The 144,179-nt window shown below is 39.2% G+C and overlaps 1 protein-coding gene across 4 annotated transcripts; it reads left to right on the forward strand.

Annotated features, from left to right (window-relative positions):
* Positions 1-50,911: 50,911 nt before the first annotated feature.
* Positions 50,912-118,165, forward strand: Amot (angiomotin). 4 transcript variants are annotated; one of them, XM_078034356.1, is made up of 16 exons: positions 50,912-51,377; positions 51,526-51,631; positions 59,074-59,142; positions 66,310-66,458; positions 68,521-69,454; positions 75,912-75,992; positions 76,094-76,589; positions 81,052-81,196; positions 82,113-82,205; positions 88,566-88,711; positions 101,005-101,154; positions 102,239-102,429; positions 110,633-110,755; positions 111,980-112,212; positions 113,379-114,089; positions 114,395-118,165. In XM_078034356.1, the coding sequence occupies exons 5-16, from the start codon at positions 68,583-68,585 to the stop codon at positions 114,490-114,492; spliced, it is 3,339 nt and encodes a 1,112-aa protein (XP_077890482.1). In that variant the 5' UTR covers positions 50,912-51,377; positions 51,526-51,631; positions 59,074-59,142; positions 66,310-66,458; positions 68,521-68,582; the 3' UTR covers positions 114,493-118,165. The 4 variants fall into 4 exon arrangements, with proteins under 4 accessions (XP_077890482.1, XP_077890481.1, XP_005323394.1 ...); XM_078034355.1 differs by lacking the exon at positions 51,526-51,631; XM_078034357.1 differs by lacking the exons at positions 50,912-51,377; positions 51,526-51,631 and adding an exon at positions 51,381-51,459.
* Positions 118,166-144,179: the final 26,014 nt, after the last annotated feature.

Raw genomic sequence — 144,179 nt, forward strand, 5'->3', positions numbered from 1 at the left:
GAGGATTGTGAGTTCAAAACCAGCCTCAGCAATGGCAAGGCACTGAGCAACTCAGTGAGAGAGACCCTGTCTCTAAATAAAATACAAAATAGGGCTGGGGATATGGCTCAGTGGTCAAGTGCCCCTGAGGTCAATCCTGGTACCCATCTCCCCCAAAAAATTAGTAAAGAGAGGTCAGAATCACAGTCTAAAATAGCATATAATGTGAGAGATCCACCCTAACCCCAGAAGAAATTTCAAATTTTGCTGACTCCTAGCACCCAATCTTTAGCAGTCCAGCCCAGATTAACACTTTTTTCCCCATGAGCCTACTCCCTCTCTTGGGCCTTAATAGCATCAAATCTAGACTACTGGCTAAAAAGAAACTTCTAGCTTCAGGGTCTACTAAATTTTCCTCTTCCAGTAAGCAAGGCAGTGTTTTGTATAATTAGGGGCAGGGAGAAGATGTATGGATGACACTCTGATGCTAGGTTAGTGTACCAAGCTATTTCATTTGACCTGGAAATAGAGATTTTAAGTGCCAGATAGACTAAGGCAGTGAGTGTTTTTGACCATATGTGGGTCCTAAACATATGCCATTTTAATCTCTCTTGCCTTTTTAACTTCTCCTAAGATCATCATTGTTATGGTTTGAGTTTAAAATGTCCTCTCAAACTCGTATATTGAAAGCTTGGTCCCCAAGGGAGCAGTTTTCAGAGGTGGGGCTTTGGAGAAGTGATTGGATCATGAAGACTTTAACCTCATCAATGGATTGATACATTGATGGAGTCAAAATTTAATGGCTATTGGGAGATGGTAGAAACTGTAGGAAGTAAGGCCTAGTGAGAGAAAGCAGGTCACTGGGGGCATGCCCTTGAAAGCTATTATCTTGTCCCCAGTACCCCCTTCCCTACTTCCTGCCCACAATGTAGTGAGCACTTTTCCTCTACCATATACTACCACCATAGTATTATGCCTCCCCACAGGCCCTCAGCATTAACAACAAGTGATCTCAGCATTAACAACAAGTGATCTCTGAACCCATAAGCCAAAATAAACCTTTCTTCCACTAAATTGATTTTCTCAGGTATTTTTGTCACAGCAATAAAAGGCTAACAGACATCCTGAGAAAAATTTTCAAACCACTAAAAATGCACATTTCTATCCTTAGTTCAGAGATGAAAGTATTAAAATCCTAATCTACACCTCTCAGTCAGTGCTTTCAACTTCAAGGTACACCAGTAGAGTCAATATTGCTCAATGGTTTCTCACATTATATATTGTATGTATATGGAGGATATGATGAAACTATTTTTTTTTTGTATGGGAGAGTGAACCTAGGGATGCTTAAGCACGATCACACCTGGTTATAATGAAACTCTTGACTGTATTCTGACATTATTTCCTTTTCTAGCTTTATTATTATTATTATTATTATTATTATTATTATTATTATTATTATTATTATTGGTGGTGGTGGTCATGGTGTTGGTTCTAAGGATTGGACTTAGTGGCAATTTACCACTGAATTACATCCCCTGTACTTCTGAGTTTTACTTATTTTAAGACAGGGTCTCACTAAATTGCTGAGGATGTTACTAAGGCTGAGGCTGCAATCTTTCTGTGTCAGCCTCCCAAGTTGCTGGGATACAGGTGTGCACCACCTCTTGCAACTCTATCTGACATTTTTAATGTCCCCTCCAAGAAAAGATTCTGAATTCTGAAACAGCATGGATCAATGTTTACTAAATCAAAAGAGCAGATGCCAATATTAATCCTACTCAAAATATGCAGAGAAACCATCCTGACCAATTCAACAGAATACAAGTGGCACTTCCCCAAAATTCTATAGGTCAAATACCCATTATGACTTTGGAAGGATATTTTAGCATTGTATTAACTGACTCATGCTCATAGAATACAGCTCATCTAAAAGGAAGGACCATGTTTACAGAGTTTGCCATCAAAAATCCATTTTAAAAAATGTCCTAGTAGTATCACATTATCCTACATTACTTTTCTTTATATAAACATTTGTACTTCAAGGTAATAGAGAGAGTTGAAGCATATTCAGAGAGTAGACAGCAAGATGCTTCTAAATGCTGCAGTATTTAACAGCAGCATGAAACAGTGGTTTTGAGTGTAAGGGACATGCCTTACCTTGTTAAGACACTTTGCACAGCTCTTTCAAAGGACCATCCTCCAAGCTTCTTGCCCCTTCAGCAGTAAAAATATCAGAGTTCATGTGGCTGAAGAGCTTCACTAGTACATGCAGTGTGACTCCTCCACAGAGATGTTTGCACTTTTAACAGTAAGAGTGTGGTATAGTAACCTCTTAGGAAGTGACCCAGAAAACATTCACATCTGTAGACATAGTGGTCATAGGAGAGATAATACATTTCTCAAAGTGTCATAAAAAAAAAATGGAAGTATAATGGTAGGGGCACCAGTTACATGTATTTACTTATCAACCAAACAACTTGAGGTTATAAGCTCATATTTAAAAGGTAAAAGCAAGTACTTTAAAGAAACAGCAAATGGGAAACAATAAGATCAGTGACTACAAGTGTATACTTATGGTCATACATAAATGTGCTTAGGATTTTATTTAAAGCTATCCATTGATGAAAATGAAGAACAAAGCTTGATCAGTTATAACTTCACTAAGGACAGGAAAGAATTATGAGAATACAGTCTTTACATCTACTTTAAAAAGTGCTGCTTAGATCCTAAAACACTTATCTACACTTCTTCAAGTTTTAATATTAATAATTTAAATATACTTATTAAAATTATATGAAATTATCCTAGAAAATCATTTTAGAATGCAAGGGGCACTATCAATTGGGAAATCCCTCCACCCTATAGATCAGGGATAGAGCACTCTAGAATTGGTCCCAAGGTTTCCTGTTCAAATGCCCCTCCCTGCCCATGGCAATTCTCTTGTTCTTTTCAGACACCTGAAGTAAGCTCTTTCATATTCCACTTCTCTCTATCTCTAAACTTCACTTTTGCCATATCTTCCCTTTTTAAACCACAGTATTTTCATATTGCCATTATTAAAAGAAAAATTGGGACCAGTTCAATATAATAAAGTCTACTTGAGTGAAAGAAAAAAATTAAATTCTGGAACCAGGTAGTATTCCAGACCAAAGATTGTTTTGAATTGAATGACCCACCCCATTACATGTACAGGTTATATTTATAGTCACAGAAAAGGAAGTGTCATACAGAAAGAACCTGATTGGTAAAACTTGGACTTTGCCTTATGTGGGCATAATTTGGGAGCCTTCAGCTAGGAATTGGCTAAATGAAAGGCTACTGTGATTGGTTGAGGCTCAGTTGCTTAGTTATAAAAAATATATATACCTTGATTAGACTACAACCTTTTTGCATATTAAGCTGGGTTATAGTTTACTACACAAGAATTCCCGTTTGGGCCAAACCCATGTTACAAGTGCACATGCTGGTTTGAACCAATTAATTTCACCTCAACACTATTCATCCTCTCTTCCTGCCTCTCATAGAATGAGGTCCCAGCATCTTACCATGTTGTTTAACTACCCATCCCTGTTCTATTATTCACTCATTATCTCAAATCATCTTCAATTTCTTTTCTCTCCACATATAGACATGCCCAGTTCTTCCTTCACTCTCACATTTTAAAAATTCCTATTATTTACCCTGTATCTTCCTTCATTTGCCATCCTAATTCTTCCACCTCTGCATGAACATTTATCAACTGGTACCTCCATCTTCTCATCTTTACCTTTTGCAATCTGATTTTTGTCACAAAAAGTCAATGGAAATTCCTCTTTCCAATATACTTTTTGTTCATTCATTGAACAAATATATATTGACCACCTTCCGTGAGTCAGGCACTATGCTGGGAATATGAGAGCAACATCGATAAAATTAACTCTCTACCATAAAGCCGCAATTTGACAAAAATGAATACACATCTCAAGCTAAAAGATATCTCCTTCCTTTCCTCTTTTAGAGATATTCCAGTTCTACTTCTCTGACCCTCTATGGCATTGCTAACTCCTCCTCTAACTCTATAATGTGAGTTTCTCCAAAGTTCAGGCCTACAATTCTTTTCGCTTTCTGCACTCTCTCCCACAGTGGTCCCATTCCTGTTTTAGCTTCAGCTTTCTCCTTAGCCTCTTCTCTACAATTCAATTACCATCCTAAGAGACCATCATACATTTAAAACAAATTGCTGGTAAGGGACACCAAAACACAATTAGAGAGGAGGAATTAGTTCTGTTTTTTGTAATAGCACAGTAGGGTAATTATTGGTTAAAATAATCTATGATATATTTCAAAATGACTAGAGAGAAAAGTACAAAATAACCAACATGTAAAAATGATTAATGGTGGAAGAAATGGAAATGCTTATTGCCCTGATTTGATTATTGCACATTGTATACATGTATAGAATTATTATAATATACCCCATAAAGATATACAAATATTATGTCTCAATAAAAAATTTAAAATCAAATTGTGAGATAACATCATAGGATGTTTTTTGATCATAAACTTGACCTGTCAAAAAATGACCCAACAATAAATAATAAAAGAAATAACAGTGGCTCAGTGGTAGAATGCTTGTGTAGCATGTGTGAGGCACTGGGTTTGATTCTCAGCACAGCAAACAAATAAATTAATAAATAAAATAAAGATCCAGCAACAATTTAAAAATACACAAAAAAAAGACACAACAAAGCAGAAGCTCTTTTTACAGACTTCAATTTATTCACTAATAAACTTTTTAAAAAGAGTAGTAACAAAAGCAATCATTGAGTACTTTCTATGTACCAAGTACTATTACAAAATTACTTGCAGTTAATGTCACAATACCTCATAATGACCTTCCAGAAGGGACATCATTATTATCCAAATTTTACAGAACAGGAAACTGAGACATGAAAATAAGCAAAGTTATCATCAAGTAAATGAGGGGGGCAGGCTTCAAACTGAAACACACTAGGTTAAACAGTTAAGGCTTACTCACCCAAGCAGCAGAAATTTGAAATTTTCAAATATTAATGCTTTGTAATGATTCATTTTTCCAACTGTCCTTTCTACTAAATGCCAAGGACATCATGACCCAGCAGCTGGGGTTATAGGAAGTTGAGTAGGGGAAGGAAAGTTATACTTATTTTCTTTCTTTAATGGGTACCAATGAGACATCTAAACATTTCCTTTATTATACAACATAATTATCTCTGAGTTCATCCATTCATTCAATTGTTTACTTTCCATTTGTTCAAGTTGTTACTATGAGCCTAAATTTGAGGTCATTCTGCATTTTGACAAAAAAAAAACATAAACGGGCCTGGGGATATAGCTCAATTGGTACACACCCATACACACACACACACACACACACACACACACACACAGAAACAAACAATTGGGGGATTGGGGGACTCTTTTATGAACTCTCCATGGGAGCTTTTGCATTTCCACGGCCAATAAATACTTCGGCATGGCAATTCACTAACTCTGCTTGTACTCTTTGATCATAAGGGTATTAAAGTCTCACTTTTTATGTCTATACATGTAGTGATATATGAGCCTAACAAGAAATGTGAACACGTTAGTCCTTTTCGTATGGGGAAGAGAAAAAATACATTGAGATTCACACAATCTGTGTATATACCACACCCATTCTGTACCAACAAAAGCCCCAAGGGAACAGATCAGGGAGGGAACAAACCCATCTTGGCTCAACTGAGGTGTACAATGATGATAATTCATATTACATTGACACTCCAGACTTCAAAGTATGTTCACAGAGACATCATTTCATTTTATACAAAATGAAAAACAAAGCTTGCTTTTGGCAAGAGAAGTCTGTCCTTTAGGCATCCAGCCAGGCCACCCAACTTATATCCTTAAATGCCACCCCTACATCCTTTTGTCATTTTCTTCTCATTCTCTGTATCCTTTAGATGTATATTTCTTTCTGTACTTATGGCGAATCACCCAATGCAGAAAGGTTTGTTTTTTTTTTTTTTTTTTTTTTGAGAGAGAGAGAGAGAGAGAGAGAGGAGAGAAATTATTTTTTTTTAGTTTTCAGCGGACACAACATCTTTGTCTGTATGTGGTGCTGAGGATTGAACCCGGGCCGCACGCATGCTAGGCGAGCGCGCTACCGCTTGAGCCACATCCCCAGCCCCTGCAGAAAGTTTTTAAAAGTGTGTCTATCATAATCATTCATCCATTCATTTAAAAAGCATTTATTAAACCCCTAATATGTGCTAGGCACTGTGTTAGGTGTTGGATATACAATTGTTTGCAAAAACATAAAGTGCTTTCTTTAATTGGGGCTTGCTCCACCACTATCTTCATCAGTTTGGGTTCGTATAGCAGAATGCCATAGGTTGGGTGGTTTCAACAAGAAGTGCTTATTTTTCACAATTCTGGAGGCTGGAAGTCCAAAGTCAAAGTCAAACATGGGGCCTTGGGTGGGGGGAGGTAGAAATCAGTGGCAGAGTGCTTGTCTAGCATGTCCAAGGCCCTGGTTCTATAGCATCAGAAAAAATAAAGTTCCAGCATAGCCAGATTCTACTGAAAGCCGTGACCATATGCACTGGATTATAAGTAACCATCTTTTCCTCATTGTATGCGCACAAAGGAGAGAGAGATATAAAGCAAGCAAGCTCTTGTGTGTCTTCTTACTGGAATACTAAACCCATCATGAGGACACCAACTTCATTATCCAACTACCTCCTGAAGGCCCCACCTCTTAATACTAACACATTGGGTGGTAGAATTTCAACAGAGGAATTTGTGGGAGGGCACACAAACATTCAGTCTATCACAATCACACAGAACACTACAGACTGATCAGAAGATAAGTGTGCTGGCTCCACTTTATTAGTTTTTAATATCAGATTTGTCCTTTCAACTGTTTTTTTTTCTATTTCTCAGACTTGGAAATACAGTTTCTTGAATTGGCTGTCAGAGCTTAGTTCATCAATAACTCTAATTTGACACTATATTCCATCTTTGGCATGCTATTTCCTGTATATAATAGTCACTGGTCATGCCCATCTGGCTTTGTTATTTCTACCTCAACAGTAAGAGTACAACTGGACCAACAGCTCCATGATGGAAACTAAGATAGGATCCTTGCCTCCTTTCTTTGAATTCCTGCCCTTATAGCTTTCTCTTTTATCCTATTATTCTCTCTTCCATATTGCTTTCATTTTCCCATTCCATCTCTCCCTTGGCTCCCCTTCTTTGTCCATTAGCCATATCCTTTAAAACCCTGGTAATCCCCACTGGTAATCTCCAAAGTCATTCTACAATAAGGCCCAAAGACACATAATACATTTTTTTTGCAGTACTAAAGATGAAGCCAGGGCCTCACACATACAAGACAAACACTGTACCACTGAGTTACAACCCCAATATCTATAATATATTTATTTTCCTTTTTTTAAATTTTATCATTCCCATAGTACACTTAATGAACTGTGCACATTTTCCATATTTCCTGGATCCCAAAGCTATTGCAGCTATCAGAGAGCCCAGCTTGCAAAACCAGAGAAACCTGCTGTCATCAGAGTCTCCCAAAGCCACTCATCTTCTCTGGAATGTAGGAATTTTCTTCAGTAGTCAGCTTTCTAAAAACATCATTTTCTGGGTCATTTGTTCTTCAGGATTGCCACTGTTTTTGAACAAACATTCAAGCTTCCTGCTTTGGGAGGTATAAGGCTTCAGTTTCTGGTCCTCACAAAGAGGATTTGAAAACCTCTCAAATTTCACAGCATAAGAAGATGCTCACATTGCCTCTGTGGAAGACTGCTTCCAGATCCTCAAACATGTCCTGGAAACAATGAAATGTAGTAAGACAAACACTGGATTGCCTCCCCTTGCTATGCTGTTGATTTACTTATAGACTCCGGACAAGTCATTTCCAATAGGCTTCAGGTAACTCATACACATGTACAGGCCATTTTAGGCCATGTTGTTTCCAGCTCACAGTGTCCACAAGACCATCTCTGTAGCCTCTGTAACTAATTAGATTTCTGTACCCATTTTATTCGACTTGAACATTCATATAATATTTATGGTTTCCTAAATACTGTGACAGTGCTAGGTAGAGCTATTTGAAAACAAACAGATAGATGAAACCAAACAGAATAAAAGGCTGGCTGCAGGTGCTTGTGTTTTACATTTAGACACAGCTAATTTCAAAAAAAGCAGATTGACAGAAGTCAGTGTCATGGAAACGGCCTGTGAATACTGTAAGAATCACAGGTAAGCTGAAAGCACCATTGCTGTTGAGGAGCTAGAAGCAGAGGCCTCTGTGTAGACTGTGATTTTCTTTGAATTAAACCACTCCAGTAACAGGAACCAAACTGCAATTCCCTTAGACATTTAAATGACTCACATATTTCAGTGCTTGAACATCAGCTCTGTGAATACCTAAAATGGGACTAAGTGAAAATTGGATAACATTTGCTTGACATTGTCATTGGCCTTTCTCTAATGTCAAAGATGGATTTGCATAATTATGCTGAAAGCTAGGAAACTGCCCCCAGCAGGAGGCTTCCTGGCTGGTGTTAGGTTTTAGTTCTACTCCAGCTGTGACTCTCAAAATAAAGAAAATCTCCTTTCAGAAATGAACAGAGTGCACACTTGCTAAGAGAGTGTAGTAACCGCTTAACGACAATTTACTTTGCATACTGATTTCCGAGGCCTAATTAAGATAGGTCTGATAAGCAACTGATTGACTGAACACCCTTGTGCTTGGTAGGAAAAGGGCTTCAGAGAGGACGGAACCTGAGTGATGTTACTTCATAAGCCTCTTCCTGATTAAAATTCTTTCAAGCTAGCCAGATGCCAGATAGAAGCCAACTTCTAAAGACTGCCACTGTAGCAGGTGTGTGTCTGTGGTGCAATCCTGATTTTCCAAGGTCACTGCAGTCCTAAAATGTCCCTTTTGAATGTCTCCAAAGGGAAAAGGCTGAAGCAGGTGAGGCCTCTCCAAAAGTTCCCCAACTTTAATCCCCTCCCCAGGGGACTCACTAACCTCAGGCTCCCATTCCGAATAAGCTTTTTCACTTCCAAACTCTGTTCTCAAGAAGGATTCAAAGCCCTTTAACAATCTAAAGAATTACTTCTTAGGAATCATCTCAATTATTTTTATACTTTCAGTTGTAAATAACAACAGGTCTGTTTTGTTATAATTGTAAATAACATAAATAACACACAAGTATTTGGAATATGTTAATGAGAAGAAGAAGAAAATTCTTTTTTTTTTTTTTTTGTACTAAGGTTTGAACTCTAGGGTGCTTTATCGCTGAGCTGCATCCCCAGCCCTTTTTATTTTCTGAGACAGAGTCTCACTAATTTGCCCAGGCCTGTCTTGAACTTCCAATCCTCTTGCCTTAGCCCCCTGAATTGTGGGGATTACAGGCATGCACCACTGCACGCAGCATACATATTTTAAGATCCTGGAACAAAGCTGCAACTAAAAGTGAACATTCCAATTGCAATCAATTCACAGAGACATACATTGCCAAGGGCAGCAAGCTCACCTGACACTTGTGAAATCATAGCATTTAGATCAATCATAAGATCAGTTTTCCAAAGCATATTTTCATGAGACCTAATAATATATTTTATGTTGAGGTTTTGGGGTTTACAAAGCTATTTATATGCTTATTGTTCACCTTTTCCTTCATCAAAGGAATTTCTTTTTCTTTCTTTTTTTTAAAATTTTTTTATTCATTTGTTTTATTTGTTTGTTTGTTCTGTTTTTCTTTTTCTGAGATAAGCTCTAAAGTTGCCCAGGCTGACCCCAAACTTCCAGTCCTCCTACCTCAGCCTCCCAAGTGGATGGAACTATCAGTTCATGCTACTGTGTCCAGCCCAGAAAGGATTTATATCCTAGCTCTGGGTTTCATTACACAATTATAAATATTCAGAATTATGTCATGGGGAAAATCACAGATGAAAAGTACCCTCTTCCATTTATTTGCACTGCTTATTATGTTCAAAATGTGATTGTTTCTTTGTTTGGTTGTACTGCTTATATGACACCATTAAACAGAACCTGTGTGTGTAGTTCTCTGACCATGTTATCCTGTCTTGTACAGAGAGAACTTTTAACAGACTTCAAATGCTGCAGAGCACAACATACCTTCCAGCTTATTTCTAGTCTGAACCAGAGGTTACTACTTGTGCAATTTGCTAAACAGCAATTCACTTTAGAAAAATTTCATAAACACAGAATAGGAAGATAGACTGATTCAGAATCTCTGTTGTTTTTCAAAGGGCAAATGTTTAGATTTGTATGTAAAAAGGCAGCAGCAAAAACAAAAACCACATCCATTTTTTAAACAGATTGTTACTGTGATTATAACACATCATACTTGTATAGCACCTTATATTTTACAAAGTCTTTTTACAGCCATTATCTCATTTGCCACTGCCACCAACTCTGTGGGATAGCCATTCATTAATATAGGAATTTGACAAATGCAGAAATTCTTGGCACAGAAATGTTAAGTGACTTACCCCAGGATATACTGTGACTTGGTATGCATAAGAATCAGTTGACTTTTGTACCAGATAAATGAGGAATGGTGATATCTGAAGAGCTCAAGATTCTGTCCTCTATGAGTCCTCATTGTGAAGAAAATCTCACAGCAGTGTGGAGGATTCTCATCTTTATTTCAACTAGTGTTTGCAGAAGCAACACACATGTGGGTTGCTCAGTGCAACTGGCAAGATACAAATATAACAGGTAATGTTCAATAATGAACTAATGCTCCGCATGATCTGCCACATAATCAATGTGCAGTGTGACCCAAGAACCACAAAGCACAAAAAGTGTGAATTCACTTGGATTTCATGATTTTTCCTGATCAATTTAGTAAATTAAAACCTACCCCTTAAGCCAGGCCTGGTGCTGTATATATGTAGTCCCAGCTGCTCAAGAGACTTAAGCAGAAGGATCACAAGTTTGAGGCCAGCCTGAACAAGTGTTGCAAAACCCTGTCTCAAAACAATAAGTAAAATAAAAAATGAAATAAAAATCTGCCCCTTAAGTAACTCAGGGAATAATTTTCTTAGAGCTTTTTATTAACCATCAACCAGACACCTAAAAAGTATTGAAGAGTAGCCTGTTATTGAATATTCTATGAGAGAGCTAAATCTCAAACATTAGATATCCTGCAATATCTATTAGGAATAATTTCCAGGATCTGAAATAGCCATGTTCTCCAGTTTCCCTGATGTCTAACAATACCAATTATCAAGAGCACAGGGATACTTCCAGATCCCCTTCCTACAGAATTGTTTTAAAAGCAAAAAAAGAAAAACAGAAATGGAGGTCAGAACATATTCCATGAAGGTGGTCTTTCAAAAAAAGGAAATGGGAAGTTCACAGCATTTTTAGCAAAACTTTGCATTCCTTAGAGATATTTTAAGGTAATTTAATATTCAGTATTTTAAAGGCTATTTCTATGGGGGAAAGATCTATTCATGAAATTTTATTATTGAAAAATAGCTACTAAACCTGCTAGCTGAAATGTGTTTATGTGAAAAGCTGCACCCTGAAGAAGGTAATTACTACTTTTATATGTTTCCATTGCCACTGCTCAATTCTCATTTTCATAGCTTAAAAAGAAAAACAGGTTTAAATAATGCAATGCTTATTAGCATATGAATATGGACTTAATTGTCCCTTTTTGACTCTAAGAGGTAATTGGGAATGTCTCCTATGTAAGTGGATTAAGGAATGCACCACGTGCAATTATAACTAAAAACTTTCATTTTGAAAATTGCAACCTTATCTCATTGTCTTTTAGTAGCACAATAACTGCCTGTCACTCTGTACTTTCCTTAGAAGATCTGTTATAGGAGTATGTGTACAGTAGTAAAAACAAGTATATTCAGTGTATTGAATTACAGCAGAGTCTGTTAGAGCCCTGTAGCACTCTGTAATGTTGCAGATATGCAGGTTTCATCAACAAAGCCAAGAGGACAGTTGAAAAATGACAAACAAAACCAAAATGGTTATTTGGCACCAAGTAGACTTTGAGAAAACGTCAAGGATTTTGTTGTTGTTGTTGAATTCAGCTTCTTTTTGAACTGGACAAACCAATTCAGGAAGTGGCATAGTCTGAATGTTCTAGAAGTTTCTCAGAAATCTCTTCAGTGACCTTTTCTGAGATTCATTGAAAAATGTTTTCATCTAACACTGCAAGTTTCTCCTTCCCACCAGCTTAGAAACAAGCCTGCTGCGTTTTAAAATGCATGCTAGAAACCATTGAGATTTTTGTTAAATTTGCTTGATGATTATAAACACTCATTTTTAAAACTCCGGCTCATTTGTATATGTGATTGCTCAACCTGCTAAAGTAAAGAATTTTCTTGAATAACCAGATTAGTTTTTGGCCATGTGTTGCCAAATGCTAGTTTGGCTAATTGTATTTGTTTGGTTCGTTGGACTTTCATCCCAAATGACTAATCAAAGTGCCATTTCATAGATTGCATATATATGAATTTCAAAACATCTTTGCTATGCACACTTTGTATCACATGGAGTTAGTTTTCAGTATATTTGTTCTATGTTATACTGACATCTATGGACTCCATAAGAGAAATTCAGTTTTTTAGAAAAATTGTTTTGGCTGCTTATAAGCAACTTAAAATGCATCTCAACTATGTAGACTTAGAGTTCCTTGATCTATTATGTGTGAGCTACTAGTTGATCTTTGAACCTTATCACTTAGGTCAAAATCATAACAAAACTCTTCTCCCTACCTACATCAAAACTGAAGGAAGAAGCAACAAGGAAGTCTCCATTAGTGAAGAATGAAGGTCTTCTCTTTAATGAAGGGTGGCTCTTACTGGTGAAACAATAAGGAGGATTCTTTTAGTGCACATGAATCCATTTATAGTCTTCATGCAAAAATATCCATTACTATAATGGCTGTGTGCCAAACACTGTGCTAACTACTAGGGATAGATAAATTGTACACTAAACTCACCGTCAAGAAAGTCATAGTCAAATGAAAGAGACAGAGAAATAAACATGCAATGTACAACAGATTATGATAAGTACTAGGATAGGGTGTGTTTGTCAGGACAGGCTAAATGCTGTAACAAACCTCAAGATTTCAGTGCCTGAAGCCAGTAAAATTTTTTGTTGTTTTTCACTCAAGTCAAAGTCCAATGTGGTCAAGAGGAGTCAGAGGCACCTCTGCTCAAGCCAGTCATTCAGGAACCCAAATTCCTTCATTCTTATAATGCCACAGACTTCAATTTATGATCTCTAAAATCATTATGGAGGGGAAAGTATGTGGAGAAAAACAACCACTCTTACCTACCTCAACCCAAAGAGACTGATTACTTCTGCTCACATTCTATAAGGGAGAACCAGTCAGATGTCTCCACTTAAGTAAAGGAAAACTGGAAAACATAGTCCAGCCTGTGTCCCTAAGAAAAGAAAACAGACTCTGTAAACAACCATTGTTAGTTATATGTAACCTGTGGTAACTAGGTAACTAGAGATAAGTAGAGAAAGCCAAGAATCAAATTGTTAAAATTCTATCAAATTTTACTTATTTTATGTTAGAATCATGGGTGACAACTATGGAAAAGTAGAAAAAAAAATAGAGGATACAGTTAATAAATAACCAGCTAACTAGATAATTAGAATAATTGGCATAAGCCAAAAGGATCAGAACATTTGTATTTCAACTCTAAATTTTCATTTCTCACTTTAATAACTATTGATAACTAGGTATAGCTAGTGGTGATTAGATAACTAGTTAACTATACATAAGCTAGAATAAACTAAACCACTAAAAATTTCATTCCTGTTAAATCTAACTTGTTTGAGCCCAGGGTATGGCACATGCTAGGCAATTGCTCTACCAATGAATTACATCCCCAGTCCTAGTTTTTTTGGGTTTTTTTTTTTTTTTTTTTTTTTGCTTTTTTTTTTCTGTTTTATGTGTGTGCATTTTTGTTTTTTCTTTTTCTTTTTTTGGTACAGGATACTGAACCCAAGGACCCCTTACCACTGAGCTACAATCCCAGGCATTTTTAATTTTATTTTGGAGACAGAGTCTTACTAAATTGCTAAAACTGGACTCTTGGGATCTTCCTATGGCAGCATCCTGAGTCACTGGGATTACAGGTGTGCACAACCCCATGCTGGGCCCTAGCCTTATTTTTATTTTTGTTTTGAGACAGAGTCTTTCTAAGTTGCTGAGACTAGCCTGGAACTTGAAATTGCAATCCTCCTAATAACTAGTATTACAGATTTGTGCCAGAGTGCCGACTTTAATTTTAACTTCTTATTTATTGTTAGAATAGCAAATGAGGACTATAGAAAATGAAAAACATTATATAACTAGTTAACTAATATCAAGCTAACCGATAGCTAGATTACTAGAGACAATTAGAATAATAGGAGTTAGCCTAGAAAATTAGAATCACATATTCCTTAATACTAGTGTCTTATTTCTTATTTAAATAACTAACCATACTGGTGGTAAACTGGCAAATAGTTAACTTTAAAAGTTAAAGGAAATAGATAGTTTAAAAAGTTAAAGGAAACCCAAAGGCTGAAAAATGCTTTCCTCTCAACTTTAATTCTTTATTCTCATTTTGCAAACAACACCCACCTCTGGATCTCCTTATATGTCTCAAAGTTCCCCTTTATTTCATTGTAAACCCTCTCTGTTCTTACTTCACATTACTCTCATGTTGAAGACCAATTCCTTCACTGGTTGCCTATTTTCAAAATTTCTGCTCCAATATCATTTGGGAACTAATACTGCTAGATTGGTGCTCAGTGGTTAGTGGGCCACAAAGAACCAGCAGTAGGGTCCTGTTTACACAAAACTGGAACACAGACTATCTCTGAGTTATAGAGCGATCCAGGTAACCAGATGGAAGGTGACCAGCTTGACAATAGCAGTTATGAAAAACACATTTGCAAATGACAGAAACCCAAATAAAAATCACTTGAAGAAAAAAAAAAGGTAATTATTGGATTATGTAACTAGGAACTCCAAGGTCAATCTAGAAAATCTAGACCAGACATTCAAATAATACTATTAAAAATATTGATGAGCTGGGGATGTGGCTCAAGCGGTAGCGTGCTTGCCTGACATGCGTGCGGCCCGGGTTCGATCCTCAGCACCACATACCAACAAAGATGTTGTGTCCGCTGAAAACTTAAAAAAATAAATATTAAAAATTCCCTCTCTCTCTCTAAAATATATATATATCTGTGTCCAAGGATGAATGTATGACTCAGTAGTAGATTGCTTATCTAGCCTGCACAAGGTCCTGGGTTCCCTCCCCAGCACCACAATAAAAATAAATAAATGAATAAAAATTTCAAAAGAATATCTCTGTACCTCTTTTGCCTTCACTTTTCTTTGTTGTTGGCCTCATTCTCTTCTAAGGCCGTTTATTTTTCGTATGGCATGAATGATGATTTCCTGTGGCTTCCTTTCTTCTTCTAGATTTATTTATTATTTATTTATTTTTGGTACTGGGAATTAAACCCAGGGGCAATTTACCACTGAGCCACATCCCCAGCACTTTTTATTTTATTTGGAGACAGGGTCTCTCTAAGTTGCTTTGGGCCTTGCTAAGTTGCTAAAGCTAGCCTTCAACTTGCAATCCTCCTGCCTCAGCCTCTCAAGTCACAGGGATTGTAGGCATGCACCAGCACTCTAACTCTTCTTCTGGATTTATGATCTAATAAGCAGGGCATTTTTCTCTAACTCAAAATTAAAATTCTCAAAGGAGGACTGTGATTGGCTAAACTTGCTCACATGATTAATCCAGAATAATTAGTGCAGTTAGAGGAATAAAGTTTTATATTTAGAGGGCCCTGGATCAGAAGCCCTGGGCCAGTGAGGTGGGGCACTTGATTCGCAGCTGCTTCACCAGAATCATGACTGAACAGAAGGAGAAGTTCCCAGAAGAAATCAGAGTGCTGAGCAGAAAAACCAAGATGTTATCAACTATAGGATCCATGCACTTGTGATCTTATTTTCTGAGCAAAAAGGTACAGATTCAGACATATTTTCAGATGTTCTTCAGGAATTGGCATAAATTGAAACTAAGCTTATTCTGGGATATTGCTTACTGAAGGGTATTTATGCTGTTAGAACCTTTGTTACACAGTCATCTAAACAAAGACAGCAATAGGCATAGTTGGGATTGGAAGATACAAAAGCAAAAAAAAAACACATTTGATGTAGAATGGAGTATTTTGAATGATGTTTAGTACATATCCATGTAAGAAATGTCCAATGATAGCAGTAAGGTTATTTTCATATTTTGCTATAGCAGGTATAAAAATGGAGTAATGGCTCAAAACTCTATAAATCATGTACAGAAGAGAAGTAATCAGTAAAATGACAAATATAGACTTTCCACATCCAGGAGATGAATTTGGGGCACAAATGAAGATTTAATAGTCAAGGAAATATAGTAAGCAAGACATTTGCCTAAGAATGCATATTTGCACAATCAATTTTTTAGAGAATCCAGTTTCAAGCTCCAAAGCTGTGACAGATTTATGATCAAATATAGGATTATGATGCTTCATACACAAAACAATGATGGATATATTGAATTATATAATGCCTATCAAGAGCTTAACACAATGAGCACATATTAAATATTCAGTTAATGGCTCTATCATTAATATTACTATGTATATCATATAATTCCAGGTATTTCATACACATGTGACAATTACATATTTAGGTAGATATTAACAACCTATCTTAAATAATTTGCTAAGATAACAGAAACTGTCAAGCCCAGAGATGGAATTTAAACCTAGGTTTATCTGATTCTGAAGTTTGTGTTCTTACCATTAGGGCTGAGGCTTCATATTGAATGTTGATGATGTCCTATGAAGCCTAAAAAGAGTAGGCAATATATGGTATGTTTTTGGTGATCGTGCTGTGACCCTTCATAGTGAACATCCGGATTCTTTACAAGATTAGAAATCTGACTTTCAGAAGTTCAAATTGATATTTCTGAATTGAATTGATGCTGACCTTTGATCTGTACAGAATGAAGTGTTCTATTCAACCAAGCAAAAACATTGCAGTACATCACCTTATTTCTAAGTAGACTGATAATCCCACGCTGTTTCAGTCCTTCATGAAATACAATAAATCTATGGAAGAATTCAAGGTTGTTAGAAACAGTAAAGTGTTTGAATTGGTGTTCCCATTGTGTCTTCTCAGTCTGAAAAGTATTATTCTACTCTTCTTTCTTCCAAATTTATATCGTTTGTATGTCTTTCAGAGACTCAGGAAAGAGAAAACATGGTGTAGGAAGTTTTGAATAAGAGTATCAGTTATCCCTGGGTGTGGTGGTGCACTTGGGAGGCTGAGGCAAGGAAGACTGCAAGTTTGAGGATAGCCTCAGCAATTTAGTTAGGACCTAAGCAACTTAGCTAGACCCTGTCTCAAAATTGAAAAAAAAAAAAAAGAAATGGCCGGGAATGTAGCTCAGTGGTAAAGCACATCTGGGTTCAATACCCACCACTCCTCCTCAGTAAGAGGGGAGGGGTATCCTGGACAGTTGATCCTGGACAGTGATGGAACTGAATTCTCAATAATAATTATGGAACTGGTTCTGTGCAGGTGGTCTTGAAGAACTTGAATTTCATTAAATCTTTTGATAAAAATCACCACTCCAGGCATCTTGGAGATAGTCTAACTGCACATAAAGATGAGGACATCTCCTTGACTTTATGCTTATTAAAGTCCAGTTTTGAATGTTGCATTGCTGGTTTGCTGCCTCCCAGGCAACTTTTGTTGATTCCCAGATGGTTGATATAGACAGGATGCCTATTCATGGCACTTCTGTGCTCCATAGAACACTTGGGTCCCAATACACATACATAAATATTGCTAGGGAGAAAAAAATATATACATATATATAATGTTCAAAATATCTGGGGAAAAGTGGTTTGAATGTTCAACAGTTATTATTTATGATGAACCTCCTAGAGGTTGTTTTTATTAAGCTCATATATGCTATGAATCTTTCTGGGGGGGTGTACTGAGGATTGAATCTGGGGACCCAGGGATGCTTTCCCACTGAGCCACTGAGCTGTATCTCCTGCTCTTTATATTTCATTTTGATACAGAACCTCACTAAGTTGCATAGGCTGTCCTGCGACCTGTGATTCTCCTGCCTCAGCCTCCTGAGTCACTAGAATTATAAGCATGCACCACTGCCCAGCTGTGCTATGAATCTTTAGAAGAAGCCTGTAGAATGAACTGGATCCAAATCCATTTGACTAGAGATTCTTTATTGTTTCTTTTTGATGACTACATACCAGTTTCTTATAGAAAACTAGTATGAAAACCAGTATAGAAAACCAGAGAACATTGGTCTGGGTTAGCACAGGAATAGGTATGACACAGTCAATTGGTATCCATACTAGAGAACCAAGGCACTGTCAGAAGTTTCTGGCAGTTAACTCACACATTCCTAAATTAACCACAGAAAGCTTGAGAAGAGTGTTTTTCCTCTCCAGGGAGCATGTCTGACAAAGCCTTTCAAGCTGAAGAAGCAGGGTGTCTGAGCAGGGTTCTGTGATCTCTGGGTCCATGTGGGCTACCTACCCTCCCAATGCTTTGCCCTGCCCCTTCTAGTGGCTGAGGCTGGGCTTCCTTGGTTCTTGGAGTACACTCCTATCCTTTCACTGACTCTGGAACTCTTCTTTATATTCTAGTGTTAAGGCATTAACCCTGACCTCTTTTCTAATTTTTATCATATCCCTCTCCCTGGGGATCAACAATGATTAAATGATAAAATGTGACGAGTTAATGGACACATTTATCTTTTAAGCAATAAATTAAATTTGTAGAGTACACATGATTCAGTGTCTTTGGCATACACTTTGCAAATGTTAGTCCCAATTAGATATCAAAAACTTCTTTAACAAAATCTGCCATCTTTCTATGCTTTTACTTTTCATTTTAGTGTTCTTTGGAGTTTTTTTAAACCACAAACATGAATTGCCTTTATTGTAAAAGTGAAAGTAACTAAATCAGCCAGCCACAAAGAAACCAGTACTTCCACTCATATGAGGTACCTAGATAGGCATAGAGACAGGAAGTAGAATGGTGGTTGCCAGGCGAAGTGGAGAGGAGGAAGTGGGAAGTCAGCAATTAATAGGTACAGAGTTTCAGCTTTGCAGGATGAAAAGTGTTCTGGAGGTTGGTTGCACAACAATGTAAATATACCTAACTTTATTGAATTGCATACTAAAAAATTCTTAAAATGGCAAATTTGGTGGTATATGTAGTTTAGCACAATTTATAGTCCTAAACAATTTAGTGAGACCCTGTTTCTAAATAAAAATAAAAAGATCTGGGGATATGGCTTAGTGGTTAAGTGCTCCTGGGTTCAATTCCCAGCACCAGAAAAAAAACATATTTTGTTTAATTAAAAGAACAAAATGAAAACATTTTTCTCCTGTCCTTCTGAAAAATCTCCGCCTCCCTTTGTCTTCCTTTAAATCTATTTTCCATACTTCAAGGAGACTGGTGATTCTGAACACAGCATTTCCTATTAATTACTGGAGGATAAAATGCAAAGCCTTCAGCCTGATATACAAGGGTCTTCACGTAAATCCCCTCCTACACCCACCTCCTAACACTGACCCGTATCCTACCTTTGCAACTCATACTAAATTGCTTTTATTTTTTAAATATTTCTTTTAGTTGTATATGGGCACAATATCTTTATTTATTTTTATTTTTTTTTGTGGTGCTGAGGATAGAACCTAGTGCGTCACATGTGCTAGGCATGCACTCTGCCACTGAACCACAATCCCAACCCAGTTCTTATGTTTTCAGAATATGCTATTTCATGATTCTTGTCCCTGTCTAAATGTGCTCTCAGAGTACCTTGTCTGCCTGCTGAACACATTATCCTTCAGGACTAGGCTTACTATCTGCTCTGTGGAGCTTTCTTGGCCATGGAGAACATTGCTCTTTAGTCTGACCACTCTACTGGGTAGAACAGTCTTATCACGGCAGGTAGCATGCTGCATTGCAATGATTGTTTTATGTCTGTGTCCCTCAGTAGACTTGGAGGCCCTCAAGGCGTCAATAATGTTTATATCTCTAGGGTTCAGTGCCTACTACCTAGGAATTGATCAGTGTGAGTTTGTTGAATGAGTGAATGAACATATAGATGTGGAAGTGCAGCTGGGCACAGTGGCACATGCCTGTAATCTCAGAAACTCAGGAGGCTGAGGTAAAAGGATCACAAGTTCAAAGCCAGCCTCAGAAACTTAGTGAGACCCTGTTTTGAAAAATTAAAATGGCTGAGGATATAGCTCAGAGGTCTTCAGTACCAAAAAAAGAAGAAGAAAGAGAAGACGAGGAAGAGGAAGAAGAAGAAGAGAATGAAGAGGAAGAGGAGAAGTAGTTGTAGTAGTAGTAGCGGTGATAGTGGTGGTAGTAGAAGCACAGACCAGAGAATTTTATCCCTATATCCACTGCTGCTATCAATAAAAGTTCTGATTTTTTTTAAAGCTTACCACTCTGGGGTATATACTCAAAGGAAACAAAGTCAGCATACAAAAGAGATATACCTGAATACTCGTGTTTATTGTGACAATATTCATGATTGCCAAGATATGGTAGTAGCCCCAGTGCCCATAAAACAGATGAAGGTATAAAGAACATATGATATATATATATATATATATATATATATATATATATATACACAATGACATATTATTTGGCCATAAAGAAGAAAGAAATCACATAATTTGCAGGAAAATAGATGAAATAATGTTAAGCAAAATAAGCCAGACCTAGAAACACAAGCATCTCATATTTTCTCTCATATATGAAATCCAAAAAAACCCCCAAAAACATTAAAAAAAAGACCTGAAAATAAGAGAGAGACTAGCAGGGAAAGAGAAGGGGATATGAGGGGGCAAGAGAAGGTAGATTTGCATGTAAGAAAATATCACAGAGAAACCCATTAATCTGTACAATTAATATGAGTTAAAATGATTACCTTAAAAGATGCAGAAAAAAAAGACGAAGAATAGATCCTTAAAGAAGCTCCATGTTGCCAGAGAAGCAAGCAGACCACTACCTAATCATGTTGGGAGAAAGAAGGTGGCCAGGACTAAATGCCTAAAAGTCTTTGACTTCCTTCCTTTTCCTGTCCCTGAAGATCCCACTTCTGTCTTGAAACCTAACACACTGTCTTAAAAAAATTGAGTGTTTGAGCATGAGGCAGTACTGGAAGAAAGTCATACAGGGAAGGGGAATTTATTTGGGTAGTCCCATATTAAAACTCGTCTAGCATGTGCAAGGCCCTGGGTTTGATCCTCAGCACCACATAAAAAAATAAATAAACAAAATAAAGATATAAAAACAGAAAGTTAAAAAAAAACCTGAACTTTGTTTTTCATGCTAATGTTATATATGATGTACAATACTTTACTTAAAGCACATTGTGGGTTAAATAGCCTTGGGTGGACTTGTTTGGGAATATGCCTATTATTTATAACATTGTTTATATGGGAAAATTATTTCTGAGTTAAAAAAAAAAAAACTTTGAAATTTAACTTGAGAACTTCCCGAACTCTATTTGAAAGTATATCAAGTGTTATCCATGGGTATCTAAAGGTTTATTTTAAAAAAAGTTTTGATTAGGAGAAATTGACTATGGCAATATTTAGCTCTTACAGGCATTATGATTAGATTATAGCAATCTCATTCTTCGATGCTCAAATTACCCATTATTGGGACTAGCATTAAATTTTATAACAAGCAATTAAAGTTAAGTTGAAAAAATGCAAGTTTCCATTTTAAGCTAGTCTCATAAAGGTCCATCATCCAATATACCCTATGATGGGTCACACAAGATGCCTGCAACTTGCTTCAGGACACAAGCAGCCTGTTAAAGTGACGCATCCTCTCTCAAGCAGTTTTACAGCAAAATGTCAGACTATGAAAATGACTCACTGGCTTACAGTTTGTCATCAGAATAAAATAGTCCTTGAAATAAAACAGTCTTCTGCAGGACCCTCTACATATAAACAGATGCATCTAAAAACCCATATGACCTAAATGATTATTTCTGGTCATTCTCCTTCCCACATTCAAATGGTTGTGATATATTACTACTGCAGTTGAAGGCTGCAAGGCCATATGCATGATTTCAGAGGCAACAGTTCATTTACTGACACTACCCAGAGAAGCTGAAGAAAGAGGCTTTCTTTAAAAAAAAAATAGAAGTAGAAGAATCTAAAACTGCTTTTAAGAATCACCCATTTTCCTGTTAGAAAAACAATCATGAATATCTGTCAAATACTAATGACAGTTTGTCAATCACACCCCAAACCCAGCCCTCCCTGTTTTCAAGAGCTTGTCTTCTTATTGTAAAACTAGCTTTTAACTATTTCCAAAGCAACAGAATTATATTGCTGTTATGTGTGACTGAAATGTGTGACAGGTTGTTTGGATTGTAATTCCAAGGCCCCAGTTATGACCCTACCAGCTAACACACTCTCCCCAAACTCAATAGAGCCTTGTGTCTACATAATGTCAAACAAATGGTAGGGCACTAAACAAATAATGAGCTGATTCAGTAAGCTGTGGCATGTCATAGGTTGTGCCTACACCATAGCTTAGTAACTTGAAATTGTTCTGAAAGACACAGCAAAACCTGCCCCATGGCACCACCAGGATGTTGAAGAACTGTCTGAGCCACCATCCCACATCTAATCTCAGTACACCGTATAGAACATGCTGAACACATTCATTTGCTAAATATTTAAATGAATGAAACCTAAAGACAGACTCTCAGGTCTTTCTGAGATGGAATAAATTCACCTTTTTCCTATTTTAACCATCTTATTTACCCTCATTTAAAACAATCAACCACTCAAATGTCAGTAATATTTTCTTAAGTGTTCCCCTATGAGTATCTTAGGTTATTGGCCATTTAAGGGGATTGCTCTTGTTTGGAAATTGTTTGATGACTTGGAGCAGGACTGGATTCAAAGGAAGCCATATATTAAGGGGTCTATGGAGAGTAGGAGTGTGTAATGGCTAAAGTGTTCAGAGAAGGTCACTGAGAAGACCTAAGGCTTGAGCCCTACTTTTTAAAGATGGGCTAAATTTGTCCTACCTCTTAATCCATTCTTTCATCCATCCCTCCAATATCAAAACAAGACTGGCCACTTACTGACTAATCTCAACCTTGCTGTCATTTCTATGAACATTTTGAACACTTATTGTCACATTTAGCATGGATGCAGTTCTACAGACTGACACAGCTAGTATTACAATTTATCCAACTGGATTATAGTTTACTTGAAGGAAGACCTTGTTCTCTAATTTTTTTCTTTTCTTATTTCTGGGAATTGAACCCAGGTCACTGCATCATTGAATTACTGGGGAGTCATTTTTAGATTTGTTGGGGGAGGTATTGAACCCAGGACCTTGTGCATGCGAGGCAAGCACTCTACCAACTGAGCTATATCCCCAACCCTAGTTTTTGTTTTGACACAGGGTCTTGACAAATTTCCTAGGTTGGCCTTTAACTTGCCATTCTCTTGCCTCAGCCTCCAGGGTAGCAGGGATTATAAACTGCATCACCACACCCAGCTTTGTCCTTTATTTCTTGGGTTATCTGAGCATCCCTTCTTTTCCTGCTCCTGCTTGATGTTTCAATTCTCTCAGGACCTTCTGACAGGTAAAAATCATAACAATAAAATCATAATTCTGCCTTAGCTAAGGTTTCATCATTGACCTTCTTATTACTATGTTCCTTTTCCTAGGTGGTATCATCTACTCTCAAGATTTTACCCATCAGCTGAGTGCGGTGGTGCATGCCTATAATCGCAACGACTCCAAAGGCTGAGGCAGGAGGACCACAAGTTCAAAGCCAGCCTTAGCAACTTAGCAAGGCCATAAGCAACTTAGTGAAATTCTGTCTCAAATAAAAAATGGAATAATGTTGAAATAGGCCATTTGTAATTGGAGGCAGCTGTGGAGTTAGAATGTGGCTCAGTGGTTAAGCGCCCTTGAGTTCAATCTCCAGTACCAAACAAAAACAAAAACAAACAAACAAACAAACAAAAAAAAAAACGGATTTCAACCATCAACTGTAAAGATAGCCTCCAGTGCTGATTTTGCTTCTGAATCTCAGTCCTACTTCTCATAACTGACTAACCACTTGCATATTTTGCTGCCATCTTATACTTGACATAAGAACAAAATCATCCTCTAATTCCCAAACTGACTTTTCCTCCCTGACATCAAGATTTCTACCAATGTGGGATAAGTCTCCAAATTGATATCATTAGTTCAGTTTATTTCATAAAATGTTGATTAGGTGTTTGCCATGAATGAGATATTGAGTTCACAAATGTTGCTATCATTGTTAAATCTCCCCTCTCATTTTCTCAGTAAGTTCTTCCTTTGAAACATTAAAACCGTCTTCCCTATTCCCTCTGCCAATTACTCCAACAGTCCCAGGATTGGAAATCTTGGGCTTATGTTAGTATAGCCTCTGAGCTGGTCCCCAGGCTACTTATTTCTCCTTCTTCCCTTGCAGTGGTTCTCAAACTTTGATATTAGGAATATTTGGAGATCTTTTAAAATCTTAAGGCTCAGGCTATATCCTACACCACTAAATAAGAACATCCAGAGTTAGGAGATAGACATCAACATTTTGTAAAGTTGCCCAGATGATTTTAATGTGCAGGCAAGTTTGAGAACCAACCCATATTTATTCCATCCATTCACTGCTACTGGGACATCTATAGACACTCCCTGCATTATGTAACTTATTGGCTCAAAAACCTTTAATATCCTTCTACTGAGCAACTTCAAGACTCTTTACAATCTGATTCAATGGTGCCTCATGAAACCTGTGCCTTCCCACTTCCATTACCATCTGCTAGAATGCCTTTCTACTGCCTATCCAAATCTTACTCATTCTTCAAGTTCCAGTTCATTTAGGAAGCTTTGCCTAAGGAATATAAACCATAGTGATTTTCTACCATCTGGGCATCAATAGCCCTTTTTGCATATATATCATTTCCTAACAACTGCCTTGTATTGTAGTAATATTTTCTGCTCTTAAGTCTATGTCATTTCCCAAATTAATATTTCATATTTTCCAAATAAGTTTGTATGTCCTTGGGGACATACTCTATATCTAATATATGCCCCACTGTACCTATTAGAGTGCTATGAACATTAAAGACATTCAGGGCCTGATATGGCAGCACATGCTGCTTCAGGAAGCCGAGGCAAGATGATTGCTTGAGCCCAGGAGTTCAAGGCCAGACCAGGCAACATAGTGAGACACCATCTCTTCAAAGAAAAAAAATCCAATAAATATATTGATTGATTGTTGTCCATCCTATCAAAAAGGCGATTTCAATCGACATGTAACAAACTTTTTCGTGTTATAATAAAATTATTCAATATGCTTAATCTTCTCTACTCTTGTCAGGAGGCTGATTGACAGTAAATGAGACACCATATTCAGATAAGGCTGCTTGTCTTGAATACCTTTTCAGTGTAGCCAAGGCATGTACATATACTGTATACAATAAACACAAGGGCCAGGCACAGTGCTATATGCCTGTAATTCGCTGGGAGGCTGTGGCAGGAGATTGAAAGTTTGAAGCCAGTCTCAGAAACTTAGCAAGGCCCAAAGCAACTTAGCAAGACCCTGTCTTAAAATAAAATATGAAAAGGTCTTCAGATGTGGCTTAGTGGTTAAGCACCCTGGGATCAATCCCCACTATCAAGAGTAAAAACTAAAAAAATAAACACAAGGGAAGATATTAACATTCCCACCTTTTCTGTTCGTGTGAATGCTAATTCCATGTATCAAAGATAGAAACATTATCCCTTTAATCTGATCTTCCCTTTCAGCCTTCTCAGGGCTCAGGACTGTAATCACTAGAGGAACCAGAGAAGGGGAAAAAACCTTCCCACTGATCTTCTGCCCACTGGTCAGAAAGTCAGGCTTCTAATAAAGATTTCTATGTTCAGAAATGTTGAAATAGGCCATTTATAACTGGAGGCAGCTGTGGAGTTGTCTAAAGAGCAATAGACCTAGGAATCAGAGAAGCTGGGTTCTGTCACTACATAGCCCTTTAACATTAAGCAAGTCACTGAGCCTCTTTGGATCTGTTTCTTCACCAGTAAAATGGGATCAGTAATAAACAGCATAGTGTTTGGGAGATTATTAAGTAAGATGTATATGTGATGGTCTCTAACACATAGCAGACAACAAATGATAGCAGGTTTTAATAACAATGTTAAAATATTATTTGCATATTTAACACAAAATGCAAAACTTTAAACAAAAGGCAACCATCCAGCTTCTAAAAGAATGTTTCAGACATTTTTTAAAAAATTAATGTTTTGGTCTGGGGAGCACTTGCCCATCGTGCTCAAGGTCTTGGGTTTGATCTCCAGTACTGAAAAAAAAAAAAAGGTGCCCAGTGGCTCAGGATACAAAGGAGAGGCACTAAGCAACTCAGTGAGGTCCTGTCTCTAAATAAAATAAAAAATAGGGCTGAGATGTGGCTCAGTGGTCTATAGTTCCCCATTAGTACAATCTCCAATACTTTCCAAAAAAGGTTGAAGGCAGGGTAAGAAAGAGAAAAAATAGCTTTTTAAGAGTTGGGAGTGTTGGTCAGTGGTCGAGCACATACTTAAGACACACAAAGTCCTGTGTTCAATCCCCAGAACCATAAAAAAATGAAATTAAAAGTTAGTTTTTTATCTGGAAATAATTTCAAACTTAGAATAATTACAAGAATAAAGCTGCACAAAAAATGCCCACATGCTCTTTAACCAGATCCTGTTATTAACATTGTAACCCGTTTGCTTTACCATTTTAACCCATCTATCTAAATTCTTAAACGATTTGAGAGTAAGTTGTATGCATCATGGTCCTTTGTCCCTAAATGCATTGGTGTGTATTTCTTAGCTAGAAGAATATTCCCTTACATACCTCAGTACAGTTAACTTCAATAATGCCAACATTGGCACAATATTTTATCTAAGCTACCATCTGTTTTCTAGTTTTGTCAATTGGCCCAATAGCATATTGTCTCCTTCCCATTCAGGATCCAGGCTAGGATGAGGTAGTTCATTTAATTGCCATGTCTCTTTAGCTCATTCAATCTGGAACATTTCCACAGCAGTTCTTTGTTTCTTATGATAATAGATGTTCCTTCAATTTTAAAATTGGGAAAAGATTCTTTTGCAAAATATAGCAGTGAAGAACATAGGCTCTGAAGCCAGACTGGCTGTATTAGAATCCTAGCTCTGCCACTAATTAACTGTGTGATTTTAGTGGAATTACTTAAAGTCTCTGTGTCTTAGCTTTCCCACACAAAATAGGATTGATAATCCTATTTCATAAGATTGTTGTAAGGATGAAATGAATTGATACACAAAACATTTGAAACAATGTTTAGTATATGGTAAGATCTCAATAATATTAGACATTAATACTGTTATAATTATAATCCCAATGTCAAATTAAAAGAACAAAATTTACTGACTGCCTCTTATGTACCAAGTATATTTATCAAGACCAGAGTCATAGAATTTTAGAGTTAAAAGGGGATTAAAGATCATTGATTCTCCACCAGGTGACCCAGCTATACCATTCCTCAATATTTATCCTGAAGAACTAAAGTCACCATACTAGAGTGATACATGTCTACCCATGTTTACAGCAGCATAATTCACAATAGCCAAGTTATGGAATCAATCTATGTTTCCATCAATGGATGAATGGATAAAGAAAATGTAGTGTATATATACACAATGGAGTTTTTCTTTATTCAGTTTTAAAGTAGAATGACATTATGGCATTTTCAGGAAAATGAATGGAACTTGAGAACATTAAGTAAAATAAGTCAAAGTCAGAAAATTAAGGATAATCTGTTTTCTCTCATATATGGAAGCTAAAAAGGAAAAAGGAAAAGAAAGAGAGGGGGAATCTAATGAAAATTTAAGAGAGACCAATAGAGTAGAAGAAATGGACCAGGAGGAAGATGGAGGGGAAGAAAAGTAAATACTGGGGATGATATTGAACAAATTATATTTTTATACCGTGTTCATGGATGAATATGTAACAATGAATCCCACCATTTATGCATAATTATAATGCACAAATAAAAATATGAGTGGTACTTCCCAAAAAGTTATATTCATGTCCTAATCCTCACAACCTATGAACATGATCTTAATTTAAAAAAAAAAATTCTTTGCAGATGTGACTAAATTCAAGACCCTGAGATGAATAGATCATCTTGGATTATGTAGGTAGGCCCTAAATAAATGGCAAGTATTTTTATAAGAAATAGAGTAGCTGACTAGCTGTAGAAGCACATGTCTATAATTTCAGTGACTAGAGAGGCTAAGAAAAGAGAATCTCAAATTAAAGGCCTCAGCAACTTAGTAAGACCCTGTTTCAAAATAAAAAATAAGGCCTGGGGATGCAGCTCAGTGATAGAGTACCCCAGGGTTCAATCCTTGGTACCAAAAAGAAAAAAAAAAGAAAAGAAAGCAAAAATCACAGGCAGAAAAGAAGGAGGCAATGAAGATGAAAGTAGAAATTAGAGTACAAGTCAATAAATGCTGGCAGCCACCAGAAGGTAGAAGGGGCAAGGAACAGATCAGAGCATCCCTAGAGCTCCCCAGAAGAAGCCTGACCCTGTTTATACCATGTTTAGGATTCCTTGCATCCAGACCTGTCAGAGAATATATATCTGTTGTTTTAAGTCACCAACTTGGTAGTAAATTGTTATAGGAGCCACAGTAAGCAAATACAAACAAACATGTTCACTCACAATGTTGTAGATTTCAGCCTGCAAATTCCAGGTTGAGAAAAATGTACTTTTATCCAATTTCATCATTTACTTAGCAGGAGCCAGAGATTCAGGTTGACCCACAGCTAGGTAATGAATTGGGGGTGGGAGGGCAAATTGTGGCAATCCGAAAGACCCTAGCATAGGCTGAGATACAGCTGAATCACAATAAACACAGCCATATTAGCTGGGCCTAGCAAGTCAAGGTACTAGGCTGAAACTTTCCCCTGTACTCCATCTGCAAGTCAGTCCCTCCTGCTTTCTCAAGAGCCTTCCTTCTTCCCACCCCTGATATTTGCAAACTAGTGAAAATAAACATAGTCACACTGAAAGAATTTGAACAAAAAGCACTTTAAAAATGAAAGTAAGCAGACCTTACACAATGGGGGTGGGCATACCATTTGTCCAAGTCAATTAAGTGATTGAAAACATGACCGTTCAAAAAAATGATTGTACAAACATCTTTTCTTGCCTAAAAGAAAATTAAAAAGAAGAAGAAAAAGTGAGAGCAAGACCATGTAGAGATCAAGCCTGAAACTATGTCTGCAGAAAGTTTATGCTCCTCAAACTTAAAATCCAGGAAATGGTTGTAAAGTTCATATTGTGTCTCTAAAAAGATACATTGAATCCTAATCCCCAGTACCTGTGATGTGACCTTATTTGAGTCTTTGCCAATAAAGTAGAATTAAGGTGAGGTAATTGGAATGAGCCCTAATCTAAATAAGGCTGGTGTCCTTCAAAGAAGGGGCAGAGAGAAACCAGGTACAATGGCACATGACTGTAATCGCACCCATTTGGGAAGCAGAGGCAGGAGGATCACAAGTTCAAGGACAGCCTGGGCAACTTAGTGAGATCCTGTCTCAAAATAAAAAATAAAAAGAGCTGGAGGCTAGGCTTGTGGCACAGACCTCTAATCCCAGCAGCTCGAGAGGCTGAGGCAGGAGGATGTGAGTTCAAAGCCAGCCTCAGCCATGGTGAGGCCCTAAGCAACTCAGTGAGACCCTGTCTCTAAAGAAAATACAAAATAGAGCTGGGGATGTGGCTCAGTGGTCCAGTGCCCCTGAGTTCAATCCCTGGTAACCCTGCCTCTGTCCCCTGCCAAAAATAAGGAGGTGGGGATACAGCTCAGTGGTAAAGTGTCTCTGGATTCAATTCCCAGTACTTAAAAAAAGAGGCATAGAGAAGATAATACCATGTGAAGACACAGAGGCCTACAGCACACAGAAGGAAGACAGTCCTGTGAACATAGAGGCAGAAATTGGTGGTATGGTGTCATATGTCAAAGAACACCTGGGATTGCCAGAAGAGGAAAGAAAGATCCTCCCCTGGAAGTTATGAAGGGAGTCTGGTCCTGCCAACTCCTTGATTTCAGACTTCTGGTTTCCAAAACCATAAGATAATAGATTTCTATTATTTTAAGCCACTTGTTTCTATTACATTGTTATGGCAGCCCTGGAAAGCAAATGCAGGCCTCTATTTGGTATCTACAAGAAGTTTACTGAGCAACCACTAAGTATCAGGCACTATGCAAGGCCCCAGGAAAACACAGGATAAGACAGATTATTTCCTTAGTTTAAAGAATATTTCAGTTTTCTATGATGGATTACACCACTGCAAATACTTTCCCTCCCCTGTCACCTAGAAACCTCATCAGTTTTTTGTCCTGTTAGCTCATGTGTGTAGAGTATACAGATGCTCTGGAGACCAGATCTCTTCTGGCATTTCTGAATATTCCATTTATTCAAAAACGTAGACATTCACACAGTTCCTTCTTCTCTAGGATGGCCAAAGGAGGGAGAGCAGGAAGGAAAAGGAGAAAGGATTTGTGTGGCTTTCACTCTTTTCTGCCCTTATCTTTTCTGATGAATTAATTTGTATTCCTGACAACATCTTCCCTGCTCTAAAATGAGGAGCTCCTCATACACTTTATGAAACTCTATGCAGGAACCACACTGTGGCACTGTTTCATTCCTAGAATTGAATAAAATGCACAGATCATTTTATGTCACAATAAGAGACCTTCACTTCATCAGTTCTGGTGTGTGTATGGGAAGCTTATGGAAGGTCAATTTAACGTTAACTCAGGGCTGGGGATGTAACTTAGTGGCAGAACACTGGCCTAACATGCACAAATGCCCAAGTTCAACCCTAGTAGCCCCCACGCCCCCCCCCACACAAAGTCAACCACATAACAGAGCCTAGGTCTCATATCTTAGGTCCTTGTTGCCACCACAGTAAGCCCTTGCTAAATTGATGAAGTAGGAAGTATTTGTCTTTATTTTATGCTTATAGTCATGTTTAAAGATCCCACTTTTGCCAGGCATGATGACACAAGCCTTTAACCCCAGCTGAGGCAGAATGATCCCAAGTTCAAAGCCAGCCTCAGTAAAAAGTGAAGTGCTAAGCAATTCAGTGAGACCCTGTTTCTAAATAAAATACAAAATAGGGCTGGGGATGTGGCTCAGTGGTCGAGTGCCCCTGAGTTCAATCCTGAGTATAAAAAGTCCACTTTCTTACTTTCTTCTTTTTTGCCTCAGTGTTAGGGATAGAACCCAGGGCCTCATACATGCTAGGCAAGCTCACCCCCAGCCCAATATCCTATTTTCTATCATGCTTTATCTTCTTCCACCTTCCCACCCACAGTAAGCTGCTTCTTACCTTCAGATATTGTCACATTCTTGTTTGACTATCCATGATAACAGCCTACCAAGGTACTGACTAATAACAAGAAGTCAGCTTGAGGTACAACTCCTCAGAATAGTAGCTTGTTCTATTTAAGGGGGGGGGTATATTGACCACGTGTGATGATCCACACCTGTTATCCCAGCTACTTGGGAGGCTGAGGCAGCAGGATTGCAAATTCCAGGTCAGTCTGGGCAGTTTAGAGACCCTGTCTCAAAATAAAAAAATAAAAAGGGCTGATTCTGGCTTGACTAATTATGCAGTTGGGTAAATGATGGTATCATTCTTGGAGATGGAGGATAAGGGCAAAGGTAGATGAGAATGATGGGTAGACATGGAGGCAGATGGCATTTCATGCTATTCATTCTAATGTTCCAGCAGGGGTTCCAGCAGGCAATTTGATACATTGATCTTATAAGAGATCTGGTAGAGGATAGATTTTGGAATCATCATTCAATGTGTTCACTTGTCATTCTTTGGTCAATAAAAAGTCTTTGGCTTAGGAATCCCAACTTCTATGTATAACTATAAAACTCTAATTAAAAAAAAAAGCTAGGGATGTCAGTGGTGGAGTGCTTGCCTTGCAAACCCCTGGGTTTAATCCCCAGAACTGCAAAAAAGTGGGAATAAATACATTAGAGCTCAAAGCAACTTCAAAACCAAATAGTATCTAGCTCTGATGATGGACTGTCATATAGTGGGTGAATAATTTGGAGCAGGGGTACTGAGCCCTTTCATGTTCACTTATTCAGTTCCAAATGACACATGTTGACCATGTACTCATTAACCAATTTGTCACACATTTTCTTTCACACAGTTCATTGTGTTCTCCACGATATTGCAAAGTAGATATTTAAATCTTAATTTTAAAGTAAAGGAAACTGAGGCCCAGAGAACTATAATGGCTTATCCCTGGGCAGACAGCAGGAATGTGTCAAAGTCTTAGGTTTTTCGGATTCCCAGTTGAATACTCATTCTTCCACATCACACTGCCTCATATGACATATTACAGATACAAGGAATGCCTCCTGTGTGCAAGATTCTGCCTTGAGTCAGATGATGCAGAAGTTAGTAATTCCCTCTTACCCTCAGGGATACATACCAATATCTCCAGTGGTTGCCTGAAAGCATAAATAGTACCAAACCCTATCTGTTCTATGTTTTCTTTTATATATACACATGTAATAAAGTTTAACTTATAAATTAGGCATACCAAGACACTAACAGGAGTAATTATCAATAAAATAGAAGAATTATAGCAATATACTAAATAATATAATAAAATACCGAACATAACCATTGGTACACTTTGGTGCCATTATTAAATAAAATACAGGCTAATTGAACACAAGCACTGTGATGCTGCAACAGTTGACCCGATAACCAAGATGACCACAAAGTTACTAATAAGTGGGTAGCATATACAGCATGGATACATGGGCCAAAGGCATGGGATTCATGTCCCAGGTAGTACAGCATATGACAACATGAAATTGAATCACACTACTCAAAACTGCACAATTTAAAACTTATCAATTTTTATTAATGAAAATTTGCATTAATATTTTTGGACCTCATTTAACCATGAGTGACCGAAATCATGGAAAGCAAAACTACAGGTAAGCAACAACTAACATATAGCATGTGGATACCCTCTAAGAACTTAATATCCGTTCCTATCAAATCATATCATGCAGCCAGTGCCTCAAGGCCAGCCTGCATCACCAAACTATCACATAGGCTATTTTACCCAGGTCTCAGGTCTCAGGGAAGTCTGAGTTGGAAGGTCACACAAAGCTGGCTATAAGGGGAAAGAGCTTGATGATCTTTTTATTTAGATGTTTTTTTTTGTGACTGAAAAATCTGAACATCTTTTTCCTTCAATAAATAATTTCTATTTTTCCCTGGGTAAGTAATAGCTTCTCATTAATCTTCATTACCTTTTTTTACCTGGTTTCCCAGAAACTGAGCTGCTTCTCTTCATTAGAGTGAACTATTTCTCTGTCGAAATACACATTCTTGTATTGCCAGGGCTTGCTTTCTTCAATGAGGGACAGTTTCTGTAGGAACTTCACTGTGACTTTTACTCTGGTCATATCATCCCCTAACGTTTCACATATCAGTATCTTCCTCATACTTTAGATCCTCTGCAACTTTCATATTTTCCTTGTTCTGTATCTATCAAACAGGCTCTCCAACTGGGCATGATGACACATGCCTATAATCCTAGCATCTGGGGATGCTGAAGCAGAAGGATCACAGGCTCAAGGTCAGCCTCAGCAACTTAATAAGACCCTTGTAGAAATTAAAATAAAAAGGGCTGGGGATGTAGCTCAATGGTAGAATGTTCCTGGGTTCAATCTCACTACTGCCAAAAAACAAACAGAAAAATAACAGACTCTCCAGAAAGGATTATATATTAGCCCTTTATACTTCACTGTGACTATACTCTATCCATTTCATTCACACACTTTGAAGGATCTAGTGCATGTAGATATTGTTTATTGAAAAGAGACATCAGCTCTTTCCCTCAAGGAGTTCATTGTCTATTGAGATACACATGGATAGACCATAACATTACAATATTGTAGAAAATGATTTGCTTTGTTTTCAAACTATGAGCAGAGTACCGTACGGATCACAGAGGAAAATCTAATTCACATTAGGAGACTTGAAGGGTTTTTCAGAGGTAATGGCTAAGCTATCTTGAATGACAAGTAGAAAATAACGAAGCAGAAAAAGAAGAAGGATTTCCAGAGAGTGAGAATCTAATTCGTGCAAAGGTACTGGGGCATAAACAGGCATTTAAGGAAAGAAAATTCTGTGTGAACAGAACACAAGAAATGAGTTGGGGAGGAGAGTGAGATAAGCTAGGTTTTTGGGTCAACCTAAGTTTGGGTTTTATCTTGAAAGGAATATGGGGCACTACTGAAGACTTGCAAATTGAATAGTGGTGTTGGAGTTCAGAAAAATGATACACCAAAAGTATGATACTCTAGCACACTGAGTACTTTCAATTAAAGGAGATTGAAAGAGCCTCAAAATCCAGTTCTCTCTCTGACCTCTTTCTATCCTCCAGTTTTCTTCCTTTCTTTGTTCCCCAAAGTGAGTCACAGAAATCAGAATTCCTCTCCCTCAGCATGGGTCATAGGAACTAAAACCCTTCTCCCTCAAAGCAAGACACAAAAGCTAAGAAGGTCATTTTATCTATTCTTCCTTAAAGGCTCATTCCAGAGGGGTGGTGCTCTATAACCAGGAGAAAAGAGTGCTACACAGAAAGGCCAAGAGGAATCTGAAAAGACAGGCCTTGCTGGCTTCCCTTGTCTATTACCATAGATCTTATCCCCTTATCAAGTCACATTTACACAGAGCTGCTCATTCTTCATCAAAACTAAGCCCAAAATTTTCCCTGGATATTGGGGTCTTCGTATCTGAAAGTTCTTATGTCACATATAAATTTGATTCAATCAATCTGTTATGCTTTCCTCTCCTTAACCTGTCCTGTTATAGAAATGTCAGCAGTGACCTTTATGATGGGTGAGGAAAGCTACCACTCTTTTCCACCCCTACAGTTGCAAGATCAGATTTTTAACAAGATCGTGCTTTCAGTAGTGTGCATGAGGGTCATGAGGGTGGGATGGAACAAAGATGCAGAATAGGGAAAGCCAGAACTGATGAGGGTCTCAGAGTTAGACAGTGACAGTAGGAATGGACCAGGAACTAGAGATATTTTAATGGTGTATATGGGTGGTGAGGGAGAGGGAAGATCTTTGTAGATACCCTGTGATTCTGGCTTGGCTAATTATGCAGTTGGGTAGATGGTATTGTCATTCGTGGAGATGGGGGATAAGGGCAAAGGTAGATGAGAATGATGGGTAGACATGAAGGCTGATGATATTTTGTGTTATTAATTCTAATGTTCCAGCAGGGAGTTCTAGCAGGCAATTTGATACATGGATCTTATAAAAGATCTTGCAAAGTGTAGATTTTGGAATCATCATTCAATGTGCTTGCTTGTTATTTTATATATATATATATATATACACACACACACACACACACACACACACACACACACACATATGCATTTTAGTCATCAGTGGATCTTTTATTTTATTTATTTATTTATATGTGGTGCTGAGGATTGAACCCAGGGCCTCACACATGCCAGGCAAATGCTCTACCACTGAGTCACAACTCCAGCCCTTACTTGTCATTCTTTAGGTCAATAAAAAATCTTTAGAATTTTCCAGAACAGCTGGAAGAGGCATATCTTTTAAAAATATGTTTTTTAGTAGTTTATAGGCCTTTGTTTAACTTATTTATTTATATTTGGTGCAGAGAATTGAACCTAGTGTCTCACACATGCTAGGCAAGTGTTCTACCACTGAGCTCCTACCTCAGCCTGGAAGAGGCATGTTTTAAGGGGAAACAACTGTGAGATACCCTTGAAACACTTTCACAGTCTTGTCTTGGCCAATGGCTAAATGTATTGTTTCCGTCTAGTCTAGCTACTGTTAAACCAGCATAGGTGTGTGGCTTTGGTTGCAAAATGAGATATAGGTAGCAGTTAAGGCCAAAGATCCAGGAAAGTCAAATTTGGTATTTGTAAGTCTTGTTCCCTAGCCAAATGTACCACGGAGGACTGCACCATCTCCAAAACCTCCAAAAGAACAAGTTCCAATTTGGTCTTATCTTATGTAGTCAGACTTGACTTTTCCAAACCTCTGCACAAACTGACTTCTCCAATCAGGCTAGTCCGCTTGGTTGTACTGCAAATGAATCAAACTTGTTTCAATTATAAAGCCTTGCTAATGCTATTGTTTGTAGGGGTGGAAAGGTGTGATACCTTACCTCACCCATCATACCCAGCTGACACTTCTATAGCTAGATGGGTTAGAGAATGAAAGCCATAACAAATTAATTGGATCAAAGTTTTATGCAAGCAGGAGCCTTCAGAAGTGAAGACTCAAATATCCAAGGTAGGCTGAGCATGGTGGCTCATGCCTAGAATCCCAGTGCCTGGAGAGGTTGTGAGACAGGAGTTCAAAGCCAGCCTCAGCAATTTAGGGAGACTCTAAGCAATGCAGCAAGATCCTGTCTCAAAATAAAATATAAAAAAGGGATGGGGATATGGCTCAGTGGTAAAGGGTCCCTGGGTTCAATAACTGGTACCTCCCCATACACACACATACACAAATACTCAGAGAAAACTATTTTTATGCTTCAATTCAATGAAGAATGGGCATACCTGTAGAAAGGCAATTGCAAGAAAGTATGTGATTGAAAAGTAATTGGGAAAGCCAGCCGAGGCCAGTGTGTTTAGATTCCTCATGGCCTCTCTGTATAGCATTCCTTCCTTCTGGGATAGGTCTTGACATTTCTGGAATGAGAGTCTTCAAGGGAAAAAGGAAAAGGGAGAAGGGAGAAAGCAACCTTTCTAGGATTTTTGGCTTGCTTTGGAGGAGAGGGGGGTCTAGCTTCCATGACTCACTTTAGGGAGAGAAAGAGGTTGGGGAGACAGGAGGACAAGAGAAGGTCAGGAAGAAGTTTGGCGTCTAGCCTCCTTCACTTCAAAGTACTCAGCATACCAAAGTGCCATATTTTGTGGGGTATCATTTCCAAGTGCTGGGAATGCCTTCCTCTAACCATTGCATCTATAGTTATCCAAGGAACTTTATTGAACACCGACTATGTACATTCTTTGCTAATAAAAGTTCATACAGATATTTCCCTTCTCTTTCTTAATATAGGAAACGCAGTTACAGTGATCTTGAATTAATTTTAGGAAAAAAAATGACAGTTTGAAAAATATATATGTGCTGTGGGACAATCAGAAGATATATTTGAAACCCAGGCTATTCACTCATCTGAATTGCATCAAAAAACCTGTGTGTACTTAGTTATTTTGTCCCTCTAGCTACCCTGGAGTCTAGGGGAGCCTGGGTCCAAGTTTAGACTTCATGGCACCAATCACATGCTAGATATCTAATGGTCCTTCAGTAAGTATTTGTGTTTGGACTAAGGGCTAATGTCCTTTGTTTGAGTTTGGCTACATTCTTTAGGTTTGGCCCACCCTCAGGAAGTATGTAGGTAGTGCACAAGGAAAACCAATGAGAGAAGATTAAATTCAGCAGAAAATACATTTTAACAGAGGAGATTAGCCCTTCTGCTGAGTAAGCTGAACCCTAGTAAACTGATCCTGCCTTCTTCCAAAGAACTATGGAAATAAATCACCTTGTGGGTGAAACAGAGTTAGTCTCCATTTGCAGGGGGATTTTAAGTGTCTCCACGGTTTAGCCCTCCACAAAATCTCCTCATACTTACCATCTGCTCTGTCTTCAAATTACCCTGAGCATTTTTCTGAGACTGTGAAAATGAGCAAGGAGCTCTCACTTTCCAAAGTGTCCACCAAAGCCAGAGGGATATTAATTAGAGGCAGAAGGAGAGGGAGCAGGGAGCTGTCTTGCAGATGGAAGTTAGTTTATTCCTTGGGAAAGAAATGAAATGTGAGTTCAGGAGGCAAAACAGAAACCTTTTCAACTTTTCATGGCTAGACTAGAAATTGAATGGAAGGGATAGATGAGACGGTAAAGTGGGGTGATAAATAAGCCAGAAATTTCCTGTAACCTTGGGAAGAGAAGGTGATACAATCAAAATAGTAACCCTGATTTTGGATATTAAAAACTCTAGTAGGAGTCAGCCAACTTTCTCTGTGAAGGGCCACAGTCAATATTTTAGGTTTGTTAGTTGTGTTTCTATAGTCTCTGTCACATATACTTTACTAAAACATAAAGTAAATAAATCAATCTTAGCTGGGTTTGCAGAAAACTAGCCACTGGTAGACAATCCTTTGTTCACCTTTGCTTAAGAAGTGTGTCAATTTCAATTCACTTGCAAGCTGAAAAAGATTTAGTGAACTTAAGTATTAGGGGCTCAGGATATGGTTCAGTGGTAGAGCACTTGCCTACTATGCATAAGATTCTAGGTTCAGATCCTTAGCACTCCTAAAAAGAAAAGGTTGAATGCCTACTGTGGTGAGTTCAATTATGCAAAAGCAAAAGTTAAAAGGATTCAGAGTGAAGAAAAGGCTAACCTTGGCACTAACTAAGCAGGGCTACCAAAAGGCAATTACTCTCAGCAGGAAAAACTTGCTGGAGAGGGGGCAAGCTTCAGTGAATCTAAGGGTTTGTGCAAAAGCTATTCAAAGTGGAGAGGAAAAACGGGGCATGGGATCTGAGCAGGACCCTGAGCATCTGGCCAAATTAAAGCTGGGTAACTCCCTCAGGAGCGTTGAGAGCAGACCCAAATACAGGCTGGAAGCTGGGGTCAAGGAGAGGCAAATGCTGAGGGTGTTTTTTGACCACAAAGGCAAGGGAAGTCCTGGGTTTTGTAATTACCTATGAGCTGAGACTGTACTTTGGGAATAAATGAAATCTCTGCAAAATGTAACTTACCTGCCTGGGATCCATCTAAAATACCTCATAGGGCTGACCCTGATGGATGTCAAGAAATTATGCCTGAAAAATTGGAGTCTAGGGACTCTGGGAGTTCTGGTACTGGAGGAGGAAACGGTTGGAAAAGTGCCCTTTCCCCTTCCCCCACAAGAAGCTTGTTGAACTAGGGAGGGAGGCCACAAAGCTAGCTGGAAGGTAGAAGCTACATAATATCTAAACAGCACTTGATAATAAGCTTTTGAGAAACCAAGGGAGGTGCTCCTCCCACCCCTAGATGCTGACTGAAAAGACCCCAGGGCAACAAGTCTTAAGCCAAGATCAACCTGTCAAGATAGGAAGAACAATGCTTCCCCCACCCAGCAATGGCCCAGGGCTAGAGGGTTTAAGACTGAATCAATGCTTGGTGCCTAATTGGGAGGGGGAGAGGGTTACTTTGGGTGGTAACCCTAGGTGTCCTAAAAACATCCATATATTTCAATTTCCAAGGTGTTTTCATAACCATTGTTTAATCTGAAGCTCCCCTCCAGCCTGTGTGGGACCAAGATGTGACAGTGATTAGTCTCTCCATTTTTAAGGGTTAAGCTACTTACCCAAGTTTGTATAGCTTGTAAGTAGCAGCACCTCAGTCAAACCTCTCCTTTTACTTTTGTTTTGTTTGGCACCAGGGATTGAACCCAGGGGTGCTTAACCACCCAGACACATCCCCAGCCCTTTTAAATTTGATTTTTGTATAACTTTATTTTTTGTTGAAATTTTTTATGTGGTGCTGAGGATCGAACCCAGTGCCTCACATGTGTAAGGCAAATGCTCTACAACTGAACCACAACCCCGACCCTTATTTTTTATTTTGAGACAGATTGCTGAGGCTAGCTTTGAACTTTCAATCCTCCTACCTCAGCCTCCAGAGCCACCGGATTGCAGGCATTTGCCAACGTGCCCAGCTTCTGTTTTGTTTTTAATTGACACATAATAATTGTACATGTTTATGTGATATGATGTTTCTATACATATATTGTGTAATAATCCCATGAGAATATTTAGTATATTTGTGTCTCATATATTTATCATTTCATGTGGTGAGAACATTTAAAATCTGTTCTGTTTTGCAATACTGAATATCATCACCCTACTGTGCAAAAGAATACCTGAATTTATTCTTCTTATCTGACTGTAACTTTGTACCTGTTGAATATCCTCTCCCCAGACTACAAATCCTATACTATTTTACCAAGGTGGGAAATGACTGCTAACGAAAAACATTCTTTGCAGAGGTGACCCAGTTGAGGGCTGGGAGGGGTGGAATCCAAATGAAAAATTGGAAGATAAGGATCATGATATTAGAGAAAACTTAATAATTCTGGAGGTCTGTGAGTCAAAAAGACCTTTTAATTGAAACAGTTAAATGTTGCAGGGAAACAGGGAGCTGAGTTTAAAAACCAACTTTGAAGATAACCTAGGAAAGCCACTGAAGTAGAGTTATAATGGCTTCAAAGAGGTTTCCTTTAAGATAGAGGAATACTCTGGAGCAATGACCTTGCCTACTCAGTTGACTGTAGATGCCGAGAAAAATAGCTTTGATTTTGGATTTAAATGCAAAGTATGATAGGAGCATCCAAAAGGATTATAAAGGACTCATTTACACACACAGTGTCTTCATGAAATACTTTTGCTTTACCCAACAAGCATCTACTGAGCATTTATTACATTCCAGCTACAGTTTGGTGCAGGGGTATAGTAGTAGTTAGACACTGTCCACAAACTCCAGGGAACCTACAGTCTAGTTGGCAATACAGAAAATAGATTGCTACAAAACAACATGATAAGGAATTTGACAGAGACAGGGACTAGAAGGAGAACTGAAGCTGAGAGAAAGGGAGGAAACTTGGGAGGAGGTGTGCAGGGCCCACAGCGTACCCTGCCACACTGAACACCCTGACATAATGCCTGCTTTACCCTTGAGGTAACTGAAATGCTAGCAATGTGATAGTACATGAAATATGACTCTTGGTGAAATTAACCACACAACATGTGAAATGGAAGTCAGAGTTCTGTTGTTCTGCAATAAAGTAAAAATCACAATGAAAGAAAATCAAACTAGAAACTATGAATTGTGAAAAACTAGGAATGGCATCTCTCTCTCTTCCCATTTGGATATAACTATGCTTCTGGAAAAAAGACTATGACACTAAAGGGATGGGGCATTCAACTTTTGTTAAATGTTCTGTTGGTTCATGTCACCTGGCTAAGCACATGACAGGAGCCATTTTAGGGGAATGTCAGGATTCCACATTCATGCTCTTTGATCTAGAGATAATAAAGGAGGAAAGTTTATCCAAACAGAGGCGGATAAACCTACAGCTCAGGGCCACCCTGGGCTAAATTTTACCATAGAAGGAACTGCTACTGAGGAAGCTATAGTAGAAAAAACAACATTATCCTTCAGGATGGAAAAATCCACACAACCCCCCCTGTTATTGCTACACTGCAAGAATCTTAAGTACTTTGTTTAAGCCACTTATTGTCCTTTGTACATGGCTTGTTTTTTTGTGGGGGGAGGCGCAGGGCTGGAGATCAAACCCAAGGCCTGCCACATGCTAGGGAAGTACTATACCACAGAGCTACATCCCCAAACTCTAGAGATTACCAGGCTTTGTCAACTAAGTTTTAACAAGGTGGTGATTGCTTTACTAAAATACACTCCTCCTCCTCATAATAATAATTACTATTTATTGAGTATGTACTGTGTTATAATACTATAAGGACAACATGAATCCTCAAATATCCTTAAGTACTACCCAACATTCCCATATATATCTAAAATATAAATTCCATAAAGGCAGGCATTTTGCATATTTTTTCTACAAAGGTGTTCTAAGTGCTTAGAATAGTGTTTAACACCCAGTGGATTCTCAGTATACATTCAACCAATAGGTTAACAAATGGAGACTTGAGATGTTAAGCAACTTATTCAAGGTCACACAACCAGTCAAATATGGGAATTTCAATCCAGTTCTATCTGGTTCAAAATCTCTTTGTTTCTTCAACTATATTAGACTGCTTCTTGGAAGCTCTATTTCTTGCTTTTTTATTTTTCTCTATTTCTTGTATACAGTTCCCATGGTGGTACAGGAAGGGACACTACCCATTAAGTCATCTGAAATTGTCTTCTTGCCGTCAAAGACATTGAACAGCCAGTCACACTCTCATCCCTAGCACTCATTTTACCTTCTGCTTCAGGAGGTAACGCCAATATTTTCTAGGTTTACTTCAAAACTTTCTTAGCAAGGCCCTAAGCAACTCAGTGTGACCCTGACTCAAAATAAAAAGTAAAAAACGGCTGGTGATGTGGCTCAGTGATTAAACACTCCTGAGTTCAATCCCTGGTACCAAAACCAACCAACCCAAAACCAAAAACTCTCCATTATACACCATGATCAAAGAATTAGGATGTGTATGACAATTTTTATGTAACTTTTTATTCCAGTATTCAGAAGATTTGTCAACTTTCTGACAAGCATGAGTAGTTAACAGTTGCAAGGAACCTTAAAGATCCTATAGTCCAAAACTCCCACCTAGTATTGCAGGAATAACTCTTGAAAAGTCACTAAATTGGATCAGCTTACAGGTATCTCTAAAGGGTGGGCAAGAGGATGCCAGAGTGTGCACAAAGCTACAGGAGATAAATAATTTCCCTTTAATGTTTTAAGTGTTATTTTATATTACAACCTCTTCTAATATGCTTTATTGGAATATATAACTCATATGAATGTTTAAAGAGAAACTGGAGATGGAGGTAGGCAGGGCAGTTACTTTTTAGGGAGTAATTTCCTAAAAAAATGATATTTAAACTGAGACCTGAGCCAGGCGAGATGCCACACTACTGTAATCCCAGCTACTTAGGAGGTTAAGGTATGGATCAAAAGTTCGAGGTCAGCCAGGTGTGGTGGTGCATGCCTGCATTTCTAGCAGCTTGGGAGGCTGAGTCAGGAGGATTGCAACTTCAAAGCCAGGCTCAGCAATTTAGCAAGAACCTGTCTCAAAATTTAAAATTAAAAAAAAAAAAAAGCTGGAGATGTGATTCAGTGGTAAAACATCCCTGGATTCAATCCCCAGTATGAAGAAGAAGAAGAGGAGGAGGAGGAGGAAGAAGAAGAGGAATAGGAGAAAGAGAAGAAGAGGAGGAGAAGGAGGAGGAAGAGGAAGAGGTGGAAGTAGTAGTAATTTGAGGCCAGCTTGGGCAACTCAGCAAGACCCTGTCTCAAAATTTTAAAAGGGCTGAGAATGTACCTTAGTGGTAAAGTGCTTACCTAGCATGGGTGAGGCCCTGGATTTATCCTCAGTACAACCCCCCCCACACACACACACCAAAGAAAAAAACAGCTGAGACCTGAGAAATGTGATTGAGTTAGTGACATGAAGAGTGGGAAGATAGCAAGTCTTTAAGCAACCTAGTGAGATGCTGTATCAAAATGCAAAATGAAAAGGGCAGGGGATGTGGCTCAGTGATTAAGCACCCCTAGGTTCAATTCCTGGTACAAAAAAAAATGTGGAAAGCCAGGCACACATCTATAATCCCAGCAGCTAGGGAGGCTGAGGCAGGAGTATTGCAAGTTCACGACTAGTCTCAGCAACTTAGTGAGGCTCTAAGCAACTTAAGGAGATTGTGTCTCAAAATTAAAAAACAAAAGGGCTGGTGGTGTAGCTAAGTGGTTAAGCATCTCTGGGTTCAATCTCCAGTACAAGGGGAAAAAAAAAGAGTGGGAGGATTGGGAAGGCTAAAGGAGAGGTTCATGGGCAGTGCCATAGGCAGAAAGAATAGAGGTTCTGAGGCAGGGAAAAAGTGTAGAATTCAAAGTCAGAGGTCCAAGTGTCCCAGGCCAATGCTCTGTTATGTTCTATATATGTTCTATTTTGAGAGTATCTCTTGCAGCACCTCCTATGTGTCCACCAATCCACTTGTATCCTGCCAAAACACTGTGAGAATCTGGGGGGGAGGGAGGTGTAACAATGGGAACAGAGATCTCTACAGCTGTCCCAACACCACTCCAAATTTCATAGCTAAAATCAGGAAGCCAGGAACACACATCCAGCATTTGCTTAAGGATTTTCAACAGTTACTGAAACCATTCACTGCTTTAGATTAGAAACTACTTGGTAGAAAAAGTAAACTCTAGCCAGCCTGAGGTACAGAATATTACAAACAATAGTACCAGCTAATATCTGTATATGGTTGTCATTTTAGCTCTAGGTGCTATTATGATTCTTATTTTACAAACAAGGAAACTGAGACTCAAGATTTGCCTAAAGTCACATAGTGAGGAACAAGTCTGTGGCCATACCACCCTGAACGCATCTGATCTCGTCTGATAATGAGGAACAAAACAAAAATTGGAGATCTAGGTCCTTCAGGTGCTAAAGTTGATATGCTCAGCACCACACTGCCTCACTGATCAGAGTCAGAAGAAAAGAGTGACTAGGAAGGCCTTACTTCTTGGTACTTTAAATCTCTGTGACCCACTAAGCAAACCCAGCATCCTACCTCCTGATATACCCTAAGATTGGGGCAGAGAGATAAAGAAATAAATGGTGCCAAGTGACTACTATATGCCAAGCATCATGATAAGACCTCCAACAATGTTATTTCACTTAATCTTCACAGCAACCCTTTATGGTGCAGAAATTCTTCCCATTTTACAGATGAGGGAACTACTGTCCAGGATGCTGAAGTAATTTACCTTGTTGGTAAATTGTGGAGTTGCGACTGGAATCCAGGCTTGAGCATCTCCAGAAGCCCATACCATTCCCATTAGAGCACACTAATGATGGCTTACTATTTAACCCTACCCAGATTAGATATTTGCCCTTTAGTGAGGGTCTTTCCTATGCACATTTCACAGGACAGTGGTGGACCTGAACAGAAGGGGTCCGCAAGCTGGGCCTGCCTTAAATCACACCAGAATGGCATTGACCTGCCTTCTCCCTAGAGTTCTGAAAGTGGGGCAGTGAGCCAGGGAAGATAAATCTTTACTCCAGTCACAACCTTCTTCTCCTCCAACTGGGATAACAACTCTCAGACACTCAGGCAACTACAGAAACAAAGAGAGCAGGGAATCAATCAAGGGTTTATTTGCAAAGGGTAATGTCAGGGGATGAACTTCCTTTAAATCCTGCTAACTCTGTACATTTAGCGTGCTTACAGGCTTAGGAATTTGATTTTTTTTCTGACTTGCTTTAGAAGATTTGTTTGTATCATTGATTAAATTATATTCTCCCTCTCAGCTCATCACCTTTCAGAGCACAGACTTTGATATGTGTTCCTCAGCCTCCCCTACCTTTTTGGTCCAGCTAAACTAGGACTTTGCAAACAAACCTACCAAGAAGTATCACCAGCCTGGGCTTTTCCAGAAACTCAAGCTGCTGAAGGAGATATGGTATTTAGTTAAGCTGAAGTGAAGCCCTGCATAAATCATAAAAAGACAAACCCAGGTTACTTAAACAGGACCCTGAGAGATGCTTGGGGAATAGACGTGCAAGCAGCTTTATTTTTCTACAGCCAATTTACTTCCAAAATGCTAGAGCCCACAAGTACCCCACGAGTAACTTGGCTCCCAAATGCTGGATCAGGTCTTGGCCTTGGAGTACAATTCTGATGCTGTTTCCTGAATTCCCACATTACTGTTTTCCACAATGAATCAAGCTTCAAACTTCTGTGTATGGATTGTGCATGTGTGTGTGTTTGTGTGCTTGGAAAGGGTGGATAGGGAAGGAAGGGGATCCAAAAGGAAGAACATTTAACTCAATGTTTATATTGCATGTGTCCCGTTGTTCTTTTTCTGTTCAGATAAAGCTGTTCTTTTCTGATTAGCTGCTTTGCATGTACAGGGATAGGAATAAATAGGAGCCTGATTTTAGGAGGTGTCTGGGAGAAGGCAGCTTTTCAGTGTTTGTGTGATATATCTGCAGGGTGTTTTTTTTTTGGGGGGGGAGAAGGGGACAGTTATGTGTAGAGACATAAATCCTTGGGATTTATTTTTCCTAGTGTATGTGCTTGCTTCTGCTTTTGTTCCTAAATGCATTTAAATGATTTAGTTGTTCACCAGGCAATTAGAGGAAGATGTGCTCATTTCACACTCACAATGGACCTGGTGGGTGGGGGAGAATGTCATGCAATGCAAAGAGCTATGGTTTTATGGTCTTTCCTTCAAGAAGAATCTAGACAGGGATTGGGGAATAGACTATAGGCCACATTCTCCTTACTTATATTGGGCAAAAATTTTGAATGCAAAAGGTAGAGATTTTTTTTTTAATTAAGATACCTATTTTGCCAGAATGAAAAAAAATTAGGGATATTTTACTTTATATGCATTTGACTTCTGGTTTCCTTTTGAAAACCATAATTCCTGGCTATGTGGACCTGCATTGCCCTGTACTGGCGATTAGGCAGCCTCTTCATATGAGTCCTACTTTTAGTTTCTTGGCAGTCCCTATCACAAGTATTTCTTTTCTCTTTCTTTCTTTCTTTCTGAGAGGGGAGGAACTGGGGACTTAACAAGTGTCACTTTATCATGGAGCCACATCCCCAGCCCCTTTTTTAATGTTTTATTTTGAGAAAGGGTCTCACTAAGTTGCTGAGGCTGGCTTTGAACTTGCAATCCTCCCACCTCAGCCTTCCCTGTCACTGTGATTACAGGTGTGCACCACCACACCTGGCACACTATGCCCAATCCGCTTCATCATCCCAGACAGAAATGGTCTGCATCAAACGCCATTTTCTCATTTCCCTTCTCCCAGACTCTGATCATCTCTACTAGACTTTTGTTTCTATGAATTTGCTATTCTAAGTTCCTCATATAAGTGAAAGCAAACATTTATCCTTTGTGCCTGGTTGATTTGAACTCACCTAATGTTTTCAAGGCAGACTTTAGTTTTTCAAAGTATAGATGTTAATGATTAGAGCATAGATATTGTGTTTTATTGCACAACAGAGGAGCTGCATTTTGTGGACCAAAAAAAAAAAAAAAAGAAGAAGAAGAAGAAGAAGAAGAAGAAGAAGAAGAAGAAGAAGAAGAAGGTCAAATAGGGCAAATAGTTTGGGATAGAAAATCATGAATTTTGAGATTAAAATGATTCTCTTTTTTTCCATATTACTATATGGATTTTGTAACACATAGTACTCAAGCAACTCAGTGTCTTTACACAGGTGTTTTACAGCTAGTGGTTAATTCTCCTGGTATCCCCCAGAGGGCTTTCCATATTTTACAGTCAGGATATGAAGACATAGGGATGCTGTGGGGATTAGTTAAATGTGTGTGGCACAGTTTGCTGAATAAACTCACTTTCTGGAACTAGTTTTTACTCCCTGCTCTTAACTTCCACAGCTTTTACTGTCAATACCATTCATTTAGCACTTAGCATATGCTTGTTAGTTGTCTTTTTATGTATATATCCTGGAAGGCAGGAGCCAAGTCTCATACCTCTTTGTTTTTACAGTCCTGTCCATAATAGCAGTTCAATTGATGTTTGTTGATGTTGGCCTCCCCCCACCCCCTTTTAAGTAGAGCAGACAACCCATAGCTTTAAATTCAAACTCAGTTTAAACAAACTGAAAGGTTTTCATGGTAAAAACACAAAGGAACTCTTGCGTGGCAGGAGAGAAGGAACACCTAAGACGCTTGGAAGACCCAGGTAAAGCAGAGGTACCCAAAAACCTGTTGTTTGCCACAGGCTAGAATTGACTCACACAGGGCCTGATTCACCTTTAAGTTCAGAGCTCTGCTAACTCTACTCCATCAAAATTGGAATTTGAAGAAGAGTCATGCTCAAGGCAGTGTTGAAAAGGGGGTGTTGAAATAGTCATGTTTTAGGGGTTTCCAATGTATGAAAGCTTCAGTAGCTGTGGGGAAGGCATGTTGGAAAAGTCTTTTCAGGTCAACTTAAAGGTTTGGGGCAGGCATATTACAAATTTGGCGGTCAGGCCTTTGCTACCAGAACTTTTTTTTCCCCCTAGCAACTTCTCTAGTGACAAGATGGAAAATGATCTAAATCCCATCTTAATAGGGTAGTGGATAAAATAATTTTTGTACAATTTGTAATAAAATACTGAGTTATCATGAAACAGAATGAAGTAAAGGTAGTTATTCTGAGATGGAAGGGTATTCAAAATGATACATTGCTGAGTAAAGAAACTCAAGGTGTGTTTCAAGTGCTGATCCCACTTTTAAGGGACACAATGGAAAGCAAAGTGGTAGAGAGGAAATTTTCACTGTGCTCCTTCAGGATGGTTTTACTTTCATTTTGCCATGTGCAAATTTTATTTTTTCCACTTTAACAGCATAGGAATTTGTTTCAGAACCCAGAATTGAACACAGAAGCGCTCAACCCCTGAGCCACAACCCCAGTTCATCTTTTATATTTTTGTTTAGAGACAGGGTCTTGCTAAGTTGCTTAGGGCTTAGATATGTTGCTGAGGTTGGCTTTAAACTTGCAATCCTCCTTTCTCAGTCTCCCAAGTCACTGGAATTACAGGTGTGTACCATCACACCCAGCAGAATCAGCAATTTTAACAGGTATTCTGTGCCATTTTGATCAGTAGTGGTCTTCCAGCATATTCCCTCCCTCTCTAGTTTTCTTGTCCACACCTTTAAGTAACAAGTTAGAATAATCTTGCCTCAAAAAAAACAGATGTCTCCATGTTTTAAATACTCAAAAATTACCTTCTTCATGAAAAAAATCATCCAAATAACCTCCCTTCGCACATAAACTGAATCATACCAAGCACCCACTTTGCCAGTTTTCCTGCTTTGGAGTCAATATCAACAATTCCTAGCACAAGCCTGACTGCACACTCCATGACATGCCATCTGCTCACAACTCTTCCTGTACTCAGAAGGATATTCTGAGACCGTGTTCATGGTGAGATAGTGTTTACCTTGTGCTCACTTCTCTTGCATGCCTTGATCCATGGTCCTTCAGAAGGCTCCCATTAGGCAGACTTGAATTGGATGCCACTCTTTCATTGGTATGAGTTCATTACCATGACTCTGTGTTTTCAAGGCCTTTACATTTAGACTTGCTTCCTACTTGAAACATTTTCTAGGAAATATGGATGTGTAAAGAATGGTGGTTTCCATGGCAAATATTCCCTCATATTTATTTTCTCAAGTTCAATTCAGAGGTACACAGCATGATTTCCTCTTTCAGTGCAGTACCAGCACACAATAGATTTAGGTTGTATCACAATTGCAGAATTGTTTAAGAAAGAAATCTCACCTACCCTGGTTAGAAAATGCGTAATTTATTATTCTAACTGCAAGGAGTCAACTTAATACCCACTCCCAAAATTGTAGGAAAAGAATTGACTTTTTAAGCCACAAAACCTACACAATCTTGGAATAAACACTTAAAACAAATGAGCAGAATTCTTGATTCTCAAGCACACGTGAGACTCTCCACCATGTGTCATATGCAAGTAGAACACATACATGTGTGGAATGCTTTGTGGTGTACAGAGTTTTCACATACATTTCATTTTATTTTCACACCAGTGCCATTAAATTAATAGGGCATATCTTATAGCATTTGTTTAGATAGGAAAATTAAGGTTCAGAAGCTAAGCCACTTAAAAGTCATACAACTAGCTAATAAATGCTAGAGCCCAGGATGAATTCTTCCTTTGGTTCTAAATTCCATGTTTTTTTGCTATCCCTAAACTGTTTCTTCGTGCTTTCATTTTCCCAGATGTAAAATGGTAGATTTTCCATCTCCCAGGATGCTATTGCACTTAACCCTTTGTATTCTTAGGCAATATCAATTTTCCTCAGTTTTTGAACACCACATTGACACTTAATTTACTCTCTTAATGAATTAAGAGGGAAAGTTACCTATTCCCAAAGGGTTGGACAGTGCCATAAACATAAAGGTGTATTGGAGCCAGCCGACACACAGTCACACTCTTTTATGAGACTAAGAAACAAACGTCTCATCTTTCTATTCCCAGCAGTAACTGGGAGAGAACACAGAGCCAGACAATAGCCTCTTGTGTAGTTTTATTAATTTTGAGGGCGGGTGGGACGAAAGAATCGGATTGGCGATTGAAAAGACCAATCGCAAGCAATCCCAGTCCAGAACTGGCCAATAGGTAGCTGCAAAAGAATGGTGGGTGGGACTTACGCATAGGGCTCGCTCCGCCCAGGCCTGTGCTCCCAGCCCGCCCCACAGGTGGAGCCTCTACATAGGCCCGCCCACGCCTCCCCCCAACCTGCCCGCTAGGCCTGCCACCAGGAGGGGGGTTAGGGCCCCCGCCTGCCAAGGAACCGCAGCCGGGAGTGGGGGGGGGGCGGGAGTGGGGGGGGGCGGGAGTGGGGGGGGCGGGAGTGGGAGGCTGTGGGTAGTGAAGGAAGAAAGGAGGGTGTCTCTCAGAGCAGTGATCTCGGTGGGAGCCTGTTGGTAATAACAAGCAATAGGGAAAGGAAAACGAAGGAGCATTGCTCCTTCCTGCATTATTTTAAATAGGTTTGGTAGAAGCTGCTTTTCAGCATTTCTGTTGTTTTTCTTCCTCCCGCTGCGAGGCGGGGAGCTGCACTGACTCTCCCACGCGACTCTGATGCGCTGTTGCTGCTGATTTTTACTGTAGTAACCTTCCTCCTGGTTAGTCCCTGCGTGCACACACATAGGGCTTCCGTAACCAAGTCGTGTCCCGCTGGTGAGAGGATAGTGAAGGACCCCTGCTTTCACCCGAGCTCCAGGACGCCGCCGTTCAATTGTTTGAAACTTCCCCGCCCCCCGGCCCCGCCTCTCTTCCGTGCCCGTCCCCCGCCTTCCAGGGTCCGGGCAGGCTCCGGCCCTTATTTCCCCGCCCTCTACTCCGCCCTCCTCCATAGTCCACCCCCCTCGCTCCTGGGCGGTCCTAGCCGCTCACCGAAAGAAGAAAAGCCACCCATTCCTCCCCCTCCCCTAACCTCCCATCCTTTGCCCAGGAGCTGCCTTCATCGCAGTCACGCCCCTTCCTTCCGAGGAGCTTTCTGGCTGCCTAAACTGGTAGACCCCTGAATTACTCCTTCATCTCCTCTCTTTTGCCTCCTTTCCTCTTAGTTCCTACCGCCTCCCCCACTCTGCCACCACCTCCAGTCTGTCTAGCTTCCCACCATCCGCTGCTCCACCCTCCGGCCCGGTATCCTGCCTGTCCACTGCCGCCAAGGAGATCCCGGACGGAGCACCGAGGAGGGGAGCAGCCAGGAGTTGGGGCTTCCCCCCTGCCCATCCCTGGCCTCTGGCCCGGGACCGAAGCCACTTCAGCTAGCAGAGAGTCGTCATCTTCATTGCCTTCAGGGGTAGGAGACGCGTGGTTACTTTTCGCGGGGAACTGGGACCGAAATCCATGGTGTCGTGAACTTGATTGTGCCCTCGGCGTGAGTGAGTTGGTCTAGATGTGTGTGGGGATACCCGAATGTTCTACTTTTTTTTTTTTTTTTTTTGCAGCTGGCCACGAGTTTTCTGGGATGTACAGCGAGTTAAATTGAAGAGTGCGCACTCCTCTCCCATCCTACTTTGGCGAGGAGATGCTAGAGGGTACCACTACTTGATGGTACTTTTACTTCCTTGCCTCCTGTGTATCTTGTAGGTCTCTAGGTAATTAATCTTTTAAGGAACTAAAGACCTAAGGGAAGCTGAGGTCTACCTTAACATCCAGCATGAACATTCGTGCTTATCTCAGATAACTAGAGGGCTTTCTAGGTTTGGGGTGGGGGCACACCCTCCCTGACCCCCGGGCTGTGAATTCTTGAAGTTTTAAAGGCTGGGAGTAATCTACAACAGAGCTACCTCTTGTGTGTGTGTGCTTGTGGGTTTTGGTGTTGGTGTTCATGGTGAGGTGGGGGTTGCCTTTCCCAGCTTTATAAGATCTGAAGATGGCAGTAAGTAATTTTGCACTGTCAAGCAGGTGCCTTGAGTTTCCAAGCCTGGTGCCTCAACAGTAAAATGGACTTCTTGGTATATGAAAATGATGAGTAGGAAAAGTGAGAGGGGAAAATGACAGTCTTTATAAACTGTGAGGGGTCCCTGATAAATTACCGTTAATAACAATATACTGATAATTTTTAGCAAGTGACTCATTACAAATTAATGGTAGAGGAAAAGGGAAAGCTTATGTGAGAGTGTTTTTCAGTCTCTAGTATCATTTAGCAAAAGTTTTCCCACAGCTTGAGTTGATTTGTTCAGTTCTCCCTCTCCCTACCACGAGGAGTGGACATTGGGAGGTGGTTTAAAACTTTTATGAATATAACCTTCTCCCATTCAAAAGGAAGATAATTAGTCACCATAATCTTCAATGATGAAGGGCTAAGGATATTTAAGTGTCCTTGAGCTAGGCTTTGTGAAAAGTTCTTTCTCAGGCCAGCTTTTGTGAAGCCTCCTCAGTTAGACCTTTCAGTACCCCCATTTAGTAACTATGAATAGTCCGTAATGCCGTTTTGGACATGGGATAAATTTTCACCTATCTTCCACCTATCTTCAAATGGACAAGGACATTAAGGTCTTAAGAATGGTGGTGTTTAAAAACCTGTTACTGAGATATCCGTGGCCTGTTGCTTATTTGGGAGCAAGCTATTATATTTAAAATAATTCCTTTGGTTGATTTTAGTGGGGGAAAGGAAAGCAGGAAGGTAGAGAAGGAAAGTTACATGGCGACAGTTTTAAAGGCTATCAGGTTTCGGATCAGCTGGGAGGGAAAAGTTGGCCTGACCAAACTACATTTTGTAACTGGCCTGGGACATTTTAATAGCCAGGTGGTTGTAGAGTAGTTGCATCTATTTACAGAGGATAACTCAGGTTCCAGCTATTCTCTATGGGTTTATCCGGTGTCATTTACAGACACTTTCTGGCACAACATCATACTTCATTTGAGGTTACTTCTTTCTTTGGAAAAGTTTGTGGCTCTGCAAAATTTGCAAGAAGTGTTTTTTTTTTTTTTTCACAGCCTGGACGAGAAGTAAATTTAGGACCACAGTTGCATGTACAGTAACTTTCACGTGAACATTGTGGGGCTATTTACCTATTTTAAAAGGTTTTAGAAAGGGAATTTAAAAAATTCATATTCAATACCGTTTGGGATTTGGAACTTAAAATCTCATTTCTGGTTTATGAAGTAGGATTTATTAGACTGATGCATAACTAGGGCATTCTGTGGAGTTGCCTTTTCTGAAGTTTTATAAAGAATGAAGCAGATTCTTTCTAGAATGTTTTAAGAACCTTCTAATGGGACGGCAGAGGGATGGATGCTCTGACTTTGAGGTCCCATTGAGTGCCAGAATCCTAAGTGGGTACATCTGCTTCTGGGCCTCTCCTAAGAGCCCTCTCCCAGGGCCTGTGCCTTCTTTAAAAGGGTGTCTTTGTAATTAAGCAGCCATTCTCCCCCATCCCCCTTTCTTCCTTTGATCCAGCTTTTTAAGGCCTTTTTTCCCCCATTTGAAGACAAGAGGAGTTTCTCACACTCTCCTGCTCCCCTCTTAAGTTTTCTTTTCCTTTACCCCAGAAAAGTCCCCTGAAGTTCTCAGGATGGTTTGAAATTGTTTTGTTTGGGACAGCAGGGTGTGGGGGATGTTACCAATGAAGAAGAACAGAGGATATATTCCCTCTTGGAAAATGCTTGTGGCCAGGTAGTCTCCTCCATGGAGACTGAGCATTTGGAATGCATGAGAACAGTCTATTCTTAGGGACTGTCTGGTAGAAATTGTCCTTTGCACCCATTAAGCCCAGCTTAAACCCACTGAAAGGAGTGGAGAGAGGTGTGTGTGGTCGTGGCAGAGCCTTTTAGGATGGTAAATGGGTAGATGTTTCCAAATCTCCTATTACATCACCTCTTTCTCCCATGGATTCAGTGGATTTAGAGATCTGCTTGACAACTTAATTAGCTGGAGACTAAACCAATTTGTTTAGAATTGTGATCCATTGATTTCCTGTCCCCAGGAATTTTTGTTGGTGTTTTACTATGATGTGTTGTCTTTAGTCTTTCTTACTTTTCATTCCTTGCTGCCTTTTGTGGACTTTGGTCCAAAATCGAGGATCCCACCCCCAAGTCAGAGGTTACAATTTGGTCCAAGGAACTAAGGGGGCATTAAACATGCTGGCCATATTGCATTACCTCCCCTATACTGGGCTTCTGACCCTTTTTAGGCCGGGGAAAGTAGAGAAGTTGTCCCTTCCATACACATAACACACAATCTTAAAAAAAAAGAAAGAAAGTAAAAGAAAGAAAATAGGTCTTTTTCTTTATAGAATAATCCAACAGCTTTCTTTGAACTTTATATATACATAAAAATTACTATAACTGGATCTTCTCAGGAACATATTTATTGCATAAAGAAATACATTAGAAATTGTTGTAATGATTATTGCTTGAATTAAACGAGGTCATTATTTGGCTTTGAAAGTTTCTTTTTGTTGTTATGTAGGTTGGAGTTAATTGTCTAAGTCATTCTGACTTATAATAATGCTGGCCATGTTAGCTCCGGCCCACAACTGTTTGGAGAAGGGAGCTAAGATTACTTTCTGGAAATAAATTGTATTTCATGGATTTTGAACAAGTCTAAGGATGGGATGTCTAATTCATTTCGGTAATAGATTTTATTTCTAATTATTGTATTTGACTAACACAAGGATCCAGAAAAACATTTCTAGTAACTAATGGTAACTGATGCCATTTTAAATCTGAGACTCTATGGTAAGTTCTCCTGTGAGCCTATTGCTGTGAATGACCTGGGCTGTAGGCCCAACTCTAACTTCATTTACCACTCTTGGCAATCATCCTCCACTGTAAATTGCAGAGGTCAGGCCGTGTGATTTTGAGAGCCAGTTCTCAAAAATTTTTGGTTCTCTCTAGCCTTCATTATTGGATGCAAATGTGAATGATTGCTACTAGAATGAGGTGCTTTCTAGAAATACATGAGGTGCTTTGTTAGAAATTCAGTCATGTAGTCATCCTGTTTTTTTAAAGAGCCTGTAAAGATGTATCAATATAAATTCATTGTTTTATAGTTTAACAACATCAAATTGAAAAGCTAAGATGCTGTGCAAAACTTTATCAGAAATCCCAGCATCCTAACAGATCACCTGCATTCATTTTTCCTGGTTTTTTTCAAGTCCTTATGCCTGTACTAAAGTGAATTTTACTTAATTATAAGTCATAGAAATAGATAATGTTGTTTTAAAATAAGAGTTTACCTAAGTCCTTGCTTTGTAAACCTGTGTAGAGGAATGAAGTTGGAACCTGACCGAGTACACATGAAGCATCACATACGTTTTGTTTCTGTTTTAATAAATAATCACTAATCAATTTTCTGTGATTTGGGGGTTGTTGATAAATCTAACAAGGCTTTTACTTCTATTCTTATGACTGCCTGTTACCCTCCCCCATTCTTTTAAAGTAACAAAACAAACACAAACAAACAAAACTCACAAACAAAAACCAGGAACCACATTTTATTTTATCTAAATCATTGGCAATGATTCTTAAAGCACTGTATTATGATATCCCTTTAAAATGGTACAAATTTGGGTAGACTATGAAATCTCTGGAATGAGAAAGAAGCTGGCCAGCACAGATAAGCTAGTTTTATAGCTTTGAAAAAAATATGTTTAAATCAGCCTGAAAAAATAGCAAGAAAACTAAGGACTAAAGGCATTTAAATAAAAGATATGTAGGTGCAATGAAGTGGCTCACACACAATGGGTTCTTCACCATGTAGTTAAAGTTCAGTTCTGTGGACCTTTAATTTTCCTTTGATAACAAAGTTACAGCCAACATGAAATCTCCAATTTTTGATGGGGTCAATAATGAACTTTCTCTAAAATAGAAAAACAAGGTATGGATCTTTCATATTCATGAGGTACCAAGTGAAGTACAAGAATATTTTTTGTAATATGTGCTCACGGGGAAAAATTCAGATGGATCTATTTGCTAATATTTCCTAAGGCAACTCTTAAAAAAAATCTACTTAAAAAAAAACAACTCCGTGGGCTTGCTTGACATTTGTAAAGTCACTTTCACTCTTGCCCCAACTCCATGAAATGGCATTAGCCTGTGTGACTTGAAGCCAGGATCTGAGTTTCTCTGCCCAGTCCTTTTTGACTTGCCATGTGACCAAGGGTAGATGAATTAGCTGCTCTAAGCTTCAGTTACCCTTCTGGGAAGCAGGGATATTAATACTTCACAGAGGTGTTTAGGCATGCTTCATATTGGGTGCATGCTTTGAGGTCATTGGATGAAAGGTGTTTGCATGATGGTGGCAGAGCAGGCTTATTATAGGGTCCTGAGCAGGTGTTCACTTTTAATGAGCTTTGCTCTCTTATAACATACAGTGCCCTTTGGTGCCCCATTGCCTTACTGACTATAATTAAGATTGACCCTACATTTGTATTATTGACCTTCTCAGCTTTTTGAAAAACAATGAAACATTTTCAGACTCTGAAGTAAATTGAGGACCCAATAAGAACTCCAGCCACTGCTGGATTGATGAAGAACAGCTTCAAAAAGAGACATTTGTTGGAATGTGCCATAGTGATCAGTGAGTTCTTCAAAGCTCCTCCAAAATGTTAGAGTAAAGCAAATCTCTTCATGTCTGTGTTTTAAGGGAGAAAGTTTTGAGTAATATTTGCTTGTGACAAATACTGACGATAGCCAGTAACTGAAATCCAGCCATTGTAGTGTTTTTTGTACAGCTGGTTTTTATTAATGATGGAATATTTATGCTTGCTGTACAATTCGTGGCTCATTTCCATGTGTATGTCAGAACTTAAATACCCTCCAAGGCAACATTAAGATAACATTAAATATAAATGTGGCCAAGCTAGAAAGGATGAATTTGGGGGGCTCTCCCTTATTTTTAATGGTGTTGGTACAGATCGCACCAACTTCCCCCCATTAGGCATGGATACTGATTCATTTTTCCCTTATAATATCCGATAGCAAACTTCACATTGTGATCCTTTTGATATGGACAAATGATTTGCTCTCCGCTTTATAATGCAGATGAAACTGATGTATGTGTTTTTTAAGAGCATATTTCTCCCCCCCCCCCAACTGCACATGCTTCTCATTATCCAAGAGGCCTGGACTCAATCAGTAAAGGAGCAGAGAAACCACATAATTGAAAGGAGAATGACGGTGGTGCATACTTGGAATATTTGTGGGAAGGGGATTGCTGACATCAGAAAATGTAGTGGCCTGAGTGTTAACAGCATTGAAGAGAAATCAGCTTTCTGGGTTTCTGTGTATTGAGAATTATTTTTAAGAGTATAGAAATATGGGCCACATTTGACATCCTTTTACGAAGTTGTCCTGGAAACTTTGATGAAGATTGTTATAGAATAGTTCAATTAAAACCTTTCCCATTAGGAAGCTAATTAGTGCATCCCTTACTCATTTTGGTTCTTTTTAAGGGGCATGGATTTACATTGAGTTAGTGACTTTTTTCCATGTGATAGCAAACTAAGATAAAAATCACAGATGGGGAAAATTATTTAAATTGCCTATTTTAAAGAAATTGAATTTCCTCTTTATTACATTTAGGTTTTCAGTTTAGATTTTTGTTTTACTCTGTTTATACGCAGTGATCACATTTTAGTTTAGTAGCCAGTTTAACTTTCTGGATCATGGGCTGTAAACCAAAGTGTATTCATTTGAGTTTCCCATGTGAATTGGAGAAAGACAACTAATCATAATAAACCATTTTATTAAGGTAATATTTGATTTTCTTTCCTTCTACAATTACTTTCTCTCTGCTCTGTGTGTGTGTTGAGAGAGAGAAGGAGAAGAGAGGGAGGGACTGGGGAAGGCAGATTGTTTTTTTAAAAGCAAACAATTTTGGGAGCTAAGAAAATATTGATGACCCCCTTTACCCCCAAGAGCATTCTGTCTGCCTCAGGCTGCCAGTTAGGCTTTGGTTAGGGGAATGTGATGAGTTTTCTGACCTGGTGCTTACTGGGACCAGGCTAAGCACTTCTCTCTTGGTAGCCTGAAGGAGAGGGGTTATGGTGACAATAGGAAGGCAAGATTGCTAGCAGTCCCCTACCCTTGCCATTCTAGTGATGGAACCCAGGGCTTCTCCCATGATAAGCTAGTACTCTACCACTGAGTTACATCTCCAGCCCAGCCTAGCAAATTCTTTCTACTATACTCCATCTTTTTTAGGGGAATGAGTACTGGCCTCTCAGGTTTCAGGGCCATTTTCAGTACAGTAGATACTCTATAGTAGAATATATAATTTGGGTCTGCTGTGGTTTTCCTTTGTCCCATAACTTGTAGGGACCAGTTATTCTGTACATATGTTCCATGATGCTATCCCCAGAGTATATGTTTGCACTAGTGTTTGCAAGTGGGCAAGTTGGCTGGGTTATGTGATTTGTCATTTAACTCATCACTCCATAGTCCTCCTTGGGAAGGAAGAGTCTAGATTTAGTTTTGCGGTGGCAGCTCAGTCAAACCAGGTTGCTAGCGCTTGCAGGCCAGTAGCAGGAGGAGGGGCTGCTCCTGCCTTGGGAGAGTGACTCAGGCCCTTTGGCATGAAGATATGAAATGCTGGCCCCTGTCCATGCACCTGCTTGGATGCCACACCTGCACTACACACCTGAGACCCACTCAGACACAAAAACCAGACCATAGGAGGAGGGGACTCCCTTCGAAAAGGTTCAGCAAAACAGGGAGCTCCCCTGGGAATTACATTTAGCCATCTCAGTGTTGGTTTGCACAGACATCTTATATATTTTCTGCTGGGTGCAGCTCACTCACTTGCTCAAGATATTGTTGGAGTGCTAAAGGAGTTTGCTTTTTGAGTGGATTTTTCTTGTGAACTCTCCTCTTAAGAACCAGAAAGCAGTCTGTGGAGGATTTTGTCTTATAATTGAACATAGGGCCGAAAGTCAGACCTGGCTTCTCATCCTGGCCAAATTAGTTACCATTAGCTATCTGTTCTGAACTTGAGCTTCTCCAGCTATAAAATGGAGTTAATTGTATATGCCTTTATTTCTGCACAGAGCTGCTGAGAAGGATAACAGAAGTGAAAGAGTGTTTGACTTCTTAGAAGGAAGACTGAAGAACTAAAGGTAATAATAATAAATCCCATATCTTTCATATCTTTTCTTCTCTTGCTGTTGCCTCTAGCAAAATCTTTAGGAAGAAAGTTGTTATTCACTCAATATGCAATATAATATATATATGAGAGAGAGAGAGAGAGAGAGAGAGAGAGAGAGAGAGAGAGAGAGAGAGAGAGAGAGAGAGTTAGTTTTAGGTGTTTGTGCACATACAGTGAAAAAAATCACACACCTAGTCTGTGTCCTCTAATATCTTACAGTCCATCCATTTTCATTTCCATTTATAGCTCAATACATTGCTGTGATTTCTGGCTGGACACTTAGAAGCATAAATGGAGAGAATTAACTTTTATTTTTCTCTCTGTGTGAAGCCAAGGGCTTCCATCCTTAGAGCAATGTGTTATTTCAATGTTTAGATTGAAAGTATATGGTGGCTAGGCTTGGTGACTTACTCCCATAAACCCAGCTATTTGGGAGGCTGAGGCAGGAGGATCACAAGTTTGAGACCAGCCTGGGCATCTTAGCAAGACCCCATTCAAAATAACATAAAAGGGGTGAGGATGTAGCTTAATGGCTTTTCACCTAGTGTGTGCAAACCAGGACTGCCAAAAATAAAAAAAAAAAGGATAAGGTATATGGAGGGGGAAATCTTGGAGTAAATAAAGGAATTTCTCTCACTTGCACATATGCAAAGTGTATAATCCTCGAATGATAAATTTTTCTAGGGTCCATCCTCAGTTTCATGTTTGAGTCTCTTCCATTTCTACTCTGTATGGTCCAAACCTTTTCTTAGGATCTTAGCTATTACTCATATGCTAATGACTCCCAAAGATATATCTCAGCTTGTCTTTGAAATCTAGTTAGTCCCCACATTCCATGTCTTGTACTCAGTTCATGGAAGTTTTCCCCTCAGGGAAGCTTTCAAGGGAGTGCTGAGTCCCCCACATTGTCAGAGCTGTTTGTTCATACCTCTGTTTTCCATTGCATTGTGACTCCTCTTCTTGCTGGGAGCTCCTTGAGGACTGGGTTACATTTTCTTTCTCTTTTTTTCCCACCCTGGGGCCTATATAACACCAGGTATGGCTATAGTTAAGTGCTCCCTCAATGCCTATGGAAAATAACACTGTGATCAGTGCTGTAATGATCATGTGTACAAAAGCCAGTAGGATCCTAGAGAAGAGGGAATCAGTTTTCCATATTGAGCAGAATTGGGACAGGGGGTACACAGAGATAGTAGAAAGCAAAATACCCTTTTCTGAGAGTTCTGGCAAAGAAGTGAAAAAAAAAATGCCTGTTATGGCTGCTCTCCCTAAGCCAGGGCCATCTCTGGCCTGTTGCCTCCTCTGCCTCAGTACTGGATAAATTTTATGATTGAGTCTACAAATAAACCTCAGTCTAAAACATATTGACTATTTAATACAGGTGCCATTTAGTCATTTAATATTAAATAGAGCTGACCTTAAAAGTGCTACCTTAACTGAGGCTGTGAATAGACTTATTGGTTATATGTTTAGTTTCTTCTTTTTTTTTTTTTTGTTGGCACTGAAAATTGAACCCAAGGGTGCTCTACTCGTGAGCTACACCCTAATCCCTTTTAATATTTTATTTTGAGACAGATTCTCATTAAGTAGCCAGGTCTAGGCTGGTCTTGATGTTGTGATTCTCCTGCGTCAGTCTCCTGAGTTGCTGGGATTACAGGTGTGGGCCACAGTGCCTGGCTCATGTATGTTTAGTTCTATCCAGTAAAATGTCCTTTAGGATATATTGAAAATTGGGATCTAAAAACTAACAAACTCAATTCTCAGAATGTAGCAGGCTATCTCACTAGAACTGAATGTCTTCAAGCTGACTGTCAGATCTTTCCAAGGGCAAAAATGAAAGATGATATAAGCCATTACAGGCCATGAACCTGTTCTCACCCACCTGATGCTTTTACTAATTAGCTTCTTGGCCGAATGGCAATTTGGGGCAAGTGCATGCAAGCTGGATTCCCAGGGGAGCCTGCATTCCACTCTGCCATTTCGCAAGCTGCTGGGATACTACACTGCTTCTCTTGGCCTCTCTCCCTCCATGGAGCCCTGCTCTGCTCTTTTGGAGAAATGGGAGCAGGAGAACTTTTCATTAAGTGAGCTAGAGATTTTATGGGGCTTTGGTATATACTGGTTGTAGTTTTTTAGTGGGTTGTCTAAAAACATTCATACATCTTGACCTATTAATTTCACTTCTGGGATTCTATTGTTACGAAACAATCCAAAATATCAAAAAAGACAAATCACAAAGTTGTTTTTGTAACATTATTTAGACTATCACACAAGACTGGAAACCATTTAAATGTCTTAATAATTGGAGAATGGGTAAGTGAATCTTGATGCACTCATTTAATGAATTATTACACAGCCATTACAATGTTTGTTATGAAGTCTATGCTACAATGCTTATGATAAAGTGAAGCGAAGGATCCAAGATATTGTGTACATTAGTATTTCATAGATTCATGGGTTGTGGCTCAGTGGTAGAGCTCTTGCCTTGCACATGTGAGGCACTGGGTTCAATTCTCAGAACCACATATAAATGAATGAATAAAATAAGGTTCATCAACAACTAAAAAAATTTAAAAAACTATATAAGAAGAACTGAAGAGAATATTCTATGATGTTATGTTTGGATTGAGGTGCTGGTATTAATAAATGATTTATTTTCTCTATTATAATATTTACATACTGTGCTTCTTTTACTTGTAAAAGAAAGTATAAATAAGAATAAAAGTGTGTAGTATGCCATCAGAGGCAAAAGATTGGTAAAGAAGGCATTTTCTAGGTGTATTCCTGAACTTTTCTCATTTTATGCTCAATTTGATTTTTTTGGGCCCCTTACACTTTTTCTGAGGTGATAGGGAATGAGATGTGATAGCATGGTTGAGTCCTCTGAAATGGATGTGGGTGTTGGGGATGGAGGGGGAGTGGCAACAGGATTCTCCCTGCAACCCAGTATTTCATGGCTCATTTCCACTTTAGGGTTGATCACCTTCATTGCCTATTAACTTGTTCAAGTTAACTGCTTCAGAGCACAGTAAAGTATAACCAGGACCCAAAATTGACCAAGCTTTTGAGTTACCATCTTAGAAACAGATCTCTCACACTGATCCTGAGTAAGATTTGGAAATATCGAGCCCTAGCTGTGGTTTAAAGATAATTTTTCAGCCTAATCTAGGAAAAGGTAGAGATAGGAGCAAAGAGTTGGGGCCAACTCTTTTCTTAAACCTTTTCTTAAGCTAATGCAGAGTTAAGTAAGAGCAAATGCTAATATGGTATTATGGTTACAAGATGGAGAACAAGAACCTGGGAGCATTGATCAGAGGGGATTTATGTACATATCTAAGTCTCAAGAAGAGAGATTTTGCAAGGAACTTCTGCCATAATTCTAGCTAAACACTTTCCTCTTACCTCTTAAAATTTCTCCTCTTGTTATTAATGTTTTACTTCCAACAGAACTGGGAAAATTAGTGGTGATGTTAAGCCAGATTTATAATCTCTTAAACCAGAGTATATTCAATTTAATAAATATTTATTAGGAATCTTCTCTGTACTAGCTAATAATACAAGATAATATATTGTAGTGAAAGGGCTCTTACCTTAGCATTTTGTCCTAGCTGCTTGGGAGGCCTTGACAAGAAGATTTCAAGTTCAAAGCCAGCCTCAGCAAAAGTGAGATGCTTAGCAACCCATTGAGACCCTGTTTCTAAATAAAAAATACAAAATAGGGCCGGGGATGTGGCTCAGTGGTCGAGTGCCTCTGAGTTCAGTCCCCAGTACCCTCTCCCAAACAAAAGAAAAAAACAAATAAAAAACTCTGCATTCTGGTTTGGTTCTGACCTCTTCAGCATTGTCATTTCGTAGAAAGAGGTAGGTGGGCCATTAAGTGATCTCCTAAGAGTCTTTCCATGACTTTGATGATTTAGGGATTGCTACACCAAAGACTGAGTTGCAAGTAAAGGCTTTTTTTTTAACTTCAGAAAATTGCTACTGCATTTTAGAAAAGGCTATTTTGCAATAATAATTACAGGAAATAGCTAAATTTTGTTGAGGCATTACTGTGTTCTAGGCACATAGATCCCCTATGAGGTGTGAGAACTGTTATCCCTGTTTTGAGATGATGAAATTGGACTTGGGGATGTCAAGAGGTAGTTAGAGATCCAGGATTTGAACGTGGGCAGTATGGCTCTAGACCACTTAACCATAGTGCTTCTACTGCCTTTTGAATCTTTAGGGATAACCTGCAAAAAGACTATTCTTTCTTATATATATCTCAATATGGACCAATCTGAAAGGATATGAGAATTCACTGGTGCCTCTTGCTTTCTGTGAGAGGTTGTAGAGTGTGTGTATGTCTGTAGTGTATATTTTATAATCAAATATATAGACATAGTTTCAGGGAAAACTTTGAACTGGCTCATTTCCATTTGGCTGGGAGTATAATTGTATAAAACAGGTTAACTAAGATTTTACAGAGAAACAGGTTTTCTGGATTTAAATTCTCCATCCTGGTTGGTGGAGTGAGGGGCCGGAACGAGTAACGGAGGCAGAACAAGGGATAGAGAGGAAGTTCTTATAGGCATATTGCAAAATGTTTGTGAAGGGGGAAAATTTGGCTTATCCTGGCCACCTTGTAATGTTTATTTTTCTGTGACTTGGCTTGTAAAACATCTGGGCTCTCACTAAGGTGTTTTGGCTCAGTCTCCCAGGTATACTGGGAGGGGCCAGTGATTGCAAATGAAGTAAAAATTTAGTTTGCTTTGCTATCCTGTTATAGAAGAAGTGGATGTAAACATTGATCTTATACTTTTTGAAAAAAGAACTATGAATATGCTTTCTTCTCCTTTACAGTATCCTCAGGGACAGTCTGTGTCCAGAAGGAACAAGGTTATTTTATTGATTGAAGATGATGTCAGACTCTGGCAGTGGCATGATGAAAGCTGTGGGCAAATTAAAATTTGCAGAGTTCATATTATTTTAGTTTTGTGCACGGGACAAGAAATCTTTCTTTTTCTTTTCTCTAATAAATAAATGGTGTAGTGTTTTTCTTCTTGTGAGACTATGTGACTCTTGAAATATAGATGAACATAAATTCTTTTTTTAAAAAAAGTGATAAACTGGAGAGGACTCTGCAAAGTTTTGCTCTCAGGCTGATTTCTTTTTCTGTTAAACACAAACCAAAACGGCCTGGGATGTGGGTGGGGGAACAATCTGTGTCCAGTTCACAGAAAGTGATTTGGGTTTTGAAAAGGGTGTGGAGGAGAGAGGACAAAATTAAGGAAAGAAAGTGAGATTTTGGACAAGTGTAGTTTTCTCACTGAGGAGCTGAGAGTCAGAAGAAAGCCAGTCACAATGGGCATGAGGAACCTAAGTAGTTCTGGAAAAGAATTGTATGCTGGTTTCTCTCCAGGGGCTCAAGTTTAAAAGCCTTGGGCTGTTTTCTGATGTTTCTGTTGAAAAAAAGACAAATGTTTTGTTCAGAATCTGACAATAGAATCTCGGAGGTTATTTACCATAGCTCTGTTAACAGTCCAGCTTTGATTCCAATTAAAGTTTGTTTCTCTGCTTTGAAATTTGGGGAGACACCCTAAAATAATTATTTTGAAGATTGGAGATGATTTTTCTTTCAACTGTGATTATACATTGGGCCAAAACAAGACGGAAAGACGAATTTCCATGTTTGTTCACTCTATATCTGCTCACTTTACTTTTGGCAATATTGCAAGGAAATAATGTTAAATTAATCATTGTGTGGTTTTTGTGGGTTTTTAGAAAGAAAATTTACATTTTGGACATGTTCCCAAAATACAGAGATGCTCTTGTGCTTTCCTTGCATTGCTTTGCTTTGCAAACAGAACCTGTGGTATGAATTAAAGCTTTTCCTTTAAATGATACGAATGAATCATGGCTAGGTCAGCATGTGGTTCATGTGCATCTCACCTAAACACAAACTCCTAAGGCTTATAACCATTTTGAGTGGACCTGGTGGTATCTTCAGAAGGTCAAAGCAGAAATTATAAATGAGGATTGTCTCAAATCCACATCTGTGGGATGTTTGCATCTCATCTCTATAAGATGAGTCTGGTAGACTCCATTTGCTGAGACACTGGGGCAGAGAAAGTGTTGAAAAAACATTCTGCTTGGAGAAGAGTTGCTGTACTAGGTTTAGAAGGGCCATCATCTCTCCTACTGGAACAAGAATGAATGGGCCTCCAGGCATGGTGGTGTGTGCCTCCCCAGCTACTGGGGAGGCTGAGGCAGGAGGATCACAAGTTTGAGGCCAACCTCCACAACTTAGTGAGACCCTGTCTCAAAATAAAAATTAAAAAAGGGCTGGGGTATAACTCAGTGGTACAGCACCCCTGGGTTCAATTCCTAGAACCAGCACCACCACCACAACATCAAAAGAGAAGAAGAAGAAGAACAAGAAGAAGGGATGAGCCATTGATCAGGTGATCTGATTATGAACTTCATGAGCATCTGCGGGTATAGCTCAGCGCTGCCTAGTATGTGCAAGGCCCTGAGTTAGATCTCCAGTACCAACCAGACAAAAAAAGATTGTAAGCTCCACGAGGGCAGGCTGACAAATATCTGGAATGGTCAATATGCAATAAATACTAAATGACTTGGCTGAAAAGAAGTTTTCATTTTCCTTCTGCCCATCTGAGGCTGAGAAAGTCAAATTGGGAACATGACAAATGTTCTTTCTTTTGATCCCAAATCTGCCTTATGATGACCATCTTCCTTTCTGGGATGTGGGGCCGTGAACTTCATGAACCTGCCCCGCTGTATTGACAGCAATTTCACCTTGTACCTTAGGGTGAAAGTGGTTATGGTTTTTGTCATCATCCAGCATCCTAATGGATGACTTTCCTAGGCCATGAGGTTAGGATGGGGCAATACTTTTCAATGTCAGACCTGGGCATTTCTGTCACTTGGAGACAAGCATGACCTCAATAACAGCTGCTGGACAGTGAGGTTGCTTTTCCTAGTGGAGATGGATTTTGGCCACTCATTTAAAAGCCAAGCACCATGGGAAGACAAGTCATTCCCTTGGAGGGAGTGGTTTAGTTAACTGCTGGCTGTTGGTGGCAATATAGAAACGACATTTTTATTTCTCCCTCCCTTCCCCTCCTGAACATTTCAGAGTGACCAGTGGTTGGACTCTTGGCGGCGCTTACCCTGAACCTGAGTTTTAGGGGAGAGGGAATCTGCCGGTGCGGTTTCTGGAGCTGCTCATAAGCAAGAATTCCCTATCCTGATCAAGGCTTTAAGCCTAAAAGAAAGCAGAAATAGGTATGGACATTGGTGTGTGTATATGTGTGTATATGTGCAGGCATGTGCCTACGTGTTTGTGCAGGTTGGGGTGGGTGTTGCATGGGAGGGGGTGGCATATTCTTCTGGGTCTGGGACAATGCAATGTCTACATTTCTCTACTGTGCAGAGCTACACCCCAGCCTTGATTCCTTTTTCTTTTTTCTTTGCAAGAAGAAAAATAGTTCAGTAGTCATCTCTCCAGTTTCAGGCACCAAATTATTTTATGTTATGCTTGCCAGCCTATTAGAAAATCCCAATTTGACAATTCAAACATGAGAGTCCTAGAAGGTCACTGGGAGGGAAGGAAAGGACTAGAGAGCAAGTTTCTAAGCCTGTTGGCGATTGGTGTGCACTTCCCAAAAGAAAATGATAAATGGGACTTAAAAAGGGGGGAGGTGGAGCAAATTGCTGTGTAGAAAAATTGGAAATCAAGTAATGATAATCATTAGGAAGTAAGGGAGAAATTACCATGTCCATTGCCACACATATATTCTGGATCATTCCCTCCACCAACTAAGGGAAGGGGTTGATGTTTCCAGAGATACTGTAAGTTGCTTAATCTGCTATAATAAAGGGCCTAGGAATCAGGATTTCAGAGTTTTCATCCAGAAACCCGAGGCTAACCTTTATTATGACTTTCCATGTGACATTGTGTCCATTGTTACAAATTATTTCAGATCTTTAGAATGAAAGTTTAATTACTTATCATTAGTATTTAATATGACAGACTAATTTTCTCCAAAGAATTTTGAAGTAATGCATTTGTATACACTATATAGTGCTGAGAAAAAGAGAAGAGTTGTGTGTCACCTGCCACTCATTTTTCAGATGAGGAAATGAATGGCAAAAGAAATAAGAAATCACTTACTTAGGTTCCCCTCTAGACCAATAAATAATATGATTAGAATTTGAATCTCAAGTTGTGTTACTATGGTTACCCATTTTACTCAACCCATAATAATTCCTTAGAAGAACTGGTGGCGGTAGAGAGGGAGACGGTAATCATATCCTTTCCAGAAGGATGACCTTTTCATTTTTTAAGTCTTTAATGTTGACAGAGCTCACTTCAAATCAAAGAGGTGCTTCTGTTTTACACTCCAACTCAACAACAAAAATCTCAGTGACAATCCCTGGATGGGTAAAAGAAAAACTTTGACAGTAATGATTTTACCAAGTCATTCTTTACACCATGGAGCATCTAAAGTGGACAATACAGGAAAAGATATTTTTTTGGAGTAGAGAAATGGGAATGAATGGGAGGTGGAGGGGAGAGATGGGAAAGGGGCAGAACAGCAGAATGAAGTTAACTAAACTATGGCATGTCCGTGCATTAACATATCACAATGAACTCCATTTTTATGTATAATACATCAATTAAAAAATAAAAATCTGAATGATCATCTTTAAAAAAAGAAATATGCAAAACAAATACAGCTTGCTATAAAGTATTTTTTTAAAAGATACATTGCAGAGTCTTAGAGATTGAGAAAAAAAGATTTGCATCAAGGCAGAGATCATACCTGTCTGGTGTGACCCAAGATCTCGTAACCTTTAATTTATTTTAGTTCTTATTGAGCATATCATAGCTCCTGTCACACATTGAACTGCTTTACAAATCCCAGCTATGGGATAGCTCTTCCCATTCTTTTGTCTCCACCTCCACAGCCATAAGACTTGGATTTTTAATTTAAATAGAGCACAGAGAGATGAAGCCTGTGAATGAGGGCCTTGGAAAATTGCCCCCTCTCATCACCCTGCTTGACTACTCCAGGTCACCCCCGTCTTTCAGGAATTAAGTCAAGATTGAATACTTAAATCATGCTAGATGTGAAAGTGGAAACAGAGCTCTTTTGCCTCCACGTCCCTCATCATATCAGTGCTAGAGCCAGGAAACCCAGCAATTACGTTGTTCTTTCTAAATTCAATTTTTCTACTTTGTTTCTGCAATGGAATCCTCACCCCCAAATATCCATGTTCTTCCCCTTTAGAGGACTGATTTATCCAACAACTGGGTGTTAAGCTTCCTGTTTCCCCTTCCCAGGTCAAGGGCAGCCCAGGTGCCCAATTTCTCTCTCTCTTCACAAGGCACCACCAGCGATAGAGATGAGAAATTCTGAGGAACAGCCAAGCGGAGGAACCACAGTATTGCAGCGTCTGCTACAAGAGCAGCTTCGCTATGGCAATCCTAATGAGAATCGCAATCTGCTTGCCATACACCAGCAAGCCACAGGGAATGGCCCTCCTTTCCCCACTGGCAGTGGGAACCCAGGCCCTCAGAATGATGTGTTGAGTCCCCAAGACCACCACCAACAGCTTGTGGCACATGCCGCTCGGCAGGAGCCCCAGGGCCAGGAAATCCAGTCAGAAAATATTATCATGGAGAAGCAGTTATCTCCTCGAATGCAGAATAATGAAGAACTCCCGACCTATGAAGAGGCCAAGGTCCAGTCCCAATACTTTCGAGGCCAACAACATGCCAGTGTTGGAGCTGCCTTCTATGTCACTGGAGTCACTAACCAGAAGATGAGAACCGAGGGACGTCCATCAGTCCAGCGGCTCAATCCTGGGAAGATGCACCAAGATGAAGGACTAAGAGACCTCAAGCAAGGACATGTCCGCTCCTTGAGTGAACGACTTATGCAGATGTCACTAGCCACCAGTGGGGTTAAGGCACATCCACCTGTTACCAGTGCTCCCCTCTCCCCACCACAACCCAATGAACTCTACAAGAATCCCACAACTTCCAGTGAATTCTACAAGGCCCAAGGGCCACCTCCCAACCAACATAGTCTGAAGGGCATGGAACACCGAGGCCCCCCACCAGAATATCCTTTCAAGGGCATGCCACCCCAGTCTGTAGTGTGCAAGCCCCAAGAGCCAGGGCACTTCTATAGTGAGCATCGCCTGAACCAGCCAGGGAGAACAGAGGGGCAACTGATGAGGTATCAGCATCCCCCTGAGTATGGAGCAGCCAGGTAAGAGAGTTCCCTTTCTGTCATTTCCTGACCTCATCCCTAGCCAGCCCTTCTGCTGAGTGTTGGGAATATTAAGGGAAGGAATGGGCAGGTGTAAGGAACTCCAATAGCAATGCATGGCTTACCTGTGGCTCAGTAAATTGCCTGTCAACCAGAATTTTAGTCTCTTGAACCATAATTAGCACTGTATTGACATTTCCTTGACTTATAGGTTGGGTATGGACTTGGCCGCATAGTGGATGAAGAGGAGCACAAGTCTTGATTTCATTAGCTCTTTGCTGCCCTATCTCATAGGATCCTGAAGGAAGGGTTAATGTTTCTCTTCTTGTGCATTATTAAGCTCTTCTTTGAGAAGCAGAAGCAAATGGTCTTGGACTTTACTCTGCAACATCCTATCACTTCCACACATTCCCATCCATAAAACTCTCATCATTTATTTTTGTGAACAAATCTGTTTTCCATTAGTTGTACATTTTCCATAGAATTGCTATGATTCTTTTGGACATTGAATAAACAGTCAGATATTATGGCGAGGGGAGCTATATACATGTTCAGGTTCAGAATATACTTCTTTGTAGCTCGTGAAGTTTGGTCTACTTTGTATTTTTTCTATAGAGAGTTTGTTAGTTGCTTGTTGTGTTTTTAAACATCTAAGTTAAATTCACATCATATTGTAGAAGTTTGCCAGATGCTAAAATGCACAAAGAGAAATGTTCCTATGACTTCTGTTTTATAAATTTGGTTCTCCCTAAATGTACCTCTTATATATCCAGCCAGTTGCCCCATGTCTTTATCCACCAGATTTTATGATTTCGTGGTTTTCTTCATTGTTCTTATCGTTACTCTTTGGGCCATGTTGCTGATATTGATATCCGCATTTCAGTGTATGCAGCAAGCTAAAGTTTAAGTGGTGGGCAACAATATTGGCATTCTGTGTGCTATTCCTGCACAGGGCAGGAACATGGGTAATGATGGGTGGCTATAAGTTCAAAGTCCTGACTCTAGGTTGACACTTTTCCATAGGTGACCCACAGACTAGATCTGTGATTTCTCTCATGTCTACCTCTTTCCCTCCTAAAACTCTCTTGGCTTGAAGTTCACTGGGTGACTCAGGAGAGAAGACACTCCCTCAGGGGGTAGAGAAGAAGTAAGAAGAAGGTTCCTGGTATTTCCTGATATTTCCTTTTCTCCCTCTCTATATCCTGTTTTTTTTTTTTTTTTTAACCAGAGGCAATTTACTTTGAGCTCCACCCCTAACTTTTCCAGTTTAGGATATTCCCCCCATTAACCCTGGTTGATTTCCTAAAGCCTTTGTAGCTTTCAAAGGGTAGAGGCCTAAGTTCTGATAAGTGTCTTAGAACAGGAAGTGGGGTAAGGACAAGTCCATTCATCTTGAAACCAAAGCAAGAACCCAATTCTCACCTGCCCAGTGAAACATAAGACCCAGGGAGGGACTGTTCTGTTGGACTGCAGAGCTTGGTGGAAACCCATTCAAGCCAGAAAAATGTCAATGAAGCTGGCAGTTTTTGTTTTGCTGTTCCCATCAGTATGGAAGAGTCTGTGGGACTCCCTCCAGTCTGTGGATGGGCTGACGTCTGCTGCGTTGTGGGTGTGGAGCAGAAGCCAAAGCTCCACTCAGCACATGGCCCGCCTTCCCAGGAAAGCTATTTTCAGAACTCATTCACCAGTATTGTTTGTGATCTGAAATGACTCCCACAGTGTTTGAAGCTAGATGGAAAAGCCCTTTGATCTGCCTAAATAAATAATGAGACAAAGAAGTTTTTTTCCTTTCCATACTGATTAAACCACCAGAGAAATTTAGCTTCATGGATCTTATAGAATGATGCCTATCTTTTCTCCTACCACCTAAATTGACTGTGACTCTCACTATCCCCCAAGCAAAAAATACCACGCTGACATGTCCTCTCTTTTCTTTTCTTCCCTTTCTTCCTTTCTTTTCCTCTTTCTTTCTTATGGCCTGGGGATGAAACTCAAAGCCTTCACACTAAGCATGCTATCATTTAGCCACATCCCCAATATACAGCCCATCGTGAGCAGTGTTTTTCTAACATTCATTTCTTGATGGCACAGAGGCAGAATGATTAATATGCTTGGTGAATAATCAAACCTAAAACAACCCAAGTCAGAGGATCCCCAATGTGAAATTTGGTTGGGCACCAGGCAAGTTCTGGCTGCAAGCTCTATACTGACCCTGTATGAGGGAGTGGCACTTATTGACAGATTCCTGGCAAGAGGAGGTCGTTGAACGTGCTTTCCAGAAGCACACTGCTGTTAGGTGGTGACATTTTTTTCCTCCTTTATTTCCTTTAACCAGCTAGCTTTATTGTTTGTGAGTACCTTTCCAAGTAATTGTTGCTAGCACCAAACCTTAAGAGGACTAAATTTTTAGTTCTTAATCCACAAATTAGAGATCAGTATGCAAAGCTTTTTGAACAAATTGCTGTTAAAAAACCCAAAACTTTTTGTTTGCCTTTAGAGGTGCAATGAAATGCTGAAGATTTGCTGTAAAAATGAACAAAATGTTATAAACAATCTTTTGATTACTTCATCTTCCCTATGCCCTCCTCCCTACTTAGAAAATAAATATCTTGAATGCCCAAATCTCCAGATGGGAAACAAGGCCAAGCCATCTGAAGCATTTTACAATTTTTGAATCTTTGTGTTTCTAAGTGCTCTGAGCCTTTTCTACATCCTGGGTTTCTACATTTATCAACTGCTTTTAAAAATTAAATAATTTCTGTTTACAAAAGTAGCCACCTCCTTTCAATTGTTGAAATCATGCCCAGATCTGATGTTTCTTGAAATCTTTGTTGAGTGGAATCTCAGGGTGACCTAACACTGTAGTTCAGAGTAAAGCTGGTTGTGCAAGCAGAACCATCCGGAATTCTCAGCCTGCTCCAGGATTCACAGATTCACCATTACAGAGCCCGGGAGAGGCATCATTCAGGTGATGAGGATAAGTTGTACTGCAGGCTGTTGGTGGCTCCTGCTCTGATAACAGTGTGTGTGTGTGCAGGGTGGGGGGGGCTTGATGTGTGGGCAGGTGTGTGTGGACATGCATACTTGTGTGTCTGGGAAGGGTGGGGACTCTTCAGTCATGGAGTGGCAGGGTGGAAGGTACTATGTCAGATGTGTGGAATTTCTTTTACTTTCCCTTTGTGTCCTCACAAGCTGTTTCTTGGGGTGAGGGATGCGGATGTACCACTCCCAGCCCTTGGCTTTGGGGAAGACTCTAGTTTTAGTTGGTGGCCTCTGTCCTGCATGAATGGCTTTGTCCCCTTTTCTGTAGAGCACCAGAGGCTAAGCTAGTTTTAGGAAGGAGCAGGATGAAGGAGGAGGGAAGTGGCAGGGAGGCAGGCCAGGTCTTCCAGGGGTCATGTGATTCTATTGTCTGCTGGGTGGCTTGTTGTTCCTGGTTAATGTGTCAGCAGGGAGCAATTCCAGCTGCTCTGGGGTGGAAGGACCTGGAGAGTGTGTCTTTCATGTGGTTGCCACTTTTATTATTATTATTATTATTATTATTATTGCTCTTATTATTATTTAATCTTCAGTGTATTTTGCTTCCTATGACATTGCCCATATTTCTCCCCCACCCCCGACTTTTCCTCTTCTCATCCCCATATTAATACTGTCCTGCTTTTTGGTGGTGGGTGGACTGCTGGTGCCCAGATGGAAATTTTTTTTGCTGGAGGGCTTTCTCAGATCCTTTGAGACTGTCCAAGAAACATCTTGTTTGTCAATGACAGTTTTCCCACCATCACAGTGTGCTGAGATCTGTTTCCTTTCCCAGCCTGGGGGAACTGAGGGGCAGCCACCTTTCTCTGTTTATCTTCATCCTGGGCTTATCTGAGGAAACCTTGTGGCCTCCTCCTTTCTGAGCTCCCGGTGGTGGCTGTGTACTGTCTAGGGCCTGGAAGAGCCTTCTAGCCTCCAGGCAGAAGGGAGGCCGATGGCTGAGTCTATTTGAAATAAAGGCCTGATTTGCTTGATGGTGCCCAGGGGAGCTGTGGGGAGTAAACCCAGTTCAGAACTAGGCAGTAAGTCTTTAAAAGAGAACACCTCCCAGGCGACAGGCTTCCAAATCCTTGAAACCAGGACAAAGGTTAATGTAGTGATTTTTCCCTTAAATTTCAAAAAATATGAAATTGAAATTGTAAAATTTTAGTCCCTCTTTTCTGCCCAAGAGATGCAAAGGCCCTCAGCAAATTCTAGGACATTGTATCTTAACTCTAGGAACACATACACATTATAACATCACTTACTCAAAGAAGAAAGAGAGGACATTGTTCATTTTACCTATGTTGAAACTGAAAGTCCATAGAATAGAAAATGGAAACTCTTTGCCAAATAAGTTTATAAATGGTGCCCAGGCTTTTGTTGAAAAGAGTATCTTCAGCTCTTGGAAAGAAAGATTCTATTTGGCAGCAACTTTCTAGTTGTGATCTTGAGTACCAATCATATCAGTTGTTTGTGCCCAAGTATATTGTGTGCCCTCTTTAATATTCAGCAAGTATAGTGACACACACACACACACACGCACACACGCACACACACATACATGAAATTGGAAGAATATGGATGTACCAGATGCATATGGAGCTAAGGGAAAGAACCGGGGTTTGAGCAGTTTTGAGGGCTTTTGTGAACATCAAGATTATTTGACATCCACAAGCAAGTGTTTGGAATGATTTGGTAACTGTAAAAAACTCTTATAGTGAGGAGCTCTTGTAGGGATAGATAAATGAACAATAGTGGTAACTGGAGTGTGTGTGGGAGGCATGTGCTTTAGCATCTGGAATGCCAGTTAAAAGTTAATTGCTGGGCTGGGATGTGGCTCAGTGGTAGAGCACTTGCCTAGCATGCATCAGGCCCTGGGTTAGATCCCCAGTACTGGAAAGAAAAAAAGAAATAAAAGTTAATGGCTCCCAGTGATTTGTCTCAGTTCCATCATAAATTTTATGCATAGTAATGCAAAGATTAAATGGGTAGCTTATAAGTGCTATGTTAACAAGGTCACCCCATCAAAATTGGGAGCTGGATAAGAGACTTGTCATTCCTATTGAGCTAAAAAAATATGAATTCCTCAGTATTTTTGCAGTTCATTTGGAATCTCAGGAAAGAAATGGACTCAGATTAAGTAATTTGAAAAAAAATAATTTAAACAAGGAGTAGACAAGGTCTCTAAACTCTTCCTGTTGGGATCCAAATTCCATGCTCTTAGCCATCTGTCTTCCTTGGATTGACAAGTATCAACTGTAGGACAAGCGTCCCCAGGACGTGGGAGCATATGAGGTTAGTTGGGCATGTGCTGCAAGGAGGGTGAACAAGCTTTTTGTCTTCGGTGCACACCAACAGATATTCTTTCTGGTAGTGGTGTTTGGCTGGAAGTGTTCCATCTACAAACTCTTGATTGTTTTTCTTAGTGCTAATAGTCATTAGGTACAAATTATTTGTACCTGGGTATTAGTATTTTGTACCTAGTAATTAGATGCAAAAGTTGGGAAAGCCACATTAAACAATGTACCAAAGTTGTCTTTCTGAAACTCTATAAGCAATAAGCTAGAGATCTGAACATCAGTGCATACATATCAATGCATTATGGCAGTGGAAATAGCCAGGAAATATGAATAAGGAAAGAAGTGCTCTGCCTTGGCACTACCACTAATTCACTCTGAGCTTAGCACGTCTCTTGTTTTCCATGTGTCCAGGGATGGAGCTGCATGAAATAATTGCTTTAAGACATTTCTGGCTCTTATATTTTATGATTCAGTACATCAAAAATAGTATGATGATGTTGCTTGTAACCCCCTCCAAGTCTTGGTACTGTTATTACTAATGGACATTATTAAGTTATCAACAACTGAAATGAATAAATAAGAATTATTTGGTGTTTTTAGTGTAAAATTCTACATATTTTTGAGTGGTTTTTTTTGATAAGTATGAATTCTCTAAGCCAGGTCCAGGTAGGAAGATGAAGGGAAGTTTTGGTAGCTGTTGTCTCCAAAACAAGTGAGACGTGTTTTCTAAATTTGAATCTTGATGTGTGCTGGACCACATACATAATGTTATTTCTAACATTAGGTTTAGTTTAAAATAATAACTTAAAATTTACCTTGTAGAAGATCATTTAAAATATTTATCAGACTTGTACATTCCTTAGATTTTCACAAAATGACTTTGGAGGTCATCTGGTTCTATTATCCATGTGATCTCACCTGTATCTGTCTGGCTCACAGGTTGAGCCACGAAAGAACTGTAGAGGTTTCTGCAGGGATCCTATAGTCTGACTCTGCCTGCTTCTCATTTTGCAAGTGTCCTGGGGGCTCCAGAAGCCTCCTCCTATATCTTTTTTTTTTTTTGCCCTACTGGGGATTTAACTCAGGGGTACTCTACTACTGAGTTATATCCCCAACCCTTTTTATTGTTTTATTTTAAGACAAGGTCTTGCTAAGTTTCCCAGGCTGGCCTTGAACTTGAGATCGTCTTGCTTCAGCCTCCTGGGTTGCTGGGATTACAGGTGTGTGCCACTGCACCCAACCTCATCTCACTTTCTTGTTCCCTTTTTCTTCAGTGCTTCCGGAGAGAACTTAACCACAGCCTCCCTTTTGTGTTTTCCAGGCCAACGCAGGACATCTCCTTGCCATTGTCGGCCAGGAACTCTCAGCCTCACAGCCCTACTTCTTCCCTGACATCTGGAGGTTCCTTGCCCTTGCTGCAGTCTCCACCATCTACCAGATTGTCTCCGGCCCAACATTCCTTGGTTCCAAACCAAGGTGACCACTCAACTCACCTTCCTAGGCCACAGCAGCATTTCCTTCCTAATCAGGTTCACCAGGGCGATCTTTACCGTCTCTCCCAACCTGGGCTGAGTCAGCAGCAACAGCAGCAGCAGCAGCAGCATCACCATCAGCAGCAGCAGCAGCAGCAGCAGTCAGGAGAAGCCTATTCAGCTATGCCTCGTGCTCAGCAGTCAGCTTCTTATCAGCCCATGCCAGCCGATCCTTTTGCCATTGTTTCCAGAGCCCAGCAGATGGTTGAGATCCTCTCGGATGAGAACCGGAACTTGCGGCAGGAGTTGGAAGGGTGCTATGAAAAGGTGGCCAGATTGCAGAAGGTAAGGTTCCCATTGGGCAATATTAGGGTCTCCATTTAAATCTTACTAATAGTAGAAAGCCATTGTGGTGGTGTATACTTGTATTCCCAGCAACTCAGGAGGCTGAGGCAGGAGGATCTCACATTTGAGGCCAGCTTTGGCAACTTAGTGAGACCCTGTGTCAATATAAAAAAGAAATAAAAAGGGGGCTGGGGTTGTAGCTCAGTGGTAGAGCACTTGCCTAGCATGTGTGAGGTGCTGGTTTCGATTCACAGCACTGCATAAAAATAAATAAATAAAATAAAGGTATGTGTACATCTACAACAAACAAATAAATAAATAAATGGGAATGTAAGGGTGATAAACACCCCAGCGTTAAATCCCTCGTATCCCCCCCAAAAATCTTAAAAGTTTCTACTTGTAGGTGTCTGAGGACAGGCAAGTGTTCAGAATTTTTGTGTCTGAAGGTCAGATATGGGTCAAACTTTGGCATAAGCCTTTTGCCTCTCTATGTCAGAGAAGTAATAGTTTACATTTATACTAGGAGAAAAAAAAGTATATAATTTTTCCAGATGTCATGGCCCAAAAGAAAACTTAATTGCTCTAGAATTCCAAAGTGAACAGGGATACCTCTTCATAAGGCCAGGATCCCTGTGTCAGTAGAGAACTTGCCAGCACTTGAAGGCTTTTGGTATTGATTATTTTTACCAATATGGATTTGAATCTTAAATATAAAACCATAGTTCACAGTTCTTCAAAAAATTCTCACCAGCTGAAATTGAAGCCTGCCCTGCCTTGTTCTGGAAAAGGATGGGAGTTCTCCTAATCATTTTTTTCAACACCGACCCCCCCCACTCCCCTGTTTTGCTTTGGTTCTTCCCTGAACTCAGATTTAACATCTGCTCTCTTTGTCTGGTGTGTATGTCGGGGAGCAGGAGGGGCTTAGCACCACAGCTGGGCAACAGGTGACAGCTCTAGGCTGAGGAACTAGAAAAAGGAGTGTGTGTCCCCAGTTCACATTCTTCCCTGGGCCCCTCCTATCTCCTGCAGCTGGGACTTTAGCTCTTTAGTGCTCCAAGCTAGGAATCTTAGTTTTGGCCTCCAGTGGCTGTTGGTGAATACAGTTTTATGTCCTTGGCAGCCACTTGCAGTTTTGTCATAGTGGAGCTCTTGTGGCTTGATTTCCCTATCTTCTGCACTTTTGAGGGAGGTGAAACTAAAGGTGAGGGAGGGAGGGAGGGGACGTTGTCTTGTATTGTTGAGCAACTCTGTCCTTAGGAGACACCAGGTGGAAATTTCAGGGGCCTGGATGAGGCTGAGAATTTGCAAATAGGTCTGGGTCTAAAGTAGAGGAAGGCTTATCTTCAGCTAAGTATTTTTATGCAGCTAAAAAAGCTCTCCCTCCTCCAGTTTCCTTAAACCTGAATGGGGCCTGCTGAAAAGTGGAGTGAGACCTCTTTCTGTCTGACTTGATCCTGGTTTTGTATTTTTTCCCTCTTCTCATTTTAACTGTATCTCTTCCTTCATCACTTTGATGCAATAAATTAATTCTATCATACACTAGATACACAGTTTGGATGATTAGGTTAATAGTTGACACCCCTCCCCACATTCTCCATTTAAGGTGACCCCAGCCCCATCACTAAAAGATGAACCCAGATCTTCTATAAGCCCTCTTACCATAGGATTTATGGTAATTTTGGGGGGGTTGGGTGGATGACAAGGAAGAAGAGTAGCATAGAATTTTTGTTGGTTTTTATTGTTGTTTGCTTCTCTGGATATGAAAATATATTTCAAATAAGTGTAATTGGCATAGCCTGAGCATCAGGAGAAATGGAGGCCAAACTAGTACTAAGGTGAAGGACAGGGACAAGAGAGGGGAGAAGAGGAAAAGGAAAGTGGGGGAAATAAGGTAAATACCAGATGGTGCTGGAAAAAATAAGAAAGCAGAGGCTTATGAGGGTAATAAGTAGACAAAGTCTGGAAACTCACTATCACCCTCAGTTTCCCCTGTCCACACTATCCCCCTGACCATGCCAGTGGATATGCCCTTCTGTGAATTGTGTCATGGAAGGCTCTATTGACTGATGTGAAACTTGCCTTGCCTTTGTGAAGTGTTATGATTTGGATATGAGAAAAAACCCGTAAGTTCGTGTGTTGGTATAGGAATATTCAGAGGTGAAATTAATGGACTGTGAGAGCTATAGCCTAATCAGTCCATTCTAGTTTGAATGGACTTAGGGGTGGTAACTGTAGGCAGGTGGGTTAAGGCTAGAGGAGATGGGTTACTGGGGGTGTGACATTGGGGTGTATATGTCCTTGGTGAGCAGAGCTCTCTTTCTGCTTCCTGACCCTGCCAGGAGCTGAGCAACTTTCCTTTCCTGGGCCCTTCTCTCATGATTTGCTGCCTCCCTTAGGCCCAGAGCAATGGAGTTGGCCCACCATGGAATAAACCTATGAAACTGAGCCCCAAATAAACTTTTCATTTTCTAAGTTGCCTTTTTGGGGTATTTTGGTCACAGCAATGAAAAGATGATTAATGCATGAAGAGTACAATATCTCCACAGGGCCTGGGGGAAGGATTAGTACCAGAACCTGCAACAGCAGTCTAAACACCTTGAGTGAAGTTACCAATGCCATCCAAGTGTTGCATACTGTGAGAACCTGGAAGCCTCCCTCCCTCCCTCCCTCCAGACTGCCCAGAGCAGGCCAGTACTAAGCCTGGTCTTTCAAATGGAAATGTTTATTTTCTCTACCCAGCACTTGAATTTCATGCAAAAGCTTCATCAGACACAGGCCTTACAGATCTTGTCTCTAAATGCCATTCACCAGCTTTCACCTTCTGTGCTGCTATCTCGGTGCCATCTGCAAGGAGAAAAGCACTTTCAAGTCTGCTCTTTTCAGTGGTATAAGCCTCATTTGTTTGTAGGCAGCCCTGTCTCAGGCAGGATTTTGGAGATGGGGGCAGGTTGAATTGAGTTGTTTGGTAGCCCTACCTTTCTCCCCACTCTCCCACTGGGGCCCTGATATTTCTCCCCATAAAGCACCCTGAGCTTTGTTAAGGAGTTTAGTGGAAAACTGAGAAGAAACACAGAATAGTTTCAGGAATCAGACTTAATTTGAAAATTGACTAATAGGCCGTGGGGTTTATTTGTCTTATACACATCATATGCAAATAATTTCTGTGGTTATTACATGTGCAGTGGAACTATACTGGTTAAAGAAAGACTCTGGAGTCTAATTTCTTGTTTTCTTCCTGATTCTGGTGGATTCAGGACAAGACCTTTTGTCTTTGTGGGCTTTTTTTTCCCCCTTTTTTCTTTCATTTTACGAGATTTGCAGGGGTGTCATAAAACACAACTCTAATCATGAATTTCTGTTCAAAAATCTGTACTGGTTTCCCACTGACTATGGGATAAAGTCCAAATGCCTGGCATTAAAAGCCTTTTATGATCTGACTCCAATCTATCTTCACAGCCATATCTTGCCAGCTTCCCTCTGTGTACCCCACAGTGTCCAGCCAAATGAGGCTACTGGTCATTCTGGGAATGCATTTGCTCACTCAGAATAGAATACCCTTCCCCTCACCTCTGCCCATTGAAATCTGACCTAGCTTTGAGGATCTGACTCTAAATGCCACCTACTCCCTGAAATTGTTCTCCTCCCCCCACCAGGAATAATTTATTTCTTCCTTCTCTGTATTTTATAGCACTCCTTTTTTTCTCCTCTCTCTCTGGTGCATGCCAGACAAGCAATCTACCACTGGGCCACATCCCTAGCCCTTTTTATTTTGGTACAGGGTCTCACCAAAGTTGCTCAAGCTGACCTCAAACATGTAATCCTCCTGCTCCAGCCTCCTGAGTCTCTGGGATTAAAGAGTGTGCCACCTTTTCCTAAAAGTGGATGTTGCCCTATATTCTTTGACTTGATTAGATTGAAAGCTCATTGAGGACAAAGAATGTTCTCATTCGTATTCACACACCACAGTGCTTTAACCAGTTCTGATTACTGTTTGACCCTTGCTTAAATGTTTGTTAAAAATAATACTGAAGTTTCAGATTTTTAGGGCCTGTTTATTCCACTAGGTAGATAACAGGATAAATTGAAGTAAACATGTGAAAGCCCTTTATATGCTATGAACTTAAGATATCCTCATATTATATACTTTATTATTAATATTTTCAAAATCAAGAAAATATTTATTCAGAAATTAAAATTTATAACTCTTTTAATGAAGTTCATTCTATTCTATCACCTTTTATGAAGGTAGAAGTCATATATACATATATTGTTTATAACCTCAGGAAGTCTTTTTGAAATATACACTTACCAAACTTTCCATTGAACTTGGAATGTTTTCCTTGAAAATTTTCTCTCATGGCCATCTGGGAGAAACTGTCACTGAGGTTTTGCATATGTGTTTTTAGACCATCTTCCCCATCAACCTCTTATCATTACCACCTTTCTTGCTCTTTATGTTAAGGTGGAGACAGAAATCCAGCGGGTCTCAGAGGCATATGAGAACCTAGTGAAGTCATCCTCCAAAAGAGAGGCTCTGGAGAAAGCCATGAGGAACAAGCTGGAGGGTGAGATTCGGAGGATGCATGACTTCAACAGGGATCTGAGAGGTGAGCAAACTGGGGGGCCTACCTTTGTATTTGTGGGGGCAGCTGCAAGGTGATGCTGGGAAGGGCTGACAAGGATCTGATCAAGCTCTTCAGGATCATCCAACCTCTTGGTGTGGTCAATGGTAAGTTGCAGAGACTCTGCCAGGCTAAGGGTGTGTGTATGTGTATGTGTGTGTATCTGGAAAAGTATTTGGTCTCAAGCTTGCTTAGTGGGGAGATAATTAATTGCCTGCAATTAATCGGGCAACAATTCTTCCTGATATTCTAGACCCACCTAGCCCACCCCTACCATTGGTGCAGCCTCTCTTCCTTTGTAGGTCTTGCACAGGTATGTCTGTGGGCTGTACAAGCTTGAAATAGTGATTCCCTTTGCCATTTGCTAGGGCTCACTCCTTTCTTTTATTTTTATCTTCACCTGATGATATTGAAGTTGCTGGCAAATGTTTCTACTTTAAATCACCATCAACATCTTTAAAACTGCTGCCCTTGGGGATGTTATTTTCTGTCTTTGGATTTCAGTTATCTGTAAAATCAAGGGACTCAACTAGATGTTGTCATGGGCCATTTCTAGCTTTAACATTATGATTTTAAGAACTTCACAGGAACTGTGATGTTCTTTTTTCTGGTTAATGAAAGTCATCTTTATAAATTTGAGGATGGAGTATTTCATTGAAATGTGCAATTCTACATCTATACCAAAAGGTCATGAGGAGTGAAAGAGTTAAGTCCTTATTCCCTTTTTCCCTGCTATTGTTTTGGAATTCCTGTTTGTTAATCTCTGTGTGGGTCATCCATTCCTACTAAGTGATGAGAAGATGCAAACTTGTTTTGCCGAAGGTCAGTAGTTAAGAGGGCAAACAACATGTGCTTGGTAATTTGTATTTGGGGCCCTGTTGATTATCTCCAAATTCCACAGAGCGTCTAGAGACAGCCAACAAGCAACTTGCGGAAAAGGAGTATGAGGGGTCCGAGGATACCAGGAAAACCATCTCTCAGCTCTTCGCAAAAAGTAAGTCTGAAAGCTTCAGAAGCCGGTGTGAGTGGGTGGATGGGAGCAAGGTGTGTGAAATGGTTGCCTGGTTCTCCTTAGCTTTCAAGAACAGACAGGATACAGCGAATATCATCTAGGGATTCTTTTTCCTGGTGAAGCATGAAATTGGAAGATTCTATTCTATTTCTTCTAGGCCAAGAAGTCAGCTTGACACAACATCTAATCATATCAAATGGCTTCCTCTGTATTAAACCATAGAAACTTCTTGGAATCCCTGCCATTGTTATGGCTAGCTGAAGAGAGGACCTCAATGAGCATGGGGTCCCTTAATGTTGAAGGGATGTTCTTAAAAGGTTCTATATACTGTCTCTGGTAGGGATGATATTAACATGAAAGATTGATGAATGGTGTCTGAAATAGCTAACCTGCTGCTGGGACTCCCTTAGTTAAACACTTAGTATCATATCTTATCACACTTTGACAGATTGCAAGGATAGCTAGAGGCCATGGCCTGAACTAGTGACTCCTGTTGCAGAATTGAAGGGTGTAGGGCAGGCAGAACTCCATCTTCCTTAGAATAGTGTTTCCTTTGTCTGAAAATACTCCTAGGACCCTAATGATGAATTAATCCTCTTCTTTATCGGTCCCTAATGAACTCCACCCAGCTAGACAATGCCTAATTCTTTCCAATTGCTATAATAAAGGCAGCAATAAAAACTTCATAATAGATTGAGTCCACAGGGAGAGTAAACTGGGAGGAAACAGATGAACTGCCCTCATTTCTGCAGATACCCAAACTTGGTTTCCCCCATCCCCAGCCCCCCTCAGTGCAGCCCCTGCTGTACTTGTGCTTGGTAGGGACTTGTCAATCTTCCATCTTTGCTGGGCCTCCTAATGACCTTTTCAAGTCATTCTATGCAGCTTCCAGTCAGCTTTTACAAGTTTGTTTGATCTTTACTTACAAAGTTCCCCTCCCTGCCTGGGTTACTCTCTTGTGCTCTGGCTTCAGAACAGAGTATTTCTTCCTCTTTTTCTTTCTGCCCCCTGTTCCTTTGTCAGTAGTCTTAGATCAAGGAATGTCGTTTTTCTGGTGTCATCGATGCCCAGTGTGAATTGTTGTGAAGTTGCTTTTGTGGTGTCACGGTTGCCCTGGAAGCTAGTTCAGTGACAGAGAGAGGGTGGCAGCCTCCCAGAACAAAGCGAAACAAAACAAAACATATGGATTCTTGCCCTGGGTTTGATAGTTCGTACTCCTCTCTGTGTAGAGATGGTATTTCAGGTGTCCTAGGAGCTCTGCTACAGTTTTATAAAATGTGATAATTTACTAGATCAAACTACCTTAACAGCAGGGTGAAAAACTGTCAGATAGCTCTAGAACTAGGCAGGGAAGAGAGCATGACTCTTGGCCATGACTCTTGGCCTCCTTTATTTCTTTTGCCTTTGGATATCAAGAGGGCCCTGCATGGTTGGAACTATGGCAGAAAGAAAGAAAGGCCTTTTGAAAAGCCTCCATGGGGTGTGCACTCCAGCAATCCCAGAGTTCAAACCAACTCGATCCAGAAGGCAGTCCAGCATAGTAGAAAGAATAGAATAACTTGGGCTTAAATAAGAGCTCCACTCCTTATTTACCAATTGTGGGTCCTTGTGCTAGTTAGTCATGCTCTCCAAATCTCTGTTTCCTTATATGCAAAATAGAGAAGAGAATAATACCTGTCTTGTATGGTTGTTCTGAGGATTAAGTCAGTACAATACCTGGTAAGCAACAAATGTACATTTCTTTCCAAGGTACATCTGCTCACACAGATGTATGAAAAGTCACAGTGGGAAGGTAGAGTGAGGCTGTCCTGTGGAAGTTTCTTTTAAGGTTCAAAGTCTTGAGAAGAAGGACATTCAACCTTCAAATCCAAATCCAACTACTTATTTGAGTTTCTAGGGAGAGATCTGTTCTAGTTATGAGGCGAGGGACCTAGAAATGCATAACTACTTATGCCATAAGTAGTTTATGTATATGTCATTATGTAACTATAATATAATCCTAGATTCAGAAACTTAGATCAGACAAATGTCAACCTTCTCAATCTGAAAACTAGTATAATGCATCTGTCACATCTCAATGAAAAGCATATATACATATATATGCCTTTCAATATATATATATAAAATATCACAGTGCCACATCCCTAGCTCTTTTTATTTTTTATTTTAAGATAGAGTCTTGCTAAGTTACTTAGGGCCTTGCTAAGTTGCTGAGGCTGGCTTTGAACCTGCAATCTTCCTGCCTCAGCATCCTCAGTTGCTGGGATTACAGGCATGTGCCATTGTTCCTGGCAAAGGGTATATTTTGAAACTGCAGATTTCCTTTCATTATGAATCATTGTGATATCATGATGATTATCTTTATAGAAGAAGTTCCTCAGGTGTTTCTTTTTTTGCTTTTGGATGCTTGTTTCATTTAAATAAACTTATCTCTTTTGATCCTTAACAATTATCATGAGGTTATATAAGATGGTATTGTTATGTCTGTTTTAATCTCTAGAATTTTTATTCTTTCTTAGAATTTTCATTTTTCTACTTACATTACTCATCTATTCTTACATTCTGTCTACTTTTTCCATTAGAACCCCTAGCATATGAATCGTAGTTGTTTTAAATTCAGGATCTGATAATTGTAGTATTCTTGCCTATCTGGCTCTGGTTTTGATGCTTTCAAACTCTTTTCCCTTTTAACATGTCTTGTCATTTTTGTTGTCATTATTGAATGGTCGACATGCTGTATGTTATAAGAGGAACTGTGGTAAATAGATGCTTGAATAACACCTGCCTTGTAAGGTTGTTCTAAGGGCAGTACACCTTTCTGATGTGGTGGTAAGTTGGAGGGGGAAGGGAAATGTTCTCTAGTCCTATGAGTGCTTCTCAGTTGTTCCCTCCCTAAGAAGGTTTCAGGATGGCCAGAGAGGTTAGAGTTGGGTATTTCCTTCTCTCAGGCTTGAACAGGCTGGAGTTGGGTATTATCTTATCCTAGGTTGATTTGAATCTGGAAAAAAAATCCAGTAGGTTAGGCAAGGCTAAATAGTTTCCCTCAAGGGTAAGCCTGGTTTAAAAAAAAACCAGAATACTGTGCCATATTTCATAATGGTTTCTTCCCTCACTCGGCTGATAACACAAGAGGATTTTTCTCTGATCTTCACTGTGACCTGGTCAATCTTCTGAGGTAAGAGCTCACAAAAGCACAGAAGTTCTAATATGAGTGCATCCCTGGAGTTGTCTCAGGTTTGTTCACACTGAGCCTCCAGCAATTCATCAATTATAGATCAGATTTTCCTAAATCTCTACTGGTTCCTCCAGAGGTTTCTAATCTTGTGATTCTAAGCTGGCAACTTGTGATTCTCTGTGTCAGGTATACCTGTCTGTCTCTCCAATTTTGACAGAAGTTTGCCCTGTGAATTCACTTCTCTGAAGGATCTAAGTAAAGTTATTGATATTTCAGTTTGTTCAGCTTTTTGATTATTGTTAGGATGGAGTGGTGACTTCTAAGTTCCTTTTATACCACAACAGAGACCTGAGGTCCTGTTATACTGTTTTAAAAGAAGAGAAATCAGGACATGGTTGACAGTTCGATTAACTGACATGTTCAAGTCAATAAAGTTAAGGAATGGTAAGGGCTAGAATCTTGGTCCTGTTAAAACTTCTCAGAACACTTTCAGGATTGAGATATTTATTGAACCATCCTTGCATGACCAAGATAAACACCATTTCATTTTGTTACATCATTCCCTGGTACAAATTTTGGCAGGTTATTTATTCTCAGAAAAAAAGCATACCACTTCAGCCAGATATTCAATTTTATTTGGGCAGTTTTGCAAAGAACATTCTTAGGGTTATTTTAATTTTCTCTACTTCTGTGACTCTTTTTCCCATTCAATTCTAATATCTTTCACTTATCCTTCTTGATGAGACTCTTTAGTGGTTTACCTATTGCATTTTATGTATACTAATCTGCTCCTGAATGTGACTAACAATTGAACAAATAGCATTGACATTTTCAGGAGACCGTCTGAATAAGACATCTAAAATTATGACCAAACAATGGAATCTTTAACTGATTATTGGGAGGAATAAGAATTACTTCATTGGGCTGGGGATGTGGCTCAAGCGGTAGCGCTCTCGCCTGGCATGTGTGTGGCCCGGGTTTGATCCTCAGCACCACATACAAACAAAGATGTTGTGTCCGCTGAAAACTAAAAAATAAATATTAAAAATTCTTTCTCTCTCTCTTTAAAAAATTACTTCATTGAATAAATTAATTTTTAAAAAAGAATTACCTCATTGAGATTCAGTGAGAGTAAATTCCAATGGAATATTGAAGTGGTTCTGATCAGCTATGGGTACTAGAATAAGGAACATCCAATATAAGAAGGCAGATTGAGATAAGAATAATATATGGACCAAAGTATGAATTTTGTTTAGAGACTACATATAAACCTATATAAATTTATTAGAATGCTAACTTGTATCCATCCTCCAAGCCAAAAAGATCATTATGGGTCCACTAAACTCTTTCATTCTTTTTTTCAATGTTATTTTTGTTAGAGCTTTATAGTTATACATAATAGTGGGCTCACCCTGACAAACACATACATGCTTGGAAACCAATTTCAGTTCCTGATCCCCCCCCTTTCCCTCCTGCTTTTCCCTCCTATCCTCCCTCCCCTCTCCCATTCTCCTTCCTCTACTATTTTAAACTTCCTTTTACTCATCTATTAATTTGTATTTGATTGGTTCTTTAGTTATCCCATCCTTCCCGCCCCATTTTCTTTATTTTACTCTGGCTTCTATATATGAGAGAAAACATTCAACCTATGAATTTCTGAGTTTGGCTTATTTCACTTAGCATGGTAGTCCCTATTTCCATCCATTTATAGGCAAATAGCCATAATCTTAAAGTCTTTCATTCTAAAGTCAAAGATCGAGTCTACACACACATACACATACCATACACACACATATATGTATATACATATATATGTATATACATGGTGTGTGTGTCTATATATTGTAAGTACACAGGTATATCATCTTATTTTTAAAGAAATCTAAACTTTCAAACTCTGATAGGTAGACTTAATTCTGCTAATTTATCATAAAGGGAGAGTCTCAAGTAGAGGACTTTTAGGAGGTGAAATGTCTGCCTGTATTCCTCTGATCCTGATGTTTCTGATCCCAATGTTTTCCCTCTAACTTTTCCCTGTTGGTTCTGACAGTCCCTCTACACCCAGTCTATGCTGCAGGAGAAAGAATGGGAAAGAGCATAGCATGGCTTCTAGTTTTATCTTACTGTTTAAAGACATTGACTTCCTAAGAGAAGCAGATTCTGAGATAAAGTGAGCTATGTTAGGGATGGTTTTGGATTAGGAGTTCCCTGGAGAGGACATGTTGTCAAATAAACTTCATCTCGGTTAGAAAAAATGTTAGTGTGAAAGGGTAGGATTGAGATTTTATCCGTATTATGAAATATCAGGTTTTGTTTTGTTTTTGCTTTTTTGCTACTGGGGACTTAACCCAGGGACATTCAACCACTGAGCCACATCCCCAGACCTTTTTTGTATTTTATTTAGGGACAGAATCTTGCTGAGTTGCTTAGGGCCTTGCTAAATTGCTGAGGCTGGTTTTGAACTTGCAATCCTCCTGCCTCAAGTCTCCCAAGCTGCTGGGATTACACCCATGTACCACCATGCCTGGCTATGGAATATCATTTTTAGATTTACTTGATACACTGTGATGAGGAAATAATGGGAACAATTTTGTTGGGCTCAATTGATCTTTTTTCAGTGCAAGAAAATTTTGAAAAAATAGGGCTGGGGATGTGGCTCAAGCGGTAGTGCGCTCGCCTGGCATGTGTGCGGCCCGTGTTCGATCCTCAGCACTAAATAGAAATAAAGATGTTGTGTCTGCTGAAAACTAAAAAAAATAAATATTAAAATTCTCTCTCTCTCTCTCTCTCTCTCTCTCTCTCTCTCTCTCTCAAAAAAAGAAAAGAAAATTTTGAAGAAATAAAATTGAAAAGATGACTAATTTTCTCTTCTGATATATGTGTGTATGTATTTATCCTTCTTTGTATAACGCTTCATATTTTCATGACATTTTATATCTACTTTCTCATTGTTTCTGCACAAAGACCATTAGGTGACTTTTCTAAATTTACACAGAAATGTTTGTGATAGAGCCAGTGTTATAGTCTACATCTTGGGTATCCTGGTTCTTGAAGCTCTGTGCTAGAATAGTAGCATGTCAAGTAATGTGTCCAGTTTGTCAATTTTGCTTACATAAGGCTTTGAGCCAACTCTGGGATGGAAGTCATGATATTTCATGTCCTGACAGATAAAGAAAGCCAGCGGGAGAAGGAGAAACTGGAAGCAGACCTGGCCACTGCCCGTTCTACCAACGAGGACCAAAGGCGACATATTGAAATCCGAGACCAGGCTCTGAGCAATGCCCAGGCCAAGGTGGTGAAGCTGGAAGAAGAGGTATGTTTTGCTCAGGTAGCATGTGAGCCTGAGAGTGGGAGAAATGGCAAAACAAGAACACTGGGCTTGTATCTTAGTGGTAGCTTGAGCAATCTTCCAATAAGAATGTGCTGCTTCTAGTTATAGTTGTGTTGATGTGAGTGGACTTTGAATTCTTTTCTTTGTTGCAAGTTCCCCTTTTTCTACAGAATAGGAAATCACTAGAGTCGGGGGCAATTTCTATTTACTCATTTATATAATAACCAAACTGCCCTCCTACTCCAAGTTCTATATACTTAACCCTGCTTGTGAGATATATATTAGAGTGCTTTAAAGCTTTATTTTGGAAGAACCAGAAAATGATTCCAGATATTTTAAAGCACTCCATGGATCTTGAAATTAGAATAGTCCTCATCTATTTATACTTAATGGGAAATAAGTCCCCTCTTAGTCCTAAGTCCCCCTCTTAGGTCGAAAATATATCTTTGTGGCTGTACCATTTGGACTTAACATATTGGTTTGGCAAAAGTAGCCGCCTTGGGAAATCTGGGATAGGATAAGACTAAATTTATGTCAGGAGTACTGACCATGATCTTTGCTGTGGCTTAATGATTAGTTTTTAGTACATAGTTATGTGATGGGGTGAATCTGTCAGCTATTACTGTATCAGGATGGAGCCCCAAAACTATAATGCATACAATTTATGTATCTGATCAGTCTTGATGGAAATGTTACTTGCCTACAACACTAAACTGTTCATGTCAAATAGAGGGAACTTTGTTGCTAGATTGTCCATTGATTAATCTTAAATGTCAGTTGACATTGCACTAAAGTACTACTAACTCCCAGATGCTTTGCGCTTCTGGGAATGGATATATTTCAGTGAACATTGATGCTAAAGAGTAACTTTGTTAAACAAATTTTATATCTCAATTCTATTCTAAAATTTATGTTGTTTTAAGTGGAAAATGCCTTCATTATAATAAGCTGGAAGCTTTATAAACTTGATACAAAATTAAAGTGTTAGGGACCAAATACCATTCTGGCTATTGTATGTGAGGTATCTTTCCTGCCTTCATTCATTGTTTGCTTCCTGTCCCCCAGTAAGAATGGTTCTAGTTACTGGAGATCTCCTGACTTACAGATTTCCTCTGCTTTCCTTTTTCGGTATTAAAATGCTTGCTGCAATTGGGATATGGGCTCATACTTTACCAGAAGGTAATACCATCTAATCCATGATATCCTTTAACCTGACTGATTAAGTGTTAACTTCAGGATAAAATAAAATAAAATAAAGTTGAACTTTTTCTCCATCAGTATATAATATATGCTCAGAAATATGCTAAGTTGCTTCATGAAAAGTGAGGAAGTCTTGCATTTGCCAAATGTCTGTGTCTAAGGAGCTTAACACACCCTTTGGCCCTCAATACACCTCATATATTCCTTTTCCTCTTTTTTTTTTGCAAGGGATTTCCAGAGAAAGTCACAGGCCAGAGTAAGACTGTATTCTTTTAGAGAAGGACAAACTAAGAGACCTGCTGAGAAGTAGCTTGCTAATGATCACATGGCAGGTCTTGGGTAGAGCCAGGAATAAAACTGGTATCTCATGACTCTTCCTTCCATAGACCCTGCTGCCTTTCTCCCTGTCTGAATCATCCTTTGGTTCAACTCCCAAAAAGAAAATGTGGGTACTTGTTCAGATTTAGTAACCTCTGCATCTTTTTAAAATTACCTTTTTATTGACAGATTATAGTATATCTTTATGGGGGTAAAGTGTGATGTTTTGAACCATTTTATGCATTGTGTATTGATTGGTTCAGGATGCTTAGCTTATCCATCATCTCGATCCCATAGCGATTCCTTGTTATGAGACCAATATGTTATTGTTAACTGTACTCACCCTCTGTATGAAGGACCATCAGAATTTATTTCTCCTATCTGATTATGGCCTTGTACCCATTAACCCTATCCCTGCCTCTTCAGTACCCTCCCTGGCCTCTACCACTTTACCATCAGAATTTGTCTAAACTGCTTTGACATTATGGTATATATACAGCCCTGCTCCCCTTCTGGGAAGGGTACTCATCCAGTTGGAGATAAATGAACAAAATACTGCAACCTTCTTGGTTTTCATTGTTTGAGGATACAGTGGGAACTGGTTGTTAATCATGGAAATAATATGTGTGTAGGAAGAAGATGTTCATCTGTAGTTCCCACTGAGCAGCCCTCGCGGAAACAGTTGCCTGAAATATATATCTGGCTTCAGACTTCTGAGGCTTTTCTGGGCATTTGTTCCAAAGATTTCTAGTAGTTTTCCAGGGACTTGCCCCAAAATATGTAGTTTTACAATTTAATTAAGTTCTAAATATTGGCTGGGATTGAATGAATGTTGTCTAATGGCTAGATACCTCAAATGAGCCCATTAATTATTGTTAATTTTTTAGTCTTCATCCAACTTGTACTTTCCTATAGAGTCTAATTGTTGGGGAATTCTGAGTTGCTGTTGCTAAAAGAGGTGGAACTTTTGACTGGGAGAGTAGGCTCACAGCCCTGTTTCTATCCAGTGGAATCTCAGAGGCCACATAACATCTTCCAAAACAAAGCCAGATCATATCTCTAACATATAAAAGCTTTCAAAATCATGTCTCAGAAAATTAGACTAGTTCTTGTGGTTTTGCTGTGTTCTAGCAGCCTATCAGAGCTGAATTTGCTCCTGGGTGGTGTTTGTCCTGTCTTTCCCATATGTTCAAAGGAAAATTTTCCTTTCTATCATCCTCAAATGTACAGACTGCTAAGCAAAGTATTGCTTTTGTTCTGTGACTCAGTCACCTTTAGGTCTCAGTCATTATGAGTTAAAATTTCCAGCTATGGAATATTAGGGAGGTATTTAAGGTATGTATTCTGGAACAGAACTGATAAGGGTTCTTCATTGTGGTTCCTGTACAAAATATCAGTGAACATTTCTAAAACAAGAAAGGTATTCATGAGTACAAGAGTTATCTCTCTGTCTGATGGAGATGGCTCAAGAAAAGCCTTGTTTGGAGGCAGAAAGATATGCTAGATGATCTGCCTACTTCCAGTGTAAACACATAACTTAGTTATGGCTCACAAATGGCAACCACAAATTCTCCTTTTTTCTTAGGCCTTCAAAGTTCTTCCAGTGAGAATGTCTTCAGTCCACTTAGTGAATCATAATTATTTAAAATTTCTCAAAATAGGCCTTTTGTGTGAGGGATGTTTTCTCAGCTCTCCAAGCTCAAGGTCACTCAGGTAACTAGTTCTCATTGCATCAAGATGGTCAGGGAAAGATTATAGCTACTTCAGTGGTTCCAGGGTCCTTGTGTTTATTTATGTTTTCCTCTCTAGAAAGACCACATTTAGATGCCTTCCCTGAAATTCATTCCATCCTTCTAATCCCATTAAGTCACTTGCCTGGGGTTCTCTGCAATCACCAAGCCCTATATAGAAATGTGGTCTCAGGCTCACAGAGAACCTTTCTTTTGGAAACACAACTTCCATTCTCTTCAGAGTTCAGTGTAAATTCTTTCATGGATGCAGCTCTGCTGACACCCAGGGAGGTATTTTGCTGGGGAGGGGATATACCTGTTTTTTGGTGCATCACTGTGACCAGGCCTTGACACCATTCTACAGTCTGTACTGCAGGCTGCCAAATGAGGTAAATGGTGCCTTTCCGTCTTCACTCTTATCTTTCGGAACACGTAGGTCCTATTGAAGTGGAGGCTCATTAAACTCCAAGTCAAAAGAGCTCTGTGTCCTACAGCAACTACGGTATTCTCTCATTCAAAGAGAGTCTCCCCACCCCCTACCAATTTAACCTCACTGGAGAGTTTCAACGGATGCCTGGCATATCCTCTCACAAGGCTAAAGGCAGCCCAGGCTTCTGGCTGGCTGCTGTCTTATGAGAATCCAGAATTGAAGCCATCGCTTGGGTAATTGTTTGGGGGATGGTGGGAAAACGGCCTTGGCAAGATCAAAGAGGGAAGATGCTGGGGGAGGGTGGTTACTGAGCAGAGAGTGCACAGGAAAGGATACAGCAGAATGTGGGAGGGCTGGCAGAAAAATCCAGTGAGCCTTGTTCTTTGGATTTACACTAGAATGAAAGCCATAGAGATTCAGGAAGAAGGGGCCCAAGTGTTAACCTTTTCATCCAGTAGCTGCTGGATGATTTGATCATCCCATAAATAGCTCTTGCTGGAGTACTGAGAACATTTTCCAGAGCCCTTTGCCATTCCACCCTGTTCTCCCAAACTTCCTTTATCTTGTTTTACTCCATTTCCACCATTCTTAAGGCTGATATTTCTTCTTTATTTCTAGGTCCCATTCTACTTTATGTGTTTTTCTCTCTTTTTGGGGAGTGGGAGTATTAAAGATGCATAAGTTTCTGCTACTGGACTTACCTATATAGTACTATACCTAGTCTTCTTCCCAATAGGAAAACATGTCTTAAGCATAGATATTTATATGTCTAATGCTAAAAAATAATTTTCAAACAATAGGATATTGTTGGTGAAGGTAAAATTTACAAGTGGTCATAATGGCTTATAGATTTGGATGGAAGTTCTGCGGGTGTGAATTCTATGTGCATTTAGAGTATTGATAGGATTCAGATGAAGTTTGTATTCATTCTGGCATCTTCCAGGGTGTTCTGCTGATGAATTGTGGATTTATTTGATGGGCACTTCATCGAAGGATGTCATGTCTCATATTTATGACAAATAGTGTATTTGTTTTGTAGTAGGTGTGACTGCATCTAATATGCTAGCGAGCAAGCAAGAAATCATGTCCCTGTCTTCAATAGAGATGGAGTGACCTCTCTGAGATCAATACTTTCAGTCTTATGATTTTGGCTTTTTAAATTCCCAAGTTGGAAATCTTATGGATTTTTCTTTAGTCTTCTTTATAACATGAGTTCTGTTCCCCATAGAACAAGCTTTTAGAGGTGGCATTTTGCTCTTCAATTCTTTTAATATCCACCCGAGGACCACAGCCTCTTGGCAATGAACAGAGGCAGCATACTAACAACAGGGTAGTGTTACCAAATTGCTTAAGTGTAAAAACTTACTTGGAGCCAAAGGCTCCAGGGTAAGACTAAATCAGATCAAACTAAAATCACCAAAGGCTGTCGTGGAGTAACAGAACTAGTAGCGTGAAGGAAAGTACAGTTATGCTGGTGAAACTGTAAATATTAGGCAGTAGAAGGGAAGAGGCAAATCAGCAATAATGAAGGCACTGGATTTAGTTCTGTGTTATTAGCCTCACTGCCCTTCAGATGGAGTGTTTGTATATGTTGGTGTTTATCCAACTAGTATTAATAGTTTGCCCCCTCTACTTGCCCATCTGTATTTTTTAACCTTTAAAAATATTTACAGATATTTTACTTTATATCTCTAGGAACTTTGCAAGTGTTATCTTTCAGCAGATTAGGAAATTAAAGTACAAACAGATTAGACCATACAGTTAGTGATAAATCTAGGAGAAAACTCAAGATACCTAATCCGGTTCTTTGTCCACCAGTGAATAAATGAGAGAGTTAATGATTAAGTCACTTCTTTGGAAATGGCTGAGACAAATGGTTCTCTTTAGGAGCCCTAGACATGATTTTGTATATAGCTATCCTTTAAAAAATAAGTTTGAAAGACACCCACAGTTGTTGGAAGGAGGAAAGGGATGTCATCACGTGGTATTCGTTGCAGGGATCAGATTTTCCTGAGTCAGAAGCAGGTTAAGGAATCTGCCAAATGCTTGGGAACAGATTCAAATTATTGCAGAAGTGTGATGGAAAAATATGATTGATTGAGCTCAAGACTATTTGCCTTATTCTTTAATAGGTTGCCTTCCAGCTGCTTTTTCTCCTAATTTTACAATTCCCTTTTGAAAACTTATCTATGAATAGGAAAGATTTAAAACACTTACCTTGACTTGGCCAAACAAAGTAAATACATTTGTGAAGGTGTGTGTTTATTATTTGTACATTTGCAGTGTTGTAGCTAATCTAGACTATGCTCATTTTTGTTCTTGTCTGTAACAGTTATTTAATATTAGCTGGTCACCAAGAATGTAGACCAGTGAACTAGAACTAGAAGAGAGCTATCAAGGGAAATAGTAGGGACCTGCCCTTATATGACTGAAGGAGTACTGATCTCCAATGTAGCAGGGACTTTGTCTTACTTTCCACTACATTACTTTTGCTCTCAAAGATAGAATAGGGACTGATACATAATAATCATCAGGTAAATTTCTGGTGAATAAATGAATCCACACATGAATAAAATATTTAAAAATAACTGAAAGTATATTCATGATGAAAAGTTTTCATGAAATGCAGCAATCAAGGTTAGGAAAGATTATTTCAAAGAAGTCTTGGAGAGTTTAGTGATTTTGTGAGGAAGAATAAGGAAATGATCAGACTAATATAAGATTTGATAATTTGTATAGTAGACATGGTACAATTTTAAGGCAGTAAGAACCTAGAGCATCAACAAAGGCATTTTAAATGGCCATACCGAAGCTGGAAATGGGATAGTGTGACAGTAGACTGGGTAATGAATCAAAATGCATTAAGCAGTTTGAGAAATAAATGAGAAAGAGCAGCTTTGGTCTAAAAAGTATAGGAGGTGGTGTAAAGGTACTTTGGATATTGGAAATACCTAATACTAATGGAAGTGCTAACAGTAATTGCTTTTATTCTTAAATAAGATAGTATCATGATATCATACTTCTGGAAGTCTTTTATAGCATCTGTATGCATTGACTGAATGTGCAAAACATGAGTGTATAGATGGGGAGAGCAACTAAAAGAACTGGTAAGTTGGTACTGTAATAATTTAGTTGTGAAATAAAGATTTAAATTATTCATATTGGCTATGAAAATGAGAATAAAAGAGATGTTGATTAGAATTAAGACATAGTGATATTTGGATATGGTGGTTAAAGAAAGTGGGAAGAATAATAATTCTAAGATTCTGAAACTGGAAAATGGGTAAAGTGATGACGTTGACTGAACCATCAAAAGGATAATATTTGGGGGAAAGTTGAAAGCAGCCCTAGGGCATGTTAAATTTTCACAGTGAGACTTCTTGCAGTCAGGTAAGGATCTGTGACTAAAGACACTATGAGAACATTAAAGTATGAATATAATCTCTTGTTAAAAGTGTGGTATAAAGGAGCTGTCCTGTAGTGCTAAAGTGTTGAGCAAATTTTCTCAACCTTGGCATTAACGACATTTGGGACTGGATAAATCTTTGAAGATAGTGAGAGGCAGGGACTATTTTGTATTGATATTTATCAACACTCCTGGTTTTTATCCATGAGTAGCAACCATAAGTGGCTATGGCCACCATAAATGTTTCCATACATTGCTTAATGTCCCCTGCAAATGGGGACATTCATTACCCAGTCTACTGTCACACTATCCCGTTTCCAGCTTTGGTATGGCCATTTAAAATGCCTTTGTTGATGCTCTAAGTTCTTACTGCCTTAAAATTCTACCATGTCTACTATACAAATTCTCAACCTCTAGTTGAGAATCATTGGTATAGAGACACAAACAGTAAACTATCTTAGATTGGATCTTTGAAGTACAGTAAGAGCAGGGCCAGTGGGTTGGGGGAGAAGGTGGATCTAAAAATCAAGACAAAGAGTAAGAATAGTTTGAGGAATCATATTTAGAGAACATAGATTTAGGGAAAGGAAGGGAAGGGAGTCTTTTTAACAAGTTTTTGAAAATTGGCATTTGGTTAAAAAAAATGAATGGATGAATGATTTCTACCACTCACTGAATATCCATGGGGGAATTTGGTTGAAATGATGGATTTACTTGGAATTTTCCTAGGGGCTCATGGTTACAAGTCTTGATTAGAAACCCAGAGTGACTGATCTGTGGTTTTGAAAACTCATTTTCCACATGAAGGCCTGAGCCATTACCATGGCTTTGGGAATTTTCACATGAACCTTTACTTCTTTGAATACTGAAGACAGAAAAATCAATCATCTAAGATCCTATGGAGAGTATACATATTACACAGTCTGAGTCTTGTATGTGTATACACACACACACACACACACACACACACACACACATACACAAACTAAAGCACACCTTATGTTTTTACTTCCAAGAATGTTCTTATACAGAATTCTAGGATGCTGTTTGCCTTGTCCTCTTGGATAGTGGTAAGCATTGAAGGTGTCAAAGGGACTCCTAGATTCACAAAACATTTAGGAGTTCAAAGACCTTTAGAGGGTTGAATTATCTGTGTAACCCTGTGTGTGTGTGTGTGTGTGTGTGTGTGTATGTGTTTGAGAGAGAGAGAGAGAGAGAGAGAGAGAGAGAGAGAGAGAGAGAGAGAGAGAGAGAGAGAGAAAGTGTTATTGAGAAATGCTTACAGGGAAAGTATGACGACAATAGTTTGAACTGAGATCATCACCATTCCTCGTAATGCTTCATCAAGCTATGTTTTATTTTTTTTTAACTTCTTGAAACCTCATGGGGTTGAAGGGAGAGAATATTATGTCCCAAAGCAGTGAGGGGTGAAACAGCAAAAGTTATTTGGGAACCATACTGATGCATCAATTATGAAAAGATGATGAAGCGAGGTAAGGTAGGAGGACCATTCGCTAGGGAAGACAGATAACACACAAGAAGAATCAACATGAATACACACACAGCTGTGGTAGTCCTTTTCGAATGAAGTTGGTAGAATCCTAAAACATACAACGCATAATAGAGAAGACAGTGAATGCAACCCATCTGCCATGGTAGCCCCTTAAGCACCTCAGCAAAATACTAAAACCCTGAAATACAGTTTGAAAACCTTCCTAGGAAGTGGCAAACTTTTTTTTTCTGTAAAGAACTAGATAGTAAATAGTTTCAATTTGGTGGACCATGCAGTTTCTGTTCAATTGCAACTGCTCGGTTCAGCCATTGTTCCTGGAAGACAGCCATCAACAAAATGTAACTCATTTTGCTGGTATCGAACCTACAATTCTCCAGAGCTTCAGTTGGCTTGCTGTTTTGGTTTGCTGACTCCCGAAACCCCCTACATTCCTTTTAACAAGTGGATACTCTGAAGCTGAGAACAGGGAAGCAAGTTGTTGTTAATTGCAGAACTAAGACTAGAATCCAAGTCACCTGAGAGCCACCTTGTTACCTTTTCCTTTCATTGTGCTGTCAAATAGAAATTTTTGTTATGTATGTCTATATGGACCACAGTTCATATAGACATACTTCTTTGTCATGAAGTGGAAGTATTTCTCCCAAATAATGCCATTTTGGAAAGAATATGGTGTGTGTGTGTGTGTGTGTGTGTGTGTGTGTGTGTGTGTGTGTTATTTTATTTATTTTTTGGTACCGGGGATTGAACTCAGGGACACTTAACCACTGAGCCACATCCCCAGGCCTTTTTTACATTTTATTTAGACAGGGTCTTGCTGAGTTGCTTAGGGCCTCACTAAGTTGTTGAGGATAGTAGTGGAGTTAAACAGTATAGATCTTTGTTGGATATATCTATAAGGTCTTGCATTGGTAGCATCTAAGAGTTGTCCTTTTTTGTTTTTTGTTTGTTTGTTTGTTTGTTTGTTTTTGGTTCCACAGATTGAACCCAAGGGTGCCTAACCAGTGAGCCACATCCCCAGCCCTTTTAATTTATTTTTGAGGTAGAATCTTACTAGGATGCTTATAGTCTCACTAAGTTGCTGAGGCTAGTATCAAACCTGTAATTCTCCTGCCTCAGCCTCCTGAGCTGCTGGGATTACAGGCATGCACCATCACACCCAGATAGAATTGTCCTTTTCTATCCTGACATATCTAGGCATTAACTATTTCTGAGGTGATCATGGAGTTTTTGGGTGAACTATACTTTTTCTTTTTTTAAAGGAGGTATAAGAATTATGCTGGTAACAATGGTCCTGGTACCTTGTGAAGAATAATCCCAGTGGTAAACTGTAATGGGATTTTTCTTAGCCTGTTCTATGGAATTTGTCTGACCTGTATGACCATCTTCAGGGCACTCAGAGAACTCCCTGGGCCTTAATTGATTTTCCCTTCCATGTGGTTGGCTCAGTGACTTTTCTTATTGAGGTGTTTTTCTTACAATATTTAGGTTTCCTTTTTCAAGAAAGGAAGAACATGAGAAATCCACATGGCTCTAGATTGCTTGTTTTTCAGTTTTCTTAGCTTACATTGCAGTACTTTGCCATCAAGGCAAGAACTGCATGCTATCTAAGTTTAATTGCCTTTAAGTATAACTGTTGTAAGCCTTCATAATTATGGTTAACATTCTCCACATTAATGTTGCACTGCTCCCTTAGGGTTTTCAGAGTGATTCACAAATAAATGCATTCAACTTTAAATAGCTCATGAGGATTATAGAACCCCAAAGGTGAAGGATGGAGAATGTTTCCTGCTGTCCAATTATTCAAAGCTTAGCAAATAGGAAGGCAGAGGCATCCATGACCTTAAAATTTTGGTTGCCCTAGTCAGTGTTGTTACAAGTAGTCACGTATCCCAAGAAAGAAAAGTTTAAACTTATTGAGAGAAAGAGCATGATGATTTTGTTTATTTTATTTCCTAGGAAAAAATCTAATGGATAAAAAAAATCTAGGCTTAGAATTTGTTTCAACTGGTTTATAAGATTAGATTGAACAAGGCCTAGAATCAAAGAGAATGTCAATAAAGTCTGGAAAAAAATTAAGTTTGTTTTCCAGTTACCTGGGCAAAGTATAGCACAGGTCTGGTAGGAAAATATAAGATAGGTTTCTTTTCACCTGCAGAAAGTTCAGCAATTCTAATTTGGGGAAGGGACAGGTATAACACAAGGAGCATGTCCTAACCAGTCCATGTCAATACTGTCTGAATGGACATTCTAGGGAGTGGCAGTTGGAATCATGACCACAAAGGAGTTGTCTGGTCTCTGCAGTGGGGGATTCAGATTGGTCCTTTGCCTTGGCCCCAGCTAAATGGACATGGGTAATGCTGGTTGGGTGGGTATTTTCTTACATTGCAGTTATCTACCTAGGTAGCTCAAGGGCTTGGGGGAACTTGTTGAAAAGTTAGAATTAAATTCCTGAATTTAATTCAGGTTATTGATAACATTTTCAACTGAAGTCTTAACAGTGACGGTCTATCTCCCTAACTTTAGCTTCCATGAGAGTGGTGACAGAGATGCCCCACTTGGAAGAATTTCCTCTTTAGAAAGAGTCCACTAGTTGATTTATTAGCATTGAGGGGTATCACAAAGGTATTCTGAGAAGTATAATCTGTTCTTATGCAAACAAGGTGGCAAAGCTGTTCTTTCCTCTATCTTCTTGGGTGTCGAGTTCTTTTTAAAGAACTGTGAGGCCCTCCTCATTCCTTCATTCCTGTGGAGCCAAGATTTGACTTATGAGTTACATGGGTACAAATAATTCACTTTATTATTCCCAGTTTGTTTCTACTTTTACTTTTGTATATGAAATATAGGCTTGCAAAGATGAAGAACTGTGTTTGACTTGGGCATAGTTTGATTGATTGATTTGAATCTTTAGGAATCTTTGAAGGTCCCAGAATAAAAAGTTGAGAGGCTACAGTACAGAGTCATCAATTCAGGCTCATGAGATAGAAATCTCAAATAATCTTGGTCTTTAATAAAGAATGAGTAGTCTTGGTCAATGGGGATACTAAAAACTTGAACCATTGGTTCATAGCTTCCTTTTGAGAAGCAGAAGAAACTTTCCAGGAAAGTGGTGATGGATTATATTGAAAACTTAACAGACAGACTTCAAAAAGATAATTCTGGCCTCCTTGTAGTTGCAGACTTTCTTACCTAGAAGTGGAACAGCAGGATAAAATGAGATGGGTTTCCTTTACATACCAAATTAAACCTTTCTTCGCAAAGAGTCCCCCTATTCCCTTTTTAGCACTTCTTTACACTAACAACTAAAATAAGCTATACCTTCCTTAAGAACATTCTAGATGAGAGTGAAGAAGCAGAGCAGAGGCAAGAACATCCATTAAGTGGGTACCTCAAAAACTTGCCAAGACATGTTGTACTTAAGGGAGTAGACTTAGGGAACATATAGAGATAGGGAAGGAGAAGGAGATTAAAGAGGGGCTCCTGATTCCATTCCCTCTTTGTATTCTCTATATGAGAAATATAAATCAGCCTGCTGCACATCACAAAGGACCTTGTCATTTGTTTCTTTTTAGAGCTGGATTCTAGGACAGGAAGGGAGTTAAACACTGCAGGGATCTGCATAACTGACTTTGTTGCCCTCTTTCCTTCCATCTTGCAAATCTCCTCATCTGGGATTTCCAGCTGAAAAAGAAGCAAGTATATGTAGATAAAGTGGAGAAGATGCAGCAGGCCCTTGTACAGCTCCAAGCAGCATGTGAGAAACGTGAGCAGCTGGAGCACCGACTCCGGACACGACTGGAAAGGGAACTGGAATCCCTCCGAATTCAGCAAGTATGAAGAATCTAATAAAGATGGGGTGCAGGGGGAGAGGGAAAAGGGAGAAAGGGAGAAGGAAATAGATGATTTGTGGTTATTTTTCACTTGGCATTTGGCATGAACAAAACAGCAAATATTTGCTCATCTTTACGTTTTTTGCCCCACATACCTCGCTGAAGGCTATCTCCTCATTATAAATAGAATGGCTGCTTTCTTAGCTTCCTATTCCTATTCCAGCAATCCCCCACCATCTCCAGTAGTAGGGATTGAATCCAGGACTCCATGCATGCTACATAAGTGCTTTTCCACTGGGCTTCATCCTCAGACCTTCTCATTTTGGGGCAGGGACTTGCTAAATTGTTGAGGTCCTCACTAAGTTGCTGAAGTTGGCCTCAGGTTTGTGATCCTTCTGTCTCCCAAGTCTCTGGGATTGCATGGATGAGCCACCGTGCCTGGCTCCAGCAAAATTCTTAGTGCTTCTTATAATCTTGCACCTTTTATTTTTCATAGGAACCAAAAACAGTAGGCCCTGTAAGAAGTGAAACTACTATACAAATAGACTCTGAGACATTTTAGAATTAGAAATGGTTTTCAGGAATCACCTGTCCTCAACTTTAGAGGAGAGAAAAATCAATATCCAGAAAAGATTGTGTGACTCACAAAAGATCACAGAAGTTAGGGGCAAGTTAGCAACTAAATCCTAGATTTTTGAAATCCCCATTCCTGCCAACTAACTGGCTGGGATGGCAGTTTTCACCCTATTGATCCACTTTTTGAGTATCGCGACATTTATACATGGCAGGCTCTTTTTCTGACCAAAGGAGTCTCACATTCAAGTCCAAATCCCACGGTCTGAAGAGAATATCTGAATTCCCCTTTCTTCTTTCTGAATCAGAATCTAAACTAGAAACTGAGAATGTAGCTCAGGGTAAGAACACTTCCTTGGCATGCATGAGGCCCTGGGTTCAATCCCCTGTACCACCAAAGGAAAAAGAAATTCAAGCTGAAGTTGCTTGAAGTAGCCTTTCTTCAAGTGGAACTTGGACACTGTGTTTCTTTCTCTTGTTAATCTGAGGGGTCTTGGTATCTCCCTCAACAGCGCCAGGGCAACTCTCAGCCTACCAACGTTTCAGAATACAATGCCACTGCCCTGATGGAGCTCCTTCGGGAAAAGGAGGAGAGAATTCTGGCCCTGGAAGCTGATATGACAAAGTGGGAACAGAAGTATTTGGAGGAGAATGTGATGAGACATTTTGCTCTGGATGCAGCAGCAACCGTGGCTGCTCAGAGGTGAGGAGGTGGTTGAGAGGGCCACTGCTTGAAGTGGGTGATTGCTAAGAACTGACAGATAACTGATTCATACATTTTCCAGTGTATGATTTTTCTCTGATGCTCTAGTCTTTCCTCCAGTTTTCTTCTGAAGTGTGTGATTTTTTTTTCATCTGGGATTATGCAGGGTCTGAATAGCTTCAGGGACAGAGGGTCAGGAATTTGAAAATCAAAGTTGTTTTATGGACTTACTAGAATAATAGTAGCACTTGCCTCAGAAGCCAGGAAAATTACAGATGGGATCGGCTAAATATTTGTACACCTCCCTCCCCAGAGCCACTTTCTCTCAGCCACATGTGCACACTGTTTAGCCCTAGGGCTGGAATGAAACCCCCTTCAGAGAAATGCCACTCAGAACCTAAATGTCACTCAGTAGTGGCTGCTGCCATTTGATAGGTCTGGTTTGTCCTGGGTATGTTAAAGGCTGTGCTGAACATGAATCCATCCCTGCCCTTTGAGAAGGTCTAAATTTGAAGGCCACATTCTCTGTGTGCTTAAGATCATCACATGTGAGCCGTCTCATTCCATCTGGTACCAGGGAGAAAGTGGCGGGAGGATTTTGGTTTCAATTTTTTATTTGTCCTGCTTTATATATTATAAAAATCTAAATTATTGGCCTTTGGAGGAAACAGTTGTTCTTATAAACAACTTATAGTTTGTCTTGCTGCTCTTCATTATCATCAGTTGAAAAACAAGGAAAGAACAACAAAAACTCAGTTCAGGTTCAGTTCAGGTGATGATTTTGGTCATGTTGATAATAGCTCCTGATTTGGAGTTGGGTATCAAAGGTGTGCTATGGCATATTGCTCCTAGATAGATTTCTATCCAGAAAGTTTTTAAAAACCACAGTGCTCTTAACACTTCAGTATATGGTAAGCCAATAGAGCCTAGAAAAATACCCACCAGACTTTGGGCTGCAATATATGTGTGGAAGGGGAAAATGGATACATTTATTTTTGAGTACTTCTCATGCCTGATCAAATGGGGTAGGGCATCAGTGCTTAAGGAATTGTACTGGTGCTTTGTCAAACTCACTCCTTATTCTCTAGGAATACACCTTACGCCTCTCTAATGTAACCAGCTTGCTTTCAGATAGTCCCTATATACACCTTTAATAGATAGAAGCTACCAATGGCTTGATATTGAGTCTTCAGGGGCTAAACATTCCCTGGCTTTGTTTCTTGAGAAAGACATGCTTAGTACTTTCCAGGTACCCCAGCTGTGCCAGAAGATGGTCATAAGGTTTGTAGGCAGATTCAAAGAACAATTAAGTATCATTTTACCTCTAGCTTCCAATGAAACACCGGTACCCAGCACTTGTTCAGAAATTATTCATGAAACCATGACACTGAAAACAGTTATTATTGGGAGGTAGGGAAACATAGGGTAATTTTGTCATGTTTGGACAGAATTTTAGAAAGATGCAACTCCTAAGTGTGTGTAGTGTGAGAAAATACTAGAAAGCAGGGTGCTGATTCCAGGTCAAAAAAACCCAGGAAAGCTGGATGGGGCTTATCACAGGGGTGTGGGGCTTATATATATATATATATATATATATATATATATATATATATATATATATATATATATATATATATAAATACTACCCTCCTTTCTCCTTTTAAAGCATTCATTGATTATTAAGGGAACTGCCTTTCAGATGGATGACCAGGATTTGTTGGCTCCCATAAAAGGTAGAATTAATTAAAATTGAATTCCTTTAAATTATCAGGTAGAAAGTTTTCATGTAATCAATTTTTTTGGAAAAATATGTGCTTATCATTTAGCATGAGAAAACACAGCCAGTTCCCATTTAATAGGAACATTTTCTGATAGTTGCACAGGCAAACATTCCAGATTTGAACTGTGTGCTTTCTTTTTCTTTTCCTTTTCTTTCTTTCTTCTTCTTTTCCCAGTGGTGCTGAAGACTGAACCCATGAACCCAGGGCTTTGTGAAAGCAAGTGCCCTACCATTGAATTGTACCCTCAACCCTTTTTAAAAACTTTTGAGTCAGTCTCACTAAGTTTCTGAGGCTGGCCTCAAACTTAAGATTCTCCTGCTTCAGCTTTCTGAGTCTCTGGACTCTGAAACATGCACCACCATGCCAGGCCTTCATGCCATTTTTGCATGCCACCAATCCAGCCCATGGGAGAGACTGAAAGATTGAGATTGTATTCAGATTCTTATGAAATGAGACAATTGAATGAGGTGATTCCTCCAGACCCTTCTATTTCTAGGACTAAACTATATTTATCTTTTTAGTTGTAAATGGACACAATGTCATTTTATGTATTTAGTTTTATGTGGTGCTTAGGATGGAACCTAGTACCTCACACATGAGGCAAGTGCTTTACCACTGAGCTATAGCCCCAGCCCAAAAACTGTTTCTAAAGGTAGTACCTCTTCTGCTTTGCTGTGGAGATTGGTCTCCTTTTCCTCTTTTGTTTTTCATGATATTACAAATTTGGGAGGAACATTCAAAAACTTTATTTCTGAACCTGTGAACAAAAACTTTTATTTCTGTGGGCTCCTCTGCCTGTCTTGCCAAGATCTCTTCCCATTCCTTTTCCATTTGTTTCCCTTTTCCTCCTCCCAACCTAAATGTAGGTACTCAGCAAGCTTCTGCTTTCTGCCCCTTTCTGTGGTAAAAGCTTATATTTGCTTTCTTTCAAAATAATTTTTTAAGTGCCTATGATATTGGTTGCGTATGGAAAGTGCTCCAAATTTGTTTAAGGAGAGAAAGAAAGACAAACAGAAAATAAGAGAAAGGAAGTGAAGGAAATGATTTCTAAATGTATAATTTATATCCCTAAATTTAAGTCCTTGTTTTAGTGTACTGCTTAGTTTCTGTGTATGCTACTAATGTCTCAAACTTAATATATTCCAAACCTAATAACTCATAGGTAAATGAAGAGTTTCACAATTAGAAAATCTTACTTAGATGGTGTCACTGGTAGTGGTAGAAGATAGAATATTTTTTCAATAGATTATTAGTTACACATTAAAAAAATATCATTTAGTTGTACATTTTGGTTCATGTTGGTAATTGAATACAACAGTGTAGCTGCCACCAGGACATATTCTGAAATGACCTTGTGCCCCTTGAATTTGATCCCCTTTTCTCCGGACAATGACTGATCTTCTTTTTGTCATAAATTTGCAATTTTCTTTCCTAGAGTGTCATATAAAAGGAGTTAAATTGTGTTTACCCTTTCTTTTTGAATTTTTGTGATCAGCATTAATTATTTTGAGGCCCTTCCAGGTTGATGCATGTATTAATAGTTCATTCTTTTTTATTGCTGAATAGTGTGTCATGGTACCAGAGCTTATTTATTTATTCACTTGATGATGGACATTTGGATTGTTTCCAGTTTGGGGACATTGTGAATAATAAAAGACATTTTAAAAAATATCTTTATTTTATTTATTTATTTTTATGTGGTGCTGGGGATCATCAAACCCAGCGCCTTGCCCATGCTAGGCAAGCATCTACCACTGAGCCCCAGCCCCAGCCCCAGCCTCAGTCCCAATAAAAGACATTTTAACATGAAGAAAAGACAAATTATCTTTTCTCAAATGAGAAGACATATATTAGGTAGTCTTTTTATATCCTTCCCAGCACTTTGATTCTGTAGAATACCTTTTGTCAAAGGGAAAGCTGTCAATGAAATGATTTCATACAGGACCAGAGTATGAAAGCTAAGTTTAGCCTTAAAGGGTCCAGGGGAAGGCATTTAACCAATATGGAGACTGTTAGCATTGCCCTTCATCCTGAGAAGTATCTAGATACCAGATTTACCAACTCTGTGATATTGGACAGTCATATGAGTAGGTAAATTTTACTTGATAAAAAGTTAAGATGGCTAGTGAGGGTGGAGAAAACAGTAAATCAATGATTTTTTGCTTATTTAAAATTAGTATTCAAATGAATAATGGTGATTTATATTATTTATAAAAATGTGTAATGCTTATTATATGAGGTGCTCTTCTGAGTATTTTACTCTTATTTCTTATCCTCAGAATACTTTTAGGGAAAGTGCTGTTGTCCATTGTACAAAAGGAGGAAACTGAGGTACAGAGGAAGGGGTTAAATAACTTACCCAAGATCACACACAGCTACTAACAGGTGCAAGAACCAGAATTTAAATTTATATTTTTGTTATCTTAGCTGCTGTACTCTACTGCCTACTAGATATGGGTATAGCTCAAAGATGGTGAAATTGGGATCATTAGCTCTTCAGTAATACATTTGAGACTTATTATTTGGTACTAGGGACTGAACCCCAAGGTGCTTTACTATGTAGGTAAATTCCAAGTCCTTTTTATTTTTTTTTATTTTGAGGCAGGGTCTCACTAAGTTGCTGAGGTTGGTCTTGAAGTTGGAATCCTCCTACCTCAGCCTCTTGAGTCACTGGCATTACAGGTGTTCACTCTCATGCCTAGCTTGAGATTTATTATTTACTCCCTTGGAAATATTATAAACAATCAAAATAATACCTATATCAAGTCTCCTCTCTAGATGCTTAACATAGATAAGGGAAATTATGATCGAGTAAAATTGTCTCTTCATCCTCAGAAGACCCATTTGACTATGCAGATTTTTAAAATGTTTTTTGTAGTTGTAGATGGATGGCATGCCTTTATTTTATTTGCTTAATTTTTATATGCAGTGCTGAGGATCAAATCCAGTGCCTCACATGTGCTAGGCAAGTGCTCTGCCACTGAGCTACAACCCCAGCCCAATTATGCAGATTTTGAGTTTCAGTTCACAAATGGCAAATTTCTTTCCTTTTGTTTTTTGGTACTGGTGATTGAACTCAAGGGCAGTCGACCATTGAGCCACATCCCAGCCCTATTTTGTAGTTTACTTAGAGACAGGGTCTCACTGAGTTGCTTAGCATGTTGCTTTAGCTGAGGCTGAGGCTTTGAAAACTCTATCCTCCTGCCTCAGCCTCCAGAGCCACTGGGATTACAGGCCTGTGCCACCGCACTAGGCAGTGAATTTATTTCTAAAGAGCAGCAAAAATGGTAACAAGATAACATACCTGATTGACCATATAATATTTTAGTATGCATTTACTGAATCTGATGATTACCTTTCTCTAAACTTACAGTGTTTCATTTGTATTTTGGGTAAAGTAAATTCAGGAAAAAGGAAGAAATAAGGGCAGGAAGAGCAGAGGTAGAAGCTCCTCATACACGTCACACATGGTGACCTATTCCTTCTTGTCAGCATCTCTCAGATACCATCCTCTGCTTTCTTCTCATTCTACCTTCTATCTTAGTCATCCCTGTTCTTAACTGTGGCCTCTCTCTAATAATAACAGTGGTATTAACTCTGTAAGACTAACCCTGGCATCCCCAGGATTCAAGTTAGAGTCTCAAGACACTTACACTCCAATGTCCCTAGAATTGCAAGCTGTCACAGCACTTTCTAAACATCATCTTCTCAGTTTCCTATGACAGCAAATGGTATGTCATCTTTCCTAGATATTGTAATTAGAAATAAAGTTTTCATTCATTCTTCCCTCTCCCTAACACCCACATCCAAATGGTCTCACAGTTCTTCCAATTCTACCTCCTATAGCCCATTTCCATTTCCCTTCCCACTTCATGAGTTCATATTTTCCTTATCTCTCAATGGGATTATTGCAATCACCTTCCCAAATTGTTTGTCTGATTCCAGTGTCTCTCTCCTCTAATCCCTCCATCACACTTCAGCAAGAGATAATGTTAGTGTCCTAAAGCTTGGCACACATTAGTTCATTCCCTTAGAAAACTAGCTGTAATAATTTTCAATGCCTCTTGGAATAAAGTCCAAGTTCATTCCTAGAGTGGTTAATTATTTACTTTGTCTTGCCTTGAAAGTTTCCTGAAGTCAGAGCCTAGTCTTTTCCACATTTCTACCCTCAGCAGCCTCCCAGTAACTTCAAACACTGATCCGCTTATGGTAGAGTCCATGTATTAAGTAAATAAAAGGATCCTGCCCATAGGGCAAGATGGACTTGAAGTTTAAACGATCACTAAGTATTTAAATCATGAGGTCATAGGTGTTATTCTAGAGAGGAATTTGAGTAATGTGATTGGGATTACTTCTTTGAAGAAAGGAAGGAGAGAGAAGATGACTAGGATGGGGTATTCACAAGAACTGTTTACTTAAGAATTTGAGATGGGTTATATAAAGTTCAGGGATATGTGGTTTAGAGTTTGCAGGTTGTGTTTTGAGAATGTAGTCAGCATCTCTGTCCTGATGTTTTTAAGGATGGTCTCAGAGTATTGGAAGTAGCTCCTTCAAACACTATGCTTGCCTGCTTTTTCCTGGGCCATTGGCTTACTACTAGTCCTAGTCTTCTAGAAGGAAGATTGATGCTGAGGGCTGTCCTGGCAGCCCTGTAGGAATTCATTTAAGTGCCCCACATTTTCAGTCTCCATTCCTGAGGAGTTCACAGTGTCCATGTCAATTAGCTGGCAGGGCTCTGTGTACCCAAAATGGTCTTTTATGCAATGAAAGTGGCAGTAGGCCAGCACTAGTTCCCGCAGTGACAAACCGTACGTTCAAGTCCCCAGTGTCCGTAGACACCATGCTCTTTTCGAGAGGCCTGGCTCTAAAGCCTCAGCCATCAGTTCACATTGGCACTCTGCAGTGCAGGAATAGCCTCTGGGATTTTACCAAGTGCTGGAAGTTTTTCAAGCCATACTCTCCTGTATGTTATTTTTTTTACCTTTGCACTTCTCACTTAATAATAAATAGCTTTGTTGAGTGCCTTTACAGTGAATGATGCTTTATGATTTTACATGCATAGTTTTATTTTATCCCCTGTGACATGAAGATACAATTATGGTTTCCATTTTGCTTATGAGGAGATTGGGGCATGGAGCTGGTAACTGAATTTCTGAACTCATTAGGCTTGTCAGTGGTAGGGTACTTGGGGAAGCTGGGACTTGATCCCAGTGTCATCTGTAGTCAGAATCCTGTTCTCAAATACTACCCAACATTGTTTCCTCTCAGAGTATCCAGTAGGGCTACAAGCAGGTGAATTGCACCAGAGGAAGCATAGAATTCTGAGGTGCTAAAATATTTTGAATTTAGCAAATGTTGAGAGAGCCATTGCATTCCTCCTACTTTTTGCTCTCCATTCCAATAAGTGGTTTCATCCTCATATAAGATGCAAGCTCTTGGGGCGGGGGCAGTTGTTTTGCAGAGGCTTGCCAACATTCCCCAACCTTTATATCAATTTTCTGCTTGTTCATTCTCTTGCCACTTCACCCCCATCTGCACTGGTCACAATGTGGAAGTTAAGAGAACATAGCTAGCTGCCAGCAGAAAATGTGCCCAGAGTTCTCCCAACCTCTGTTCATTGTTGTGGGAAATGTAGCGATGCAGGACTCTTTCTCTCTTCCCCTCTCTTCCTCTCCCCACTCTCTCTCATTCCCTTTTCCCTGTCTCTGGGTCTCTGTCCCTCTCTATTTCCCTCTCAAATACGTCCATTTTTCATCATTAATTGGTTTTGAGTAAATGGCCTGAGACACTTTCAGATGGAACATGATGGTACCTTATACAGTTGGGATTCTGGCAAGAGAACAGTCACATTGATGGGGTAGAGTCATTGATTTGGTGCTAGCATGTTCCAGATGTAGATTAGATAAGGAACCGGGACGCAGTGAGTCAAAGGCCCTCGTGCCTATTATTTGTTTCTAGCACTCATTCAGGTGTAGTTACTGATATTCATCTGCAACAATAAGCCACTTAGTAACCCTCCGATTTCCTTTATAGTCTAACTCTTCCCTTTTCTTGGCTGTCATGAGAATAAAGTAGAATATGTACAAATTCCTGTTACTTGGTCATGATCTAAAAACTTGAATGGGCTATCTGCTAGGTTTGGGGAGGACATCTTTTCCAGTTCTGAAAACAAGCATGTGCACATTTCATAGAGTTCTCTTGCAGCCATGTCCATGATAACAACCTCTTCTTCTACTTTGAAGCTGAACCTTCCTATTTTGGAGACTCTTAACACAATAACTCACTCAGGGAACCCAACCGTTCCTAATGTGATTGATTTCCAACTCAGGCTTTCTAGGAAAGCGTCCTTCAACTTAGGAGGGGAATAACATCTGTTGATTTTGTTGCCTGCTTATCTTAATTATTGCCATTTTCCTCCCTAGGGATACAACGGTCATCAACCACTCTCCTAACACTAGCTATGACACAGCTCTAGAAGCTCGAATCCAGAAGGAAGAGGAAGAAATCTTGATGGCCAACAAGCGTTGCCTGGACATGGAGGGCAGGTAAAATATTGATCTGGACCCTAATGCATCTGAGAAGTTGGTGTAGAGACCAGATAGGTCAGTAGGGAAGGGTAAGCATCTTTATTCATGGCTGGAGAAGATGATTATGCAGTCTTACCCACCCTGCTATACTGCTATCTTCCCTGACAGCTTGTTACTTAAGAGTTTGAGATGTGATGCCCCTGACCATTCCCACTAACTGGCCCCTGGCCTTCCTAATTGCTTGCCATCTGCCTTCTGCCAGAGGTGAATTATTGACATTTTCACTCTGAGCTATTCTTCTAGCACCACAACCCAACCCTGTTACACAGCAGACTACTCAGCAAAAGAACATCCATTCAAACTGTCATGTAGGCCACCTGATGCCTCTTAAATCCTCAATTTTTTGGCTTGAAAAACTTCCAGCCCTTCCATTTACTTTTTTTTTTTTTTTGGTACCAGGGATTGAACCCACAGGTATTTAACCACTGAGCCACATACCCAGCCCTTTTTTATATTTTATTTTTAGACAGGGTCTCCCTAATTTTATTAGAGCCTCACTAAGTTGTAGTGGCTGGCCTTGAACTCATGATACTCCTGCCTGAGCCTCCCAAGCCACTGGGAATACAGGCATGCACCACCACGCCTTATTTCAGGGTTATTTACTTATTACCTGAGGTAGTGGCTCATTCATAGAAGTCTTCAACTTCTCACTGAACACATTTCCATTGACTCAACTTCTTTGAGACAGCATCAAATACATGGCTTTTCTCATATCCTGCTTTTTTCTTTTTTGCCAAGACTCTACTTTGATTATAAGGTGTAAGAGACAGTTCCTGAATATTCTGTTGTATCCAGATGGATGTGCAGAAGGACTTTTTTAGAAAACCCTTTGGCACACCATTCCTTGTCTTCTAACTTAGAACTCAGACTAGGCTATCCCTTAGTCAGAAAGATAATGGGAACTCAAGTACACATAGGTAGCAAGATCAGAGCCCAGAGGTAGCAACAAGGTTGTTTTTTTTATTTGTTCCTTTTAGTTCTATATGACAGCAGAATCTGTTTTGATATAATTATAGAAGCATGAAATATATTTTATTCTAGTTAGAGTCCCATTCTTATGGATGCACATGGTAGGTATTCACTGTGTTGTTTTCATATATGTACATGGAAAAACTATGTCATGGAAACCTATGTCAGATTCATTCCAATGGATTTTATATGTTCTTTGTCTTGGACTTCTAGGATCAAAACACTCCATGCCCAGATTATTGAGAAGGATGCCATGATCAAGGTACTCCAGCAGCGCTCCCGGAAGGAGCCGAGTAAGACAGAACAGCTGTCATCCATGCGGCCAGCAAAGTCTCTGATGTCTATTTCCAATGCTGGGTCAGGCTTGCTCTCCCACTCATCCACCCTGACTGGTACACCCATCATGGAAGAAAAGCGGGATGATAAGAGCTGGAAGGGGAGCCTAGGTAATAACAGCAAATAAGGAAGATAATAGTGACACATTTCAAGAGAGTCCTGACTAAGTGACCCACATAGCAAGGAAAAGGGGCCACTAGAGGTGAAGATGATGTAGGTTGGGTTTTCTCCTCTAGAGGGGCTAGCTGTATCAGGAGTTCCTCCATACTCTGAATTCTCACAGTGAAAACATTGAGACCAAAGCCTAGCAAACATGAATACTGAGTTCATTTGGATAGGAAAGAAGATAATTTGGAGTTCATCTTAAAGTTTCTCAGATTTGGCCTTTGCTGCATGGGACCTTTGTCTTTAACCAAAGCCCATGTGGCCTTTGTGTCATTTAAAATTTCAAAAAAATTTAGCTTTTCTGTGTTTCTTGGAAGATCCAGACTCCTCATTAAGCTAAATGGAGTTGGGTGACAGGATTTTTGTTACCAAAATGTTCTGATATGAGAACAGAATGTACTTTTTTGTTAGATTCCTGGGCAATAGCAGCAGCATCTGGAGTAGCAGGAACTGCTGATATATATGCAATATATTGCGATCTATAATATATTATAAATAATACATATAATATGTATTATACACAATATAGTAAATATATATTTTATATATATACTTTATATATATGCTTAATATATATATTTTATTTGATCTTTCCTTGTTGTTTTTAATATCTTCCTTGGTCCTCTGACCCTTGAAGTGTCCTTTGGCTAGAGTAAACATTTGAGGAACCATAGTCATGGTCTGAACCATAGATCACACAGTGTAAGCACTCCCATGTGTGTCTATAGGCTTCTCTCCTCCCTCATCCTTTTCAGCTCTCTGGTAGTGTGTGGTGTTGGTTAAAACTGGAACCAAGTAAAATTTTGATAAATTGGTGGAACTTAATCACCATTGAAAAATAAACCAACACGGATTCACAGGACACTTAATATAGTGTGCTGAGAGTTGAATAATGAGGACCAGAAAGGATCTTCCAAGGCAGAAGACAAGTTTTCACCAAGGTGGGATGTAGCTCATTTTGGAACTTTACTGGAGGCAAAAAATAAAGGATTTAGACTCATTTGAATTTCTCCTGAACTCATGCAAGAGAGAATAGCTAATCAAACATCTGGGTTGGAATCATGAATTGTTTCTTATTTGTTTATATTTTTGTATTGTTTTTCATTTGTAGGCATTCTTCTGGGTGGAGACTACCGTGCCGAGTCTGTCCCATCCACGCCTTCGCCTGTGCCCCCCTCCACTCCCCTGCTCTCGGCTCACTCCAAGACAGGCAGCCGAGACTGCAGCACCCAAACTGAACGTGGAACCGAACCGAACAAAACTGCAGCTGTTGCTCCCATCTCTGTTCCTGCTCCAGTTGCTGCTGCCACCGCTGCTGCCGCCATCACTGCCACCGCTGCCACCAACACTGCCACTGCTGCCACCAACACCACCACCATGGTAGCTGCTGCTCCAGTTGCTGTTGCTGCTGCTCCATCTGCTGCTGCTGTTGCTGCTGCCCAGTCTCCAGCAACTGCTGCTGCTATTTCTGCTGCTGTTTCTCCAGCTGCTGCTGCTCAGTTTCCAGCTGCTGTATCTGCTGCTGCTGCTGCTGTTGCTCCTGCTGCTGCTGCTGTTGCTGCTGCTGCTGCTGCTGCTCAGGTTGCTCCAGCTGCTTCGGCTCCGGTTCCAGCTCCAGCTCCGGTTCCAGCTCCAACAGCGGCTCAGGCTTCTGCTCCGGCTCAGGCTCAGGCACCAACTCCAGCTCCGGCTGCGGCTCCTGCTCCAGCTCCAGCTCCAACTCCAGCTTTGGCTCAGGCTGAGGCTCCTGCAAGCCCAGCTACCGGTTCTGGAACACGTCGTTTGTCTATAACAAGTTTGACCTGCAATCCAGACAAGACAGGTAATAATTCTGCATATCACATAGTTTCGAGTTCTGTCCCCAAGTACAGATTTATTTGCTGGTGTCTGCTGTGTAGGTAGAGGTGGCTATTTGGATTGAGCTTTTCATGTTCCAAAGGGAATTTATCAGAAGAGGGAAAAGAAGAAGGTTTGAGATGGGAGCAGGCATGAATAGGTGCTAGTGTTCTAGTAATGTAAATGAGAAACTTGCCAAATAAATTTCCTTGCTAATGCTATCTGTAGAAATTTGGTGGTTTTTTTTTTTACCTTGTCCCTAATGTTTTCTGATCCCTTGTTTCCACACAGATGGCCCTGCTTTCCACTCCAATACTCTGGAAAGAAAAGCTCCCATTCAGATCCTGACCCAGGAGCCTGATACAGAGATGGTGGAATATCTCATCTAAATAGCCCAATCAAGAGCTGCAGATTCTCAGCAAGAATGAATTAATCATTTTCTTCTTTTGTTTGTTCTTATTTTGAGGGTGAATACAAGGGTTGCGGGGAGGGGATGTTTTTTAAAGGGACTTTTTATTGGAACAATGTAGTACTTTAGTCATACCATATGAACTCCAGTCTATTCTTGATTCTCTAGGAAGTACTTCTAAAAGATAAATTGATCAGAATGTGCTCTAAAGTTTACTGTTTGGAGTTATAGAAATATTGGGACTGTTAACAGGTAGATACACATCCATGTTTTCAATGTGCTTAAAGTTGCTTAAAATGTCCCTATTTGAGATCAGTTTTTATTGAAGAGCACAGTATGTGTATAAGACAGTGTGGAACATGTAGTATGTAAGTGGGAAGCCAGAGAGAACTTGAGTGTGTGCTGTCTTCTCTAAACAGCAGCCACAGAAAACTCTCGCTTCAGGCTCATGAAATGGAATAATTTTAGTAGCTGTGTAAGCTGGAGAAAAGGTAGGGAGTATTGGGGTATGAAAGGGTGCTAGAGCTAATTCTCTCTCCGAGTTGCCCAGCTACCCTGCCCTAGCAGATTGTATTGATCTTCATTTCAGTGGTGCTTTGGAAGTGGATTTTTTCTGTTCCCTCCTGGAGGTTCATGCATTCATATATGTACTCTGGAGTTATTTATGCATTTGGATAATTAATATATTGCTTTCAGATGCTAGGAGAGTAAATTAACTGAGTGATGCACAACTTCCTGTCTTGTAGGGAGTTAAACATCCAGTGCCTTGATGGAGAATTTCATGAGATTTTGCACACAGACTTCTGTGGTCTGGGTGTAGCCATGAACAGTGCTTACTGACCTTTCATACAATCAATTGGCTTAGTGTTTATTTCTTCTACAGCACAGATTCACTGGTTGGGTCACCAGTCTCCAAATTGCCAGTCATGGGCAAAGTTAGGAGCATTTTTGTTGACAGGTTGAATGCTTTGAATTTCTGGTGACTACTTTAGAATAGTTCATTTTGTTTTCCTAAATTGTTAGCATATGTCTACATAGGCATATGTGACTGTCACCTCCAAGGGAATAGCATCAGAAGTCCAAAGTACCATGCTGCAGTCAGGGGAGAGGTTGATTGTAGCAATCTTTTCAACTACCTCTTCTCAGTGCCAGTGACTCCATCTTGGAATCTCTTTGGGAAGCAGTGGGAAATGTGCATGTGGGCAGGAACCAAAGGAGGCCTTGCCATAGTGCTGCCTCCAGGGACACAGAGGGATGCCAATTGCCATAGGCCCCTGCCCAGTGTCACCTTTCTGCCCTTCATTAAGGTGACAGATCTGCAGATAGTGTCATTAAGATCAGTTTTCAAGGGTATAGGGAGGGTGAGGGGGGTGTGGGAGGGTGCTAGGTAAGGGTAGGGGTGGGTAGATGTTTGGGGATGTATTAGTTAAAATCCAGACTAATAGAAGAGTAGCCTGATGTATTATGTCATAAGCCATAGTGGTGGGAAGGAACTGTAGCAATGTAGCTCTACCCCCTGATTTTAGTGGTGAGGAATATGAGACTTGGAGAGGTTCAGTGACTCTTTCAGGATCAGATAGCATATCTGTCCATTCTCCCAATTGCCATGCTTATTTTGGGAACTCTTATTCAAAAAAGAAGAACCTATTTTAAGAAAAGGCATCTTCATGGTCCAGGATATATGTATTTTTAAAGCATCCCTGGTTTGAGTAGTTTGTCCAGGGTTCTGAATTTTTCTTTTGCCTCTCCTGCAGTGCCTTCTATAAGATTTTCCCTTTCCTGATCCCCATTTCAATATTGAGTTGTGTGAAATGTCTCCTTAAGAAATCAACTCCACTTTTTTTTTTCTCTCTATGACATTGGGTATCTTGGGTGATCTTAGAGGGTTCCTCTGTGAGTATAGGAATGGTGTATTTACCAGTATTCTTTTGTAGTTCATAATTATCTTCTAAAGGAATTACTGTGTGTGTGTGTGTGTGTGATAGGGATGGACAAGAGGGAAGGTATTTTAATTTTCAGCCAGTCTTTTCACATTTTCAGTAACAAAGTAATCATCCCACACATTAGTCCTCAATTAAAAGTGAATGACAAATAGAAATTAAAAGAGCAGTTGTGCCCATTCTCATTCATACTACCCATTTAAGAGAGCCCTAAACCTCAAAATAGTAGAAGCAGCAGATAACAAACTTCAGGAGAGCTATTTTATATCCAAGCAAATAAATTTTAAAAATAATAAATCTTTCATGGTGATAACACATTGCTTGAATTTTGGAGGACTCTGGGAGCCATGATTGTAGTCACATTCTGTAAGGTGACAGATGTCATATCACACTGTGTGGCAGCTATCTCTTTAGATTTTTGTGTTTGGGGGAAAGGAGGAAGTTCTTGCCTAAGTACTATTTTGAACTTTCCAGAACTTTTCTGCCCTTTCACAATAGAGGCAGTCCGTCTTTGCTCAGTTTTCAGCCCTAGGTAATTTGCTAAAATAACATTTTACATCTAAGAGATGAAGTAAGACCATGTTGATGTATCCTGTTTATGCAAAAGATAGACCCTACCCTTTCAGAATGTCTTTACTGAAAGTGTCATTTCAAAAATTCAGGTTTATGGGAGAGATCTCAAGTTAGCCATCTTTTCACCATTGTGTGGATATAACATTTGAAGGATCTTTCTGGAATCCACCGATCTATGTATTTTACTGGCACCTCATAGAACAAGAGGGTGACCTTGTTGTCTTAACTTGTACTGCCTGGTGGTCTATGGGGACCTTTGATTTCAATTGTACACCAATGTCCCATGTCCAGGAAAACTTCGTTAGAACAAATTTTACTTGATCAAAAACTCCTATTAACAATGTTCTGGAATGAAAAGTAGCAGCTTGAACTTTCTTTTAAATTCATGTATCTTGATTATTGTCTTAATGAAGGATTTAAACCCAGTGCTGCTTTTGAGCTTCAGGGTGACAGGAGAGCAGGAACATGAAATATCTGGCATAGGAAATATACCAAGAGACCCATCCTGATTTCCTTTTGTTGTTACACTGTTGGGTGGGTATAACAATTAGGAAATGAACAAATTGATTGTGCAAACTACTTTTTCTGAAGAGCCTAAATCATGTGACTGCTTGAAGTATATTATGCATATATACTAACTTGGATAAATTTAATTCTCACATCCATAAGCCATAAAATCTCCTGTTATCTCAAATGCTCATTCATACATGGAATGTTACTTAAGATGTGTGCCTTCTTACTCAAAGTGTTTTCAAGGGAAGGCATCAGCTGTGGGCTAATTGCCAACAATTTCAGTCCTCCATGATCCTTGGAATATATCTTCCAAGTGCCATCTATCATCAGTAGGACAAGTGTCGGGAGTTTGTTTATTTTCTTCCAGTAGCAACGATGGGTTACATGGAGCTCTCAAACCTCCTTCTGGCCTCCCTTGTGATTAATGGCATGTGTTTGTAAAATGGATAGCTGGGGTTGGCAGATGGCTAGAGAAGAATTGCTTTTGATTTTAAATGTATGTGATCCCATAATGATTGTAATCCCATTCTGTAATCAATGGAGCTAGTTCCAATAAAGTGAAGCAGGTTTAAATCCACTTTGTGCCTATCTTTTCACTGACAATAAAGTTAGCTGTTTTAACATGCAGTACCGTGTGGAAAATGCTTTGGTGTTTACCGACAGAAGATTTCTTTGTGCTATATTAAGTGATTAATTTCAATTCAGTTTGCAGAGAAAATTGCCTTTCAAGGACAGCATGTAGTAGAATTTGTACTTTCTTGAAGTATGGGATATGATTATAGATTATAAAATATTAAGACAACGCCACAGGCCACATGCTTTAATTGGTCTCTTTATATAATCAGGCAGTATATATTAAAAGCTTTCCATCTTTTCATCTCCTAGTTCCAAAGGATAAAATGATAGCCACCCAATGTAAAGAATCAATTTTTGGTTAGCATTTTGGAAGGCCCCCTGATAGTCCTTTTTTACCCTTGTTCTTATGCCAATTCATCAGTTTTGGTTGAGGGAACTTGTTATTAAAAGTGCATCAAAACCACAAACAAGTTGGCTCTTTACTGAAAATGTTGAAGCTGCCTTTACACTGCCCTTTCTGGGCTTCCTGTTTGCCAGTGAGTTCCAAACCTGACTAGTGAGGAAAAGATCTCAAAAAGACAAGGTTGGGGTTATACCTCAGTGGTAGAGCACTTGCCTAGCATGTGCAAGGCCATAGGTTCAATACCCTATGTGGGATAAAAAACAAACAAACAAAACAAACAAAAAACTCTAAGGACTTTGAAATGGCATGTTTTCATAGTGAAGTTGGTCTGATGGTGATGGGGCAGGTCTAGAGAATTCATTCAACTATAAATTTGGTTTCTTCTAAGTTGGGCTTCATCCCCTCCATACTTATGGTGAGGTATTTGGAAACTCTATGGATGAAAGCCCACCCCTCTTTTTTCAGAACATAGAAAATGGTATTAAGTGAACCACACCTTACAAAACTTTGCAAGGCATTCCTTCCAGAACCATCTTGTGTCCAGTCATTAACAAGTAGTCACTTGCAAGAAGAAAAAATAAGTGTTTCTTCAAAATTGCAACATCACACTATAGGAGCATTTCTAAATATTTTTCAGTATGAAAATTTAATCTGGTACATGCCTACTGTTATACCTCCCTTTCTGCAGGCTTTCTTTTTTTAAAAGAGAGTGAGGAGAGAGAGAGAGAGAGAGAGAATTTTTATATTTTATTTTTTAGTTTTTGGCAGACACAACATCTTTGTATGTGGTGCTGAGGATTGAACCCGGGCTGCAAGCATGCCAGATGGGTGCACTACCGCTTGAGCCACATCCCCAGCCCTCTGCAGGCTTTCTTATTGAGATAAAATGATGTTCATAGCCTCTATGAGATGCACTATTGCAAAAAATCACCTCCTGTTTTCCACCTCCTCCACCTCCATCTTACCCTACAAGAAGGTATTTATTGGAGGAAAAGAATGTAAATGGTTTGGTCTTAGAATACTTTCCACATCAACTGGTATTTGAATGAAGAGTTTTCACTGACAGGACTACCTTTCCAAGAAGAAAAATATGCACAATACCAAAATGTCATACCATCTCACAAAGTACTTATTCCTTAGGTGAACCAACTGAAAGAAGCCCAGCGTATCGATTTTGCTCCCCATGTTTTGTCATTTACTAGTCACTTCTACCATTGGATTAGAGCATGTGTGAGAATTGCTGAATAACTACTTATTAGATGTTGCCATTGTAGAAAATAATCCCTAGAATACAAAACTTTAAAAATACAGCCCATAATTCTGGTTTATTAAAGAAAACACGCATGCATGCATGCATGCACACACACATGCACGCACACACATGTGCACGCACACAGAGTTCATTACAATCTGTCAAATGGCAAAAGTTTGAACAAGATACAGAATCAGAGCACATGAGAGAAAAATGGATGATTGTTGTGATCACATGGGGGAATGAAGAGAAACAAACCTGAACTTTAAAGGATGTGTAGATGTTAATCTAATGAACTAGGGACCAGGGATGAAGATTACATGTAGGAGGGACAGCATGTGCAATGGCAATCTCACTTTGTCAGTTCTAAGATGAAACACCCTAGGGTATTTATTTTAACAACCTCCTCATGGAGACTTATAAATTCAGATTATGGAAGGTATTAGTATAGAAATCAACAGAGCATGGAGTTCTAGACCTGTATCAGTCACTTAACAGACATTTACCTGTGGACAAGTTCCCTAACAGAATCAGAGAGGTTTATCAGTACAATGGGTATAAATACGTATTTCTGTGGACCTCAGGGAGAGGGGGCAGGAGACTCTCACTTTTTGAGACAGTATATAATATATATAAAAATTCCAGTCAAAACAATGGGCCGAATCCATAAAGAAGAAGTGGTTTGATGTTTTGTTAAGAAAAATACAAACATATAAAAAAGTAGAATAGCTAGGGCACCTCCATAGACCTGTTACTGGGCTTCAACAATTACCAATCTTGCTTCATATATTTCACCTACCCGCTCACCTTATATGATTTTGAAGCACATCCCAGACATCAAAGTATGTTTCTTTTAATATTTATTTTTTAGTTGTAGTTGGACACAATATCTTTATTTTATTTATTTATTTTTATGAGGTTCTGAGGATCGAACCCAGGGCCTCACACATGCTAGGCAAGTGTTCTACTGCTGAGCCACAACCCCAGCCCCCATCAAAACATTTTATCCATAAATATTTTAGTATGTATAAAGAAGAAATTTTTCCCATATTTTAGTGGTGCATTATAGTAATTCATAAGTGGGATTCCTTGTAAGGTGACATTTTTAATGAAAAAAAATGTTAAGAGCTACACCTGGAATCAAAATAACAACCCACTAAACAAACAAAACTGACAGCATGTTTATGTTTGCCTCTTACAAAGCTTCGTTTGATTCCTCAACTTAAGGCCTTAAACCAAAACCAGTGGTCTCAAAAACAAGGATTCATTCTCCCTTAATCCATATGTCAAAAAGGCAGTATATTTTCTTTAAAGGCTCCCCAATGTAATTTCTAAGTCATTATTCTTCCTCCACTCATATAAAAAGCTCTGGCTCCTTTAATGTTCCTGTCATCCAGCTGTTCCTTGTTTACACTCATCTGCTGATTTGGTCACTGTCCCAAGTGCACTGATGATTTTGGCCTATGGATCACAGTTATATCTCCACCCCCAAACGACCCAGCCAGCATGCTGGCCTTTCTGCCAGTTCCTTGGCCTCTCCATCTCCTCTGACCTCCACGTCCACTGCACTTCAGTCCTCTGTGTTCGTGGCCAATCCAGAGCTGGTCATCACTCAGCGCTGCTCCACTGTGCACATCATGTCCTCCAGTGCCCTGCTCTCTGGCCAATGTCCCATCTTCCCAGTTCTTCTACTCTGACTCCATCTGTCCATTAAGTCCCTTGATACCTCTGTTTCTCTCCAGGCTTTCAGTCCTTACCTTCCTGATCTGGGCCTCATGCTCAATCACCCAAACCTTCAATTCATTTACACCCCCTAAAGCCTCAACTATTCATTACAAGTCAGAAACTCTCCCTCATAGCTTATATCCAATCTATTACTGATTCTATCAAAATAAATCTCAAAACCAATCCATTTACTTTTTTGCTACTCTACTGACAACAACCTGTTCAAAGCCACCAGTCCAACTATTTCAGTAGCCTAATCATTGATCTGCTATTCCCACTCTTTTATTCTAGTGTCTATTCGAAAATATATATATACACACACATATATATATTTCATATCATTTCCCTGCTTTTTCCCATTGCAATGTAAATAAAATGGGACTACAAAAGGCAAAACAACTGAGCCAAGGTTTTATAGCTGATAGATTTGGAACTAGGACACTGGTATCTTGGACTCTGTTCCATTAGTATCATTTTTTTTTTGTACTGGGGATTGAACCTAGGGGTCCTTTACCATCCAGCCACATTCTCAGCTCTTTTTATTTTTGGAGACAGGGTCTTGCTAAGTCTTTTAAATTGCAACCCTCCTGCCTCAGCCTCCCAAGCCCCTGGGATTACAGATGTGCACCACTGTGCCCAGCCATTAGAACTGTTATTATGCTTTGTTCTAAGTTATCTTCTTTTTCTCATGCTTGAAGGACACAATTAACATGGCATCATGATTTTTTTTCCTGAAAATATCCTAGAGAAGTGTTTTTAAAATTTTATTTATTTAAACCATGCACAGTATTGAACACCTGTTATCCCAGCAACTTGGGAGGTTGAAGCAGGAGGACCCCAAGTTCAAGACCAGCCTCAGCAACTTGGTAATACTCTGTCACAAAATTAATTTTTATAAAATGGCTGGGGATGTATCTCAGTGCTAAAGTGCCCTTGGGTTAAATCCCAAGTACCACAATTTTTTTATTTATTTAATAAAATTCAAATGTTTTAAAACTTGTACATAAAAATATAAAACCCAACATATTACTCATACAGATTAATGGGGTACATATGAATGTGATGTTTTGATACAGGGTAAACATATCTATCTCCTCAATCATCAATTATATTTCACAGTGAAAACATTCTATATTTTTTCTACCAGATTTTTGAGTTATACGGTACATTGTTGTTTTCTGTAGTCACCCTTTTGTGCAATAATACACTAGAGCTTCTTACTCCTAACTGTAACTTGGTACCCATTGATCAAACTTTTCCTATCCCTCCATCTCTGCTATTCTCCATAGCCTCTGAAAGCTACCATTCTACTCTCAACTTCTGTGATATCAATGTTTTATGATTCCACGTGAGTGAGATCAAGAGCAGCATTTTGAAGTCCTCTCTAAGCCATCTGTCTCAGAATCACCTCAGGTGTTTATTCAATGCACAGTCCCTGTCCTTGTCCCTAAAGATGCTTATCCTGTAGTTCTAGAGTAAAATCAGGCCCATTAATTTGCATTTTAGCTCCTCCTGAGACTACATAGTTTGAGAAACACTGGTCAAAGATTTCCTGACATTTGTCTTACCATTTGTCTTCCCTTTGATAGTTCCCCTGTAACATAATAGACGCCCAGTTGTATATGGTCAAATGAATAAATCCACTGTGAGTATTAACCTACCTTACTTCAGTGGTCAGCCATTTTATTTTCTTTCATTTTTAGTACCTATGGTGAAATGGTTGCCTGTTCTCACCAGATAAGACTCTAAGTGTTTGGATTTACTGCTCTGATCAAACACGGAATGTTGTTAGTTACTTTTGTTATTGGTTTATAGTCCTTGAAACAGCACCACCACATTTGTGATTTTGGCCAGTTCACTTAGCTCCAATGACCATTCTGTAATATGAGGTCACTGGATTATGATCTCTAATGCCCCTTCTGGCTTTTATACTCCATGATTCCATGAGACTAAATACTGCTTCTGAGATCATACATTCTTTCACATGGATCCAAAATTGACTGTGAGGCACAGATAAAAGACATTTTAAAATGTGCATATGCTGAAAAATTCTACAGACCTTCACATCTATCTACCAAATCTCAATTTCTTCCTTCAGGTTCTGTCCACACTTCTCCCATCTTGGCTATACCTACTCCGTTCTCTCACTGTGCATGTCATTTCTCCAAAGAAGAAAGGTCCACAAGAATAAATTTTCTAAAAGCAACTGAGACTTCAAACCAGAGGGAAGACAGGATAGTTAACATTTCTTTGAACACGTGAATGTAATGTAATTCACATTTGTCTAGTTATAGGAGAAAAGTGGAACAAACAAAGGAGAATAAAAGAAAAGTATGCAAGGCATGTGATATGTTGCAGTAGATGACCAAGAGAAGTATGTCAAATGCTGAGCCACCATGATACCCATGATACTAGCAAGAGGGGGAAAGAGGAAAGGGAAATAACTCTTTTGTGATCTCTCAGATATTAGAAAGTAGTTGTGTGATAAACATAACTGTTCTTCCCAACAGTTATAAGATCCAAAAGAAAAAGAAAAGAAGGGTACACATGTTTCAATACTATTTTTTCTTTCACACCCCTGGGATAGATGCACATTTTTTGAATCCTGAAGTTTATATGATTTGGAAAGCCTCTCTGGAAAAATAATTTTAAAAATCATGAACATACAACCAAACAATAAAATATTTCTTTAGAATGAGAAATCACAACTAAGTACAATTTTTTAAAAGTTGACAAAATTTTTAAATCCCTCTAACATCACAATAACAGCTAACAGTATTTTAGTGAACTACGAAACACATATCCTTAGCACTTTTCCCCTAAAGTTTCAGCTTTGTATGATTTGTTTGATGCTTCATGTTATAGTGATTTTACAATATCATTTTCTACTAAGAGAACAGAGAGAAAACTTAGTCTTTTCACTTGTGTGATTGATCAAATTTATTATTATCGTTGATAGTTGGAACAATAAATATGCAAATTCACATACTGATGTTCTTAATGCTTGTAGAACTGATTTAGGTTTATTGTCTAACAGCATAAGAATTCTGATAAATTATGTTTTATATAATTCTTACCCAGAATAGATAAAAGTACAGTGCACATTTGTGTACATTGTATTATCAAGTATATTTCTAACAGATGAAAGCTTCTTCTGTGACTAAGCATTAATAACTGACACCAGAACACTTTTCATACCATTTTGCACATTAGATGAGTGAAGGAATTTTCTACAAACTAGCGTCTTAATCAATATATTTCAAATTTTGTTTGTCCTCCAGTACCACATGCTTTCAGTGCCAAGTGCCATAAGACACATTCATATAGTGTTAAGACCTCTGGCTTTACACCTTTGTATTTCCATGCCGGATAAGTCAGCAGAGTAAGCAGTGGGGGTATTTCTGGAATCCATTCCTTTACCAGCATGGTTCAGTAATGATTTATCTATACACAGGGCTGACAGAAAATCACACAATATATTTCACTAAATACAAACTAAATACATCTCCAATTAGAGTTGTCCTTTGCTGGGTGTCTAACATGAGAGAAAATGTTATGGAGGGAAATCAAAATGAATGTCAGGGTTGGCATGGGGAGAGAGAGAGATTGACTTATTTTAAGGAACTGGCTCTCATGTTGGTGTGGCTGGTAAGTCCAGAGTAGGCTGACTTTGAGACAGAATGGCTTTTCCTTTTGAAAACCTTAGTCTTTGCTCTTAGGGCCTTTAACTATTCACACAGACCCCACCTAGATTATGAAAGAGGATCTTCTTTATACAAAGTTTACTGATTTAAATGTTAACACATCTAAAACAACTTCATAAAAACATATGGACTGCTATCAGATCAAACAACTGAGTATCATGATTTAGCAAATTTGGCACATAAAGTTAATGATCAGTCATCTTAACCAATTATAACCAATAAATTGAGTTCTCCTGTTTTTTCCAATTTTACGATAACATACAACGATTTGAACTTATTCTTATGGAGCCTCCCAAACATCAAGATGGTCCTATTCAATTCATATCCCACATCCAATCTACCAGCAAACTTCATCCATTCCACCTTCAAAATATACCAAGAGTCCGTCCATTTTTTTTAAATTGATTTTTTAGTTGTAGTTGGACACAATACCTTTATTTTTTATTTATTTATTTTTAATGCGGTGCTGAGGATCAAACCCAGGGCATTGCACATGAGAGGCCCACTGAGCCACAACCCCAGCCCCAAGAGTCCATCCATTTTTACTCAGTTCTACCAGCTCAAATTGTACTTTCTTCTGTTGCATCACCATATTCCCCACAATCCATTAATCTTTGCTTTATGTTCTTTACTTGAAGTGTTGAATACTTCATTATGTTTTAATTTTATAGAGGAATGTTTGGACACATTTTTCATCTACTCAGGGACAAAATGTTTTTAGTGTTTGGTTTTTGTTGTGCTTTTCCATTTATTCAAAAATAGTACACTTTTTATCAATACTGAGCCAGTTACTTTTTAAGTATCCATCTTTGAATGATTTTGTTTTGTCCTGGCACAGCTATTTGTAGGAAGTGTCAGTGATGGAAAATGGGCGAGGATAGACTTCCATGTTTCACAACCTGATAAAAACTTTAGACAAAATAAATTCAACAACTTAATGTAGCAAAAAACAACTCATAAATTGAGCAGCAATTGGAACCAGAAGAAGTTCAGAGAACTCCACTGTGCAACATGGGCAGTAGGTATCTACAGACTGATAAAGACCAAAGAAGGCAAGAACAGGGAACAGAAAGTGGACTAGTATTCCAAAAGTTACTTTCTTTGTAAAGGTTAAAGCACAGGAGACGTCCTTATCATGTTTACTAAAACTAGCCTGTTTGGGAATTTAGCCGTTCTCCCTCTGAATCCTCATTTCTCATTTGGTGTGTTGGTGTAGAACTTTAACATGAGTGATTCCATATTCTTTTGGTCTGTTGAGGCCAAGTTCAGGAGCCCAATCCAAACCAATGTCCTTTTGTAAATTTTATCTAACATGAATAAAAATGCTATCCCCTGCAAGCAGAGAGATTGACGGCTTACTACAAATATGGCTGTGTGTGTGTGTGTGTGTGTGTGTGTGTGTGTGTGTGTGTGCGTGTGTTTGTCTAATCCCACCTCTTCAGGCTCTGTAAACCAAACCTAGCCAGGAGAACATCTGCCCCTGCTCTACTCACCCCAGTTCCTAGACCTGTTGTTGCAACTAGGGTACAGAGATTAAACCCTCAATGAACTACTCACCTTCAGGAAGTACTTATTTTTAGATGCTTTCCAAGATCTGAGTGGTCCTTTCTATACTCTCAATGATTCTTCCTTTCACTTCCTCCCATTCCCTTTTCTTCCATCACAGATACACATTGGCAGCTAAGACAGATATCTCTGAGTCTGTAGATCATATCTATCTTAATAGCTATATGGAGCTTGTAGGGTTTTATTTTTCTTCAGGTCCTCTTATTGTTCTTATATGATTTCTAGAAAATTAAAGGGAAAATGCTGACTTATGCAACCATTTTGATATGGTAAGTGACCCTGTCTAGTTTTGCTCATTATTATATCTCTGAAGTCTAGAATAATGCCTGGTATCAAGTAAATGCTCAATAAACATCGTTTGGATAAATGAATGAATGAATGAAAATCTAGCAAGGTGCATTTCCTATTTCTGTATCTTAGTTATTGTGGTTGCTAGAGAAAGATGTGTAGATAAGTGCCACCACACATTCATGGGCTCCAATTTCAGCTGGAACATTCTGTACACTTGCCCTTGGCTAGCATGTTATTCTCCTCAGCAAGTACAGTCATGTGCCACATAAAACATTTTGGTTTATTATTGACAACATACATGATAGTCATCCCATATGATTATGTCATGCAGAGACTTTGTAGCTATCTTAACTTATATAAGTACATACTGATGTTTGCACAATAATGAAATTGCTTAACAGTGCATTCAGGCCTAGGCCTTCCTGTAATTCAAGTGGCTCAGAAGGCTGAGACAGGAGGATTGCAAGTTCAAAGCCAGCCTCAGCAACTTAGCAAGGCCCTAAGCAACTTAGTGAGACCCATAAAAAGGGTTGGGGATGTGGCTCAATGGTTGAGCACTTCTGGATTCAATCACTAGTACCAAAAACAAACAAACAACAACAACAACAACAAAAAATCTATGCATTCATCAGAACATGTCCACATAATTAAGTGATGCATGACTGTCAGTATTGCACTCAGTATTCTTTTCATGCATCTGTAAATATTCACCACCCTCACTCACAGACAGCATTTATCTCCCAATTCAAAGTGAAAGCAGTTTTTAATTGGGAACCTGGGATTCACAATAAAAACGTGCAACAATAGGTAGAACACAGCCATTGACCAATCAAAAAGCACTTCAGCTGTAAATAGCTGCTCTCACCATGCTAGTGTTAACCAGCTCAAAATCAGCCTCAGAAAACTATCCACAGGAACACACATCACTTATTTCATATTCTCAGCATTTGTCACAATGGCTGATTTAATTCCTACTGCAAGAGGATGACAAATTCCAGGACAGCCTCTGCAACTTAGGGGGACCTTGTCTCAAAATTAAAATGTCTGGTGATGTAGATCAGCAGCAAAGCATACCTGGGTTCAATCCTAGTACTGCAAATAAATAATCCCTGGTACATAGTAGGTGCATAACCAGTTTAGTGGATTGGTGGCAAAAATAATGGTAAGTTATCAATAAATATTTCATAAAATAAATGCATTAAACTAAGTATCATGAGGACAAGAAGATGAAGCAAACTTTTCTAATATGCTATCATTGTGGTTGCCATAAAAATGAAATAAAGCATGCAAAGAACTTTGAGAGTTGTAGAGTGCTATTACCAACATTAGGTTTTCAGGGAGTTCATCCCTACAACCCAGTCCTATGATTGGCCTTATGAGCAATACAATAATATACAAGCCTAAGTCCCTGGTTTTGAGAAACAACTCAATAACACTAAACAACTGTATATGAAATAATTGGATGTAAATTTGGTGCTATATTTTTAAATTCTGTGTACATAGACCATTTCTGGTGCCCAGGGTGGGGGGGCAATGTGGTCCTATTACTCTTTTGATGACTGCTAACATTCTTTAAGACTTCAGTATTAGCTGATCACAGTGTCATACACCTACAATCTCAGTGACTTGTGAGATTGAGGCAGGAGGATTGTGAGTTCAAGGCCAGCCTCAGCATCTTAGTGAGACTTTGTCTCAAATCTTTTAAAAATTTATTAGGGGTGTAACTCAGTTTTATAGTACTTGCCTAGCATGCATAAAGTCCTGGGTTACATCTCTAGTACAAAAAAAAAAAGAAAAAGAAAAAGAAAAAAAAAGACTTCAGCATTGACTTCAATAGTATGACCTTGGTTACTGTCATAACCTATTTTGTTTCTTCATCTGTCAAATGGGAATAATCACTCTTGGTTTACTTTTATGTTCAAAGGAAGTAATGTACTAGAACCTAGTTAGTCAAAGTAAATCATGCTCTACGAATGCCATTATGATTATCATTGCACAAGCATTTTATGTTTCTGCTTTTGTGATATATATATTTAATATTCATTTGTTCTTACTGATGATGCTGATAATTACTCCCCAATTTATCCAATTTCCCTTCTCTCTGGAGGGAAGACAACTGAGCCCTCAATTGCATGAATCTACTGTTTGGGGAGCCTGTTGAAATGTGGGCTAAAGCAGACATCCTTCAACAGAGGGTATACATCTGGCCATTGGGGATGGCAACTGGGTGGGTGTGGGGGTGCAGGGTAAGGGTTGTGAATGCAGACTGATTGGCACTTTGGTAGTTTACTCTTTCCTTTATATCTGGTGTGTGTTTTTGTTTCTTGGGTAGGCCTTTCTTGCAGCCTAGGTTTCTGTTCACAGTCTTCCTATACTGCCTTCCTGCCAGACTCACATCATAGATGACTTTCGACTGACCCAGTTCTTTCTACTTTCTTGCTTGTAGTTCTCAAGAATAACTTTAGAATGTACTGGGAATGTAAAGTCCTCAGACAAGTGTTGAGCTGACTAGAACATCCTAGGTGCTGGTCCACATTCACTTCCTAGGCACCAAAAGTGGTCTTAGGTACACAGCACCTCAAAATATAGCACCGACTTTACTTCTACTTACTTCTTATACATTTATTTGGTCCTATGTTTGTGTACCATTGATTTGATTCTTCAAATCAAGGACCTAGGTTTGCATATTATTGTATTGCCCATAAGGCCCACTATGTCCTTTTATAACAAGATGTCCTTCAATATTTTAGCTCAGTGAGTCCTGTGATCTTGAGGTATAAAACCCAGGGCATGATGCTTTCTGGAGTTCCTCATCTATACTGCAAATTGGAACATTCGTGACACCATCTGCCCTAGAAGGTTTTCTGAGCCTTAGAGGAATGACCGACAATGAATTCTTGGCCTCTGTTGTCACTTGCTGTCTATCAGTAAATAATATATCTACTTCCTGTGACTTACTGCATCTGTGGGTATTCTGCCTCACCAGACTCAGAGAAATTGGTAACCACTGCATGGTGAACTTGCTTCACACTTCTGCTATGGATTGAATTGTGTTCCCCCAAATGTTAAAGCCCTAATTCCTAATCTAACTATTTGGAGATAGGCCTTTTAAGAGGTAGAAAATCACCCAGTCTCTTTATTTCTTTCTCCACAAAACACACACCAACAACACAGTGAGAAGGCAGACCTTGTCTGCAAAACTTTGATCTTGGACTTTCAAGCCTCTAAAAAGGTGAGAAAATAAATGTATGTTGTTCAATCCACCCCCACACCAGTCCACGGTATTTGTTATGGTAACCAGAAGTGACTAAGGTACTTCACATTTTTAGGCACATGCAGACTTGAACACAGGAGCCATGGGACAAGTCAAGGGAAAATAAACCAGTCTTGATTTGAGTACCCTGAATACCAGGAGTAATCGTGTGTTATATGTGAACAAGGGGTATTTGTATCTCCAGATAAAGACTGCTGACATTCAGGATTGGGTTGGTAGAATCAACAACTGTTTTCTAGCAGGGAGTCCTTTATATTTTAAATAAGGATACATTTTTGAGCAAATTACTGAATCCTTCTGTACCTCTAAGACTGGCTAGATGAAGCCATGAGAAGCTGAGCTGCTGGAGCAAGAACAATCTGTTTCTTTTTTTAGTGGTCAAGTTCTGTGGAGGCCTTCTGTAGCAGATGGGATTATTTCTGCATCTTCTTCTGGAATGTTTTTCCCCGCTACTTCTGTAGAACAGGAAGTAAATTAAAACTGAAGGCAGTTTGAAACTTAATTTTTTTTTAATTCCCCAGTATGTTATATGCATTTATAAATATGTGAAAATGAACCCCATAATTGTCTAAAAGTATAATGCACTAATGAAAACAAACAAAAAAATAAATCTTTACTTTTCTTTGCTTTTAAAGTATTGTGATTGCTACTTCTTAGTGGGTGCTCTATCGAATAGATTTATTTCTAGGCATGCAGAGAAACAAGGGCTCCTTCAGACTGTATCACCTTACAAGCCAATGCAAGAAGACAGAATGAAAAACCACTGGCTTAGTGACTACTTCCTGCAAGGCCCAGACTGCTTACCACCCTTTCTTCACCAAGCTGCCTGGGAAAACATTTGGTTTCCAGATGCTATGTATGACAGGACCCTTGTTCTTTCTCATGGTCCATGTAACCTGAGCTATGGATGCCTCTTGGACATGATCAGAGCTACTTTCTATAGACATTGTTTTCAAGTGTTTAAAGGTTAGGACAACAAGACAGGTGGGTGGTATAGGCTAGGAAGGATTCAGTGACATCTACTGGCCAATCTCATGCATCTTTAGGGCACTGCTTTGGAGTCATTTGGTCAGTACCTCAAAATAGAGCTTCCTTGGCCTCTGTTCTCAGAAAATATGATTAAGTGGATCTGATATGTAATCTGGGTATCTGTATATTTAACAAACTTTCCACATTATTCTGACACACACACTGGGTTGAAAACCCTTGCTTGCTTTTGAGAGCCTGAAGAATTAAGAGGTGGATATAATGGCACAAAAGCCCACCTCAGCTTTCCTTAGCTAGATCAACTCCAGCCCCTTAGGCTGTCATGTTTTGAAAAAAGGCAGCTGTTTCAGTCTGGTGCTTGATATGTAAGAAAAATAAATGACCTGTTGTCCTTGCTCTCAGGTGAAGAACTGTGGGGTAGTACATTGAGCTAAATGAAATAAATATGCAATTTGCCTATTGGTATTTATTTATTTAAGCAGTACTGGGGATTGAACCCAGGGTCATTTTACCACTGAGCTACATATTCAGCTCTTTTATTTTATTTTGAGACAGGTTCTTTTTAAGTTTCTGAGTCTGTCCTTGAACTTGTGATCCTCCTGCATCATGCTCCCAAGTAACTGGGATTATAGGCTTGCACCACCATGCCAGTCACCTATTGATATTTAAAGTGTCATTTACCAAATATTTAATAAGTTCTCACAAGGGAGTTTTCATTCTGTTTGGTCATGAAAATTGGTCCCACTGGCAGATGTTATACTAGCCACAGAACTTCAATAATTTTTCCTTCTTTCTGTTTTTTTTTTTTGTATTTTGATCCAGACCCATTCATTCATTCATCCATGTATCCATGGATGCATTCATCCATCTACTGCATTCCAGACTACTGGCTGTGGTATTATAATAAAGAAGTCAAATCTTCATTTTTAGGGACTCTAATGTTTAAAAACAAGAAGCAGCAGCAAGACTGGTATAGTGATGCACACTTGTATTCCCAGTGGCTGGGGAGGCTGAAGCAGAAGAATTGCAAGTTCAAAGTCAGCCTCAGGAACATAGCCAGGTCCTAAGCAACTTAGCAAGACTGTGTCTCTAAATCAAAAATTAAAAAGGGCTGGGGATATGGATCGGTGGTTAAGTTCCCCTAGGTTCAATCCCCAGTATATTAAAAAAAAAGTTTGTCACAGGTTTTAGGGTGGAGCAGATACAAGGGTAGAAGACAAAAAGTCCTCAAGGACTTTTGTGTTTTGTTTACTCATTTCATTCTCAAAGTAACCCTAAGAAATAGATACTATTATTATCTTCATGTATAGGTGTAGAAACTGAGACACAGATATTAAGATATTCAACTATTAAGATACAGAGCTAAGAGTCAAAGTCATTTTCTTAATCACTTTCTTACATTCCTTTCCTTTTGATATCTGAAATCCCCACCATTACAGAGTGATCACTTTTATTCACTATAACATGAACAATGGTAGCATTTATGAAAGACCAAATGTGTACCGCTACTGTACTATGTACTTAACATATATCATTTGTTTCATTTAACCCTTGTAACAACTATCTCCGTTGTAGAAAGAAAAGGCTAAGAATCAGAAAGATCAGTTTGCTTATTCAAGTTCAAACATTTAGTAATTAGCAAAGTTTAGATTTGAAACAAGTTCTTCCTGAAGAGCCATACTCTCAACTTCTGGACCAAATTGCTTTCCACAAAGAGTTGACACAATGAAGGCAATACCACAATATGGAGTAAAAACACACAATCTAGAGTCAGATACCTGCGTTGGAATCTGCTCTCCCATTTACTAGCTGTGTGATTGTGATTCAGTGTTCCCATCTATTAAATAGAAATGATAATAATACCTATGTCAGAGCTGTTGTGAGAATTAAATGGATTACTATAACAAGAGAATGCCTGTCACATGGCTAGCATTATATAAATATTGGTTGTTACTAGTATTATTCTTCCATATATAAAATGTAGCTATTACACATCTCATTATGAATATCTTTCAGATATTAGCTAGTTTAGCTAGATTGTCACATGGCAAAGTTCTGAAAGGTCATATGATAGGACTTGGGTGGTGGTGAAGGAGGGCATTCCAGGCAAAGGTGAGAAATAGCATGGTGCATCTGGAGTTGGGGAATGCAGAATGCTTGGGATGTCTTAAACAGAATGTACTTGGGAGTGTCCAAAACTGAGATATGGTAGATAAGCAGAAGTCATGTCATAGTCTTACCTGCCCCATATGGGTTTAGACTTTACCATCAGGGAAATTATTCTATACTTTTTAGGTATTGAGGATTGAATCCAGAAGTGCTTTACCACTGAGCTGTATCTCCAGCCCTTTTTATTTTTTATTTTTTATTTTGAGACAGGGTCTTGCTAAGTTGCCTTAAATTTGTGATCCTCTTGCTTCAGCCCCCAGTAGCTGGTATTACAGGTGTGTACCACTGAGACTGGCTCTGGGGAGTTATTGTAGAAGGTTCTAAACGAGGAGGGACATGGACAGCTTTTTTTTTTTTTTTTTTTTTTAGAAAAATCACTCTTGTAGCAGCCTGGAGGATAGATTGAAAGAGATCAGCTTTGAAGCAGGTTGTTATAAATAGTGTTTTCCCTTCCCTTTTCAATGAGTAATAGTGAGTGCCTAAGCTAAGACAAGTATTAACAATGGGAATGGAGAAGAGGGAATGGATTTCAGATGTAATTAGGCAGTAGCATTCACAGAACACAATGAGTGATTAATTGTGGTGGGGAAAGGTAGAGAAAGGAACCTAATATGACTCCCTGCTTTCTGACTTAGGTGACTTGGAGGTGGATGGGAAGGCAAGGCACTAAGTCTACACAGGAGGAAATGGCTGGAGGGGAAGGAGTAGAGATAATCAATTTTGAGGGGGGACATGTTGTGTTCCAGTTCCCTTTGGGACATCCAAACTGAGATGTCAAGTAGGCAGATAAACATAAGGATCTGAAATGCAGGAGCAAGATCTAGACTAAGGATAACAATTTTGTACTCATGAGTCAGTATATTGTCTTTAAGTCAACAGGACTGGTTGAGACTGCACAGGAAGAATGTATAAGGTATGAAGAAAAAATGAGCAAGGCAAGAAGCTCAACTCACAGCAGCATTTAAGGGGTGAACATAAGAGGGGTTTTTGCTGGAGCTTGGGATGGAACAGCTGAGAAGAAAGCAAGAAAACCAAAAGAGGTTTCTGTTAGGAATTGGGGAGACATTTTGGTCATATTTAGCTATTATTTATCTATAGGATTTGAAATACTGAAATCTTGCTCAACTAATCAGTCCTTCCCTTCATGAGTTTCCCTATGGAAAGATTTGCAAAGAAGAGCAACCAAATAGAGAACAAAGCATCACTTAACTAGAAAAGCTGAAATCTCAGTGCATGGCTTTTTAGGAAAATTGGAGCTATGGCTTAGACCAGAGGCCTAAATAGGGTTTCTACCTCTTTCTAAAACTTGTCAAATTCTGGTTACCATTTGGAGGAAACTAAAAGAACAACAGAACAAATGCTATGACCCTTTTATCCACTGGTGTGGGACAGAGTGTCAATAGGAGATTGAGAGAAGACTGGGGCTATTACTCAGTGGTACAGTACTTGCCTAGCAGGTGTGAGGCACTAGGTTCCATCCTCAGCAACACATAAAAATAAATAAATTAAAGCATTGTGTCCATCTAAAACTAAGAAATATGTTTTAAAAATAGGAGACAGAGAGAAACCCCAGTTTAATAAAGAGATAAAATGCAAGAAAGCAGAAGAGGAACTAGAAAAAGAAACAATAAAACAGGCTAATAAGATAGCTAGAGTAGGAGGAGAATAATCATAAGAGCGTAGAGAGTTTGAAGACCAGATTGGTCATCAGTGTCAAAGGCTACAAGAGAAGTCATAAAAGACAAAGCAGCAGAGTTAAGTGTTGGTCATTTCCCTTCTTTGTCATTTCTGATCTTCACCCCCAATCACCTTATGATCCATGAAGCCTAATCTTTGCACTCTATATCTTAACAGAAAGGCTTGCCAATGTGGCTCGGATTTCCAGTCCACATTGGCTCAGAGCTTTATAACAGAAGTTGTATACTGGCAGATGACAGTCATTATTTATTTGACCTGATCAATGTTTGCCCACATGTAAAAATCAGGCGAGTTCACAGGAAAAAAAAATCCAGATTTCTGTCTTCTTTCAAAATGTTGAAAGATTTGGCTAGCTGGGTCTGCATCATGGAATACAATCATGGTGCCACCTTTTGATAGTGATCTTTCTTTGCCACATCTTTCCCTTTTGCTTTATTTCCAGGCTTCTTGTCCCATTTATACCAATAGCCTGGTATTTGCCATGTAGAGAACTTTGGGAGAACACAAGCAACTGATATGTGGGCATATATTAGAGCAGAGATTGGCAAGCCTTTCTGTTAAGGTATAGAGTATAAATATTTAGGCTTCATAGATCATAAGGTCTTGACTCTGCTATTATAATGGGAAAGGAACCATAAACAAATTGATAATCAAATGGCTGTGGTTATGTTCCAATAAAATTTTATTTGCAAACTCCAAATTTTGAATTTTATATAATTTTCATGATCATCAAATATTTTTCTTCTTTTCCTCCTCCTCTTCCTCCTCTTATTACTTCTTCCTTTTCTTCTTCTTTTTTTTTGGCACTGGGAATTGAACTCAGGGGCACATTATCACCAAGCTACATTCCCAGCTGAGAGTGAGACAGGGCCTTGCTGAGTTGCTGAGGGTCTCAGTAAGTTGCCCAGACTGTCCTCAAACTTGTAAGATTCCTACCCTAGCCTTCTGAGTTGCTGGGATTACTGGCTAATTATATCTGGTCTTCTTTGACTTTTAAGCATTACAAATTGTAAACAAAAAATATTATCAACTCATAGGCCACATAAAATCAGGCTGCTGAGCACATTTGGCTCTTGAGTTATAATTTGCTGACCCCAGCCTAGAGAATCAACATATTTTAACATGGTAGGTAGCATGTAGTGTAGAAGTTCTCTTCCCCCAATAAAGACACATGATCATGCATAAAAGCCATGGAAATATGGAAATACAGAAAGGCAAGACTGTTTTGAAGACATCTGTTTGAAAAGAGAGGGGCAGGATAATAAAAGGACTCAGCTTTATAAACAACCTCTATTTTCTATAGAAGTTCCAAATGTAGGGATGAGGAAGATAGAGAGATTAGGAGATGAAGACCAAAGATACATAGTTTCTTTTAGGGATGATAAAAATGTCTTAAAATTGATTGTGGTGATGATTGCACAACTCTGAATATAATACAACAAAAAATAGTGAATTGTGCACTTTTAATGGATAAATTACATGGAATGATATGTGAATTATATGGAATGTGAATTCCATCTTAATAAATTTGTTACCAAAGAACCAAAAAAGGAGAAGAAAGAACCCAGAAAAAAGAAACCAAGCTGAAACCAATCAAGCAAAAGAAAGCTAATTCTAAATGGTGACACAAAATAGGCAGAATCTCTAGGTAACTCATTGGTTCTTCTCTTTCTGATAAATGGCATGACTGTTACTCAGGTCTCAAAGAGTTCAAATGAGCAAGCTCCTGAGAGGAAAACCAGCCAACTCTCATGGGGACAATTTCAAGAATTAAAATGCTATTAAAATGATCAAGTAGCCAACCTGACTGATGTGAATCAGAAAGACTGACGTCTTTGTGTATGGAGCAGGAGCAAGGGAGAAAGAGGATTTCTGGGGAAGAACAGAAAGGCATGATATGATCTAGACTGGAGTTTCTTAGATGAGTACATGACAGAGCACATCTTAAGGCTAACAATATATCCTGGGATCTTGTCAGAGAATCCACAAGGCTATCAGATGGTGTAAGTTATGAGCAGATACCAAAAGGTGTCCCTTCACCTCTACAGGGAGAGAGAAATGAGACTCCTTTTTTTATAGCTAACTTAAAAATATTTTGATCCTGATTATCAAAATAACACACTTTTACAGTAGAAATATAACATACATTGCATAGAACAGTGTTACATAGACGATAAAAAACATTTCTTATGATTCTGTCACCTAGAGGCAGCTGCTGTTCATGTTCTGGTCCAGTTTTATTCCAGTGCCCTCAAAATATTTCTGTTTAGTTTAGAATTGTGTAATGTTATTTTTAGCTTGCTTATGTTTTACTTGATCTTAAAAATTTCTTCATATTATGAAAAATTTTTGCAAATGTGCTTTTTGCAAGTTATGTATACGTTATATATATGTACATATGTAATCCCCTATTCCTACCCCACATACCAACACCAGTAGTTTGACCATTTAGGCATTCTAAAAAGTGTTGCTATTATAAATGATGTTCCAACTGATATTTTTATTCATAAATTTATCTATATTTTATATGATTTCTTTAAAAATATCACTAAAAGTGGAACTATAGGGGCAAATGGAATGATATTTTTAAGTTCCTGCTAATTATCTTTGCTTTTTGAGATCTGTATGAGGGCCTTCATAAGGATTCTCAATTTTAAAATTACCTTTATTATTTCATTATTTTTACTCACTTAACAGCATTTACCAGCACCTACTATATGTCAAATCTCTGAGATGGATTAAAAGAATTTAAAGATACACAAACAGTTCTTTGGAGCTTTCAGTCTATCCAAAAAGACAAGACCCAAATAAATAATAAATTACTAAATTCTATTGGTAACAATTTCCTCTAAAGATACACTTGCAGTATTTCAACCAGAGATATGAAGGACATCCAGGGCAACTTTGTGATAGGAAAGAAAAAGGAAAAGAAAACAAAAAAGACACACACACAAACCTAAACACTATCATGTATAATTATAATGCAACAATTAAAAAAACCTAGGAATTGTCAAAATGCTCACAATATAGAGTCCATTAAATAAATATTGGTACAGTCAGAAGCTGGAATGTTAGGAGCAATATTGAAAAGAGTAAGTTAGATCTGTATAAATGGATACAAAAATATGTCTAGTATATATTATTCAGGGGAAACAGAAGCAAGGGCAGAACAGTGTCTCTTCTTTGCATCCCTTTGTGCATATGTGCATGTGTGTATAATGAGAGAGAGACAGAATATGAATTTAAGATAATAACTTTGTCTGCAATTTTCTTCTCTCTCTCTCTCTCTCTCTCTCTCTCTCTCTCTCTCTCTCTCTCTCTCTCTCTCAGTACCAGAGATTGAATCCAGGGGTACTGAACCACTAAACCACATCCCCAGGCCTTTTCATTTTGAGACAGGGTCTCTCTAAGTTACTTGGGCTTTGTTTGCTGGTGATGGCCTTGAATTCATGATGCTCTTGCCTCAGCCTCCCAAGTCGCTAGGATAACAGGCATGCACCACCATGTCCATGCTGAATTTTCTTAATCCTAAAAGATTTTCTTAAATGTGGCACAAACTAGTTCAAGGAAAAACTCATATTAACTGATATATCCACATAAATTGAGTATTTGAACACTTTGCTCCATAAATTTTAATGTGTTTCATTAATACTCAACATTTATAATTTATGTCTTTGTTGTCCCAAATCTCATTCAGGAAATGATATATTGAAAGCTATAAGTATTATGTCATTATGTTAAAATCCTAAACTGTTGAATTCCAACACACTCTGTCCTCCAAGTTTTGGGATAAGGGATTATATTTACTATAGATCCATGTGTATATGTAAGTCTATGTTATTTCTTATTTAATCTGATGATACCACATGAAATAATTTATAATAATATCTGAGAAAGGTACTAGGGATGATAGAGGCTTTTGCTTTTAATTTTGTATCTTCCCATACTTTGATTTTTAAACTTACATGTATATTCCACTTGTTTATTTAAATTTTTAAATTAACAAATAAACTTATACAGATTAATGGTACACAACTTGATGACATTTTGAAATAAGTGTCCATCAAGGAACCAATAAAGTGAGATAATTAACATACATTAACTCACATACCACTTTTGTAGTGAGAACACTTAAAACATACACTCTTAGCAATTTCAAGGATACAATACATGGTTATTAACTGTAGTCACCATATTGAACAATTGATCTCTTGAACTTATTGCTCCTAACTGAAATCATGTATCCTTGGACATTTCCCCCAGTCCCCATCTCTCCATATGTTACTTTTACATTAAAAATTCAACAGATTTAGAGGGGGAAGATTATGGCCCATTTTTTTCTCTTTTGTATCACTCCATATTTAGGATCAATATAAAAGTAATTAAAATTTAAAAAGAAAGTGCACTTAAAACAATAAAAATAAAAGCAATTAAGACGGAAGAGCAGACTATGAAAAGGATGCAGAGGTGTACATTCCAGGGCCACAGATTCTTAGAAGCATGAGAGATCCCTGTAGCTTGAGATAGGTCCAAAGAGTAATCATGGGGTGAAGAGAATTGAAATAGACTTTACACATATGTGGGATTGAATTGGAAGAGATGGTTGGGAGTTCACTTGGGGAAGGGGTCCACACAAAGGCAGGAAAATGATAATGAGCTACTGTAATGTGGAAATGTGGGAGATGGCATAAGGTGAGAGATACCACCTACCAAGAAGATGCAAAGGACAGAAGAGTGAAAGATGACTCAGTTTCCCATTAATGTTTAACTCTGAGTGTTTTCTTATGGAATATGGATACCACCAAACTAGAAGGCATGAAGTTGTTGTTTTCCTTCCACCTGTCCCCAATCCATTTACACATAGTCCCAGACTTGTGATAGCTCAGCTTAATGATTTCTTGACTTCACCATGTCATGAAAGTGATACGCATTTCAGAGAGTTTATACTTCAACTTTTGCATTTCGGTCTTTTCCTGAGTTAGTGACAAATAGTACAATACACTATTGTCAGCTACATGATCAGAGGGGAAACAACTGAGAGTACAGTTTACTGTGTCCCTATGCTAAGTTAAGAGTATTAAGCAAAATTTCAACTTATAACATTTTCAACTTGCAATGGGTTTATCAGGATGTGTTCCCATGGTAAGTTGATGGTGGATGAGTATTTTTATTTTCTTTCTTCGGCTCCCTTCACAGGTATTTCATTAAACAGATTCTTTTTTTTTTTTTTAATTCTTAGGACCCCAACTTAGAAACAGTTACCAATGTCATTTCAGTGTGTGTTAAAGATATGTACAAAATTATATTAGAGACAGAAAAGCCTTTGGAAATCAACTATTTCACCCCCATCATATGCTAGAAAGGCAACAGAAGATCAAGAGAGGTGAAGCAAGCTACTAAGTTGCTAAGTTACATAGCCCACTGGTGCGAAGCTCCAAAAAAAAAAAAAAAAAAAAAACAGTTTTCTACCTTGTAAGCCATTTTTACTCTACACTTTCACCTACTGGATTTACTGATGATGCATTCATTTCCCAGACTAGCCTCTGATCTAGTAAGACTCCAGCATGTTATTAACATCCAGGAAAGGAGAAACAAAATAATGAAAAAAAAAAAAACATGTGGAACCAGGTGGTCACTAGAGAAGCATTGTGCTGGCTTGCGTAGATTGGAATCTGAGAACTAGTGAGTTTCCATGGCAACATCTGGGCATGAATTTCAGGCTTAAGGGAGAAGATAGAATTCTCATATCCTGCCTGGGCTCTCATTCCTGTTAAGATGCGATTCATCATTTCAAGACAATGAGCTTCCAAGTGTCAAGTTGTGGGGGCATGTTGAGTGTGATGAAATCTTCGATACTGTGTCCCTTATTCTTGTATGCAATGTCTTCATTTTTGGAGATGGCAAGTAGGAAGGAAGAAAGGAAGGAAGGAAGGAAGGAAGGAAGGAAGGAAGGAAGGAAGGAAAGAAGGAAGGAAGGAAGGAAGGAAGGAAGGAAGGAAGGAAGGAAGGAAGGAAGGAAGGAAGGCAGACTAGCTTTTCTTTGTATTGACCTTTTGATTGCAATATGAAACGTTACTAACCCTTCCTGGCCTGGAAAAAAAATTGTTCTGGTTATATCTCCTTCACTAGAAATCCCACTCTTTCTTACCCTTCTCTGCTTATTACATATGCTACTATAGTATTTCATCAAAGTTCTTACATAACTGAGACAGTCACAGTGTTTCATAGAAAACATAAATATTATTATCTGAAAAAGAGTTTTCCACTCCCACAGTGAAACCCAAGAGTCTGAAGGAAAGTAGGAGATTTAGATGACCTTATCTAAATCTATATGTACAGTAAGGTTCTGGAGTGAATTTGAATGGCTGTAAGATCCTAATCTAGGGAATGGATCAAGTTTAGCTCAGACCTCACAAGACCTACTCTCATGACCCTTCTTGCACACCATGCCACATCTCAGTGGTGTATAAGAAGGGAGACACGAAGTAATAGCCTGGTTGGGAAGGGGAGATTGAAACCTTGAAAACTGATAGTATACCACATGACCAAGGAGCTGTTCTGTAGGGGGCCCCCGACAATTTGGAAAGCATGATCGGGTGAATTGTGGCAGGGCAGCAAAAGATTGCCAATTCTGGGTCTCAGGTGCTGAGCAGTGCTGTTTCAGTTCCAAGGCTTATTTGTTGCATTTGCAAGGTGGGAAGAATGATGTGTGTTCCTGCTTTTCTACATCACATGGCTTCTGGAGCAGTCAGATCAATATATCATCTCTATTCCACACGTATCAGGCTCATTTCCATTTTCTGTTTCTGTGGTTCCTCCATTTGGAATGAACTCTCCTCATCTCTTCTGCTTATATTAATTTTAGTAAATGATTATAAATCCAATCAGAGTTCTACATCCTCCATATTCCAGTATTGTCCCAACCATGATAATAACCTTTTGTACAAATTCACTTCAGTTTGACATGACATAAATATTTAATCTCTCTGTGTGTTGATGAGGAAAATAACAACATCTACCAGTTAGGTTTATAGTAAGAGTTAAATAGCACATGTAAAGTGTTTAGGGCAGGACCAGAAACAGGTTCAGTGCTTAATAAGTCATTTCTGTTATTATCATGGTGAGGCACTGAACAGCCCAAAGTTAAAGTCAAAATATATTGCTCTTTTACAATAGTAGATCGTATAATACATAGTTTTGTTCTGGAGTAGATTTGAATTGCTTTAGGATCCTAAGGTAAGGAATGAATCAAACATAGCTCCTGTAGCAATAGTACATAGTAATGACATCAAAAACAACCAGAAAGATAGGAAACATGTATATTTGTGCTTTAGACACAAAAGGATACTTTTCTTCCCAGAGTATGTAAAGAATAATATTTGTTGAGTTCTAAAAATGAGCCACACAATGTTCTGTGTGGTTTATTTATTATTAAGTTGTTGAAGTCTTATGCCATGAAGAGTTCAGGACTATTGTTGTTATTATCTCCATTCTACAGATAAGGAAAGATTCCCAGAGAGGTTGGGTAACTGGCCACAGGCCACACAATCAGCTAGCAAGTAATGGCAGAGCCAGTTCTAAAACCTAGACATTGTGGCTCCAAAGCCTGGTCCCTTGACTGCTCTGCTATTCCCCTTGCAAATTGGAAGAAGAAATCCCAGGCAAGGCATTTAGGAGCAGGGAAGTCATTTAGAAAAGCAGATGGAGTTTAAACCAGAAAGTGTCTCAACTTTTAAGAAAATACAGGCTTTGGAGCGGTCCACCTTTGTGAAGAATGCACAAGCCTTGCCTCTGAACTGGGTTGGGCTTGTACTCTCCTTGATTGGCCCCAGAGCAGTTTCAGTTGCTCTGAGGAAGCCCAGCCTGAGAATCTTTGGCTTTCATAATGACTCACTGTGAGGAAGGGGGCTAGAGATAAGGGAAAGGGAGGGTGGCATTCCAAGATTGGGGCACCAGAAGAGCCCCCGGCAAGCCCTGAGGTGGTGGCAGGGAAGCTGGGAGAGAGAAGTCAGCCAGCTGTTGCCCTGCCACAGAGGGATATGAGCATTTTCAGAAACTCAACTCCATAAATCAAGCCTTAAGGTCTTATCTCTAAATTCTTCTTGGCTCCTTTCTGGCCATGGTCCTGCTGTTTATCTGGAAGGAATTTCAAGTGTTACACAAAGCTAAGAGAGAATGTTAATACTTGGTTTCAATGCAATAGTATTCAGAGGGGGATCGGCAACCTCCTCAGAGCCAGGGCTGGATGAGGGCTTTGAGCAAAAGGGCAACTGCCACAGTTCTCAGACCTGAAGTCACAGGAGCTGGAGGCTAGAAAGCCTGTCCTACCTCAAAGTTCATAGTCCCAGGGGAGATTTATGAACTGGCCTTTTGCTTTGTGCTATTCTCAAATCTCTGGCGACTTCAAAAATTCTTGAGAGATTAGGTACCAGCAGAACTGCTGTAGCCAGAGCTGTACTTATGAGCAAGAAATGTACATGGTTTTCAGTTACTGGGGATACTAGACAGAGCCTCATCCCTAAACTATTGACTTCCCCCACACCTGTCATCATACTACTGGCACTTAATGTCTTTGAATATTGAATTTTTTCCATTTTTAAAAATGCTCCTCTAAGGGGCTGTGGTTATAACTCAGTGGTAGAGCGCTTGCCTCACATGTCTGAAGTGCTGGGTTCGATCCTCAGCACCTCATTAAATAAATAAATAAATAAATAAATAAATAAATAAATAAATAAATAAATGGTATTGTGTCCATCTGCAACTAAAAATATATTTTTAAAAATGCCCATCTAATAACTAGAACTAACAGGGCAACTGAAGCTCATCTAATCCACTCAGCCCATCTCTGTGAAAGTATGAACAAGTTGACCTGAATTCCCTGAAAATGTGTGCAAGTTTTCATGTTAATGTCCACGTGTGCATGTTTTGTACCCATTCCAATGTTCTTATCAAGCTGGTTTGAAGTGAGTTGTAGCAGAGTGGAAGGCATGGACTTA

Source organism: Ictidomys tridecemlineatus, chromosome X (genome assembly GCF_052094955.1).
Source record: "Ictidomys tridecemlineatus isolate mIctTri1 chromosome X, mIctTri1.hap1, whole genome shotgun sequence".
Lineage (NCBI taxonomy): Eukaryota > Metazoa > Chordata > Mammalia > Rodentia > Sciuridae > Ictidomys > Ictidomys tridecemlineatus.

Excerpts from the sequence above, each read along its gene's own strand:
- Amot (XM_078034356.1), top strand. The coding sequence starts at position 68,583 with ATGAGAAATTCTGAGGAACAGCCAAGCGGAGGAACCACAGTATTGCAG. Across the intron at positions 76,590-81,051 it reads AGGTGGCCAGATTGCAGAAG|GTGGAGACAGAAATCCAGCG; the intron begins GTAAGGTTCCCA and ends CTTTATGTTAAG. Across the intron at positions 88,712-101,004 it reads TGGTGAAGCTGGAAGAAGAG|CTGAAAAAGAAGCAAGTATA; the intron begins GTATGTTTTGCT and ends TGGGATTTCCAG.